The sequence below is a fragment of the Misgurnus anguillicaudatus genome, chromosome 8 (genome assembly GCF_027580225.2).
Source record: "Misgurnus anguillicaudatus chromosome 8, ASM2758022v2, whole genome shotgun sequence".
In the NCBI taxonomy this organism is placed as follows: Eukaryota; Metazoa; Chordata; class Actinopteri; order Cypriniformes; family Cobitidae; genus Misgurnus; species Misgurnus anguillicaudatus.
Window position 1 is genome coordinate 10,731,469 of NC_073344.2, and position 144,179 is coordinate 10,875,647.

The 144,179-nt window shown below is 38.2% G+C and overlaps 1 protein-coding gene across 2 annotated transcripts; it reads right to left on the minus strand.

Moving 5' to 3' along the window:
- Positions 1–37,187: 37,187 nt before the first annotated feature.
- brinp3a.1 (bone morphogenetic protein/retinoic acid inducible neural-specific 3a, tandem duplicate 1) lies at positions 37,188–91,908 on the minus strand. 2 transcript variants are annotated; one of them, XM_055213326.2, is made up of 9 exons: positions 91,444–91,908; positions 91,251–91,292; positions 90,162–90,433; positions 74,877–75,064; positions 71,411–71,595; positions 53,632–53,737; positions 51,073–51,309; positions 49,654–49,876; positions 37,188–38,994 (listed from the first exon to the last, which is right to left on the minus strand). In XM_055213326.2, the coding sequence occupies exons 3-9, from the start codon at positions 90,389–90,391 to the stop codon at positions 37,878–37,880; spliced, it is 2,286 nt and encodes a 761-aa protein (XP_055069301.1). In that variant the 5' UTR covers positions 90,392–90,433; positions 91,251–91,292; positions 91,444–91,908; the 3' UTR covers positions 37,188–37,877. The 2 variants fall into 2 exon arrangements, with proteins under 2 accessions (XP_055069301.1, XP_055069300.1); XM_055213325.2 differs by having other exon boundaries at positions 90,162–90,436; positions 91,444–91,907.
- Positions 91,909–144,179: the final 52,271 nt, after the last annotated feature.

Consider the following 144,179-nt stretch of genomic DNA (forward strand, 5'->3'; position numbering starts at 1 on the left):
CTCTTACATATACGTGCATAAAATTGGAGGAATATAATTAAATGTGTCATATAAAAATGTTTACAATTTAAAATAAATATTATTTTAAATACTGATTAGATTGTGGTCCCTAACTGTCTAGCAATGTGTGTTTATATGTAAACTAAAACAAACGTTTGTCTTTATAAAAATGTGCATTTCATAAAGTTTATTGAGTAGGCTCGCATGATTTTCGGTTGGGGGGCTTTAGAAAAGAGCCAAGCTCCCCTTTTGCACCTGCACTCACTCTTGTATTAAATAAAGATTTATATGATTGTAAAGTAAGATAAAGTTTATGGGGAATAAAGTTTCCCGGAAAGGGATTAGACTAGTCCTAGACTAAAATAAATGTAAGAGCTGTCCAAACTGAAAACAACTTGCAATGCCATATTTTAAAATACATCAGCGCCCTTTGTTTTGCTTCAAAATGCACACAAGTCATGTATTTAGTACGGCGTGTTTGTTAAAACTAGTTATATTTCCTAATTAAACTAAGCCCTAGTCCTGTCTTAAACTAATTCCTGTAACCCCCCTTATAATCTTTAAATATAATTTCTTGCCGTTTTTTTAATGTGCCCCTCTGGTAAAACACTGGCACCTCCTTGGCCCCCCTAGTGAAATTTGTCTAGAACCGCCACTGAGCATAATGACGAAATGTGTTCAGTAGAGCAGTTTGTCCATTTAAGGCTACAGTAGAAACATGATGGTGACTTCCATGTAAGGGAACCCGTGGTGTATGTAGCTCAAAACGTCTCATTCAAAAGTAATAAAAACAATACAGTTTATTACATAAAATCTTTATACACCACTGATAGTATAGTCATGTACATTAAATTACATTTCTGTCAAGAGATCCTTCTAAAGTTACACAATACCCATTTCCATTGCACATCCAAAATCTCCTTTAAACAATTTTCTCCAACAAATCCTGACATTGTGCATTGATCCAAGGATGAAGCATGACTTTAAACCAGGAGTGGGGAATCCTGGTCCTGAAGGGGCACTGTCCTGAAAAAATCTAAGTCTAAGGCCCTGTCCTAAATGGCACACTTCATGTGGACTTTCAATCTCGTGGACTTAAATTGTGCATGCTCGCTTAGTCTACGAGTCTGTAGGGTGTCATCAGCGCCCCCTTGATGCGATCTCCGATGAAGCCCGCACTGCAGCAGGCTTTGCGCACTTTACCAAGATAATCGGCCGATTTCCCCCTTCCGACAATCCCAGCTATGTCCTGAGTATCGCGATGGTTCTACAGATTATTTTATCATATACGTCATCAAGACGTATTTTAGAATATTAACAGTTATAAAATTGCCTATTATTCCTAGTTTATCGTATATTGTTGTAATATACTTATGACTTGCGAATGTAATGCTCAGTTAACTTGAATAAACCAGGTTTCATGACGTATGCATATGCGACCTCCGCAGGGTACAGCCTTGGGATTGAGAAACGGCCAAAGTGAAGTTGATGGGACAGCAGAGATGTTGAGCTTGTTGATTTGTGGCAACAGCACGAATGTTTATACAACGTGTCTTTTTCTTGGTTTTGGGGTGTTATTTTGTGTCTCTGATGCTCCCACACGCATACAAACTTGGAAAAAAATCCATCCATGCTGTTTTGAGTGAGATACACGTTTCTGAATGTCCTCTGCCTTGAGTCTCAGATCGCGCGAGTTCAAACTCAGCTCTGTTGTGACGTCACAAAACGTTTCGTCACATTCAGTTTGAATTTTCCCGCCCACCACCCCACTTGCAGGTCTCCACCCACCAGGGAGCTAGAGAGAGCACAGAGCAGTCAGTCACTTTGCTGTTACCCTCTGTGCTGTTATCATGTCTCACAGAAATAACAGCGTAATTTGGATATTATGGATTAAACTCCCGCCTACTTTTAAAAACACAGTTTTAACGCGTGGTTATTGGAACCCGGAGTAATCTTATATACAGTGTGTTACGACGCAAATAGTCCTCAGATTGTAGGCGATAAGACCTTTATGCGAAATCTGAGGTAAACAACAGACTATGTAGCTTCCACAGATTATACGCATTTGTGGACAAAAATGGTCATTGGATGTATTTTTTTATTTGTATTGTATTTTATTGGACTTTCATGGATCATTCACACATCTGAAACAGACTGGATTCGATTCGCAATCTTTGTAGCAACACAAAAGGTAAGAAGTCAGGATATATTTTGCATGTTGTCATCTTCTGTCACAAAATACTACATTTATGATGCTAAAGCTAAAAGTTTTTTGCCAAACTAACCGAGACCGGGCCTTACGCCCCGGCTTTTCTGACGAGGCTAACCCCCGAGCCTCTTATAACTGTACGGTCCGGACCTCCCGCTAGCTTCTAGCAATTAGCACACGGTCCACAAGCAGTATACGCACCCCTTGATTTTTTTGGTCTAGAAGCCTAATTTTGGTCTTGTTTTAAAGAAGCCACTTTAAAGTTTACATTTATTGTAATAAATAAAAATAATGCAGTATAGTATTATTTTATACATAAAATCATCAAAATTAGGTTTGTGTTGGTTTGTTGTGAGGTTTGCTGCATACTCTTGTCACAAATGAATAAATTACAGTCACTGGATTATTATTACTGCCAAAAGATTTTGAAATATAAAAACAACATTCTTAGACCTTTCCAACAATATATAGTTTGTCGTCATAACATTTATATGAAAACTATGAAGTAAACTAGGGTGTCCCGCTCACGTAGTGCCAGTTAATGGGTAAAGATAAAGGCTTAGAGGATTAGTCAATAAAAAAATTAAAAAAAATCCAGATAATTTACTCACCACTATTTCATCAAAAATGTTCTTTCTTTGTTTAGTCGAGAAGAAACAATGTTTTTTGAGGAAAACATTCCAGGATTTTTCTCATTTTAATGAACTTTAATGGACCCCAACACTTAACAGTTTTAATGCAGTTTAAAATTGCAGTTTCAAAGGACTCTAAACAATCTCAAACGAGGTATAAGGTTCTTATCTAGTGAAACGATTGTCATTTTTGGCAAGAAAAAAATGCACTTTTAAACCGCAACTTCTCGTCTTCCTCCGGTCCTGTGATGTGCCAGCGTGACCTCGCGTAATCATCATCATGTCAAGAGGTCACGGATGAAATATCCAAACTACACCCCAGTGTTTAGAAGTTTGGAGAAAGAGGACTGTTCCGACGTTGTTGTATGTGGAATGATACTAATTAATGTCTTTGTGTCAGTTTATTGTTTAAAATGCGTTTCATATATGTAACACGTGACCTTTCCACGGCATTACGCGATTACGTGAGGTCGCGCTGGGGCCTCACACAGCGGGAGGAAGAAGATAAGTTTTGTCTTAAAAGTGCATATGTTTTATTTTTCTAGCCAAAAATGTCAATCGTTTCACTAGATAAGCCCCTTGTGCCTTGTTTGGGATCGTTTGGAGTCTTTTGAAACTGCAGTTTTGAGCTGCATTGAAACTGTTAAGTGTTGGGGTCCATTAAAGTCCATTAAAATTAGAACAATTCTGGAATGTTCTCCTCAAAAAACATAATGTCTTCTCGACTGAACAAAAAAAGACAACATTTTGGATGACACGGTGGTGAGTAAATTATCTGGATTTTTTTTAAGAAAATGGACTAATCCTTTAATGTCAGTCAAAACTAGGATTCCTGCTTCAGTTTGATGATGCATCACGTGGTTTTTTCTAACTAAAGTTTTTGGTAAATTGCCTTAATTTGGCCAACTCATTTTAAACTACCCAGCAAACATTGGTCGGACGGCAACGCCGTCTCCCTGGCCAAAAGAGGTCGCGGCAGGACGCCACAAATGGTGTACTATTGGTCCGAAATCAACGTCGTCTCCTCGTCCAAAATTAGTCGGTGCTGGACGGCACAAATGCACAACATGTCCTAAAATGCATTTATGTAGTCCTTGTGAAATATGCAAATGCTGTACGTACACCTTGGTTAATACTGCAATAATTAATTTAAGTGAACAAGAGGTTATGAATAGACGTCCACTCACGTCTTTTACACGTCTAGACTAGACTCGTATAAAAAAACATAATAATCTTTATGAAATACACGATTTGTATACAAAGTAAATATATTAACTTTATCTTGTTTAAATTATAATCACAAAGTGCCCAGTGTGATTGCAAAGCCACACTGCATTTTAGTCATTATTTCAACCTGTTTTATTATTGAATGTATGCATATAAATGTAAAACATATACATATCTGGTCACCATTTAGGTCTGAGTTGGATGTAATTTCAAAAACTCTGCTTCCAATATTATATTAAGAAATATATTACAAAATCCCGCGATAGGACAGATTATCTCGCGAGATAACGTCACGCGTTCTTCCGGAAGTTCACATTCAAACAGGAGTAGCGGTTACGAGGGAGTTTTGTCTATATATTATGCAAAATCTACTGTTGGGTAAGTACATTGTGTATTATTTGATTAACGTGCTTACGTTTTACTTGTTTGACACGAAGGCTCCGAAATAAACGTTGCCAGAATTGTTCACAATGAGTATGGCAAAAATTAGCTAGAAGGCTAAAAGCTAACGTACTTTGAAGTTATACATGGTATAAAGTATGTTTAAGGATACAGTCAAAGTTATTACTGTAACTTATTAATGTAGCATCTTGAAAGTCTCTTTCAGAAAGTAAATTATCTGAAAAATAAAAGTTATTTGGCATTAATGGAATTACAATGTTTGATTGCCTAAACATTGCACATGCAAAATATTAAATACTGTTTTGCATTAAAAGTTCAGCATAAGTGTTTGTTTGATTAACTTCCTTTGCTTTTGTTTTGTACAAAGGAAAAGCAGAACCTCATCCAAATAAAAATAAACAAGCTGTTAAAGGCACTGTGTCCTACACAGACCCTCCAAAATATAACCACCCAAAACCCAAGTCAGGTAAATGCCTCAGTTTGAAAATACATTAACAAATTGGAGTTGTTATTGTGGAGTTAATATAATTAATTACAATTTCGTTTTATTTACAGTTGAAGATCAACACAAACCAAATAAAGATGTGCATTCTACAAACAATAAAAAAAGGTGTGGAAAACTGTAGATATGAATTTTTGTAGATATGGCTTAAACAGTCTACACATTTGTTAATGTTCTAATGTGTCATATGTCCTTGTTTGTGCTAAAGATCAAGTTTTGTGTCCAACACACTTGGATGAGACGTGCCCGACCCCTGACTTTGTCTACCCTACATTAAGTTGTAAGTTTTTGACTTCTTTGCTTAATACTACGAAAAAGCATGATTTTTTTTCATAAAGGACTTTTATATATTTTGATATGAAACTCAAAAATGTATATAAATTGTTTTGGTGTATTTTGTTTACACAGGCACACTTCATGACAGTAAACATCTGTATCAAGATGGTGTGATTGATCTATACCCTAGAATAAGCTGTGACACTATGAGATGTACGTGCTACTGATACTTTTGTTATTTTTTTGGTGCATTCCCACACTATACAAACACATTGCTTTGCTCCAAAGTGCATACACTTTTGCCTTTTATAATGTCATTCTCATTTTTAGGTAAAAATGTATTCCACGAGTCAGGGTTTTGCCTGAATGTCAACATAATATCCAAAAACTTTGATATAAAAAATGATTTATTTTAATATTTTACACTACTGTTTTTTTTTAAATACATTGTGCATGTGTATGTTTATTGTACTTAATGAAATTACATGCAAGGTGTCATTTGTTTCGCAGGGTCACATAATGAACAGCCATCTTACAGACACCCGAAAGAGGCATAGTATTGTTTTCTTGTGTATTGTCATACACCTAAAGAGGATTTTTTTAAATCATACAATTATGGTGTTATTCATTCATTAATGAGTTCTTTCTTATCTTAAATAACTTTTCATTTTTCACTTCTTTTATTTTTAATGTCTATATAGTATTCTCTACAATCCCAAATTCTGGATTGACGCCCCAGTACCAGAGGGCACGCCAATCCCAGAGAGCATCCATCTGAAAGCAGGTGATGGCAATTTACTACTAATCAAGGAACTGGCTTTACTGACGAGATGCGCATGATATCGCATGTGATTTATCGTGCAGCCCTAGATTTTACTTTAGTGACAACACAGCTTAGAGGATAAACATGTACATTTCTCTGAATCTGAGTTAATAGTTACAAATACAGAGCTTATAATGTCTGTCATTGCTCAACCACAAAGACCTAAAAGTACAGACAGCTAATTTCATAACTAATGCAGTATTACACTGTGAAGTTATTTATATATACTGTTAAAATATTACACTACCATGTAAGTAACTATATTTGTCCAGGTGAGGTAACACAAGAAAAACTAACAGGATGGAGACTACCTGATTCTTCACCTATGGCCTCAGCTTCAAATGCAAGAAGCAAGAAATGCTATATGACTGTGTATTTTGCATTACGAATACATTATGAATACATCAAAGATGTTGATAACAAGTTGATCTGCGTAAATTGTGACATAAAGAATATGTATATATATTTCCATCTATCTTTCTATCTTTCTATAACATTATTTCAATTGTTTTCACATGTAGGTCCAGCAACTGTCTGAGTTGGTGGATAGTCTGTCAGAGACTGCGTGAACAATGTTATGAACAGGTATGTATTCTCTTGAATTGTGTAATCCTGCATAATATTTCAGGAATATATATTGATTACCACCATTAACCCAGCTATTTATATTACTTCATTACAGAATTTAATCTGTCACACATTACTGTTTGGAAGTTTTAATGTTCGTAGTGACTTAAACAGTCAGCCATACTGAAAACAAGAAATCAAAACATAATTTCAGTGTGTAAGCCATTACTTGTCATCAAAACTTATGAATGAGGATATAGTTTATAGCACTTGTTACATGATAGATGAGTAGTTGTGAAATGTTAAAACATAGTTTATGTTTGAACATTGCATGCAATTGCTATGTTGCACATTACTGTTAATTGTGATTTATTGACCATTTAGGTAATTTGTCTAAGGTGAAGTAATCTTACATTTCTTTCATAGAATTATGTCTAATTGTCTTATGGCAAAGTTCAATATGAGGGGTGGTGGACATCTGGAAAAGAAGTCTTTTAAAGGCACACCTTTGTATTGTGTTATTCAAGGTAATTTGGGGAATATGTTGATCTAAAAACTTGTTTTTGTATATTGATGTAATTTTTATTGCTGATTTATGTATTTAGGGGGCATCACAGCTCACCTGTCTTTATCAGAAATATCCTGTTCATTTTTTGACAATTACAAACTTAGTTAAGGGTCTTTCTCAAGGGCACCACAGTGGTTTTGTAGAGGGAGGGGACAAATGCTGTTTCCCCCACAACTGATCTAACACTTATTTAATGCAGGACATCTTGTATTGTATTTTAATTGTATTTATTTTAAAAAGAAACATATTCTTCTCTTCCCTCAGATGCTGTGAAGAGGTGGAGCCCAAATGCCACAGACTCAGAAATAGATGCAGCTATGGCAGACCACCTCAAGCACGCTCCAGGAAGAGCTGGGGGTTGTGAATACACTAAATAAGCCAAACAGCTCTAATGTGTAAAAGAGAGAGTTCACAAAAAAATGAAAATTGTTATAATTTTCTTACCCACATGTTTCAAACATGTATACATTTCTATTTTCTGCTGAACACAAAGATTGAAAAATGTTTGTAACCAAGCTAACTGTCAATAATTTTTTTTACAATTGTAGTAATGGGTTGTGAGATCTGCTTTCTGCGTTCTATTCTTTCAAATATCTTTGTGTTCAGCAAAACATAGAAAAGTATACAGGTTTGAAACATAAGAGAGAGTAAATGACTAAATAATCATTTTTGGGTGAACTATCCTTTTATATAGTAAAGTATTTTGAAATTGTTATTATAGTTAAACGGTTTAAAAAAAATAAAAAGTGCTAAATCAGAACATGCTTCTTTTTTTGCTTATGTCCACAAATAATGTGTTCTTTAATGTGTTTGTGAAATACACGTGATTACAACGTTATAAAGACGTTCAGGTTTGACTGGACTGAATTTGTGTATTTTAAGAACCTTAATAATTGCCTATTACAATTGTACAAACTAGCCTGTTTTATATGCACGTTTAAGTGAGTATAACGCCTGAATTAAGCAGAGACTCATATTACCGTCCAGAAGACGACATTTTTAGACGTGCACGGACCGTGCAGAAAAGACGTGTGATTCACGGTCAGATGACGTCAAAGACGTCGGTTGGATTTTCATTTTGGAACTATTTTTCAACCATGACGGGACGTGACGAACGGACGTCTTTTCAACGGTCATCACACGTCCAAATGTTTGCTGGGAAATGTTAAAAATAAATCACTGAATAAACTCTTGAAAAATATACTCTTAGCCCCGAACTCAGAAATCGTACAAATCAGACAGCGAAAATCATGTCCTGTGCTGCAGGCTTTGACAGTGGAGTGTCAGAAACTGAATGCTTCATAGATTATTAATTCAGAATTTAGCAACGGATAATGAGGATCCTGGGCAAGTCTTAAAGACACTGAGTCCTCTTATTTCCGCAGTATCCTGACATAGCCTTATACTTACAAACGATATACCCGGCAAGCTCTTGAACATGCCACAAAGAAATGGAGAAACGGGCACTATGTGCATTCTGCACTGGCAGCTGAGAGTAGTTTTAATAGGCTGATAAAATGCTGACTTGAGCATACAAAGACATCGGGCGCAGTGCAAAGCTGACTGACTGAGACTGGTCTTTGCTATATATCATTTGAGACACATCTTCACCATATTTTACCATTTTTTGAATATAATGAGAAACCGACTCACTGAACCTACAATAGCCGTGTTCACGTTTAAAGATTTTGACAATATGGCACCTTATATAAGTATAAGCGCTTGTAAGCAAACAGCTGCAAGGATGTAATTGTAGTTATTTAGGCATTTTGTGTGCTAACTGCAATTACATTTAAACTGCCGCTCACTTTCCTAGCCATGATGTTTTGAAACCCACACTCGGAAGTCGACATCAGAGAGTTTTCGTCTGTAAAGATGAAACGGATCTAGCTGCTAATTAAGTTGTTTTCAAACAATTTGATATTCTCATGAGAAACTGGCATATTACTTTCAGCCATTTGCAGTACCTCCAGGACATCAGCATAGCTGTCACTTTACTTCCACCATAATAACTATAATCACGGCATGCGAGGCTATTGTTGAGCACCAATCAAATCTTCTCCTGGTTCCTGTCATCTTCCTCCAGTTTCAAAAAATAAGTTAACTTTTCACCTTCTGCAGGAAGTTTCTTTCTCTAGCACATGGCGAAAACTCAGCCTGATCTCAGAGGAATTGTCAGAGCATTTTTAAAAGGTGGCTTATTCGTATAAATTAGTGAAAGTTTGATTAACTTAAAACATTACTTTTACTTACAATTGGTTAGACCTAAACATTTTTAAAAAGTTGAAAAGCTTCACTTATGTTAGGCCTACCAAAACAAGTTTTTTTTTTACCTTAAATTTTTCACTTAAAGTGAGAAAACTTTTTAGGTGTTACCAAATTAAGTACTTCCAACTAAAGTAAATTCAACGTTCACTTTTTACAGTGTAGGAATAGAGCTCCACCCTAACCCGGCCCTACACTTACGCAAATTACAGGCTTATGTCAAGTCTCAAGCCGTGTTATAGCCACGCATTTGTGTCCATGGCACAAATTCAGCTTTTTTTCATGCCTTGAGCACGAATGTCTTTTTTGTGACACTCGCACAAATTTCTAAAAATAGTTTTTTCTATTTGTTTCATTAGGGCCCGAGCACCGAGGAGCAGGCCGTAGGTGCAAAGCCCTATTGTTTTTGCTCAGATTCTTCTGCTTTTTCTTCTCCGAAATGAATCGCATTTTTGAGGGCCTACCCATACTCGAAAACTCATGAAAATTTGCACACGTGTCAGAAGTGACGAAAATTTACATGTGGTATAGGTGTCAGAAGTGGGCGTGTAGAAATGGCTCGATAGCGCCACCTGCAAAATTTCAAAAGAACAACCCTCCCGCTACGAAAAACGTACAGATACGAAATTTGGTAGGATCATCTATCACCCCAAGACCTACAAAAAAGTCCCTTGGAACCAGGCTCTAAAACCCACAGGAAGTCGGCCATTTTGAATTTTCGCTGTGATTTCTGTGCAAATTTTGGCATTTCCAGGCTTTGTACTTTAACAAACTCCTCCTAGAAATTTTATCCGATCATCACCATATTTGATCATTATCATCTAAAGGCCTTTGCAATGTTAAATTGCGAAGCTTTTAACTTTTCGTTGGAGGGCGTGTCTGTGGCGGCCTGACAAATTTCAGCGTTGTCGCCATGAAACAGGATGTTGTTCTAACTCAGGCATACAATGTTCAATCTGCCCCATGCTTCACATGTCTCATAAGAGTCCTGGTCTGAACACATTTCCATTCCAAAATTCAGCTTCAGTCATAGCGCCACCTAGAGGTAGCAGGAAATGCCATGTTTTACGCCATGATTTACTGCTCTTAGAGATTTAATCAAATCATCATCATATCTGGTCAGACTGATCTTAAGCCCTTTACGATGATAAATTGTGAAGATCTTGACTTTTTGTTGAAGGGCGTGTCCGTGGCGGCCTGGCAAAGTGTGATGTTTCGCAATGAAACATGAAGTTGTTGTAATTCCGGCATACATTGTCCGATCTGCCCCCGACTTCACACATTTGATAAGGGTCCTGGCCTGAACACATCAACATGGCATAATTCAGTAACACTCATAGCACCACCTAGAGGCAGCAGGAAATACCATGTTTTACGCTGTGACTTACTGCTCTTAGATATTTAACCATATCAACATCATATTTCACCAGTGTAATCTCAAGACCTTGTGTGATGATAAAAAGCAACGACCTTGACTTTTCATTAAAGGGCGTGTCCATGGCGGCCTCGCAAAATATCGCTAAATGAATCGCATTTTGACAGCCTAAACAAGCTCAAAAAATCATTAAACCTTGCACACACGTCAGAAGTGGGGAAAATTTACATGTGGCATAGGCGCCAGAAGTGGGCGTGTAGAAATGGCTCGATAGCACCACCTGCAAAATTTCAAGAAAACAGCTCCCGCCGCTGCGAAAAACCTACAGATACGATATTTGGTAGGGTCATCTATCACCCCAAGACCTACAAAAAAGTCTCTTGGAGCGAAGCTCTAAACTCCATAGGAAGTCGGCCATTATGAATTTTTGCTGTGATTTCTGTGCAAATTTTGTCATTTCCAGGCTTCGTACTTTAACGAACTCCTCATAGAGATTTTGTCAGATCGTCATCATATTTGGTCAATCTCATCTAAAGGCCTTTGCGATGTTAAATTGCGGAGCTTTTGACTTTTCGTTGGAGGGTGTGTCCGTGGCGGCCTGACAAAGTTCAGCGTTTTCGCCATGAAACAGGAAGTTGTTATAACTAAGGCATACAATTTACAATCTGCCCCACACTTCACATTTTTGATAAGAGTCTTGGCCTGAACACATTTCAATGCCAATATTCAGCTTCAGTCATAGCGCCACCTAGAGGCAGCAGGAAATGCCATGTTTTACGCTGTGATTTACTGCTCTTAGAGATTTAATCAAATCATCATCATATTTGGTCAGACTGATCTTAAGCCCTTTGCAATGATAAATTGCGAAGATCTTGACTTTTCGTTGAAGGGCGTGTCCGTGGCAGCCTGGCAAAATGTGATGTTTCGGCATGAAACAGGAAGCTGTTGTAATTCAGGCATACATTGTTTGATCTGCTCCAGACTTCACACGTTTGATAAAGGTCCCGGCCTGAACCCGTCAATATAACAATAATCAGGTACAGTCATAGCGCCACCTGCTGCACACAGGTGGTGTGGCACATCAATTTTTCTTTGAATATCCACCTATATTTACCCACTTTAATTCATATCCCCCTGGTTCACTGCTTTACTAATGCCATAGGGTGGCGGTGCACATGCGTGCGAGGGCCCTTCCATCGCTGCTTGCAGCTTTAATATGTATTGTTTTCTCGTTGTTTTTTCCTATTTTCTTACCATTGTCGCTTGGGGTTGGGGCTAGAATCACTTTCTGTTATATTTTTAGACATCCTAACACAAACCCCAACTCTAACCCCAACTCCAGGCGAGAATAGTTTTAAAAGTGAAAGAAAAACATGTAGAAACCAATACATAAAAATACATCCTTACATAAAAGTAAATCCTAACGCAAACCCCAAATCTAACCCCAAGCGACAATAATTTAAAAATAGGGAAAAAAGAGAAAACATTACATAAAATAACATGAAAAAGAAAGTGGTGCCATGGACACGAGAAACTATTTATAAAAATTCGTGCAAGTGTCACGAAAAAGACATTCGTGCTCAAGGCACGAATACAGCTGAATTTTGTGCCATGGACACAATAAATTAATTAATTAAATACATTTTGTGTGACTATAGACGGTTTCAGCAGTAACAACATAAACAAGCGGCTTTCGTGGTCAACACGTAACTTCCGGTAAACTCCGTTAAGAATAAATAACAAAAAAGTACTTTAAACAAGCAAAATAAACAACACGTAGGAAACCAAAACATTTGTTATTTTCGATAAGGTGTTTGTTCAAGAGTTCAGTTTAGCAAGTAGTCAGACCATAAAATAAATTAAACCGGAAGTAAAGTTCGGGCTAGACGAATATCGCGTCACCGCACGTCCGTCCAATGAAATCGTCTATAACGCGACTTTCCGTAAGATCATCTTGGAAAACTAACCATGTTTTTTTTGTGGTAAAAGTGTAGTAACCATCTTTTATGGTGTATTAATTACTATTAGCAAAACCATGGTTCTACTACAGTAACCATTTTTGTTTTGTTTTAACTGTAGTAAAACCATGGTTAATTTCCATAAGGGTAAACCCAACATCACTGGTGAGAAAATGGATCATACTTAAAAGTACAAATAAGATCATACAAATTTATACTAACTGCTATGAGATTATGTTAACAAATTTGACTCTCTGTATGGCACAAACAGTTTAACACTTCTTAATCAGTTCAGCTTGAAGTGTTGATAATTGGTTGAGTTTTGGTTGAGATACTATCTGAGCTTGTAAATTCATATCATTTGCAACCATTGAAGCACCATTACAGTTTGCAAAAGCAGCACCCACTTTAACAAAATGTGAAACACAACAAAGGCATTAGCCATGTTTCCATCACAATAATTGTATGCGCATTTTGAAGTATCGCATCAAAAACGAGTGATGGAAAGCCAAATTTCGAATAAAATCCCTTAATTCACAAAAAGGTTTTTACGCTCTTTTGAGATGTTTTTTGACTTATGTGAAAAGAGTAAATGTGAATAATGGGAGATGGAAATGCATTTACCGACTTAATTCTGACGTAGCGAACATTAAACCCACGGGACTGACCGTCTAGCTGTTTCCGCTGATGTTGTCTTTACTATAATTGGGAATCGATGTCATATTGCTGCTAGTACCTGCATCAAAAATGCTTCTGAAAAAAATTATTAATTCAATTTACTAATTTTTTTAAGGTACGTGGTTGCAATCAATTTATTTTAGCTACAAAATAAAGTAGAAAAATAAAATAAAAAACTTTTGTTTAAATGTAGCTTAAATACATTTATTGCAACCACCTTAAAAAAATTAAGTAAATTGAATGAATCATTTTTTTCAGTGTGCACAGCATTTAGTTAGGCATTTACAAGCTGCACTGCTAATAAATGAATAACTTGCCCCATCGTGACTACATGCAGTCCTGGCTCCATTTTCCAGGCATGCCTTGTTTCGTTTCGCATTTGTTTGTTTTTCTTTTTTTGCAAAGTTTTAAAAGATTCGCTTCACGTTTGGATGGAAACCCAGCCATTTACACGCTCTTCCATTTCCTGCTAAAAGCCAGTTATGGAAACATTCAAACCTTCGAAGCGTTTACCACTACATTCCTTCAGCGTTCGTGTAGCAGATCGGACCTCCTCATTAGGACGACTGTCAGCCCGGCACTCTCTCCTGTGGAGTCAACCAGACATCACACCATCATTCTGTAACACCCTCCACCTCCTTCCCTCATTCGTATCTTTCCTATCTGCACAGTGCTTGTTAAACAGATCTCCACATTAGTCCAGCTTCTACCTCCGCAGAGGCTCGCAGGCCTGTCAGCCCCGAGGTTTAGTTAATCACTCAGTGAGATGGGCCCAGCGCTCGGGCCCGGGACGCTAATAGAGCGACGAGTGAGACTCAAACACAACATGAGGGCCTCATTAGCACAGCAGGTATTTAAGGAAACACTCTGTTTCAAATGAAAGGATAATTTGTCTTCACCCGGAACCGCGGGTCCTTTTTGAGCGATGGCTGTGCGTCGTCAGCACCGGTGGCGTTGGGAGGCACGGCTGACATCATCAATTTGACATTTAATAAATATTTCTGTGGAAGCCACAGTATATTTTATCCCCAAATACATTACAAAGTCATTGTGTAACAGCCTTTTTGCTGACTGCATTTTTCCCTTTCTCTTTCACGACTCAATAGTGATAAAATATAACTTCTCCCCAAAGCACCAAATAATAGCGTTAGCCAAAGATGATCAATGCAATTCAAATAAGTCCTCATAATAACCAGCCCATGTGTTTGCATTGCAAAATCAATAAACCTGAATTAGAAATCCGAGCTGAAAGAGGGAAAAAAATCTTCGTACTTATATTCCACATAATAATTCAAACCCCTTAGCTCTGGAGCTACAAATCTGTTATTCCAAAGCAAAAGGTGCCACAAACACATTAATAAAAAAAGCAAACACAGCTTTAAATGCATATCCATAAAGGAAAAAAAAACACTTTGGTCCCCACAGGCGGAACGGTCCCTCAGGTGGGACCCGCATGGTCTCGAGTGTTTGTTATTATGCCATATTATTAGATAGAGAATCAGTGTTAAATGTCATATATCTGCCATAATGAACTATTCCCCACTTCGCTTGCAGCCGTGCAGACATTAATCCAGCCGTCCTGTCACGGCGGCACAGGTCCCTTCTCTCATTAGTGCTGGCAGGTATCAGAATGCAAATAATGAGGAACTGCCCGCCAGTCAAACTACATATATATGAGTGGGAAAAGAAGAGGTTTGGGAGTCCAGAAAGTGCCAGGAGTGAAAAGCAATCATAAATGAGAAATGCCTAGGAGAACACTTCTACATACACTAACTGCAGGAGACCACAGCGACAAGCCGAGCGCCTTCATTTTCACTGGAAACGGTGGCAGCCTTTGTCAGGCAATGTGCCAATCACTGTAAAAACGTCACTCTGGCCAGTAATTGGAATTAGAGACAAAAGACTAGAGAACAGTTTACGTCGATAGCGATTCCCATTCACGCCAGAATTCCCTTTCATTTTGTTTATCGTACGGAGAAATGATGCCAAGTGATTTTAACAATTATTTTTCCACCCTGTTGATTTTCTCTGACACATTCTCTCGAGAATGAGAGTAAAAGGCCATTTTAGGTGGACTAGGCCAAGAATTTCTTGCTGTTGCGTTGGGATGTCTCTGTTGGATGCTTGTGCGTAACAACTCTGCAATTGGAGGACGCTGTATAATGTATATGCATTACTTATTTTAGATCACATACACTGTCATAAAAAAGGTACAAAACTGTACCTTTTCCGTTGCTGGAGTGGTAACCAGTGTTTTTGTACCTTTATGTGTATCCAACACATTGAATACCTTTTAGGGTACACTATTATACCCTACAGGCCTATTATGTACCTGAAGGAAAAAAAATTGTACCAGTTAAATGTAAGGGGGACAAAACAGTTAATAGAAAAACATGTAAAGGTACACAATAGATCCTTAAAGGAACACCACTTTTTTGAAAAAAAAAAAATGCTCATTTTTCAGCTCCTCTAGAGTGAAACATTTGATTTTTACCGTTTTGGAATCCATTCAGCTGATCTCTGTGTCTGGCGGTACCACTTTTAGCATAGCTTAGCACAATCCATTGAATCTGATTAGACCATTAGCATCGCGCTCAAAAAATAGTCCCCTTGGTTACTTTCAATCTATACAGGATTATTTTGGGGCACTGCGTAATATTATTGCACCTGCTGCAGCCATGGTACGGCAGCAAAGTCCTTGATTATTACGCCGGAATAAGAGTATAGTTATAGCCATACAAAAAAAATTGAAAGTTGGGATTTTCTAGGCCGATACACTGAAAAAAATGATTCATTCAATTTACTCAATTTTTTAAGGTAAGTGGTTGCAATCAATTTATTTAAGCTACATTTAAACAAAAATAAATAAATAAAAAACTTTAGGTTAAATGTAGCTTAAATAAATTGATTGCAACCACTTACCTTAAAAATTTAGTAAATTGAATGAATCATTTTTTCAGAGTATCGGCCTAGAAAATCCCAACTTTCAATTTTCTGTCTTAGTACAAAATATAACTACAGAAGAGTCAAGTTTTAAATAGGAAAAATATTAAAACTCTTTGGTTATTTTATTTTTGAGCACAATGCTAATGGTCTAATCAGATTCAATGGATTATGCTAAGCTATGCTAAAAGTGGTACCGGCAGACCCGGAGATCAGCTGGATGGATTCCAAAAAGGTACAAATCAAATATTTAACTAGGGAGCTGGAAAATAAGCCTATATTTTAAAAAGTAAGTGTCCCTTAAAGGTACAGTATTGTACCCAAATGGTACAACCTTGTATTATCTTTAGTATACCTGTAAAGGTACATAATAGAGCCTTAGGGTACCACCCCAGTGAAAGAAAAGGTATAGTTATGTACCTTTTTTCTGACAGTGTTTGATTTGGCAAACCCTCCGGCGATGCTTTCATGCAAGCAAAGTGCATAAAATGCCCCTTTTTCCCTCCATAACGTGAACACAAAATAAATGTTAAATGGCTCTGAAGGACATCTGTAAAACTGGCATCTAAAAATGACTACTACCCTGAAAGAAATTGAATTGTGGTACAATTTTATATTATTACATTCAGTATATATTCTGGCTGACATACAGTGTACGCTTTATTATTACAGTATACATAAACCCTAAACCAGCCATTGTTAAATACTTTTTAGGGGACCAAGTCATTACAAATAAGGACAGACTTTGAGCTCGGCGCATAATTCCATGTGCTATAAAGTTAATGGATATAGTTCTTGTTAATTGCCTTCTGTGCAGGCTGGTCCATGTTGTACAGAATGGGACCGGTCGGACAAGAAAGCGAGAGCCACGCTAATTACTTCTGTAGTACTCTAAGACCCTCGGCCTTACAGGTATGCAGAAAGGAACACTTTAATTAAAAACAAATCAGGCTGTCTACCTTGAGATTTCTGTGGAAGATTACTTAAATGAGCAACTGGGACAGCCAAACCAGCGAAACAGTGCAGATAAATTACTTTTAGCTGTGTTCCCAAACCTAACTCCGTTCTGGGGGAAAATGGGGTTTGTTGGAAAAACTGTCTTAATGGTTGTAGCACCATAGCTGGAAGGATTTTAGGCCCAGTTACACAAATGTTCTCTTTAGCCATGATATGGTATGTTGCGCCATTAAACTCCCCCTGTAGTCAATAATTTTGTCACTTAAGTCATCTTTGAGCACCATAATAGCATGTGTAAATGTTTTTCATATGACAAATGTTTTCATAACCCATTTAGACCATGCTTCCACCGGAATGGACATCACATGTTTTGTGGTTCAAATTAGGGCTGGGCCGATACCACTTTTTCATGTTTGATACCGATGTCGATACCACAACCTTGAGTATCTGTCGATACAGATTCCAATCCAATACCATCTCTATCGCTCTTTTAATCAATTAAGCTGCAAATAGCACATTTGTTAGCCGTACAAAAGCTTAAACAGCTGCAACAGAACTCAAACTTTTTACTGTGCAACAAATGACTGTTCAAATTTAAGACTCAATGAAACATTGTGCAATTCTGCTGCTTCATTTTTATTTAAATGTTTCAAACAGACTAGTAGCAACATTTTTAGTTAGTTAGCACAAAAATTCAAAATAAAATTTAAGCTGTAACTTTGTACAATTTAAAGTGCAACTTTGTGCAAATTCATGTTGCTCAGCAAGTCACGCTTTACGGCAAGTTGCCATGACAAGGTCCGTTTTGGTACTGGATCACATTGTACTCCCCGACAATATTCGATCCGACCATTTTCGCCAATATCGGAATAATATCGATACTGAATATCGGATCGGCCCACCTCTAGTTCAAACCAATAAAAATGCTGATCAACCATAAGGCACACTGATTAAACACTGGAAAATCAGGTCTGAAGGGGTTAATGCGTTATAACAGCTTGATTGTAACTGTACACCTTTTCCTCATTTAGTATACGCAGAATACGCAAATTAGTCTAGCTTTTATAAATAATACATATTGTTCATCTTTCATCCCAAATATGTGAATATTTTAAAAAGATATGGCTTATAAGACATTACCAGCAACCTGTATCACCTGTCTGTTGTGAGTGGGTTTTGTGTGAAACTGGTAAGCGAGCGCTGCTTTTTATGTTTTGTATTTGTCACTATATCTATTGTATGTGTTAATACACTGTCAGAAGTTATAGACGAATGCTGGTCATGTTAAAGGTCCTAATAAGTACCATTTAGGTACAAATATAAACATTTGTTACCAATATGTATGCACTCTTTATGTGAAAAAAGTTTACTTTTTAAAAAAGAGAACCACCCCAGTGATAGCTAGGGACCCTTTTTATTGACAGTGTACACTGTAAAAAATTACTCTGGAGGGTGTTAAATTTAACCCATGAAAATAAGTTATAATTTAATTAAGTATATAAGCTAGCAAGTAAACTAAAAAATAATGGGTATATTCTATTTTCACTATCCAATTTTTAACAGTAATAACTGCAATACTAAAAAAATAAGTAACATATACCCCAAAATATTGGCCTTAGCACCGCAAAGTGCGCATGAATCAACATCCAGGCGGGACTCGAGTCACCATTTTTCATATCATATGGCGGGAGAACTGCGGTTTGTTGAGAGGTAAGTTTTTATTTAACTTGTTAATATCATCATGAATGGAAATGTTAAGTTGGTTAACTGTAAAATCTACCAGAAGTTTAGTCATTTGCGTGCTTCTCTGTCTCTGTTGTCGACAGATTGATAGGTTAGAACAGTGGTTTTCAAACTGGGGGCCGCGAGATGGTGCCAGGGGGGCCCCAGTTTTATGACATTTTATGAAATACATTAATTTATCATGAATTCTGTGTAATTAAACCTAAAAAAAATAAGGCTACTAACCAAAAGCACTACTTTTTTTGTATAATTTAACGGGTTTTTTATTAAAATGTTGAGTTTTAGAACAGTTTTTTGTCACAAATTTTCTTTGGGGGGGCCGCAAAGGAATGCACCGTACCCAAGGGGGGCCGCACGCTGAAAAGGTTTGGGAACCACTGGGTTAGAATATGTCAGTCAGGTTAGCTTTGAATGAAACATTGCCCAGTTCTTGCACCTGCGAATACGAACAAAAAAACCATATTTATGATTAAAATATTAACTTCCATTATTATTATTTACATGTCTTAATCTCGTGAACAGCGGAGCTGCTCAATATGAGTGGTTGAACTTGAGAAAGCCACGTGACGAGAGAGAGCAGCGGACGGTTGATGTACGATACAGACGGGAGGGCGTCGAGCAGACAAACAAACAACGATAAAGCTGTCGATGCTAGATAATTACTGTAAAAGTTTTCTTGCATTTATCTGTTAATATATTGAGTTTTGTTTTAGAAGGGATCCATTTATGAAGCCATTTTATTATTATTATTATTATTATTATTATTATTATCATTTACGTATATAGCCTATACTTAACGTTGCCTTTGGTTTTTTATTTTAATGTCTGTTCAAAAAAGTATTTCAGAGTTCATATGTTATATATGTGACTTGTATATGAAGTTGAATCCCTTAAAATTGAATGTAAGTACTTCTTGTTAGTGTTCAATGTTTTATGCACGTGTACTGTGAGTTATAACATAATATGAAGTTGTATTTTTGCACTTAATAAGTTTTAAATGAAGTTGAAATGTTTGTTTGTATCGATATAGCATGCTAGTCTACTGAGGTAAATGAGATCAGTTTTTCCTCTCATATTATTGTCTTCTTTACTTTTCTAATGATAACGTGAAGAACAGTATTTAGGAATCTTGCTTTTAATGTTTTTTTAACATCTCATGAAGACTTTGGGTTTTTTTAATGAAATAATATGTTCAAGAAGCTTTATGTAAAACTATGATATGTTGTATTTCACTTGAAATGTATTGGGGTTATTTTGTACTTCCAATAATTAGTTTTTAATGTTTACAGAATGTTATTTGTTCAATAAAGCAAACAATTTATGCAATCTTGTGTATGACTATTTCCTTATTCAACCCTCTCTGAATAAGTAATATGTAATGTTTCTTAATGGCTTATCATTATTAATAATAATTTAATAGATCTGTGGCTTAATACCAATAGGGTTAATGTTATTCATTTTTAATAAGTAATTAGTTATTAAAAAAATAGGTAGACCTTACCTATTTTTTTTTAGTTTATCATAGTAATTAAAGTTAGGTACTCTTTAATGAAATATATAGGATATAATTTACTCAAACAAAGTGAGTGCAAATTGTTACAACAATTTTTTTGAGTAAATTCTATAGGTTGTTTTTTACAGTGTACTGAAATTCGAATTTAAACACCATAAAATATTAATGTGAACAAAAAGTATGGAATCTAGCCATGATATCCCCTATTTTCCTTATATCTTCAAGCTACAAACCAGCACATGCACTGCAAAAAATGACTTTCTTGCTTGTTTTTGTCCTGTTTTCAGTATATATATATATCTAAAAATTATAAATCAAGATGTAATTTCTTTATTTTCTAAAAAAAAATAATAAGTCTAGTTTTTAGACAAAATATATACAATTTAAGTGAATTTGTGCTTAAAATGAGCCAAATTGTCTGCCGATGGGGTGAGAAATTTTAGCTTGAATTAAGTGTTTAAGAAAAAAGAAAACTTATTTCAAGATTTTTCTTCGTACCCCATTGGCAGATTTTGTTGCTTGTTTTAAGCACTAGATGTTATGAAGTTGTATGGAGGAGGAACCCAAGTGCAGACTGAGATGAACACTAAAGACTTTTATTATACAATGAACAGAAAACAAAAACCCACGAGGGGGCAAAACAACATAAACAGGGTTATATCAGGAACACTAAACTGTACAAGACACAAGACTAGACTAAGATATTTAACAGGAATACATGAAACAAAGAACTAGACAGGATAATATAAACTCTACAATACTTCAGACAGCGTACTCACACGATGACAGAAACAATGCACAAGCCCAGGACAATGAATACAAGAGGATTAAATAGGGGAACAAATCAAGAGGGGAACAGGTGATATAAATCAAACAATAATGAGGAGGATGACAAGGGAGCGGGGTAAAAGAGACAAGACACTGGGAACACGTGGTCCAGTAAACCAATACTAAGACCACGTGAACCCACACAAAACATGGGTCTGTCATGGTTCTGCCACAAGACTAGATTAAATAAAGGACAAGATGGCAGAACCATGACAGAATCCCCCCCTAAAGGAGCGGCTTCCAGACGCTCCCCAGGGGAACACTAGACACGAGACAAGACAGACTGACAGATAGACAGACACCAAGAAAACATGACAAATAACATCAATGGAAGACAAGAATACAATACAAGAGGGTTGGTGTGACATAATAAAAACAACAAACAAGGGAGGGGGGGCGGAGGCAAAACAGTGTTCACAAAAGGAAGTCCAGGTAGGGTGTAGCTGGGTGGGCAAGGGGTCTTGGGTTCAGGGGTAGTGGAGGGCTTGGGACGAGGAGTCCGGGCAGGCTTGGTGGGGATCTTGGAGGGAACAGGCTTGGTGAGGGATGCAGATTTGGTAAGGGGAACAAAAGGAGGCAAGGCAGGGTTCCAGGGCAAGGTGGGGGCAGACAAGGGAGCAGACGAGGGCGATCCAGGACTCACTGGGTAGGGGAGAGAGTTCAGGGAGGACATTGAGACAGAGGCAGGGGACCAGGCAGACAAACAGGATGGAGCACGGGAGGAAGCAACTGAAGGAGCCGGTGAGACAGGGGGCGCTGCGGCCGGCAGCGGAGACGGGACAGGGACAGTCACAGGGGGCGCTGCGTCCGGCAGCGGAGACGAGACAGGGGCCGTGACAGGGGGCGCTGCGTCCGGCAGCGGAGACGAGACAGGGGCCGTGACAGGGGGCGCTGCGTCCGGCAGCGGAGACGAGACAGGGGCCGTGACAGGGGGCGCTGCGTCCGGCAGCGGAGACGAGACAGGGGCCGTGACAGGGGGCGCTGCGTCCGGCAGCGGAGACGAGACAGGGGCCGTGACAGGGGGCGCTGCGTCCGGCAGCGGAGACGAGACAGGGGCCGTGACAGGGGGCGCTGCGTCCGGCAGCGGAGACGAGACAGGGGCCGTGACAGGGGGCGCTGCGTCCGGCAGCGGAGACGAGACAGGGGCCGTGACAGGGGGCGCTGCGTCCGGCAGCGGAGACGAGACAGGGGCCGTGACAGGGGGCGCTGCGTCCGGCAGCGGAGACGAGACAGGGGCCGTGACAGGGGGCGCTGCGTCCGGCAGCGGAGACGAGACAGGGGCCGTGACAGGGGGCGCTGCGTCCGGCAGCGGAGACGAGACAGGGGCCGTGACAGGGACCGTGACAGGGGGCGCTGCGTCCGGCAGGTGAGGGGAGAACAGTGGTGGGAGCAGCAGGCTCCGAAGAGGACCCCTCGGACGGCGACTCCCACGAAACTCTCCGCTCTCGCTTACCTCGAAGCGACATGGGTGGGGAGAAGCTCTCAGGGGCCGGAGGAGGAAGACTCGGGTCGCCAAGCACAATACCTCCCATGGGTAGATCCTCCGGGATGACAGACAGAGGGATGGGACCAGCGGAACTGGCTGGCTCCCTCCTAGAATTGACCCCGGGTCCAAACAGAAGAGGATCGTACCAGGTGGGACCCGGTTCAAGAACAACAGAAAAACTGCGTCCTCTCCTAGCGCAGCAACGGTACATCCAGTCCGCTGGGTTCTTAACTGGCTTGTGCATTCTGTTATGAAGTTGTATGGAGGAGGAACCCAAGTGCAGACTGAGATGAACACTAAAGACTTTTATTATACAATGAACAGAAAACAAAAACCCACGAGGGGGCAAAACAACATAAACAGGGTTATATCAGGAACACTAAACTGTACAAGACACAAGACTAGACTAAGACATTAAACAGGAATACATGAAACAAAGAACTAGACTGGATAATATAAACTCTACAATACTTCAGACAGCGTACTCACACGATGACAGAAACAATGCACAAGCACAGGACAATGAATACAAGAGGATTAAATAGGGTAGCAAATCAAGAGGGGAGCAGGTGATATAAATCAAACAATAATGAGGAGGATGACAAGGGAGCGGGGTAAAAGAGACAAGACACTGGGAACACGTGGTCCAGTAAACCAATACTAAGACCACGTGAACCCACACAAAACATGGGTCTGTCATGGTTCTGCCACAAGACTAGATTAAACAAAGGACAAGATGGCAGACCCATGACACTAGACTTATTTTCTTAGGTAATTTTGCTTATCAAGAAAATACATCCTGATCTAAAGGAATAGTATACCCTTTGCCATATTAAACTATGTTATTACCTATCTTTTTTCAATGCGTGCACTGTACAGCGCGTTGTGAATGTGTTAGCATTTAGCCTAGCCTCATTCATTCCTATGGTACCAAAAAAAAGTTTTATTTTGTGGCACCATACTTGCTGGTATAACTCCTCATGTAACAGTCTTTAAATAGGGAAAAACGGAAGTGTTTGGTGGCTTCCCTGTTTGGTACCATAGGAATCTAGGCTAAATGCTAACACATTCATGACGGGCTGTACAGTGCACGCATTGAAAAAAATGTATTAATCGTCTAAGTTGAGGTAACATAGTTTAATATGGCAAAAGGGTAGACTATTCCTTTAAGAATGTTTAGATATTTATACTGAAAACAAGACAAAAATACTAAGAAAGAAAGTATATTTTTGCAGTGTGAGCAGGGGATATAAGTTATCCATTTATAAATGTAGTATCATAGAAGAGAATACTGCATGCTAGACTTATTTATTCAGATTAATAAGATACATTAGATAACCTAATAGCAGTTAAGTGGTTATTGATGTATTAAAGGGCTGCAGATCAATTTAAATACTTTTGATTTTTCACACGCCCGAGCGATTTTTCCTGAGAGCTTATATTAGCCACATCTGAATGGCCTGTTTTCACTTCATTAAAGATGCTGAAACGGTTTCAACACTGGGACAGATCCATGTCTTCTTGATCCAAATGGAACTGATGAGCTTTGATTGAAACTCGGATAATTCCAGCGAGACGTACATTTATTTTTGGCTTGTAAAATCATTACTTTTTATGAGGCCCTTTCCTCAATTACATACTTTAGATGTTAATATAACTTTCAGGCGGAATTACTTCTTTATGTGCTCAGATGCTTGTAGTCCATTAATTTATTTTTATTGCCACTAAATTAGTTTCACTTACCCCCTCAGGCAGCAAAATGTAATGTGCATAAATATAATTTATGCCCCTAAACATTTGCACTACAAGTATTAGACTCGCACAAATGTCAATTACAGTACCTGCCATGTGCACCCCGCTCAAGTTATTCTTGTTAGACGCAGTCACACACTGCTAGGGCACCTTGTGCCAGATGAGATAGTTACACGAGATACAATTTTCTTGATTTTTACAGTGTCACCTTCACCTAAAAAAATCGTCCCTACCCTATTTCACTTTCAAGCATTAATATCATCTTTTAGTGCAACCATTACATTTATACGAGAGCACATATTCCTGTTGGATAGGCTGAGGTTCAATGAGGAGATGGTGTCACTTTGGGACTGTCTTGATTGTGCTTGTGTGATGAACTATGAAGAACACTGAATGAGGTTGCAAAAATGGCTCTTCTGGGGAATATTGAATTTTCAACGGAATAGATAAAAGCAAACATGATAAACAGTTCATGGATCAGAGTTTATGTTTTTGGCATTCCATAATATATTATATATTAAATCACAAAGAAAAATATCCTAACATTTCTTTTTACTTAAAAACGAGAACATAATAATGTCCAATTTTATCAGTAAATCTTTATAGTAAGTGAGTGACTTCTGTCCGAACGCAAACACTTTCTAGAATTGATCTCAGGACCGCTCCCAGGATTGGGACCTAGTAACATTGCTGTTATATTCCATGAACGTGCACTGTGTGTAAACAAAATGCAGGAACAATGCCGTAAGGGGTGTGTCGTGATGACGCATGTGTCGATGCAACAACGTAGCTATGTGACCAGGGGTTCGCACAGATCAGCGTCTGCAAGCTGCAATAAAGCAGAGACAACGGAGCTTCTCGCTATCCGCAATGAAGCTGAGATCGTTCACCAGGTTAATGAAATGGTATGGGATTCATTAGAATTCATTTTATGATTGAATCAGACAAAAATGCATGCATGTGGTTTCTCGAGATAAATCAATTTATTTAAGCTACATTTAAAAAAAAAATAGAAATACAAAACAAAACAAAAAACTTTTGTTTAAATGTAGCTTAAATAAATTGATTGCAACCGATTACCTTAAAAAAATTGTTAATTGCATGAATCAGATTTTTTTCAGTGCAGCAGCCCCACTCGTATAATTTGCAGATGGGAGATTTAAGTTGGTATGCGCAGGTAATTCTCACAGAACCCGCCAGTCCCAAGCAGAGCAACCAGCTACTTCTCCATAAAACGCTGCTTGAATGATGCGTTTATTATTTTTCTTGATGTAAAACACAACAATAAAACGATCTCGCTTATATTAAACATCATATATTTATATTATAACAAAAACGAGTAAGCACGCGGCTTCTGCCATCGTCTGGTTGGTCAGCTCGCCTCGCACACCGACAGAAATAAATGAGACACTGGCTGCTCTGTGACATGACGCGCGTTCAGCTCCGCTGAATTCAGGCAGCAGATACATTCAGTTGTTAGTGTGTTTGCTCTCTCTAACGAAACTAAATGATTTAATTACATGAAAATATCAAAATGACGGTGAAAGACGGTGTCGCGGTGGGCAAATGATCTAACCGGTGAGAGGCTGTAATCACCGTTTTTCAGACTATCGCGGCAAGCCTACTCTGAACGCTTCCAAGATCACATTTATGTTCATGCAAACTCGTTTCGTGTATTTGTATTTGCAAATACAGCTGCTCCATTATGTCGAGGAGCAGAGACGAGTGCTCGGAAGTCAGCAATTTTACGCATGTTTGACTTCATGCGGCGCTGCAAGAACCGACAGACGGATGATGTCAAAGTACCGCGAGAGTGATTCGAAATTAGACCTCTACGTGTGATTCCTCAACTCACTCTCGCGGTACTTTGACGTCATCGATCACCTACTGCAACAACTCCTCCCTCCAACATGAAGAACCAGTTCGCGTCACCACCAGCGCTGCCGGTGATTGGCTTATGTGGGCTTGAGCTTCTCTTGACGGCATATATGCACGTGTACGTGTAAATAAACACTTTTCTGAAAACTGACATGTGTGCACGATATTATTTTTGAAAGCGGAGAGGTTGAAATGTCCGTTTATGAAAATAGCCGTCCACGTGTAAACATAGCCTATATTTGAGTGCGCTTGCCACGCGTCTAGATTTAAAATAAACTTGAGCGCAACTTGATACAAATGGCCTCTAAGTCATAGATGTAACAATCGTCTATGAATCATCATTATTCATCATCTATTGCAAGAGTAACAAAAATCTATTTGATGCAAAACTCATCAGTTTAATGAAAAAAGTATGTTTCATATGAATATGATGTGTACTTAAGTAAAACTAAATGTTGAAAGTTCTTTTTTGACACAAGGTAAGCCTACCCTACGTTATTTGGCAACATAGCCTGGGTTTGCCCATGCTGCCTTGCGTGCAAAAACTTTCAAGCTGCAAGTCTAGCATGGAAACCATGGACCAATTTTTTTGCCTCAAATAGGGAACCAATCACAGAATGGGGAGGTGGCAGCAAGACGATGATGACGTATATGTGACACACCGAAGCAGTTTTGTTTATCCAATGCGGAAGCAGACACAAAGTTATTTTTCGTTGCAGCCTTGTGATAGTGTTCAAAGTAGTTTTGAACGCAGGTTTTTTAAAACTTTTGGCGTTAAACAATTTCATATCGAAGAAGGATGTTTGTATATGGCAAGACATGATAAATCTTGCTTGTGTAATGTATATCAGGGGTTTCCAAACTTTTTCAAATCTAATGACCCACCATTTAAAAAAAAGAATATAGGGGGAAACCCATTTTATTCCCTTTTAGTAGTTTTTAAATCATTTTAATTAAATAATATTAAAATACCTTATAGTAGGGCTGCACGATTATGCCAAAAATCATAATTGTTTAGGCTGTATTTGCACTGAATTGGAAATGATATATTTGATAAATACAATGAATTGCAAGGCTACGGAGAACAGTACACTATTGCAGACGTCTGTAGGCTATATTGAGGATTTAATAATATTATTTTAATATAGTCAGTCATGAACTACAGTGGGCCGGTCTAAGGCATATAACTCCAGGGCTGAAAATGAGTCCCTCTCCGGCCCTGTCAATCACCCATAGTGATGTAAATGTAACATTGCACCCTGACTGGCATCAAAGGCATAATATTATGATCAATGACCATTTGGCTCAAAGACAAGTGCCATTTTGACAAATATTAAAATACCAATATTAAAATGCTGTACAGACTGAAAAACAGCAGTTTCTTTTTTATTTTGCAGGCATCTGTGCTTACTGTACTGTATGTCTTAATTAGGTTCATGACTACTGACTGAACACAAACTCATAACATTGCTTTTTTAATTTTACTGTGCTCCAGTTTGCCTCAGAAGTGATGTACCATCATAACCTTTTGTTCTTATTTTTAAATGTACTCTCATAAACACTTCTAAAGAAATGTGGTAACACCGTGTAAAAACAATTAAAGTCTGATGTGTAAAGTGCGCATAAGAAGAGAGTATGATTATTATACTAATCAGTTTGGAAAGTTATTACACTTTTGATCTATGGGTTGATTTGACACCTTCCTCAAATTAATTTAAGGAAAGATACAGAACTGGGTCTGTATCTTAGAAGATGGTTGGGAATACCCCCAAGCTTTACATTGTTGGGGCTGTACATGAGGTCGGGCCAGCTCCAGCTACCCCTGTCATCAGTGGTGGAGGAGTTTAAAGTTGCCAAATGCAGACTTGGCCCTGACATATAGGGACTCTCAAGATCAACGTACCAGGGAAGCAGGGATTAGAACTAGATCAGGCCGTAAGATCACAGCAATTAACCAAGCAGAATGTTCGCTCATAACCAAAGAGATCATCGGAAACCCTTGTACTGGAAGGCAGGGTCTAGGAACATCACATTTCCAGAAGTGGTCGAAGTCCACCCCTAGGAAGAAGAGAGCTATGATCCAGGAGGAAGTTCGAACCCTTGAGGAAGAAACAAGAAGAGCAAAATCCACGAGCTTGCAACTCAAGGTGCCTGGACGAGGTGGAACCTCCCCTAGAAGAAAATCACATGGAGTGAACTGTGGCGGCTGGAGCCCTTCCGTATATCCTTTTTACTCCGAGCGGTGTATGACACCTTACCAACCCCAGTCAATTTGCACAGGTGGGGGATGAGGGAGGGCCCACTGTGTAAGTTATGTGGTGGGAGAGGTACAATGGCGCACATTCTGTCAGGGTGTAAGACCGCATTGACACAGGGGAGATACAGGTGGCGCCATGACAAGGTGTTGGCAGTGCTCGCAGACATCCTGGAGCAAGAAAGGAGGAAGAAACAACCAGCCAAAGTAAGACCATCACTGAGCACCATTGCCTTTGTGAAAGAAGACCTGTTGTCCACAGCCAAGACAAGCAGAACCTTCTGCAGTCAGCCAAGGGATGGGAAATGGAGGTTGACCTAGGGAGGAAACTCCACTTCCCGACTGGTCACAACTCTACGGCCCGATATCATCATGTGGTCTCCGGAGGGAAGGAAGATCATCCTGGTGGAGTTGACGGTGCCGTGGGAGGAGGGCTGTAAGGAAGCTGCAGAGAGGAAAAGAGCCAAATACCAGCAACTTGTTTGCAGGCTGCCAGGACAAAGGGTGGACATGTTGGCTGATGACGGTGGAAGTCGGATGTCGTGGATTCCCAGCTCAATCTGTGTGGAATCTATTGACAAAGGTTGGACTGAGGGGTCACTTAAGGAAAGCAGCCGTTCGTAAGCTGGGGGAAGCAGCAGAGAGAGCCTCCTGTTGGCTCTGGCATAAGAGAGAGGACACAAGCTGGAAACTTGGAGGAGAGGGGCAGTGACCTGGCCAGTCACTGCTGACCCACCAACTGTAGGGTGTTGTGGTTAAGGGTCGAAACACCCAGTGAAGGTTGGGGACCACCTGATGACCTCACCTCCAGGCCAAGGCTTCATCCATTAGAAATGGATGTAATCTAGCATCGTAGATGTATTATATAACAACGGTCTGTATTCACAAAAATACACATATATTCTTAAGTTTTGTTAATATAACAACTTATAAAATGTTATTTTAGAAAGCACACTTTCTGTTTTAGCAATGAAGTTATCTTTTGACAAAAGTTCTGGCAGTGTCAAAACTTTTGCACCACTAGCTGACAGACAATGACAGTGACCAGTGCTTCAGCTGGGACTAAAATACTGCTATAATATACTGTATACAGTACAGTCTGACATGTTTGACATAGTTTTTATATAAGGTCTCAAATCTAAAGTGTCCCCACAAGTTGGGTTTGTCCATATTTTACCCAATCACGAGCATTAATTGCACTCCTTTGGGTTGTATTTTATCATGTGCTGTGTTGGGTTGTTTTAAACCATATTTGGTAAAGAATCACTTTCTGGGTGATTTAAACCAGTAGCTGGGTTTGTCCCTTTTTTGACCAAATTGTTAGAGTGTATTAAAAAAATAAAACTTGGAGTCATGTCTTGCAACTCAGCTTTTATGCTACTGTATATTAAAGGCACAATTTTACCATTAGAAAATATTTTTTTTAAACAGTAACAAAGGCTAAGCTTAATGACGTTATGAAGGAGAGTGGAACGATGGGAGACCATCCAGAGATATTGAATTTAATAGTCATGTTCAAAGGTGAGGTAATAAATACAGTTTTATTATAATGAATTAGCTGCAAGGAACAACAGCTGCATGCTAGATGCTGTATAACCACCACTTCCGCGTTTATCATGTTGCCATAGGTTTTACAAGCAATTACTTCATTGATAGACGACGATGACAAGGGACGAACCATTATTTAAAAAAGGATTTACTCTGGATTTTCAAATCACTGGGAACCTTTGGGATAAGTATCACACTGTGCAAGTGGTTTTTGGATATTTTATTCCAAAAATCTTACATATTGTGGCTTTAAGACTTCCCCTTTTCTATAGTTAAACCCAGAGCCGGCTCTCCTTATAAGCGAACTAAGCGGCTGCTTAGGGCCCCGGCGACACTGGGGGTGGGGGGGCCCTAACTAAAATATCTAAGTAAAATCTTTGCATTCACCCAACAAATATTATGTGAAAAAGTAGCTTTTAATAAATATTGTTTAAATGTGTTAATAAATCCAAAAACCCAAGTGACAGGGCTACACGCCCATATGGAAGGTTTCCAGGTTAATAAACCAATTGCCTCTTTGTTTCTGCATTTAAAAGACAAAGTTGGCAATTCTATTTCAATTTAATTGTTTTATTGATTACTCAGGGTTATCTTATTTAACTTTTTGGCTTGTGTTTTGTTTCCGTGCACTTCAGGCATTTTGCACATATTTGTTCTGCATCTTGTTATTTATTATAAATGTTAATTCTGCTCTAATTTAAGTCTGTACATTTTGCATTGCTTTTCGTTGTTGCGTTGTTACTTGCTGGGCATGGTGCTGGCATGCATGCAGGCCCTGATATGTCACTAGACATTAAGAAATAATTTTCATTTCAAATACTTATATCACTCACAACAGTGGTCTGGCCAGGATATTGTCATTTAAAAAGTGGAGTTGCGGCCCTCAACTGATGTTTATGTTGTCATGTTGTGTATTGGCCACCGGTTGTGTGACTGCAGTACCAGTTTTTGCCACAAGTTTTGTGATTGCAATACCAGTTTTGGCCACAATCCTACATACTGTTCCTTTAAGAGTTCATCAAACTAAACTTAAAAAACTTTTTTTTTGACAGGTTTAAGTTTTAAAAATGTATTTAAAACAGGGTGGATATCTTGTCAAAGGTTAAACTATAAGGGGCGGTTTCCCGGACAGGGATTAGACTAGTCCTAGACTTAAACACTTTTAAGAGCTCTCCAAACTGAAAACAACTTGCACTTACATATCTTAAAATACATCAGTGCCCTTTGTTTTACCTCAAAATGCACACAGGTAATGTTTTTAGTAAGGCATGTTTGTTAAAACTAGTTATATTTCCTAATTAAACTAAGGCCTAGTCCTGGATTAAGCTAATCCTGGTCCGGGAAACCGCCCCGAAAACAGGAAAGCTGTTTCTTTAAATTTCGGTGAAAAATATCTGCACCCAACCTATATTTATGTCTGACATCACTGTCTCTCTTGTGATTTAAAATTATGGAGGTTGTCCACTTTCAAATGATTGTAAAGAAATTCCTGAAATAAATAATATAAGAATCATCAGGTGTTTCTGTACCTAAAATCAAAGTAAGCAAGCAGGTAATTCTGTGCTAAATAATAAAGTGTCTATAAAATCATTAATTTTAGTGTTTATCTTGTTATAAATTAACATTTAAGGAATTGTAGCCTATATAAAGCCTAGTTTTTATAATTTACAGTAACAATCACAAATTATGTGTCATTTGTCGTATTTCTTTTTTGTCAATTTTGCTGAATTGTAGCCGGGGTTTCCAAGGCAGGATCACATTTGTTATTTAGTAAGGTTTAGTTATCAAAATGTTTTTTTTTTATATCTTTGTGTGATGTTCTGTAGATCGTGGCTTTAAAATGTAACAAATGTTTATGTTGCCTTTCATTTTAAATAAAAAAATATATAAAAGTGCATTGTCAGTTTTGTTTTCGTTCATCAAGTAAAAGACAGTGTTGGTCACTTTATCAGAAAGTTGTTTCTGTGCTGCTTGTGAAAGAAAATAAAAGTTAACAATTTATTAAACCCATGCACACACACATAGATGATTTGACTATCACATATTGTTAACTAGAGAAAGATTTGACAATTGTGATTCGAATATGTAAATCCTTAGTCGAGGACAACCCTAAAGTTAATGGCATATGACCTACACAAGTTCTGGGAAAGAAAAAAACTAAAAAGTTGTCTCAATAGACACTTATTACAATAAAAATTATTTAATTATGGGACATTAGAAAGAAAGAAAGTGAAAAGAAAGAGAAAATAGCAATCATTTGACAGTTAAAATCACCACTGGTTTCCGGTGGTAATACTCCATTATTCACTGAAAATTATCCTGCTTAGGGATCCCAGATTTACAGAGCCGGCCCTGGTTAAATCGGCTCTTAGTGGCTTTTAAAAAGAGTTTCAAGAAGAACCTAGTTTCAGTTTAGACTCAAATAAGGCCTGAAGAGGCCAAATGTATTAATTTCAGGCAAATTATACAGAACAGCCTAAAGGATTTTAGAGGTTATGATGTTTGCTAATCTTACCAAATATACACTGAATGCTAAAGAAATGTGCAAGATATTTTTCTGGTCATCGACCATTTTATTGGAAGTTTTTACTTCCAGCTTTATTAATGGTGAGAAGCACTGAAATGATGAAATATTAGATGCGTTTCTGACCAAATGAGGACGGTGGGACTATAGAAATGTATCATTTGATTCTGGCAAATAAAACAACAGTAACAGGCCTGTTGCATTTGAAGTAAACACATTGTGCTCTGGGCCAAGATGCAATGAAAACGAGAAAAAATGGCAGTGGAAACAACAACCACAAACTGTTTGTTGTTTCATATACACATCAGAATTGTAAATCATTACTTTAATTATTGCCAATAATCAGTCGATTTGATTAGGGGAGACCGGGGCTGGTTGTCTCACGGGTTGGTTGTCACACTGCTTATTCCAGACATACTACATGGCGCTGTGGTACAATTTTGATATCAATTTGTTAGTCTTTAATAGCTTACTCATTTGCACTTGAAATTTTGCCGAGCAGACACAAAACATTGAGGTTAGGAGACAATTTTTTATTTTTATGGGTCAGAGTAAATTTTCATGTTGGTGTTGTTTTTGTGTTGAGATCTTGTAGGATATTAGTCATTCAAAACAAAACACTCAAAAAGCTAAAAGTAGTAGCTTTATTTTGAGTCATCTTTTAGCGATCAAGTTAAAGCCGTGTGGCAGCTAGCTTATCATGTTTGTCAAGAAGTCAGTTGGGGATGGTTGTCACATAGCTTGCGGGGTTGGTTGTCACATAATATTGGACATGAAGACCTTTTAAGACTGTTTGTTTGTTTTTGTTTGCTGTTAAAAAAAGAGGTTTTGACACTAAATATTATTTATTTTTATTTCTCAACACAGTAGACAATAGGCTTTATGCCCAGCTGCACTACTTCCTGAACTTCAGCCAGCTTCTTGTTTCCTGTCTTCCATTATTGGACAAACTGATTAATCCAGGTGTGCCTGACCTTAGTAGTCACAATAACAATAATCAGACACACCTGGATTAATCAGTTTGTCCAATAATGGCAGACAGGAAACAAGGAGCTGGCTGAAGTTCATAGTGCAGCTGGGCATAAAGCCTATTCAAGTAACTGATCACCCACTTTAATCCCATTGTTTAAACATAAGGGGCATTAATAACAACTATCATATAGGGGTGGATTCATATTAAAACTTATTTGCCGTTTCTATCTTAAAAAACTAAAAAGTTACACATTATCTTTTCAGATCCCAATTTATCATTGAAATCCTATAGAACCTCTATAGGAACAACCAACCCCATACCCTGTGACAACCAACCCCGTGATGGGGTTGGTTGTCACATTGTGTCAGAGTGTCTTTGATGGTTAATTACTTCCTGTTACAATACAATCGAAAATTAAAAAGTATACACATTTAAAGCCAAGACTCCAAAGTTTCATTTCATGTAGGAATTACTGCTGAAAGATGTTTTGAAGTTGAGCAATTCATGCATGAGTAAAAATTGTGACAACCAACCCCGGTCTCCCCTACACATAAACAGCCATTGTGATCCAGGGTTGTAAAACGGGCTTTGTTGATCACCATAATTTCGTACCCCTATCTGTAAACTTCACCTATGGAAACTGATTCCCATAATACTGATTTGCTTGGCTCTTCTGTAGCCCCTCTAAATGAATGAGATATATCACAGCCGACCAATCAATAGCTCATTTAGGTTTTTGTTATCTATTAAGGTGAGAAAGGCTGTCTACCTTTTCTCTTTGGTAGCAATTTTACCACGTTTGCTCTCTAATGATATGGCTTGTTTCGTCTCCAAGTGTTCCGAGGAGAAAAGTCGAGGAACGAAATAAGTGTTTATTTTAAAGCAGCAATCGAAAACTGCTCCTGCTTGGGCCTGGTTTTATCGTGTGTCTGACATGTTGCAAGTCATCAAAGTTTGTCTTGGTAGATGATTTGTCTCCCTGCTTTTTAAAAGGCACATGAATATGTCCATGCGATGATAATTGGCATTATTAAGTGAAGCCAATTTTTTATATGTGAATCTATTTACAAAATACAAAGAGAAAAATGTAGTGGGCATCATAAATATACAAGTACTATATGTGTGCCACAACGTGCATCTTAAAGGGACAGTTCACCCAAAAATGAAAATTCTGTCATTATTTACTCACTCTCATGTTGTTACAAACCTGTATAAAGAAAGATATTTTGAGGATTTTTTGTAATCAAACTGATCAAAAACCCCATTGACTTCTTTAGTATTCTTTATTCCTACCATGTATGTCAATGGAGTTTCTGATTCACTGAAAAAACTACTTGTAAAAGTTACTTAAAAAAAAAATCTTCCTAACAATTTACACAAACTTTTTTTTGTAAAATGTACTGCCTTTTTAAAGTACAACTTACCTACTAAAATCAAATAAAATCTACTTAATAATGCATTAAAACATTTGTTAAATAATTAAGTAAATGTCACTTTATTATTTTTTATTTTAGAAGTTAGATTTATTTGAATCGTTTAGGCAAAGTCCATTACGTTTTTGAATATTGAAGCATTGCTGTCCTAAAAATATTAAATAAATCTTATTTACTGTTTTATGGTAGATTGTATTTGCTCTTTGTTATTTTCTTTTACGTAGTTCTATGGACTTGGTTACTCTTAGTGTTATAAATGGCATTATAACACAAAATTCATGACTGACTAAGTCTTAGTCCACATAAGCACACACAAAACATTTTATTAACAAATATTTAAGTAAAGTTCTTATCAGTTCTTATTCTATGAAAAAGCTAAAAAAAATCAAAATATTCAAGTGCAAAGGATTATGGGTATTCCTTACAACATGTGCAAATAAATGTAAGTTCATTTTACTTGAATGTTTTAGTTTAATGGATTTTATATGCTTAAGTTAATTGAACTCAGATCTTTGACTTGAACACGCTAAAGTTTTAATTAAATTTACTTAAAGGATTAGTCCATTTTCTTCAAAAAAATAATTAATTTACTCACCACCATGTCATCCAAAATGTTGATGTCTTTCTTTGTTCAGTCAAGAAGAAATTATGTTTTTTGAGGAGAACATTCCAGGATTTTTCTCATTTTAATGGACTTTAATGGACACCAACACGAAACAGTTTAAAATTGTAGTTTAAACTGAGTTTCAAAGGACTCTAAATGATCCCAAACGAGGCATAACGGTCTTTTCTAGCAAAACGATTGTCATTTTTGACAAGAAAAATAAAAAATATGCACTTTAAACCACAACTTCTCGTCTATCTCCGGTCCTGTGACGCGCCACCGCGACCTCACGTAATTGCGTAATGCCGTGGAAAGCTCACGTGTTACATATATGAAACGCACATTTGTGGACCATTTTAAACAATAATCTGACACAAAGACATTAATTAGTATCATTCCACATACAACAACGTCGTCACGGTCCTTTTTCTCCACACTTGTAAACACTGGGGCGTAGTTTTGCAAACGTCATCCGTGACCTCTTGACGTGATGACGTATTACGTGAGGTCGCGCTGGCGCGTCACAAGACCAGAGATAGACGAGAAGTTGTGGTTTAAAAGTGCATATTTTTTATTTTTCTTGTAAAAAATGACAAAATGGGTCGTTTCGCTAGATAAGACCCATATGCCTCGTTTGGGATTGTTAAGAGTCCTTTGAAACTCCGTTGAAACTGCATTCTTACGTGTTAGGTGATGGGGTCCATTAAAATGAGAAAAATCCTGCAATGTTTTCCTCGAAAAACATCATTTCTTCTCGACTGAACAAAGAAAGACATCAACACTTTTAGGATGACATGGTGGTGAGTTAATTATCTGGATTTTTTTTAAGAAAATTGACATCCTTTAACTATGTGCAGTGACTAATACAGTTAAATAATACAAGAAAATATATAATATGACTTACTATTCCCACACAGTTTGTTTTGTACATGAATTAATTGTGTATTTATCATCATTTATAGGAAAATCTAGTTCTCAAAAATGTTAATATTACTATGTAGAAACTATGAGGGTTAATCTAATATACTTTACTACACCGAAAAGTGTATTTTACTACACTTTTTTTCAGTGTTGGTTTGGTTACAAGCATTGCTCAAAATATCTTCATCATCAGAACAAAGACATTTATAAAAGTTGTAACAACAAGAAGGTGAGTCAATGATGACAAAATGTTCATTTTTGGGTGAACTTTCCCTATAAAAGTGTTTGGCACTGAATCATTTTATTTAAATAAAATGAATGAATGTGCAATTCAAGAAGATAGAAGTATTTACAGACGCCACATAAAAATGACTTTTATTTAGAGTAATACCAAATTCATGTTCTATACATTTTATGGACATTACCTTTGTAACTTGTCACAAATAATAGATTTTATAAAAATAAATGTACATGAAACAGAATATATTAGTTCCTTGCTTACGTTTTGTGATTTTAAACCGATTTCCTCCTACATTCATATTCTGACAAACACTTTTTTTGAGAGTTACAGTGTTGACAGACAGAATAGAAAAAAATTATAAATTCGATGTCTTAATTTTCCCCAGGCACAGACGCCTGATTACACTTTCAAGATTTGGCTCACCGTGGATCTTCTGCCTCTGTTAGCATACAGAGAACAAAAAGGTGAAAACGTGAAAAATTAAGACACTGTTTCCAGAAAACGTTCATGTATGTTTATCAGTACTGATGTTGAAGCTACAGTAATTTTGGCAATGTGACATGAAAATAAAATACAAAGTCATCACTTTGCTCACTAAGCTGCAAGTTATTGTAAAAAGGCAAAATTTTGGCCATTTTCTTGAAGCAGCCAATTTTATCAGTACACCAAAATAACCTGAACCATCACTGCATCCCACTAGGAGTCCGATGTTTTTCTTTAATTAAAAAAAAAAACCTGGCCGTTCAACTACTGTTAATGAAATCACAACAAATATACTGCTACCTTGCAGTGACTTATTAGCTACATAGTTTGGTAGTTTCGTATTCCATTGAGTTGGGCTGCTTGCCGCTAAACGCCTGAAGAGCGGTCTGGATTCGGACCACGTCTGTGGTGGAAAGTTTGAGCCTGTGGCGTAGCAAGCAGGAGAACAGATCCAGAGGCTGCTGGCCCGGCGGAGAGAGTCTGTTCACCCGATCTCTGATCTCCAACAGCTGCAGCAGGGCCGAGTCCTGCGAGCCCTGCGTGTACGGGTAGTCCAGTTGCAGGATCAAGTCTTGGATGGCCTCCGGATCAAAGTGCATACTGTATCCAAACACCTGCATACTGTTGATTTTCATGTAGCCAAGGTTACGGGACGAGTCCATGTATTCCAACGGCTCAAAATGGACGGTGCCGTTCCCCTGAGCCGACGTGGTTTTTACGCGGCTCCTCAGGTAAATGTGCACAGTCTCGAAAAAGGTCTTCCATTTGTTACCCAGAGTCAGGGTCCAGTTATAACAGTCAAGTGGGATGTCTAATTTGGTCCTTTCCCAGTCAGGGTAACTGTTCTGGTCAATGGGCATGATCCAGCTCTCGGAATGACTACCTCCGAATGGGTTGATGTAGACGGACAGCATAGGTTCCAGGGTGCTGTTTTTAGTAAGGCATATCTGCAGGGAGATCCCCAGGAGCATGTGAACATGGCTAGATTTAAACTTGTTGCTCTTCAGCGTCAACAGCATCCTCTTCCTCCAGCTCGGATCGAACCAGTTGTTCAGTCTGACGTCATTGCTTATGAACATGGCGTGGACACTGATCCGCCCATCTTTCTTTTGCAGAAGGTAGCGCAGCTCGGTGTCCTGAAGGTCTGTCTCAAAACCGATGTAGTTGTCGGTGGAATCTGGAATGGTATTCCTACAGGTCCCTTGGCTCAGCATGTAGCCAGGATTGCAACTGGCACACCGGGAGCGATTCTCGTAAGAGCAGGAGGCACAGTGAGGACCGTCTCCCACATAACAGGGAATGACACCCTGACAGGACGGGTGCTCGTAATGACAGGAGCAGGTCCGCGTTTCCTCCATGTATGAGCCTATTTGATTGTTCTCACTGCAGTACATGATGGAGAGGATGTACCTTAGCCAATAGCTGGGAGACCTATGGTGAAGAAAGCAATGAGATAAGTCAGATCATCTTGAAGAATATAAATACAGTTGTTATTAAAGTTGTCACAATAATTATTTAAAGGGACACTCTACTTGCTATGCTTATTTTCCAGCTCCCCTAGAGTTAGACATTTGATTTTTACTGTTTTGGAATCCATTCGGACCATTTTTAGCATAGATTAGCATAATCCATTGAATCTGACCAGACCACCAGCATCCCGCCAACAAATAACAAAAAAGTTGATATTTTTCCTATCCAAACCTCGACTCCTCCGTAGTTACATCGTGTACTAAGACCGACAGAAAATTAAATGTTGTGATTTTCTAGGCCGATATGGCTAGGAACTATACTCTCGCTCCGGCATAATAATCAAGGACTTTGCTGCTGTAACATGGCTGCAATGATATCACAAAGTGCCCGAAAATAGTCCCCTGCTATTGAATGTAACCAAGGGGACATGTTACAGCGGCAAAGTCCTTGATAACACGATGTTACTACAGAAGAGTCAAGTTTTAAATAGAAAAAATATTAAAACTCTTTGGTTATTTGTTAGCACGATGCTAATGGTCTAATCAGATTCAATGCATTATGCTAAGCTATGCTAAAAGTGGTACCACCAGACCCGGAGATCAACTGAATGGATTCCAAAACGGTAAAAATCAAATGTTTAACTCTTGGGGAAATGGAAAATGAGCATGTTTTCAAAAAAGTGGTGTGTCCCTTTAAAGCTAATGTAGCATGTGGTTTAATTTCGTTCCTACATCTCCACTAGTTTATGGCTTTTAACTATTAGAAGTGAGCTTGTAAATTGTTTGAAAGTACAGCCTGCTTTTCCAAACACAAGGAATTTATTGTAATTTTAGTTGATTTAAGTTGAGCGGAAAATGTGGCAAAAAAAAACAATACTTAAAAAACAACACCAGTTACTGAATTATTTCCAAATAATTACATCCATTTTACGAGCATGAAAAGCCCATCTTGCAAAAATTTACATAACATGCATATTCAGATAGTTTAATGACTCTCGCCGCAGCCACTGGCAAATGAACCAAGTGGAGTGAATCAGCACGATCTGTCACGTAGAGTCAAACTGTAAACATCAGCTGAAACGTACATGTATTCCACTTTCCATTTCACTTTGTTCCAAGTGAAATAACAGGGTGAAATTCAATTTAAATCGGAGTAAATGATGTGTATACCTATTTCCAAGTGCCAAAAGTCTCCCAAATATTTGATGTTTAAGTTAGATAGATAGATAGATAGATAGATAGATAGATAGATAGATAGATAGAATTATATAAATATCTATCTATCTATCTATCTATCTATCTATCTATCTATCTATCTATCTATCTATCTATCTATCTATCTATCTATCTATCTATCTATCTATCTATCTATCTATCTATCTATCTATCTATCTATCTATCTATCTCAGTGCAGCCTCATTAAAGCACAAAAATGTATTCCAGCCATTACAAAGAGACAGCTGCAGATTTTCTTTGTCGTGGAATTTTCACTCTCTTATAAAAACAGTTTACCTTGGATTAAAACAAAAGTGATGGCAACAGAATGTATAAATATTCATGGCACCAGGCTGCCTGAGAGACAATCGGTATGCAGGTGGTTGGCAATGAAGAAAATCTCAGCAGCCTGTCAGCATATTTCCCTGACAGAAACGGAAATTCACACCAGAAACGAAACATGCTCATGCCCGTCTATTCCAAGAGAAAACAATTATTTGAGAATTTCCATATTTTTAGACTGTGAAAACCGTCTCATAAAGAAACAATAATTGGTTGAATAAGCACTTTAGCTTTTACGCAAATTATATCCATAATGTATTTGTCATGCACTATATTCAGTTACAGTAAACAATAGATGGTGTGCTACTATATATTCAAAACAATTTAAGCCTTCTAATATTGTATGAGAACTACAACTTGCTTAATAATTTGGAACAACATATTTTGCATATTTTTCAAAGTATCTTTTTACAATTTAATTTCATTTAAATAGAATAACATCCACACTGTCATATAACTGTTGAGGGTAAAATAAAATTTGTAAACTTACTGACTGTATTTGAAAATTAAACAAAAATGCCATGTGCATAATAATTTGGCATGCGGTGTAAATTAGGGATGCAATGAAAAGAAAATTCTTGGCCAAAGCGGAACAAAAACACTCAGCTGAAGGACGAAGAAATAACATTTTTTTTATTATTCATTTTTCTATTTATTTAGCCAATTTTCTCACAATTGCAAAACAGTTACATTTTCTGAATGTCCTTTTTAATATATTTATTTATCATTATTTAAAAATAAAAGAAAAATAATATTTCAGCATTTTAGGGCCTGTTACACCTGGTCATTTCTCTAATCAGTTAGATATCTGACTTGTTAAAACTTTTCCATTTACAGTCAATGGCATTAATGAGTTATGGCTAAACGGATATTAAGCCATTCTTCTATTCCAGCACAAAATGCAAATAACCTATTCATTACTCTGCCTTAAGAAACTTAAGGGCACATTCACACGCATTCACTTTTAATGGGTCACGTCATGCGTTGCCGAACTGAATTGTGGATCCGTCGGCGCCGCATCAGTGCCGTTGCTCGCGGCAGAAGTTGAACGTTTCTCAACTTTTCAACCGACAACGCGTGCGTCAGCCAATCAGATCGCCTTATGCAAATAACCTAGGCAGAGTCAGACAATTACATTTATGGAAGACCAGAGCATGTGTAGCGGCCACTGTGATTGGCTGTTGGCCACGCTTCAGACAAGCCTTCCGTTAAGCATTAACGCTTACGCCCCGTGTGAATGCGCCGTAAGAAGCACTGTACTGTATGTTGAGCAGCGGACGCGTGGCCTCAAGCACGAGGCACGACGAGCAGAGGGAGAGAGACGGCGGCAAGATTGACAGAAGAAAAAGCACTTGGGTCTAACAAAAATGCCTTTGTAAATAAACGTTTTATATAAGCGTATTTGCCATTGTAGCACTTTACAGGTTCTAGGAAGTTTTTATTACATACTGCTGACGCTCTTTATCTTTCCTCTTTTCATGTATGACATGAGATGAAGAGCTAAAGTCTCTCGTTGAATCTCTCATGCTAGTGCATTTAGCAGATACCCAGGATTTCCGCTGTGTCTTTCTCATAGAAGGATGTCTTGATTTTAAATTATAAAAAGAAACTAGTAGTGCTGAATGTTTTTGCCTCTTTCTCGGACACTTTAAAATGCTTGCCAACATGTTTGTTACATTATAACGATAACTATAACGATAACTATATTAGCGTCAACATCATTGAACGATAACGATACATTTATGCTAATTCACTCGCGCAAATCACTTGCCTTTAATATTGCATATTTCCTGTAAAAAAAACTTTTGCAATTCTTTACATGTCACTGAATATGTAAATATACAGCGGGTAACAGCAGATGTCCACAAGCTATGTTTCGCGTAACTTTAAACAGTTATTATAATAGTTTGTGTAATCTCGTACCTTTTGGCGTAGTTAATGTAATAGAATAAAAAGCATTACGTTGTCAATTTCACAGCAACTGCATCAGCGCTGGATACCTGAGGTAATTTTATGTTATAGACCTCAGCAATGAGCTACACTGTCATTTCAAGTGCGCGTGCACTTGGGTTCAAATAGATTTGATTGGCTGTCATTGGTTTATCAGGTGGAAAAAAATCGCTGAGAAAGTGATCCAAACGATATCATTCATTGTATGTTTATCGTATAGTTGTGGTGTGAACTCCACTATTCTCTTTAATATAAAACGATTTTTAAAACTATATATTTTTTAAAGTGTTCGTTATAATGTGAACGGCCCTTTACTCTGCGCTGGTTGCTATACGATCGCATCATCAAAAACCTCATTGTTCGGTAAAAAATGTATTTAGTCCTTTCACTTGTTCGGCCGAATAATTTTGGTTGCCAAACAATCGGTGCATCCCTATCTTATATGGGATTGTCTTTCATGATTGAATTTTTCAAATTGTGTTTTTGCAACTTCTTGACAAAAGAGATTACATTAAAAAGATGTGTGAAACATGGACTACAGTGAATGATGAAATGACAGTAAAAAAATAAAAAAGGGACTTAAAAGCAGACAAATAAAAGGTTTTGTTTGGGCCTAGTGCAACTTGAATCACATTATCAAAGAAGATGAAAGATCAAGGAGCATTTCAAAGACATGCCTGCGCTGAATCTATATCCAAGATCTTTGTCATTCCTAGTACACAATTGCAAATCTAACATTGTCACTGTTTCTTTAACCCTTTAACTACCACTACCTTTTAACCCTAGAATGCATAAAGTGGGTCAAACTGACCCAACACCCTGTTTTTTTTTATACTTTATCAATTAAAGCATTTATTTATTTGATATTCCATAAATTCCCCAAAAACATTGTTTCTGACACTCATGGATACAGTGGCGGCCGGTGACTTCTTTATTCAGGGGCGCACAATGCGAAGTTCGTCATAACATGTATGTAGCCCGTCATGTGTGTGGTTCGTAATTTCAAAATATGTGTTCTGCGCATCCTATGTGCATCACGTGTCTTGTCAAAATAAGTGCAGACGCGTCTAAAGGGTTTATGATAAAAGAGACGCTCACGTTTGCCAGATACTCGCATAATCTCATGCGTAATCCGAGTTTACTGTTAAGTAAGTGTCTTGCGTGTATTTTGTGAACGTGAGCGTCTCTTTTATCATTAACTCTTTTGATACGTGTGCAGCAAGCACTTATTTTGACAAAACACGTGCACATGGTTCACATGATGCAACAAACACATATTTTGAAAACGCTAGCCACATGACACTCCGAACACTTATTTTGAATTTGCACCCCTCTGAAGAGCAGTCACGAGCCGCTACTGCATGGATATCATTTTAATCATTCTTGGTCATCGGTGGGGGCTAAACATTTGTTTTTTTTTTCATTATTTTTGAGTAATTATTATGTATTCTTAAAATCTAAGGATTACTTAATCTTTATCAGGTCACATGACAAGCACAGACAATACTACTGTATGGTCCGGTCAAGTACATTTTGTCTACAAATATAAAAAAATAATAACAAGCAAATTATATAACACAGATATTGTTCAAATACTATTTCAGCTACCTGGCGGCGAATTATGAGAGATGCCGCACTGCAAAAAATGCCTTTCTTAGTATTTTTGTCTTGTTTTCAGTAGAAATATCGAAAAATTCTTAAATCAAGATGATTTTGATGAGCAATGACCTACTACTAAAATAAGTCTAGTTTTAAGACCAAAAATATACAATTTAATGATTTTGTGCTTAAAACAAGCAAAAATATCTGCCAAAAACTTTTTTCTTAAACATTTAATTCAAGAAAAAATTTCTCACCCCATTGGCAGATATTTTAACTTGTTTTAAGCACACATTAACTTAAATTGTATTTTTTTTGTCTAAAAGCTAGATTTATTTTCTTTGGCCATTTTGCTTATCAAGAAAATACCTCTTAATTTAAGAATTTTAAGATATTTCTACTGAAAACAAGACAAAAATCTTAAGTAAGAAAGGCAGTTTTTGCAGTGCGTATGGGCTGACCTTGTAACCAGCACAGCCAAACCAATGTAAAGTCCATTTATGAACACATTTGGGTACAGATACTGTCTGCATACACATTTGGTAGTGACAGCTTTTGTACCTTTTATCTGATAGTCCAGCTAGTAATAATATGGTGATTTGTGAATGATGTGTCTTAGACTATAAATATGAATTAACCAAGAACTTTTGAATTATGAAGCTGATCAGCGTTTTATGGTTTGCATTCACCTCATCTGACTCAAGTAGCCTTCACTTGACTTTTTTGCATGCATAATTTCTCTTTTGTGCCCGGCTTGGCCCCTCCACCATCTCTGAGCACTCAGTTTCAGACATAAGTTTCTTAATTCATGACCCTTACCAAAGACACTGCATTATCATGCCAGTGCAGAGCCCGTAAATTACCTGTTTTTGGTGCCTTCCATTAAAACACATCCTGCACTTTAGCCTATAGATGAGAAGATAAAACCTATTCATCCACTAACTCCTGAAATGATTAGATGGGACAGTCTCTATCATTTCAGAGAGGCTGGGACTTCGGCCAAGACACTAGACTTAACACAATTATGCTTGCCACAAATGCCCTCGGATATGGACTGAGTAGTGTGTTAAAGGCATTTCTTAATTAATTAGTTCGGGGGACATGCATTTTAAATTTCCTATTAGCCCATCCATTTGGAAACTGATCAAGAATGAAGATCAAGTGAAACAACAATATATATCACCCTCGAAACAAATATGGACGTTATTGTAAATTCAGGGTTTGATTTTGCATGAATCTACTGTTTTGCAAAAATACTGTTTAGAAATGACTAGGGTCACCTGACTGATTTTTTTTTCTGTGTTGGAATGTTTAAAATTAGGGGGCGTGCACACCAAAGCCTTTTAATGCGGCTGAAAATGGCCGACTGCCAGCTTTTCTTCAGCTGAGCGCTTTGGTTGCTGTGATAATTCTGCTTTGTTTATCAGTCACTGTACGATGCATGGTTGTTTGTTGTGATATTTGTCCCGCCCCCCTCCACTGTGATTGGACGGTCATGTGAGAACTGACATTGATGAGCTAAGCTTTTCACTCAGAGTTGAATATTTTTCAACTCTTGGCGCTCAGCGCAGGCTTTCAGCGCGGACAATAAAAAGGCCTGCTTTGAAAACAATTGAAAACATACACCGGTCGCCGGTGTAAAAGCTTTGGTGTGCACGCCCCTTAGTTATTCTGAAAGATATGGTTGTAAGAAAGTATAGTTACATGTGAGTATCATGATATTTTGCTTGGCAATACTGCATGGATTCTTACAGGAATAGTCTACTCATTTTCAATATTTAAATATGTTATTACCTTAACTAAGAATTGTTGATTCATCCCTCTATCATCTGTGTGCGTGCACGTAAGCGCTGGAGCGCTCTGCGACGCTTCGATAGCATTTAGCTTAGCCCCATTCATTCAATGGTACCATTTAGAGATAAAGTTAGAAGTGACCAAACACATCAACGTTTTTCCTATTTAAGACGAGTAGTTATACGAGCAAGTTTGGTGGTACAAAATAAAACGTAGCGCTTTTCTAAGCGGATTTAAAAGAGGAACTATATTTTATGGCGTAATAGCACTTTTGGGAGTACTTCGACTCGCCGGAAAAGTTCGCTCCCCTTCTCCCTCTCATTATGGGAGAGGGAGGGTGTTACTGCGCCGAGTCGATGGAAACTCCTTAAAAATGTTATAAATATATATCTCACATTACAAAATGTTTTATTATTAATATAAATTTAAAAAAAGTTTTTATAATAAATAAAGCAGTAAAAACAATAAATGGGATCTCTTTTAAAAATATATACGATTATAGTAAATTGTATAATATTGATTTTTTTTTAAATTTTGTATTCACAACTAAAATACAAACGATACAGTTAAATTTAAAAGTCATTCCATAGTTTTGTTGAATTTATTCAGGCTGCAAGTCTAGCATGGAAACCATGGACCAATTCTTCCCCTGAAATATGGAACCAATCACAGAATGGGGAGGAGGCAGCAAGACGATGACAACGTCTATGCGACACACCAAAGCAGTTTTGTTTATCCAACAAGGCAGCAGACGCCAAGTTACTTTTCGATGCAGCCTTAGATAGTTTTCTAAGTGGTTTTGAACACAAGTTTATTTAAAAAAGAGCAACTTTTGGTGTTAAACAATTTCATATCCAAGAAGGAGGTTTGGATATGGCAAGACATGATAGCCACAGAGTTTTATAGGACCAACCTGCTAGGCATCGTTGTTGACGAAGTCCATTTAACTTATAAATGGTGAGTGCTATTTATTAAAGGATAATTCCGGTATTCAACACTTTGAGTCTCATTCCTGGCCCGTCTCGGATGAACCACAGCGATGGACACCGACATTACGACAACGGGTCGTGTCTTGACTTTTTGACTTGTTTAGAAGCGTCTCTTGACTGCTTCAGAATAGAAGTCAATGGCCATGCACAAACATGTCATTAAAACAACACTTAACGTTCATTTTCAAAACTCGGTGCTTCCCACCGAGTGGTTCGTGGTGTTCGTTGATGATTCAAAACAAATATATTGGCACAATGTATGATTTCAATCCATGTTATTTGCTATAGTGGAACTATTTTTTCAGACACCTCACAACCGCGTATATACTTTCGCTCTATATTTGAGTCTAAAGCGTTAGCACACTCCAGACCACTTGATGGCGACAACCACTTTGCCGTACAAGGACGCTGAACGGAACTCGGTGTCTAGTGTATAGACAGTCGACAGACAGACAATCATATAGACAGACAATCAAGCTCAACTTCAAACCTTAGGCTGGTCACTGAGCCATCAAATATGGGAAAAATTTCTTATCAGAGAAACTGAGCGAAAAAACTACAACCACATGTAAACAGACCTCTTTTCCGATATATCAGCGAGCAATGAGTCTTCCAAGAGAAGTAAGTGGAACTTTCCAAATGCCAAATAAAACATGAAAGAAACTGTATTTCGCTACACAACTTGTTTTTAATCATCAACGAACACCACAAACCACTTGGTGTGTAGCACAGTTTTGAAAAGGAACATTAAGTGTTGTTTTAATGACAATTACCAGAAGAAATTAGATGTGCTACAAACGTATTGATCTTCAAATCCAAATTAAAAACATTTCTTTTCTCTTGTGCCTATGACTGAGCTTTTAAACATAGCCACACTGTTTAGCATTACAGTTTTTTAAAAAATTTTTATCTTGATTTTATTATCCTTGAATCAACGTTGTGTCTGTGTGTTTCCTGTTTTTTATTGTGATGTTTTTATTTTTTTTATTAGCATTGTTCTTTTTGTAAAGCACATTGAATTGCCTCGATGTACGAATTTGTGCTATATAAATAAAATTTGAATTTGAATTGAATTTGAATTTGAATGTTTGTGCATGGCCCTTGACTTCCATTCTGAAGCAGTCAAGAGATGCTTCTAAACGAGTCAAAAAGTCAAGACACGACCCATTGTCAAAATTTCTGTGTCCATCACTGTAGTTCATCTAAAACAAACCAGAAATGACTCAAAGTGTTAAATACCGGAATTATCCTTTAATATCATATTGTCAATATGCCTGTAGTCTACCTACTGTGGTTGTCACAGTGCCACTAAGTTGTGTTGCTTTTCAATACCAATATACAGATAGATAGATAGATAGATAGATAGATAGATAGATAGATAGATAGATAGATAGATAGATAGATAGATAGATAGATAGATAGATAGATAGATAGTTTATTGTCCTGTGAACATGAGATTTGTTTTCACAAACTGTCATACAGTACACGCAGCTAGTACAAACATATATACACAAAAACAACAACAACAAAACACAAGATGGTGAAAGTTCAGCTTTGTAACTTATTGAGGATTGAGATTGCTGATGGTACAAAGCTCTTTTTGAAACGAGCCCTTCTCCATGTCAGGGTCCTATACCTGCGGCCTGAGGGCAAGAGAGTGAAGTTGAAGTTGAGGGGGTGCTCTGGGTCCGTTGTTATGGAGTGGGCAAGGCGGGCTATTGCTCTGTCATTAAGTTCTGAAATGTTAGGTGTAGAGGAATGTATTATTTTTGAAGCTATGTGTGTGATTTACTGACAGCATAGTGTTAAAACTAGTGGAGCAGTATAACAAAATGGGCTGGATGATGCTCATATACAGAAGTAACAGAAGACGAGGGGCAATGCAAAGGGAGCTGAGTTTTCGTAAAACATGCAGACGTTGTTGTGAGCGTTTTTGGATGTCTGTTATGTGATGGTCAAAGGTGAGCTTATTGTCCAGGGTGAGTCCAAGGTATTTGAATTTCTCCACCCGTTCTATGATGTTGCCATGAATGGAGATCTGACTGAGACTGGGTGCGTTGAAGACCAGTTCTTTTGTTTTCTCAACATTGAGATGGAGAAAGTTGTCTGTGCACCAGTGTGTGAAGTGTGATATTGTATCGTGGTAAGCAGCAATGGTGGTATGATCATTGAGAAGAGCCAGAATTGCAGTATCGTCTGAGTATTTGTAGTATGTTGTGATGGGTGAAGGACTAATACAGTCATTGGTGTACAGCGTGTAGAGGAAGGGTGATAAGACACAGCCTTGAGGAGCTCCAGTGTTAATTATAATGGTGTTCGATATGACAGACCCTATCCTCACAGCCTGTGGTACAGCTACCTGTTTAGTTGCATAGCTTTCAGCTGTGTGCACACATACCAATAAAAGTTGTTGACGCTTGAATTTATCTCGCTCTACATATGTCATCTGGTATAATTGAAATGATTGGCTATGAACTACGTACAGATGCATTTGATAGACATTCGTAGCGCATAATACACGGCTCTGGGCATTTGTTAACCACGCCTCAAATACGAGAAAATGAGCATGTGATGTCAGCCAGGCTACAAAGTACTTTAAATCTTAAAAAAAAAAAAAAAAATGTATATATAGTGCCAGGGTCAAGCTGCAGGAACCTATCCCTTACTAACAAGCAATTATAGATAAACACATTTCCATGCATAACTTATTAGGAAAACTGCACTTCTCTTACCTCTCCCTGGGCAAGGATATTTTGGGTTGAGTTCGACACCTTTTGCTTAGTTTGAAGAGTTTGCTGACAATCCGCTGTGCTTTGCCGAGCAGCTGTTTAGTGCCTGTCTCCAAAAGTTGAAAGCGTTGCTGAACACCAGGGTCCATCTTCCAGACATACTGCACAGCAGATGTGTTCAGGGCATAAAATGTTGGTAATCTCCTCACAAAATTTTGAAACTCCTCTAGAAAGCAGACAAATGTTGAGAATAAATTACCTGAATGAATTTCCCTCATGTTGGGATGAAGAAATCAGTCATGTTTGATCAAATGAGTCAACAGTGAAACCAGGAAAAGAAGGGAGCAGGTGGAACGTTATTTTCATTCCTTTTGATGAAAATTGAAAATTGTCCTGTGTGATTGAATGGGGACATTTTTGCTGAATTGCCAAACACTAAGCCGTTTCTAAGAAAGATGGCCTGGTTTTAAAAGGATTGCGTACGGTTTGACTTTAACAACCACAAAAATACTAAGATCTGACAGGATGGTGGGCCGGTAAGGTAAAGCAGGATCATCTTGGCCACACAAATGTCTTTCAGCAGAGGGAAGTTCATTTTCATCCGCAGCCGGAAAAATCGATAGCTGTGTTACAGCACCGAACACTCGAATCGATGCTCCCTAACATCTAATAAGAAATGATCTCAGTGCCTATAATTAACAACACAGATCCTCATCATAACCCGACAGTTCCAGTCTGCACAGATTATTCATGCTATCAGACATTAGGTAATTGAAAATAATATAATTTCCATTTTTAGACATCCATTGATCTTTACCAGCCACCAATTTCATTTTTGATTACCAATTTGAGCACCAAACCAAAATGCTGGATGCCCCAGTTGAACAGAGAAACTGACTATTAGATCATCTTTCTCCATCTACAGCATGTGATTATTGTTTATTTATTTGGTTTACAGTCATTAGGCAGAGGTTTCCACTTCATGCTGTAGCTGCAGGAGGTAGATCTCCAACATAGCCATGATGCGCTCAAAAACCTGCTCGGGCTTGGCGCTATGCCTAGCTCAGGGACAGCTAAAGCTGCCAAGCCCAAAACACTGCTTTACCACAATGACAATGACACTAGATCCCTGGAAGCACTTCACACTATTTCCGCATCAGGCATCAAAAGTAACAAGGTGACAATCACTTTTTAATGTCAACCCGCTATGTGTCATTGATATTCACAGATCTTAGCAGCGTGACAGAATTAACTTGATGCTGGCACACCACCATGCCTTGCAGAATCGGTCTAATGTACTGCCAACAAAACAAGTTGGTTTTAAAACCTACATATTATTTCTTAAATCTTTGACCAGCAAAGCAGAGTAGAAGGTTAGAAGAAAATATATTCATCTCTGGGGAATGCAATTGCAGAACTTACCAGACTCTTGAAAGTCTTGGTTGGCTTGCGTCCAGGACTCTCTGATGAGTTTTAGACTGTCCTGCATGGCCTTCAGGTCTTCACTTGGACAGTTGCATTGGGGATAATCAGGACTACATTTGCACCAGCAGTCATTTTCTCGGCACACAAACTCGCCCTCTGAGTGGCAGCCGATGTAACTGAGAGCTGCCTCCACAAATCGGCTCCTTAGGTACTCTGGCAGAATAGCCTGAAGTCCTTCAAATACAAACAAATCTTAATATGAGTATTCCAGTATACCAACACAATTATTATTGTATGATTTGCTTTCGTCTCAGTGACACTGGATTTAGGTGTGGGGCTTGGGGTGGAGCATCACTCTTGCTTTTTCTGATAAACATACTTTTTTGTATAATCTACTTTGTATGAATTACAAAAATACAAAAATTGCCACCACAAAATTAGTTATTTTAGAAAAAGTTTTTTGGTATATGGCTCGGTGACAAAAACAGTTTGGCAAGATGAGAAATTTAAAAATATATTAAAAAACTTGTTTTAAAAGCAGACATCATGTTTATTTCAATGCACAGTGTATTTATGTTAATTTTATGCAATAAAAATTAAATTTGCAACATTTTTATGAAAGGTTAAGACTGAATGGACCTAAAAATGTCGAATGGATGTAACCGCCAATTGCGCCAAAGAATGAAAAATTTTAAATATTTTATCCACCTTGATGGCATGTAATCGTAATCATACATTTTTTTTTTTAAATATAATTTTATTAGTTATTTCTAAATGTAAATGTTAATGCGTTTTTGTAATATTTGTCCTGACATATGCTGAAAACAGCTCTGTTTTGTAAATAATCTTTGACAAATGATGTAAAAATGTATGTAGAAAAATCATATTACACTTAACTAGTTGATTATATTTTATTACACATTTTTTTAGAATATATTTATATTTTCATAAAAAAATACTAGTTACACCATTTGAAATAGACCGGCTACACCACAATGACATTTTTGCAATTATCCACCAAATATTCTTTCAAAATGAAATAAAACCAGACATTTTAGAATTGGTCCTTAAAAAAGAAAATGTATGCAAGTAATCTGCAAATGTATTTTGAACCATAATACCATGGACACAAAATAATTAACGTCACGTCATTGACCCATATACCAAAAATAAGAAAAAGAGTACTTTACGAGGTACTAAATTATTTATATGTTCATACATTTTGTACAATTTGTTTTCGTCCCAATGACGTTGGGTTTAGGGGTGGGGCTTGGAGCAGAGCTTCACTTTTGATTTTTTATCAGTGTACTTATTTGTATAAATTACTTTGTACGAATTCATATGAAAATCGGCACCGCAAAAACCGTTACGTTTTCCTGTGAGATCTAGTAGCCCGATTGTGTCTCAAACCAACTTCCAAGGGCCTTATTCACTCAAAACAAGAATTAAGGGTAAAATTAGAATTAAGAATTGAAGGTAAAACTATGATAAATATATTTCTTAGTGTCTCTTAATTCTATAACAAATAAGCTATAATTACTAAATAAAAAATCTTAAATAATTTATTGGTTATAAATTTTAGGTTTGGGTCTAAATAATTTTTTTGGACAATGGGTATATCCACTGGTATATACCAAAATTAAAAAATAGCAGTTTAAAATATTTCCACCACTTAAAGGTAAAGGATGATCATTTCTGCGCATCCGACACCATCAAAAGGAATAGCCTGTTGCCATTGGTCAACCAAATAGACCTGCCCCAACCCCACACAACTGGTTATCTGCATTATATGCACTTATAGATTTCTTTACACTTTAAGATGGAAAAGGAGAAAATGCTATACCGTTTAATCAATTACATTCTTTTTCTTTGAAAAAAAGTCATTTTACATACAGTATACCTATTTATTGGAAACAACCTTAACTCAGATTCAAAATGATTATCAAAACATTCACAGAGTTTAAAATTAGTAAATCACTTTTTGGCTTCAGTTTTTTCATAAATTGGGTAAGTGCGCCATGTAGCGGATATATCTAGTGGATATCTCGCGGTATTGCAGTTTAACATAAAAATTCATCAGGAACACATTTTTTATGCAAATGTTTTCTCTTATGGCAGGGAAAGAGTGAACAGACTGTCTTAGGGGCAGTTCACATTTCATGTCTTTTGCGCGTGCAAATAAGTTAAGTTTAATGTAGATGTGCTGCAAGCACGCTCAAATAAAGAGTAACGTGCATGCAATGCTCTCTTTTTCCTGTGAGATTTTTTTTCCAGGTGCGTTGGTGCTGCAGTGAGTTAAAAATGCTTCAACTTTTTAGAATGCCACGGTGAGCACGTTAAAAAAAGGAGGGAAGTGCCACAATTTTAGATGAGAAATGTGAACCACCCCTTAGTGAAAATTGTTTATAAGCATGCTTTTACAACCCAAAAGATGGCTCTGGAATATTTTTGTAAACATGCTGCAGCCTCTTACAATATCAAGGTAAAATAACACAATTAAAAGGGTGACAATATCATTAAAAAGTCTGGGACAGGGCTGGATTATGAATACACTACCTTGCAGATGAATCTTGTTTTCAGGACTCTGAACCAAAACAGAACTGACAGAATCGAGGTTGTCATAGTTACTGCATCCAAGAGGGCCTGTCCTTGTTTCAGTCACCTTAAGGGAAGACAAGAAAAGGCACATGACAATACTTGATGCAAAACAGAGGCAAAAATTACATGTATGCTATTAGATATGCAGAACAAGCAAATGATTTTCCTGTGAAATCAAAGTAAGAAAAAATGTATTCAGTGCTTCTACAAGCCCACAAACAGATTGGCTGTCGATACAGGAATTCATTTTGAATATATGAAGAGTTTGGTTCCAAAACGCAATAAATCCATTTTGACAAATTTCGGTAAAAACTTGTTTTCTATACCAAGAAAGTGACAAGATGAAAACCACTATTTTCTGTTACAAACTTTCACATAACATCTTTAGGTTATAAAAACATTAAAAATTCAAATCCATAACTTGATTTTCAAAGATTTATTATAAAAACGAATTCTTTTTTCCACAAAATGCAATAAATCCATGACATTTTTTAATTTCAAAATGCTATAAATCTATTAAATCAATGTATAAATGTGCATTCATCTTTACCATTTTATATTTATTTAGTTGACTAGTGGTATACAATGATTAAAAAATAAACATTAATGGCATTAACCAAAACACTTACTTTGTTATATTAAGAACACAATGTTTTAGCATGAGAAGCTTGATGCTGTCTGGAGAGCAAGCAACCGAGTGCCTCTCGCGGAAATTATTAGCTGTTGATGGCTTACGTTTCTTTCCCGTCACAGAAAACCATCACAGGTTTGGCAATGCTATTAAAGTATTATTTTGTTTTGTTTGTTGATCACGAAGTACAACGTAGATGAGGAAAACTAGGACTCCGTACTCAGCGCGCCGCCATGTTTGTTTACATTGCGTGAATGGTCCGCTGTAATATAAGAAATGGATTTATTGCATTCTGTAAAAAAGGAGCAGTGGCGTTTGTCGCATTTTGGGAAAAAAGGGAGAAAAGATGACAGAATATCACGGCGGGTATTGGATTTTGCGTAAAATTAATTATTTACTTTTAACCCTCTGGGGTCTAAGGGGTTTTTAGGGCCCTGGAGAAGTTTTGACATGCACTGACATTTGTGCTTTTTTCAGTTGCTTAAAAACATAATAATGGCAAAAGTCTTATAACACTGTGTTCAGCACAAACTGGGCTACTATATTATATGATCAACATGTATGTACATGTTTGTATTTTTGAGAGAAAAATGTTTATGCGTGGTTTTTGAAAAAGCTAAATTTTTAAGTGACTGATATATGTCAAAAAAACTCATACTAAACATGTTTTCCCAAGACTTTTCAATACAGGATCTAGTAGTCTAGAGTTTTTTCTTTAAAATGATGTGAAAATCATTCTGCTTACTCATTTACATAAGACAATAATATTGATTTACAATTTCAAAGTCACTTTTTGGTTAGGAAGGCAATATGCAAGGAGGCTGGAAGCTCTTGAATAGTCTGTGATTGACAGCTGAAGAACAAAACACTTGCATAATGAGCTGCATAGGCTAATGAGACGACGCCTTGTTACGTGTTTGTTTGTGAAAGCAACACAAAAGAAATGCCTTCCCATGCGTGATCCTGCGTTAAATAAACTTACCGTGCAGAGATATACGCGAACAAACAGGGTTTTAGATGTGTTTAGATCCGTCTTAATACAAAAGTGCGTCAAATATGAGGCATTGTGTGTTTGTGTGTGTGTTTGGCCGTCAACCGCGTCTGACGGAAGCACAAAGAAAACATAAGCGCCTGGAGATAACTTGTATTTACAGGTGAGAGAGCATACTTTATAATTTTACCACAAAGCGCGTCAAATATGAGGCATCTTGTGTTTTTGTGTGCGTTTGGACCTCGATCCCGTCACACTGACGAAGCACACACTCGCGTCTTTTTGGAGATAACTTTAGGCGCGAGTAAACAAGTAGATGTGATGTTTGCAATGGCACCTTTTATAAGAATACCACAAAGCGCGTCAAATATGAGGCATCGTGTTTGTGTTTGCGTTTGGACATCGCGTCACTGAAGCACACGCACTCGCGTCTGTTTGGAGATAACTTTAGGCGCGAGTAAACAAGTAGATGTGATGTTTACAATCGCATATCTTATAATGATACCACAAAGCGCGTCAAATATGAGGTATTTGTGTGCGTTTGGACGTCGATCGCGTCTGTTTGATGAAGCACACACACTCGCGTCTGGAGATAACTTAAGTTACAGTCTGAGTAAACAAGTAGATGTCATGTCACCAACACTTGGATTAAAACTCAACACAGCACTGAATGGCTGCAGAGGAGTCTCCATTGACTGGGGTTGACTAATGAATATGGATGATCTCTGCTCTTCTCTTCAATGGAGCGGGGCGTGGCTCATTATAGATAATGCAGGAAAACGAGAAAGACGGTACATCTCCCTCTTCTAACACAGTTAACAACGAATTACAATATTTGATTTCGATTTCACTTACATCTTCCAAAAGCAGACATTCCAAGCATTATGTCGATATGTATCTTTTGTTTATATAAGAAGTATTCCTTAAGTTACAGTTAATTTTTCTGACGTGTTTCTGAAAGGACTTCACTGAGGGAGAGAGAACAAAACACGCATCATGTTTATTTTCTTAATTTTGCGAAAAGCACAACATTCTGTTTTTATTGGGAGTGGACAGAAAAAAACTAGACACTTTAACGTTTTAAATGATGTATAAATCATATCTGTATGACCAAAATCAGCAGAGTTATCTAACTCTCTTTGCGGAGTGATTGAAAAATAAAGAGTTTGCGGCGCCCGCGCCACCGTCGACCCCAGAGTGTTAACTACTGACCTGATATAATACTGATTTTGGCAGTAACTCATTTTTTTCAAAAATGGCGTTTATTGCGTTTTGGAACCAAACTCTTCATATATTATTATAATGGTATGTGACTTTCTATTGCTCAACAATTTTTCTTTAATAGCTCGGTTGGCGTTGAGTAACTTCAGCTTTGATGTTTGTCCTAAAATTACTTTGGAAAAATCAAAACAGACACGCATGAGATACTTGTTTACACAGTCCAGATAATGTGGTATTGAAATAATTTGTTTAGGTAATGTTTGAGTTCAATTTGAAATCTTTAATGTGTTTCGTCTAGAGTTGTCTTTTAAAAGTCCTCTATTAGGTTTACTACAGTCTGACAAATCTGAAAAACAGCAAGCTTCCTCTCATTGCTCTGAATCTAATTTCATTGCTGTCTAAGAGAAATAATTCCAATTTGTGAGTACTTTTAATCATTTGCTTCCTGTGGGCTTGTTGTCCAGACCAATGTTTTGGTTCCACTTTGATTCATGAGCATTGCTGTTTTCAACAAATTCACAATTGTTGTGATGTGTACATGCACTGTAAGTAAATGTAACTGTAGCAATATCCCAATATACCCCCCACTTTACAAGTTTTGCAATGTATAGCAACATATTGCATCGCAACCTATGTGCGTGATACATATCGCATAGAAAGATTCTTGCTGATACACAACCTTATGAAAAAATATTATTGTACCAGCATATTAATTTCTTGTGTTACAAAATTAAACTTGATTATAAAAAGTTTTTAGAATGAAAAACAGGAAACTCCATTAAAAATTTTATCAATATTTTAATTGATACAATTGAGGGCCTGTCGTCAATTATTCCTTACTTAATGCAAAGTAACTAACGAAAATAACTGCAAGTTTTACCCATTCGATCCAAACTGCGCTGCAAAGAGCAATACTACTTTAAACTTGTCTATAACTTGGCAAATGACCATGGAATAAGTGGGATAATCAATAGCCTGTAGTGCATTAAAGGATTTTAAATGCACTTTATGTCGAGAGGTTATTTGTCTCGGCATTGTGGAGTTAAAATCCTTTAATGCACGGGAGGCCGCTGATTATCCTTTACTTAAAAGTTATAATACACATGTTATTGTACACATTAATAAATGTAAAAATAAATGTTGAAATTGCAGAACAAAAAAAGAAAAAAACCCAACACCGAAACAGCTTACTTTCATATTATATAGTAGGGGTGCGTGAGGCAAAAACTAACGCGGGGTTAATTGTAACACGGACCGTTTACATTGTTGCACAGGGTTGAGCGATTTGTTTTTTCTTGCAGTCAAAAGACAGTCTCCCGCAAATGTATGGCACGGTATAATGTTTTTCCATAGAGTTATTGATAAAAGAGTGTTTTGGTGGCATGTAAGTAAATTGTTTTCATCATGTGTTTTTTTTTCGGTTTCTAAGTTGGGTGTGTAAGATACCGAATTCAATGCTACTTCATATTAATCAGTGTCTTGCTGACTAAAACATATTATCATTTTAAAAATGTCTTGAGCTCTTAGCAACTGTTTTGGTAGGCTTAAAATATTTTGACCCAGCGGGGTTAATTGTAACGCTGTGTTACAACTAACCCCTCAGCACTTACGATATGAAAACAGCTAACGTTAGCGTAATTCTTGCAGTTGTTCTTAAAGCCCCACTGTGTAGGATCTACTCCCATCTAGCGGTAAAGCTCTATATGACAACCAACTGATTATTAGTTTCTAGCCCCCCCATTCGGAACGCGTTTTTACTAGTACAGTGGCCCTGTCATGCCAAGGTTAACATGGCATCCAGTAGCTAAAGCAAAAGCAATGAAAAAAAAAAGAACAATTTGCATTGTCCTTTGCCTGTGATCCGTCAAAGCACACAGATTTATGTTAAACATGTAAAAAGTCTGATTGTCATGAAATGTCCGCTTAAAATCACATAAGTTACAAAAAGCAATCATAAACGTAGCTTAGACACTCCTTTTTCATCCACGCGAGGAAAAATATCACAGGGGCTGTTAAACTTGGTTTTAAGATGTGTTTTCGTCGATCAGATCACAAGTGGACGAGAGAGAGACATTACGTTTACACTTGGTGTTTAAATCCGTCTCTTTTTGTCCATTTTCGACCGCTTCTCTTCAGATTACTGAGGAGATGGTCTGTGGACGAGTCCCTCTCCTGTCATTTAATTGAGCTGGAGTAATGACGGGTTTAAATGGACGCGAACTAATATGTCAGAGTCCAATGCTTATGTTTAAGTAAACGTTACATGTCCGTGTATATGTAAGAGCTTTCTCTGATATTGGTGAAATAAGATTGCTCAACTTTCACACGCTTGTAAAATGAAACGAAAGACGCGCAGATCAGACGCTTTTATCAATGAAAGGCTAAAAATAGCGCTGTACACCGTGTGTTTGTGTTAGAGGTCAGAAAAGATGAAAAACATTTATCTCAGTACCTCAGAATACATAAAATGGGCGGAGAGACGGCGTGTGGCTGTTCCAAGACATTAAACCACATGCATGTTTACACTAACAAGTGTTACGCATACCCATGCTATAGTTAGCCAAGGAACTATAAAACTTCAAGTTTACAACATAAACTGTATATGTAAACGAATATGCTGAAGTACCTGTGGTGAAGATAACTTAGCAACTTCATTGTCCAATGAGACCCATCTTGGAAAACTAACTCCAATATTGACTTTGGTCTTGATGTTTTTCCTGTCGCGTTGTCGTTTAAAATCCCTGTTTCGCTTCCTTGGCGACTTGTTTTAATGTCCTCGAGAATATGTCTTCAACAGGCTTTCAAAGCATTAGATCGCAGGTTTATCACGGCGTGCAGCCGAAGGATTCAGTCTAACGCAGGTCGCATATCCGGGCTGCATACGTCATCAAGCCTGGTTTATTTAAATTAACTGAGCATTACATGCGCAAGTCATAAGCATATTACATCAATTTACAATTAACTAAGAATAATTGTCAGCTTTATAATTGTTAATATTCTGAAATAAGACTGTCTTGATGACATATACCGCCTACACATGCAACCTCCGTAGGCTTCAGCTCGCGGCCAGCTTGAGTGTAGTCTGAAAGCGCGAAAGGCGGAGCTTGAATTTCAGGAATGTCCCTCGTCGGCGAATGTATTTCAAAGATGGAGGCCAGAGAGCGACTCGATCGTATGTATTTTAAATAGCAGATTCTACACTTACGAGAATACTTTGATTAGTGGGGTGGGCGTAATTACACATGAATGAGCACATACTTTTGAAAGAAAACATGGGTTTTTGCTAAGAATTAACTAAAAATAGTACACAATGGAGCTTTAAATAGGCTGCACACGAATTATTGCTGGCTGCCAACAAAATAAATCTGCCTGTCTTATCAAAAATTGTGAGTCAAAATGTATTTTGTTCATATCTTTAATATTGATTGAATAAGGTCACGTTAAAGATTAAAATCATAATGAAATGAATGGCTAAAATCAGACTTTGATTTTCACTATCTCAGAATTTGATTTTGAGGCTTTAGTATGGTTTTAAAGACTGGGTCACATATAATTTTTTTTAGTCATAATTTAGCTGTTTTTCTCACATATTTAGACATTTGTATCCATTTATAGTTGAACTATGGTTAGATGAGGGATGAATAGTGTAAATACATGTCTATTATAGACAGGTATATAAACAATATCCACTTTAAGTATATAGACAAAATAATATTGAAATTTTGCCTGCAAACTTAATTTTTAGCAAGTGTTACAACTAACCCCCTGCCTGTTACAATTAACCCCACCTATGGGGTAAGTTGTAACATTTGCACTTCTGTCACATTTGGTGTAATTGTCCAAGAATGCTAAGTACTAGAACAAACTTCAAATGTTCATTCGTAGGAGAGATGTGTGTGTTGCTTGTGTAAAAATATAATTAGTCAAATTTAAATTTTTTAATGATTGAGCCAAAACCAAAAAGTGTGAGGTTGTGCCCCGCTCTCCCCTAGGCGAAAAGCAGTAGGCGAAGTGAATAGTATGTCCGAATTCATAGTATTTGAAAAGCAGTAGACGAAAAGAACCCAGATGACCTGCTGTACTACTTCCGGCAAGATTTTGAAGTGTGCATTTAATGGACACTTTACTATCCCATTAGCACCAGGGAGAGGAGTCATCCAACAAAGAAGAAGTAGGAGAGGCATTGTCATGTTTAAAAATGTAGGAAAGCTGTAACACGGCTCTATTAAAATGTAAATACAGATAAAAATTGGTTGTTACTTATGGTAAAATTACGCTTGTTTAACAGCAGCCAAGTTAATGGCTCACTTGTTGTTATGACTACGTATGGCACATGATGTAAAATTATATAGTGTGCTGTTGGTTAAGAGCCTTATTTTTTTGAGGTTAAATTACACAGAATTTATGATAAATTTATACATTTTATAAAACGTCATAAAACTGGGGCTAATCTCAAGGCCCCTAGTTTGAGAACCACTGCTATATAGAATGTACTGTTGCAACGGTCAATGAGTAGGTACTTCATCTAATCCAGCACGTACTGTCACAGTATTCTGTTTCGGATGCAGGGTAGATCTTTGTTCGCATTCAAGTGCTGCACGGTCACAGCTCAATCATTCCTGACAAAAGCTTGATTTGAAGTCACTGTATATCAAGGCTCTTCTGACACATGGGAAGATACACACACTGCCTGTGGGCAAATATATCTCCCGACCTGTCACTTACAAATTGTTCTCTGTTCTACATTGTCGTCTTTAATATTTCCCCAGCGAATGAATAAAAGTACCCATGTCGTATTTATAGATGAATGGGGACCCAAGAATTTAGCCAAACTCTTTCATTTCTCTGCAAGAAGGTGACTTTTCTTTAATCACCATCTGCTAAAGTGGTCATTGGACAACCTCTGAAGTGGCTGAAATAAGAAAGGGTAAGTACCACGGTGAACTTTCCAAGCAGAATGCTGTTGTTGTCAATGGAAGTGAACCACGGAAAATGACTGTGGACCTGGAAAAGCCAGGGAAGCATTTCTAATGTGCTACACAAGCCGCAAATACCCATTATCGAGAGCTGCTTTATTTAATTTCCATTCAGTGTGTTGAAATAACTTTCAGGCAAGAACCAGAAGGAAAACCACAGGTTCAGCAAACCCACCGCTGGCATTTCCATTTCTCTTATTGATGCGTCAACGCAATTAATTAAAATCCAAGGAGCCTCTACAGGGATCAGCAGATTAATTTCTAACAAAGACAGATGTCCGACGTACGGGGGAAAATTGACCAATTGCAAGTATAAAGATGGGTTTTTTCATGCATAGCAATGAGTCGGCCTCCAACAACGGCCCGATAAAGCGGAGCATGTGCGAAACTTGTGCTTTTCCATTATGCAAGAGAGAAAAATGTAAAACCGTTACTGTAGCTAGTGTATCCGTTTCTGAATACATTACAAATGCTTGAGGGGAACTAAAGCCATGTGAGCTTAAAATTGCGGATTTGTTTTAAAATATATACGTTTTAGGTTTTTGCTGACTGCGTCAGAACTTCGCAGTATGCATTAATGGGATCAGGAACTGGTATAAAGGTCGCTTCTATTGTGGCGTGTATGGGATGTATTAATGGAAATGGGTCATTTGTGGCATGTAACTTTAAGCCTCAATCGCTCTGAAGTTCATAAAACTGTCCTCTGTATTTTTATTAAAGATTCTCTTGACGATCCCTGTCGTGTCATTCTCTACATGGTTATTGAGCCATTTGATCTATTATTCCCATATTACAACCTACTACAAACCTACTGCTGCAATGAAAATATCATGTGAATACAAAAGGAATAAATGTACTGTCAGATGATGATATTGTAAATCAAAACCCAACAGGATGATTAGGACTGAATGACTGCATGTTTTTCCACTTACCAAATCATGAAGTGACTTTTTGTACTCTCAAAGTTAGTCTCCTACACGAAAGCAGCTCATGCTTGTTAAACACCTGCGTTATATAACATTTATATATATATATATATATATACATATACATAGATGCCTCATTAGGCTGCTCCATAGATGTGTTCACCTAGCAGCCATTACTAGGGCATTAGCATTCTCGTCGCTTCATGAAATGAAGATTGAAACAATGTAGTCACAAGACTATTTTAACAACGTCTTTACTGCCTTTCTGGGTCATGAAAGTTGTGAGTTGCGTTGTTGTCTCTAGGGCAAGGGTCTTCATCTAATCTTCTTCAAGGGCCAGATTTTAAAATTGTAAATATGATGCGGGTCAAACTTTGACCGCTATTTTTACCTTTAATATATTTTTTACTTTTAACTATTATTAATTATATTTTGTTATAGGTCATATATTAAAAAAAAGATGCACACCTCTTGTATCCAGTATTTTGCCTTCCTTTTAATTACTGAAAACTCATATTTTCTTTTTTAATATTTTGAAAACAATTGCAGTTTAACATTGCAAGAGCCAAGTGTAAATAATCAACACATGTACTTTTGTACAGCACTAACTGTAATGCAGAGCCCCTAAACTTCCTAAACTGTTTAACTTTCATAAATTATTACATTTAAATTTTTCACAACATATAGTCAGTCTTCTCCTAATGACTGAAAATGCACTTCATGTTTTCTTTTTTAATATTTTAAAGATATGAAGAATTTGGTTCCAAAAAACGCAATAAATCCATTGTGACTAATTTAGGTAAAAATTTGTTTTCTATACCAAGAAAGTGAAAAGATTACAAACTTTTACATGGCATCTTAAGGTTATAATAACATTAAAAATTCAAATCCATAATTTGATTTTCAAAGATTTATTATAAAAACGTATTATTTTTTTCGCAAAATGCAATAAATCCATGACAGTTTTTTTTTTATAAATGTGCATTCATCTTTGCCATGTTATATTCATTTAGTTGACTAGTGGTATCCTAACCCTAACCCTAGAAAAAATAAACATTAATGGCATTAATCAAAACACTTGTCATATTAAGAACACTGTCATTGCTGCTGTCATTCTTGGGACGTCGTCGCTGAACTTTTTTGACAGCGATCAGCTGTAAAATGTTTTGGTTCTGCTTGTTTTTCCTTGACTTTGAGTAAAATAATGGAAAGTTTTCATAAGATCCCCTGGGATCAATCTTTTAGCATGACAGAAGCTTGATGCTGTCGTGTGAGAACAAGCAACAGCCGGCATTTTTTCTTTTGCCCTTGTGCCCTTTTGCGTAAATTATTCGATTTGGATGGTTTACTTTTCTTCCCCACCACAGAAAACCACCACAGGTTTATCAATGCCATCAAAATTACTATTTTGTTTTTGTTTGTAGCTCACGTAGTACAAAGTAGATGAGGAAAACTAGGATTTCCTGTGTATTCAAAGTACTTAGCGCCGACATTATTGTTTACACTGCGTGGAATGGTGCGCTGCTATTGGTTAAGCAGATTTATTGCATTAGGAAGAGAAGGAGGACTGGGGTTTAATCGCATTTTGGAAAAAAAAGAGAGAAAAGATGACAAAATAACATGGCCGATATCAGATTTTGCGTCAAATGAAGAATTTACTTTTGAATACTGAACAGATACAATACTGATTTTGGCTTTAACTATTTTTAACTGGCATTTATCACTTTTTGGAACCAAACTCTTCATATACAGGCTAAATCGCCTTTCCATTGTACACTATCCGGACACGACTGTCGGTTGGCGTATCACCTGCGGTGTAGTCGCCCAGTTTATATTTTTTAATGCATCCAAAGCTCAAATTGGATCTGATAGTTATGCACCAGCAGATTGTTGGCACCAAAAGCAGCCCTTTCCGACTCTCCTTCCGGTTCATCGGCTGTTATTTGTCATGTACACTGGAAAGGTAAAAGTAACCACACTGATTTTAAATCAGACAAAGATGACTGGTGGGCTGGATAAAGATGATTGGAGGGCAGCATTTGGCCCGTGGGCCACCAGCTGACTAGCCCTGCTATAGGGGCTCAGAAAGCTCTTGGTTTTCATATATCCATTTGTGAAGATGAACAAAGGTCTTTATGGGTGTGGTACGACATGAGAGTAATTAATGACAAAAATGTCATTCTTGGGTGAACTAATATGTTGGTGTTCCTTCCTGTAGCTCAACTGACTTTTCGCAAAGACCTGTCCCCTTTTGCTATATCCAACATCAGCCAAAGCACTCCCACTGCACTAGAACTGATTATCGTGAAATCATAATTTTTGGAAAAACAACTTCAACAGATTGAACTGGCTTGCTAATTTCAGACAAAAGCAGAAAGAAGGTCTGCAATATGCATTCAAAGTATAAATTCAGGATGTGAAAGTGACAAGGAACGAAGTAAACAAAATAAAGAACGAAGCTATAGCCTACAGGTCATAAAACTGAAAGTACTGCATCACGATCGAGAATGAGAATCACAACACTGCTCTAGCTCTCTATTCACTAATGCCATCCTTAAAAAGTCAAATCACCATGTATTTGTAAGGTCACATTCTGTAAATCATTCTAGAAGATTTTAAGCGAAAGTATTTGTTGAACATATAATAGAGCATTCGGTTAAAGAGCACCTATTGTCCGATTCACATTATATTCCTTTGGTGTGTAATTGTGTATTAGTACATGTTAACGATATGCAAAAGGTACAAGCCCCAAAGTAAACAATGACACGAGTTATCGTCTCCAACGTAAATCTCTTTCCTTGGACTACAACAAACACATTGTAGGCAACAGTTTACTTCCTGTGATTGGTGATGTAGACAAGACCGACATTATCATAATTCCTCCCGCTTTGGACTCACAGCCTGTAAATTAACTCCTGTTAGCAGCCGAATCTTTCAAACATGGTAAGCAGCGTCACATTTCCTGTTGACGTCAAAGGTATTCAGGCGAATCATAATGTACAGATTAGCTGGCCAATCAGGAACACAGAGCTTTTCAAATCCGTGGGTTTCAGGAAGAGAGTGAAATCTGGAGCTACAAAAATGTACGGTACGTGGAAAATAATGTGTTTTTAACCATAAACCACGCGAATACATTGTATTATACCAAATACACAAAATATTTTTTTAGCAATGAAATAGGTGCTCTTTAATATTATTATCCCATTTTTGACAGATTTTGCTTTTAGGGGCTTTGCACTGTAGAATAAAAGTCTGCCAAATCCGTAAATGTAATAAACAAACCTAATGTAATAGTAATTTTAGAAAAATATTTGACTACAAAATTGACCAATCAAGTATTCCAAAGCATCGTTCAATAACGGCACATAAGCTTCGCTTATTTCCTAAATACACCAATATCAGCTGTGCCTTGCATTTCTCAACATAGTAAATGAGAATAAAAGAAGGTTTTGTAATTCCCACCTGTGATTTATCCAACAAAAGCTGTGGAAAATGTCACGGAGAGGGCCCGTGTAGACGCGCATTTAAATAATAATGGATTTTAAGATTCCTATTCAAGTTTTTTAACACATAAAAACTGTCATTAACGTTTCCAAGATTGACACTTAAATTGCTTTTACAAAGTCTCAAACAGAATGAGACCTGTATTTCATCAATGCATATTAGTCAATATTCATATTTCTATTGGAATGAGGCATGTTTTTACACCACACTGATTCAATGTTTGAGAATTTCAAGCAGCTGTTTTTTACAAAAAGACTTTTTCTTGTGGCTTAGCACAACCCCCCATGCCAGCATGTGTGTGTGTGCTACAGGGAAAGCTTATCATTGAAAGAAAGTGTGCATTAGAATGGAATTATATTCCTCTCAACAGAAAATGGGACTTTATTGAAAGCAGCAGGGTATCCTAGTAGTGGTTAATGCTCTCAGCTTCGGCTTGTGAAATCTCAGAATGAAACACAAAGGCATGTTCTTTAGAAAAGAGCTTCATCTGCGTGCATTAGCTGGAAGTTCTTTTTTGATTTCCAGGCGTTCTTTTCTCACAGCCGGATTCGGAAGTTCTCGCTTTGGTTTATGGCAGTTGAGAGCCAGAGGCAGGGGGAGGTGCTGAGGTGCTGGCAGAGTTTTCATGCCTCCCAGCCTGTGCTCGGGATGCTTGACTGATGACCCAGGCAAACGTCAAAGCACTACCCGTGGCAAAATGCCCAACTCTTTCTCTGTACCGTAATCTTTTATAAAGTTTTCCACAGTTCAAACGTTTCTGCCACAGAATCCGCTTGAGTACTCGTAGCATGCAAAATGTTTTTATTCCTGAAAAGATGAGAAGGTCGAATAGGACATTTGGGTGTACAGCTAAATAAAAATTGATTTAATGTTGAAATAATAACATGATATGCTCAGTATATAATTGGAAGTACATTTGGTGTCCAAAGCCATTATTCTTCACCTTTTTAAAATGTTTATATATTTTTTTAAATTTCATACGTATTGTCATTGCCAATTAATTTAATTTATAATTATAATTTGTTACATTTATATGGCGCTTTTCTGCAGCATTCAAAGCGCTTTACATGTGAAAGGGGGGATTCTTCTCAACAACCACCAATGTGCAGCATCCACCAATTATGTTACCATTGAACTCAGAATTAACAATGACTAATTTTGACAACCGTAAATCATAATATTTAGCAATAAAACACTTATAAACAGAGAATATTATACTGTTATGGCCTGTGTGGTGTAGTGCAGGGTATACGCAGGTATACAGAATATACCCACTTCTTTATTAGATAGCATGGGGTATACCCACTTCTAAATTCTAAACATATGCAAGATTAGTCTTACATGTCACTTAAAACACAGGGCATTTAACCTTAGTTGGGCCGCTTAAAAAAAATGGGTACCAAATGGATAAAAAAATTAAAAGTATTGAGAAAAGCTGAAATAAATAATGGCTTTGAACACCAAATGCAATTATATATTAACCCATATATATCTCAATATTAGCTGAGAAAAGGCCCCATAAGAAGATGATTTAAAGACAATAAATTACTGTCTTTGGATATTTGTTGTCTGTACCTCTTTCTCAGGGTCAAACATCATATGTGCTGCACTTTTATATTAATTGTCAAGCTTTTTGTGAGTCATGGGTGGTTTCATTCGGTCTAGCACCTTTTTTTGTGTAAGTGTGATTTGGCAAAGCTTATTACCGGACTGCAGATTCGTGAAAACAATCCAACCTTTATTTGTTATGAAAAAAAATACAATTTCTTAATATAGTAAAATTGTGCAATTTAGTCAAGAGCCAAGTGAAATAATCATATAATCAGCTCTAAAAAAACAGAATAAATGCTAAATTAAAATTTTATTATATTATTTTTAAGGCATCCATAACACACGCTGTTTCTGCGTATTTGATGTTAATCTGGAGCACCTATAGAGCAGTAATAAATCCTTCACATCTCCAAAGAGTCTTTAGTTTTATCAGATTTATAAAAGACAGATTAGCTTTACAGATTCTTTCCAAAAACGTACGTAAAAATTCGGAAGGAGGAGTTACGAACTGCGGGAGGAGCGAGTCACGAGTCTACACTTTATACAACACTGACTGGATAACTTATGATTCACTACATGTTTGTGCTTGTGTATAATATGCACTTATGTGCCTATTTCCAGTGTTGTTTTCCTTAACGATGACGATAACTAAATTATTTCGTTGACGCACCTTTTTTTATGATGATAACGTGACAATGACTAGCTAAAAATTTCTCTAAGGTGACAAAAACATGACGAGATGCTTTCGAGTTTTTGTTGACGAGACGAGACAGAACAAAAATGATTATAAGTCTGACGTTCACAATGCATGTAATTTCTGCCTATTTTGCGTGAAATCTGTTCATTTTTAGCTAAAAAGTATCAGCAATGCTGCCGCTTCCTATCCTTGTTTTGGCTACGCCCACCACCCGGCTGCCACCATGCCGTGCACGTGCACCAGATTTTACACAACAACACACCTGCGGCTATGGCGAGTTCAAAGGACCATGGCGGTGACGCCAATAAATGGAAACAACAAGATGATTTATGGACATATAAGCGAGGTCTCAGCGTAACACACAAACTCAACATGAGGGTATATCAGGCTCAAGTTTTTTGTTATGACGTGTGCAGAAGGCACACCAACTAAAACAACGGCAAGACCTCAGGGACAACCTTAATGCACATTTTAATAGTATTAAATACACCACACTTTTTAACCTAAAGTAATTTGTTAAAGACTAAAACTTTTTACTAAAATTTACTTAAACTTGACTAAAACCTTTTTGGGTTTTCATCGACTAAAATTTGACTAAAACTTTCAAGTTTATAAGTGACTAAAATGTGACTAAAACTAAAAAGCATTTTCGTCCAAAAGACTAAGACTAAAACTAAAAGGGCTGGCAAAAACAACATAAAACAGAAGTCTTTCTTACTGCATGCAACTCATTACCCGGTTGAGACTTTTTAAAGAATCCAGCATTAAACAAACACACACACAAAACTCTGCTGCTACCCCAGATAAACAAACTATATCCATTGTTTCCATAATGCTGGCTTTCTTCTCCTTACATCCAAAAACACACTTCTTCTTTCGTGCCATTGTTGAGATATAAAACAAAGCTGTCGTGTGAAGTGATGCCTATAACAAAGCGTCCTTAGTTCTCGCCTTTCCGCTGATTGACGGGTGGGCGTGGTTTTTCGGGGGAAGTGCCCATAAAAAGAAGTGATACGTATAGCTTACACCTAAAACGTCAGCTGGACCCGTATAAAAAAAAACTTTCCGAAACTTGTACAAACCCTGGCGAAGTGCATTCGGCACAGAAATACAATATGTTTGACACTTTAGGGGATCGCACACCGGCCGCGCAGCTCAGCGCCGCGCAGCGCCGCGTCGCGTCGCGCCTAGGAGAACTCGGAGGTATTGTAAACCGGAAGTGCACATTAAATAGCGCGAGCTTCGTCAGATAGCGCCTACTTCAAAATGTAAAATATACGTTAGCAGCCAATGTTAATCATTAATGATGTTGGACACTTATGATGTTATTTAATGTTAAACTATGTGAGTGGCGCTCTGTGGCGCGACAGGGATTAGAACAACTTCCTGAGTCACAGCTGGACGGCGCGGACAGGCGCCACCTGGCGGCGCCGGTGTGCGCACACTCATAGAAAACAATGTGTTACATTTTTTTAGAACGGCGCGGCGCTGAGCGGCGCGGCCGGTGTGCGATCCCCTTTTGCCTATGTTTAGCATGAGGAAACAACTCTTAAACTGTGTTAATAAGTCAGAATGCACAAAATACCGTTGAACCACCCCCTTTAATGTCAACAAACACCCACAAAAAAATTTGAATTTTAGATTTATTTTTTTATTAGAAAATATATGCTGTAATGACTCCTTGACTCAGTGTACAGAGTTATAAATTCTGGCCACTCACTATCGTATATAGGCTTCTGAATATATTACCTTGTGAAATATTGTGTGATTGTTGAAGGCAACGTACTGTATCAGTGCAGCATTAAAATGCAGCTGACTGCCTCAACCGTCCAGACAATCCGAAACATGCCCCGATTGTTATGAACCACAGCCCGCACTCCTCCCTCATGTAAATCAAAATTAAATGCCATGATTAATGTTAACTGGCACTCTCTGCGTTTTCTGTCCACCATCTCGCCTCGCTGTGGAGGTTAAAGATCCATTTATTATTGACGGTGCTGAAAATCCTCCCCATAAGTCTCTTATTCATTAGAGCCCGACACCTCATATATATTCAAAATGGCTGACAAATAGGATGGGCTCTCAAAGAAATTATTGAAATGGAAATGATCATTCGTCACACCGAGACATAATTCTACCAGCTCCTTTATATTTATTTATTTGATATATTCTCTTTAAACCCCTCCCCCAAGTGGATAGCGCTTCTATTTTTCGCTCTTACCGAGCCGATGCTGCATGTTTAATACGGACTGAATCACAAATTCGGTACAGAGAGCATTTGTATTCACATCTGTCTTCATCCACGTGAGGTAAAAATCCATGGGCTGAATTAAAGGCTGCTGATGCTGAGAATATTTCACATCAATCACCAGAAATGTCGGGCGGATAAAGGCAACTTAAGGACCTCCGTCTACTCATTTCCATCAACATGGCTCACAAGCTCTTAGGCTAAGACACTTGCTGTCAGAAAATGATGTGTCTTGCTTTCTGTGCCTACAAATCAGCTGCAGTTTGTACATTTCACTGATATACTGAAGTTTATTTTTTTTAGACAAACAATTTAACCAATTAACAAAAAAAAAACTGTAGGCACTTTAGGTCAATTATAAGATGAGCGCAAATACATGCAACTTATTTAACAATCACCCACAATTTACATCGCCTATTTATTATCAGTGCTATGTCCCTGTATGCCTGCATATACTGTAGCACTGTGCTGTTGCCTATACAACTTTCTGTGAATTCCCCTTTGTGTCTTGTGCAGCGGCCATTTAACTCGTTTAAATTAGAGTATTTGGGTTACTGTTTCGAGCACAGTCACTGACCTGACACACATTGCTTGCTACGGGTAACCTGCTGTGGATTATGATGTATGATGTGTCATACGGCATTTGCTTAAAGCTGAATATGTGCCTTAAGGCACCTGTCAAACGCAATACAACAGTAATCAAGAAAATCGATATAACATTGATTTTTCTTACTTTTTTTAAGACCGAAGTGAAGTACACTAACATTCGGGTAAACTCGAAGCAGACTTTAGGCTCACAGCTTAACACTCATGATCCAATCAGAAAGGGTAAAGTGCAGGGTCTCTCTATTTTTTTTTATTAACCCACCTTCTTTGTACCTCACAAAGACGCAGCTGCAAAACAATGGATAAAGCCGAGCTCCTTCCAAAAATAAGCGCTCAGACGTGGGGTCAGGTCCCCTGGTCTGTGCGCATCTAGGCCACAGGGTTACCTTGATGGCAGTGGAGGCGATCTGGAGGTGGTGTAGTTTTCTCAGAGTGCTCTCTCTGTCTATGAAGTAGGAGGCTGCCAGCTGGTGAAGGGTCTCCAGAGTGACGGCCGTGCCATTTGAGTCAGTCAGGTCTGTCGTGCGGCTCAGCCTCCTCTTGTCCACAAATATAGTCAAAGCCTCTTCACCTGCAATAGGGGCAAGGCAACAATACAGGTTGAGGAATTGGAAAAATAAGGGCTCGGTTTGTTTATGTTAAGAAGGGAGACGTATCTAAACAAATAGACAGAAAACGGAATAGGGAAACGATGAAATGAATAAAAATTGATTAAGAACTTGACTTTCATAAATTAATTAGATTTACCATACACTGTCAATAATAAAGGTACAAAGCTGTCACTGGGGCAGTACCCTTTAATAAAGGTCATAATATGTACCATTTAGGTACAAATATGTATCTTTGAACTGCCAATATGTACCTTTAAGGTTCTCTTTGGGTACAAAGGTGTACCTTATTAAACTTTTGTACCTTTATTTCTGAGAGTGAATGAATGAAAAACATACAGCTTTAAGTAAAAACGTTGTACTTAACAACACATAAACAATATTTGTTGTTTATATTTATTTAATTATTTTAAGATTACAATTTCTGCTAGAAGAGAGAGACATAAAACTAGTAAAGTGTATATAAAGATATAGTTTATCAGTCATTATTAAAAATATTTGTGACCCTGAACCACAAAACCAGTCATAATTAAAGACCATATCATATCATATCAAACCATATATTAATTGAAAGCTTATTTTTTTATTTATTTTAGAAAATGTACCCTTATGACTGGTTTTGTGGTCCAGGGTCACATATGACTACAAGATGCCGGAACCAACTCGACCAATATGAATGGAAAATTCTAGAGAGTTGTATATAAACAAACCTGATATACTGCATAACAGATGCATAGTTCTTATACATTCATATATTATGAATGTTAAATGATATATAGTTAAAGATATATAGTTAAAGACATTTATCTGCCAGGCGGCGCTCTTACCCAACTTATAAAACACGTAAGTATTCCCTTAAGGCAAACAGTTTAAACCCGGTGTATGTTTTGATGATCGCTCTGAATCTGATCTCTATCAAAAGTCCTTCAGAAAAATGCAATTATCTCAGCTTTTTGCTAAAATTTTGTATTTTTGAAAAAACAACTCATATTTGCGAGGTGATAAAAAGAAAACAAAATAAAGGTAGCATGAAAAGTTTTTTTTTTAAGCAAACGGTCTGTTCTTTTATTTGATATATTGTATATTTATATATTTAAAGAAGAACATTTTCTGGAAGGCGTTAAACTTTTGTGAAAATCATAAAATGCTGGCGCTGGCAACGTTTTGAAAAAAGCTTGTGGGGAAAGAGTTAACTACTGACCTGTTTACCATTACAGAGTGCAATAGTATTTGTTGTACTATTTAATTTTATGGTCTCATGGTATGTTGTGTATTCTGTGTAATTGCATAATAATAAGCTTTTAATACAATATACTCAAGAGTCTAATAACATGGCAGATACTTAAAATGTAAATATAATGTAACAATACATGTGCACATTCATGGCACAGTAATAGCTACATATCTAATATAAAGTTGGACCAAAGAGTCCCAAATACTATTGGCTGCTGTAACCTTATGTGTATCCATCTTTTGTAGGGTAACACTTATAGGGTTTATTTGTTAACATTAGTAAATTAGGGTGTTTTCACATCTGTAGTTCAGTTCATTTGGTCCTCACCAAAAGCAAAACATGATACATTGTAGGTTTTTTAGCAGTTTTGGTTCCTTTTCACACCACACTGATTGCTCTGATCCGCACCAGTTGAAACGATAAGATCCACATCATTCATTGGCCACATGTATTTGAACGTATTTCCTAAACTACTTCTCGATTGGTCAGAATCAACGTGCGCGAAATTCCAACGGAATCCCGAAAGTAAACAAAAAGGAGGAAAATACAGCAGACACCATGGACATACGAATGCGTGCTGTAATTATATATGTGGTTGTTATATGTAGTTTATATACAGCACTCTAGACAAACTGTTCATTTACAGAATGAAGCACGGATGCGGCTTGAAAACAACTTTTTAATGCACTGCAAATGGCGAAGGCACCAAATTTCTGAGGCAATAATTTTGTGGCAATATTGCTAAAAGAAACTGTCAACAAACACTTCCTCATCCCATAATGCACAGCGCAGCTGACTACGACAGCTGGTTTAGTCCAAAATGCCCAGTACTTTTGCAGTCTAGGATCGTGTTCTAGGACCGCTCTAAAGTTCGTTTGAAAGCGTACCAAGTAGTGCTGCACAATTAATCGCATCGCAATCGCGATGTCAGCCTGTGCGATTATATGACAGCAAAATGTTGCAATTATATTAAAAAAAATAAATGTGTGGACTTGTTAACACAAACTTTCTGATAACACTTTGATGATTTTCCTTGCTGTTTAAAAAAAAAAAAGAAAAACAAACAAAAAAGGCAGTGTAAGTGTGGCATGCACATGTGTTGTGTGCCTCGTCACTTGTGTGTGCGCAGCGTGGAAATACCAGAGCGAAGATGGATGCAGAGGAGATTGACAGTGATCTGGTAGCTAAAAAAAACTCTACGTCTGTTGTATGGAAGTATTTTGGATTTAGGATTACTGACACTGAGCAGTTGCTACATCACGTGGCAATACGAAAACAATTCTAGTTTTACAAATACACATTTTAGCATTATCACTAAACTGTGTGTGGATTTTCCTTAAAACCCATCAAGTTGACTCATGATACCATTTATTATAATCGCAACCTTCAAGGAGGGCTCGGCCCGCTTGTTTGGTCCACTGTTGATGTGCACCAGAGTTTGATTGCTGCATTCTCACCTGCCCAAACGAACCGCACCAAATGAGCAATCGAACTCTGGTACGATTCAACCGAACTAAATGAGGCAGGTGTGAAAGCACCCTTACATTAGCTAACATGAACAAACAAGGGGCAACAAGTTTTAACCTTTTTATCCTTGCTAAATAATGGTAGTAAATGCCAATACAAATGTATATGTTAGTTCAATGTACATTAATTAATGTTAACACATTTAAATTTTGATTTAATGTATTAGTAACTTAAGATGATGTAAGATTAATAAATGCTGAAAAAGTATTGTTCATTGATGGTTCATGAAACTGCAATAACTAATTATAATAAATACAACTTCACAGTATTAAACAATTTAATATTTTATACTTATAAATAGTTGATCTTTAAGTCTTCTCAGACTTTGAGATAGCACACCTACCACAAACTTTAAATGATCAAAAGAGAATTTCCATTTGAAGACACCAAAGTGCAGTAAAGAAACAGTACTGTTTCTCTCCCCTAGCATCTATTATGGAAATGACATTCTTTTAAAATGAACAGGCAGCTCTGATCAAGTACCTCCAAGTGTAGCTGTAAGCAGAAAGTGTGTGCCATATTTCCTGATGATGTTCTCGGTAATGGCACTGAGGGTGGGTCTGCGGCCCAGCTGCCTGATGGTTTGCATGAACTCTGGATCGAGGGGTAGAGCCACGCCATTTTCCTCTCTCTCCAGAGCCAGGCTGTTCACCTTCCAGCGCCCAAACTCTCTGCAAGGTCAAAGACAAATACACACACAGACACCTTATTTGGAAACGTCCTTCATGTTAGCCACAATGTGCACAGGAGGGCGAGGATCATTTTTTTCATGAAATAGAGAACAAAAGACAAATACCCTGTTCACTTTAGTGCATATAACGAATTAAGTCAATAATTGAATAATAATGGCCTTCCCACCCATACCCCACTATGCGGTTAAAATTTATCAGGGAATAAGGTTTTAAAGGTTCCCCAGAAAATATAAGAGAAACAAGATAACAATTTTAGGATGGGGATCTAATGCAATCACAGTGCTTAGAACGGACGCGTTGTAAAAATTTTTGGCAAGGTGCACGTGCAGCGTAGCTAGGGTGTAGAACCCATGCACGGGTATAGGCTTTGAAAGACACAGGGGTAGAAAGAGAAAAACTTTACAATTTAAAGAGAGATCTGAGAAACCTTCACGCAACTTGAGTGCATGAGGACGGCACATATTTGGTTAAGCAAAGAATGCATGACCCCCCCGGCATCATGTAATTCAAACCGTTCTGTGCATCCACTTTATTTTTTTCACAATGTTTCAGTTTAAGTCCTGGCCTGCTGTAAAAACTGTTGTCCTCGGCATAATGGTGCAATCTGAGGTTATTTTGAATGACTTCTGCATTGAAGCACGCCTGTCTGGGAGTAATCAGGGACAAAGGCAAGCTTCTTTCACAGAAAAAATGTAAAGGGAGTCTGTTCAATGAGCGCAGCTGGATTTTTTTGTTGTTGAGAAAATCAAGCTGTCACTATCCTTTTAGTGTCTCCCATTTATAGCAAAACTGCTCAGCACAATACAATGAAATGTTCCTTATATAACCTTTAATACTCATTAAGGAATAAAACAGAATTAAATGTTTGCAATAAGAGTTTATGGTTGTATCGTACATGATATCACACCAAATGACTATATAGTGTACACTTTTATGTTAGCTTTAAATGCTTATGCAAAAGCTTATTTACTTTTGAATTGACACTAAAAAGACGATAAGTGCTAATTTCCATGCCACATAATTTTTATTATGCCTTTTAGTTAGATGCAGTTGTAAAACATAAAAATCATTATAAAAATTATTATTTTTACTATTTATTTGTATGATACAGCTGCAAATAAGTATTTGAACACCTGTATATCAGCTAGAATTCTGACACTTAAAGACCTGTTAGTCTGCTTATAAAATGTCCATCTCCACTCCATTTATTATCCTAAATTAGATGCACCTGTTTGAGGTCGTTAGCTGCATAAAGACAGCTGTCCACCCCATACAATCAGTAAGAATCCAACTACTAAAGCCCGGGATACACTGCATGATAATTGTCTGTCCCAGACGAAAGATTGCCATCGTGAAACTATCGTCGCGATTTTTGTGATCGTGGCTCTCCATCGGTGGTCATATGTCGTACAGTGAGAGAGGTTCAAAGACGGTCGTTTTCCCGGGCTTGCGTTCAAAGATAGCCTACGATAGTTTTCTGGCAGTGTCAGAAATTCGGCATGATCACCGCACAGTGTGTTTGCTGCTACGACCTGCGCGCCGGTATTTGTTTACCACGAGCGCATGCTGGTGACGTTGCGCAACGTGTGACGCAGCCGCCGAAGCTTCTGTGTCATCATTGTACAGTCTACATGCCTCTCGTACCCGAGTTTAAACAATACATGTCGCACAGTGTGATAAGGTAATGATCTAATAAGAGGACAAAAATCGTGCAGTGTATTTCGGGCTTAACATGGCCAAAACCAAAGAGCTGTCCAAAGACAAAAGAGACAAAATTGTACACCTCCACAAGGCTGGAAAGGGCTACGGGGAAACTGCCAAGCAGCTTGTTGAAAAAAGGTCCACTGTTGGAGCAATCATTAGAAAATGGAAGAAGCTAAACATTATTGTCAATCTCCCTCAGACTGGGGCTCCATGCAAGATCTCACCTTGTGGGGTCTCAATGATCCTAAGAAAGGTGAGAAATCAGCCCAGAACTACACGGGAGAACCGGTTCAATGAGCTGAAAAAAGCTGGGACCACCGTTTCCAAGGTTACCGTTGGTAATACACTAAGACGTCATGGTTTGAAATCATGCATGGCATGGAAGGTTCCCCTGCTTAAACCAGCACATGTCAAGGCCCGTCTTAAGTTTGCCATTGACCATTTGGATGATCCAAAGGAGTCATGGGAGAAAGTCATGTGGTCAGATTGAGACTAAAATATAACTCTTTGGTCATAATTCCACTAAATGTGTTTGGAGGAAGAAAAATGATGAGTACCATCCCAAGAACACCATCCCTACTGTGAAGCATGGGGGTGTTAGCATCATGCTTTGGGGTTGTTTTTCTGCACATGGGACGGGGCGACTGCACTGTATTTAGGAGAGGATGACCGGGGCCATGTATTGCGAGATTTTGGGAAACAACCTCCTTCCCTCAGTTAGAGCATTGAAGATGGGTTGAGGATGGATCTTCCAACATGACAATGACCCGAAGCACACAGCCAGGCTAACCAAGGAGTGGCTCTGTAAGAAGCATATCAAGGTTCTGGCGTGGCCTAGACAGTCTCCAGACCTAAACCCAATAGAGAATCATTGGAGGGAGCTCAAACTTGGTGTTTCAGAAACCCCATTCACACAGACCTCTGGTCCCAGAAAATACCCGTAAAATTGCCAGACAAGCGTCTGTGTGAACAAAAACTTGTTCCGTTAATCTTCTGGGATCGTTGCCGGAAAGAGGACCTAGTAAGATACGCGGGTAACCCTCTGTGTGAACAAGAATGCCGTAAAGGGCGTGTCGAAGTGAGGACGCGCGCGTCATCATCACAACACAAGTTACGGTTCAACTCCTTACAACGACAGATAACATGCATATAAACATTCACCACAAGAAATGTTGCAAACTAGATTGAAGCAGTTATCAGGAAATGATATATGAGACGCATAAACAATGACGCACGTGCCGTAGTGAGGACACGCGTGTCATGGCAACATGAAGTTGGTTCAACTCTTTAAAATGAGGGATTTACAACATTCACTACGAGAAATGTCAGCAAACTGGACTGAAGCAGATATCAGGTAAGTTATCTTGTTACTTCCTGCGTTGAAACGGAGATCATTCAGCAGCATAAAAGAATATCGCGTCACGTGCACATTTGAGCTATAATAAACGAAAATACCCGCATGTCATTCCAACGAGATATATTGTTCAGCTCCTCAAAATGTGGGTTTTAAATGCATATAAACAATCACGATGAGAAATGTCTGAAAACTGTATTAAAGCAGAAATCAGGGAGCTTGTCAAATATCCACTCTGAAGCTGAGATCATTCACCAGCATAGAACTGTGCATTCACGCGCTCCTTTGTAGTCTTATCATAAACAAAAATGCAGAGTTGTTTCTGGAGAGAGAAATAATATATAATATGCAAACTTCAGACGCTGCGTAGAAGAGAGGGCGGGACTTTCAACATGTCACGTGTCTTTCCGGGACCATCAGATGCCGTGTAATCTTGGCAGTGTGAACAAACAAAAACTCTAACTATCCTGGAAAAATCCAGGATGCATTTTACGTGTATTTTACGGAATTTCTGTGTGAAAAGGGCTTCAGCGACAGCTTAGAAACCTAACTGATCTAGAGAAGATCTGTGTGGAGAACTGGGCCAAAATTTTTTGATTATGTATCTCACAGTGGACATGCACCTACGATGACAATTTCAGACCCCTCCATGATTTCTAAGTGGGAGAACTTGCAAAATAGCAGGGTGTTCAAATACTTATTTTCCTCACTGTACCACCAAATAATAATGTTGTTGACCGAATGAACTCAGCACGTATTATACGTTCATCATATAGGCCTACTTTAATCCCGGCCTCAAGCCATTTAGTATCAGAGCTCTTCAAATATTCCAGTTGTAGCATGTGCATTATAAGGGTTATGTTTACTAAGTCTCAGATACATACATACACATCTTTTTCTCTCGTATAAGACTGTACTGTATCCAACCAATCATCAAAATGCATGGGTTATACATCCCTGAACTTTTGCATCCCAGAGATCCTTTTATAGCAGATCTCATAGGTATCTTTTAAAGGTAACGTTCTTCCTGATCCCATTTTTTAAACCCTAGTTAGTGTGTAACGTTGCTATGATAGCATAAATAATACCTGTAAAATGATAAAGCTCAAAGTTTACCGCCAGGCGATATATTTTCTTTAAAAGAATTCCTCTTTTAAAGCCTACAGTCCGGTTTGGACTACAGCACTCTATTTCCTGCTTTAAAGACGTCAGGAGAACAGTTTTTTGACTAAACTCCACCCGCAGCTAACGGCAAGCTAAGCTGCTATCAAATCACAAAACATTAAACAAGCTACACAATCAGAACTCGATACGTATTTCTGAAGAAGGGACTTCATAGAACAAGGAAGACGTCAGCCTGTTTTGAGGACAGTGAAAACAGCGCTATAGAAATGATTAAATTGTTTAAAAAATCATGCGCTTTTTTACACGTGAAAAATGAACATGTGTTATATAGTGCACTGCAAACACAATCAAAGCTTCAAAAAACACAGTAAAACGGGACCTTTAAGGTTCATACTGTACCATGTTGTGATACTGTAGTTAAGCTGTACCATTTAAAATATATATATATATATATATATATATATATATATATTTTTTTTTTTTTTTAATGACACAAAATAGCAAATGTTTAATATGCCTATTTATCCGTTATTGGCCGTAACATGAAACATTTTTAAATAATTACTCCACATATCATCACATATTTATCAGTTAGGGAAATTGATGTTCTTTGGCTTTACAGATAAATATATAATCCTTCACTCAAAATGTACTGAGATTGTATATTATATACAATATCCACAGCAGATTATAGCCTTCTAAGTGTTTATGCATCTAAATAATAAGGCTGACAAAATATGACAATTATCGTCAGCAGGAGGGAAAAACTGCAAAAACCGTGAGGCAGAGGAAGACAAATGGACGGAAAGAGTGAAGGAGAAAGAAAGGATGGTGAGAGAAAGTATGATCGACATTGTGTCAGAGCACAAAGTTCTTGATGGACAGCTATAGATGGAGCTGGAGGCTAATCCAGCACTGAGCCCACGCTGAAGCCTCACAGCGGGAGAAGGCATATTGAAGAACTACCTGCCAGGCTTCCCCACAGAGACTAACAACTACACGGAGTCAACAGTGAAAACATGCTCCAGAGGAACGGTCGGAAACCAAAGGGAGAACAAAAGTGTCATCCTACCAGCAAATGAGACCTGCTTTATTGTACTATAACAAGATTGTTTTTGAAACATTTAGATTATTTTTTATGCAATCTTTAAAAAAATGACCAAATACTGTATATAAAATGAATGTGGCAACATTATTTCTCTTTAAATTAATAGAAGATACAATTTAATCTTTGTAATAAATAATAATCCATAAGAAATGTAAAAAAAATTTTTACCAATAGGTTGGTTAAATGTTTTTAGAGCTACCTTCAATATGTTTATTTATATGACAATTTTAATCCGTGTTTAGTAAGGCTTGGAGTTTGCCGTCTTATCCGATATGTATTTTTAATCACTTCAATGAGTGCGTTTACATGCCCAGAATAAGTAGATATCTATCAAAAAATCAGCTTGTTACAGAAACCTGTTTTCATGCAAATCAATAAACCAGCTACGCAGAAAACTGCATTTACGCAGGATAAATTTGGAGATTTGTCAGGCTTCTTGCAGGCAGTGACATCACGGTCCATAGTCCACCTAGTCATTCAAAAAGCCGTAGGAAAATCTATCAAAAGCTATACCGTGTTATCCCTTCTCATTCAGAACCTGTTAATATAAAACAAGTTTTTAATTTCACAGTTTCTCTGTCTACTGAGTCGAGAGCAGACTATGCATTACTTTACACTTACTTCCATTTGTGAAGTTTATGTTTTACTAGACATGGGCCGATTACCGGTTTTAAGGTATATCAAGGTTTTGAGGTGTCAAGGATTTAAAACCACAAAATTTTACAGTTTGAAGTATAAATTAATTTAATCATTAAGTCATGTAATTGATTTGATGTTTACATTTTATATGTGTATATAGAAATAATATTATACTTTAAAAGTTTCTATTATGTCCAGTTAAAAAGTTGTTGGTTGCAGACATTTAAAAAGAACACATTTTTGCATTGCAATTGCATATCATACAATCCATGGTACTGGTATAATTTTTTACATGATAAAAATTTCATTTTGCGATATAAATGATATAGGGACGCGATGGCGTATGTAGCATTTACATTCCCTAACACACACAACAACAACACCTGAGAGCAAGAGCTGCATGTCAACAACATGAGTATAACAAGCTGTAAAGGTATGCGAAGTGGAGATAATAGTGACTGGTGACGTGCGACCCAAAAAGACTCAACCTGGCATCACTGTAAATTACTTTGGTTACTGGTAAACTGAGATGTGTTAATGAGATGTGTTATAGTGAAAACACTACCAACTCGTACCACTGTGATGACAGTAACTTGCTTTACTGACTGAATTTAAATAAATAAAAAAATCACATTTAGGAAAAGCTAGCTGTACTGACGCATGTTTACTTAATATTTAATTTGAACAGATCCATGTTTTCTATTCATTTTCCATTTAATTATGTGATCTGATGAGTTTAAAGGCAGGGTATCTCATTTGATCCAGAAACATTTTTATTTATGCTGGTTAAAAGTCTTCTCACATCCTGAAAGCAATCACTATGTTTAGTTGTTTTAAATGTATTTGTAAAAATTTATGTCATCTGTGAAAGGCGTAGGACCAAAAAATGTTAAACCAATCATAGATCTCTGTCCGAACGGACGTTGCCTTTTTTGTCCCTCATCCGTAAGCGTAATTTGAATGCCACTGCGCAAACTGTTCACGCAGACACCATACGTCATTGGCACGTTCACGTGCCCTCACCTCCCGTCTGTAAACAGAGGGAGAATGGCAAAATTTTCTGCTGAATTGACAACCTGCACAGGAGCCACAAAACGAAAGACATCTTTTATAACAACAACAGCAAAAGCTGCCTGGATCAGCAAAGAGCAAAAACCAAAATTAACATCGGTAACTTTACTGCTTTACCACGAGATGCAAACAGCTGCAGGAGGCAAAGGGTCTGAAAGAGAAAAAGTTTATTTTGGTAAGGAAGGTATGCAATATGTTTGTGTTGAGATGGTTTCAGATATTTTACTCTGATGAAACATTGTGTTGCTTATGAAATTTGTCTTCGTTTACGGATTAGAGCAACAATATAGTTACTACGTCTACACAACCGAAAGTGTGCTTCAACTAATTCTGATGTAAACCAGTTGTTTATGTTGGTTATTTTTGTAATGTTATTAACTTGGTACAGCAAAGTTATTTTTTCACTGGTGAATGAGACATGAGATGTGGACGTCTGATCTGTGCGTGTTCATGTGTTTTGAAAGAGGCATGACTTTGGATGGCGATTTAAAAAGGAGGGTGGGATCGTGATTTCATTGCTAGTCGGCTACCGTTAGCATTTTTCCAAATGTGATACCCTACCTTTAACACATTATGTGTAATTTTAACACATTATGTGTCATTTTGTGTTAAAATATAACACAAGTTGTGTCAAAAGTAACACAAAATGTGTTGTTTCAATTAGGGTGACCATACATGCCATTCTTCCCGGACGCATCCGGTCCAGGATTTCGGTGCGTCTTCCGGAAGTCGTATTTGTTGACCGCATACACCATTCAGTTAAAAACATAAGATATACAATCGTAGTTTCATTCTTACCTTAAAATGTAACGGTTGCTTTTCTGTAATAATAATAAAAATAATCCTCTATGACGTATGCGGTCGACAAATACGACTTCTGGGAGACGAACACAAAATCCTGGACGGGATGCGTCCGGGAAGAATGGCACGTATGGTCACCCTATTTCAATTATAACACAGAGATGGGTGGATTCTTGGACAACACATTTAGTGTGTTGTTTATATTTCTGTTTTCCTGTAAAATCAGGTTGGTCATTACTATGCAAACATGGACAATCAAATACTGTATTACACTGTCTGATAGTTTCAATAAATTATCATTTTTCAATACAGTATTTTCAGTAGTAATACTCTCGACAAACCAGATGTGTTTATATTGTGCTCTTAACCTGATTTTCAATTCAGGACAAACTTGCGGAAAATTGAGATCTCAGGCTGCACCTCATTAGTTGTGCTGATCAAACACATCTTCATGCTCACAGTTATCTGATATAAACATGCTCATTAGTACTCACTGCAGGAGTCATTTAGGACTTTGAGAAACTTTCCAGACCTAAAATTAGAGCTAATTGGTCAGCGGAGGGCATTTCTTATTTATTCAAAGCAGATTTTTACAGTGAAATATTGAATCATATCATCATCATCGCTCCTGTCAGTCGTGATATACGACTTAACACGGATATCTCTGTATGCTTCCATCATTCAATTCCCATAAGGAAAGTCAAATAGCTCATCTCTCAGTGCCGAGCCCAGGCCCTGATAAACTGATCTAGGAAAACAATCTACCATTGCAATGACCGAGCAGCCAGTAGGTGTTTTGTCCTTGATTGTGTTTCCAATGCGAGTGCAAGCATACTCTGGGGATATGCATGTCTTCAAACATAAATAATGAGACGATTAGCTGGGGCCTGACGCCAGCACCCTGATATCTTTCTCTTGCTCGCTCTCTCGCCCAGCATTTCTCACTCTCTTATATTGGGTGAAGTGGGGTAATCTGAGGCATCTCTGCTGTTCCATGGCAAGTAACTAAAGTGATAAGGTTTCATTTGTTGGTATGAAGTCATAGAGCGTCAATCACAGTGAATTGCAGATGTTAAAAGGTAAAAACATTGTAGATTACCGTAATTCATGCAGTATGTGTGAGAACTGGCTTTGTTGCATTACGCTGTGTTTATGTTGTGTCTGAATTACTGTAATTACGAGATGGCAACTGGGACAGTCTAGTCGGAGCTATTCATGCCCTCACACAATTTTTCATTTCCATGGCAGTGCTCAAAGTGGCAAGGGAATCTATATGTAACTTCCTGTTAATTATAGTGATTAGGGCTGCACGATATTGAAGAATATATGCGGTATGCGAATACTAAGTAATGTTATGTAGGATATGCAGTACAATAAAATAAAGATGAAATGCAGCAGGTACTGTCAATATGAAAGACACGTGAAACAGAAATATGTATAAAATGACTTTTACACAGCATCGTAACTCTAAATGGAAAAAACCTGTGTACAATTCACTAATATATTAAACATCTTTATGTCAAATGAGGGTCAGATTAGAGAAATATATTTTATTTTAAATTATATTTACCTTTTCATGTATACCATTTAATTAGCAAGCCAAAAGAAATCAAAACGGCATAGAAGAGGTGTGCAAACCCTTTTAATCCACGATGAAAAACTTCAAATATGCCACACTGGAAGTTCTTCATGTGTTTAATTTGAAATTCCACACCAGTGCATGTCACAGTCTTTGCTCCGGTTTGATTTCCAGCCCAATGCTGAGATATTTGTTTGATAAGAGAAGTTCAAAGAATTTGCACAGAACCCAGCTGTCATCCGGTAACATTCAGTATGCGGTACACAGATGACTGCATTAGGCTAAACATTCCTCTAAATAGCGCAAATTAGTGTCAGGCACTACAAAATCAATGGTCCAAGGCTTTAATGGAAAATATTCAGAGATTATTGCCTTTGTGTTAAACATTTTTATCTATTAGATCACACTTAAGAGGTTTGAGGCTAATAACTGACCTTTAATGCTTCAGGCATTAAGGCACTTATTCATTTTTGGGAATATATAGGCTAGTCATTTGAGGAGCTCAGAAGCAAAAGCTGTTAAACACCACTTCCGTCAAAAATAAGATAATGATATTAATCGGATGGTTTTGGACCCAATTATATGTTTAGTTCCAGTCTCAGGCTATTCAGAAATACAGCTGTGTGTGCAGAATCCGCTAAACGCCATGTCGGTTTTTGAGCAAAGTCCTCTAAGTGCACAACTTTTTTTACATTACCTTTGGTTTGTGGGTGTGTACTAGTGCATGTTAATGATATCCAAAAGGTACCAACCTTGACAATGACGCAAGCTATTAAATCTCTTTTCTTGGACTACAACAAACACATGGATTGTAGGCAACAATTTACTTCCTGGGCCTGTTGACGTAGACAAGACAGACACATTATCATAATTCCTCCTGCTTTGACTCACAGCCTGTAAGTTAAAGGGACACTTATTTGCATTAAGCTTTGTATAGTTAGAACTAGGGATGTCAATTTATGCAATTTCCCATATTCGATTATCATTTAAATTAACGATAAATCAATCGAATAATCGTTAAAAGTAATAGTGCAATAAGCCTTCACTGCAGTGGCATATAGCCAATGACATAAAAGTGTGCATAAAAACGACAGCTTCCTCACGCGAATTAAATTTTTTAATTTTGTCTAAATAACATGCTAGTGGGATTGTAAAATGAGTCAATGTAGTTGTTGTTTTGATAAAATCATCAATTTAAACTTCTCTCGTAATGAAATATAATGACTATTAGACACAGTGTATAACTCCGCCTCACATGGGCACTCTGCAACAAACGCATGAAAATCTATGTCAAAATAACAGTTTTATCATCATCAAGTTGTTTACCTCGCTTTCCGAGTCGTTGATACACTGTTTGTAATTATATTCAAGAAGCACACAAGGGCACTTTTCTCGAAGATGCAAAGATGCTTATATTACGGAGATTGCAACTTTCCTTTAGAAAACATGCAGCGCCTCAGCCAGTCAATAATGATGATCAGTGATATATGTTGCTGGCATTCAGGGTGTAACAACAGTCAGTTACAGTTTACATTTGACAGTTTCTTGCCATAATTTAAGATTACATTTTAATCTGTTCATTAAAAACAGCTTCTGGTCTCCTTCTCTGTATATAGCAGCGTTGCTATGCTAATCTTGCAGGCTTCCCTGAAGAGGGTCTTTGCTTTCAGTATCCTAAACGTATTTGCATTTTCTGCGTCGAACCCTCTCAGATCCACTGCGGATGTAATTTCGTTGCGTTGGCAGCCAGCCAGCCTCGTCTCGCATGACATTAAAAAGCACATGCGTGTGCTTGGCATCGAGCATCGTTGTGATCATAGCTAGTAGTTTAACTTTTGCGCGCTCGCTTAATTTTTCTCCGACTGTATGTGTTTTGCGCAGGCGCCGCACACACGTGCATGATCTTGTTTTTCAACAATCGTTAAGATTTATCGAGTAAATTCTTATCGACACTTAATCGAAGATCGATTAATTGTTAACATCCCTAGTTAGAACCCCAGTCATGTTTATGAATGGTCGTGCCTCATTTCCTCAGTTGCCACTGAGACATGAGAAATACAGATTTTCGTGTTGCACTTCCTTCTTTTAATGATGTAAGAATCATCATTTTGCATCATTGAAAACAAGAAGTCAGATATCTTTGTTGAGGGGGTGAGACTAGAAACACCCCTTTACTCTGTCAAATAGGCACCAAATTCGAAATGTACGTTACATTTCGACTACAAATATGACGCACTTTTTTAAGGCGCACAAGATTAATGTTTTCTTAAACTCCTGTCAGCATTGCATTGCGTCCGACAGTGTTGGGGGTAACGCATTACAAGTAACGTGCATTACGTAATAATATTACTTTTCTGAAGTAACAAGTAAAGTAACACATTACTTTTTAAATGTACACATTAATTTTTGAGTTACTTTTTAAAAAAGTAATGCAAGATACTTTTCAGTTTAATTAATTTGATAAAAAATAATGTACTGAATTAAACTAAATTAAGTGATGTAGAATTACACATTCTATGTGCTTGCACCAGTTTGATTCAGAAACAGAGTTGGCAGGCCAGAGCTTGACATTTTTGTGATGGAAATATGCAATTTCTGAATGCAGAACTTCATAAAAAACACCTGCAAGGCCTGAAAAAGATCAAGCCTCAGCCAAGTAAGAAAAAGTAACGCAGAAGTAACTTAAAAGTAACGTAAGCTTTACTTTCCATGAAAAGTAACTAAGTAGCGCAATTAGTTACTTTTTTGGGGAGTAACTTAATATTGTAATGCATTACTTTTAAAAGTAACTTTCCCCAACACATATCAGAGGTATTCAGGCCAAGCACAACGTGCAGATTAGCTGGCCAATCAGGGACACAGCACTTTTCAGATCAATGAGTTTTGGACAAAACCAATGCATATGAGGAAAGCATTAAATCTGGAACTACAAAAATGTACGGTATGTGGAAAATAATGTGTTTTTCAACCATAAACCACGTGAACACATTGTATTATACAAAATACACAAAATAACATTGTTTTTTAGCAATGAAATAGGTGCCCTTTAAGTCCCTTGTGAGTACCTGAATACAACCCGAATGTGGCAGTCACACGGTTCACAGCACCTCCTAATGTGTGGTTCAGTTTCTTCATTTTTACATTCTTACTCGCATCTTTAGTGATTTTGCAATTAAATCGCTTGTGCCATAAAGGCTTGCATGCACATAGAGGGTTTTGCAGCAAAAGAAAGTCAAATTTATTAAAAACGAATACAATAACTAAAGTGACATTTGTGAAAATAAGGCATTTTATTACTAAATAACCTTTTCTATTGCCATTAAAGTGAAATGACTGAACCTAAACCTAAGAGCCTGATAAAAAAATGTTAATTTACAAGAAAACATGTTAGACACACTTTTGTTTAAGCGTTTTGCTCTATGCCACTATCACCTTTACAAAAAATTATCACCTTCAGTTTACAGTTACATTTAGCCTATACAGACTGAAACGTACACTGAAATTATGACTTCATAATTAAGCTAGAATAATACAGATCTGGCACCATCATCAATATCATCTCATAAAGGCAGCCGTAAAACCTTTATTGCTCAATACATTGTAACTCTCAGCTCGTGCTGGACGGGATTCAAGAAATTTTCATTTAAACATCAGCGCTACAAATGGCAAATAGCTCCACATTAAACAAATACAGCTTATCTCTGTTTCTCCTATTGTATTTGTCAGCACAATAAAAGTGCAGCTTGTTAGAACAAAATGTATTTACAGTTTCGTAATGTGTTTAATTCCAGTCAGGGAACGAGCAGTCGCTAATGCGGAGAATATCGGACCCAGTCGACTTGCATGTTTACACATCAACTCGCACTCCGAAGCACAGGGAAAACTTCAGCAAGATGACATTTGCGTGGGAGAATTACTGCTTATCCTCATTGTGGCTCACACAGCCCTGGCTAAGTCGACAATTGCTGTCACCTTGTGCTCCAGGAGCTCTGCTATTATCATCTCTAGGAAGAGCAGCAACGCTTGTAAGCGAGCACGTATCCGCTCCGGCAGCCTTTTCGCTGTCCATCCCGCCCGCCCGCCCTCCCTTCCTTACAGAACCCTCCCATCGCACACTTGCCAGAGAGCATATGTCTGATGTTTTATGAGATCCCTTTCAAGCATATGACAGGGAGGATAGACACTACTAAGTCTTTACAGTACCCTTGGGCTCCATTCAACCTTTGGCAGAGGTAAATGGGTAGAATGAGAATATAACATCAGACACAAATTTACCTTCAATGCATGTCACCGCACACCAACCTGTATAGCACCAGAAGTTCTGTCTTAGTAAAAACAGTGAATGCAAACAAGCTGCATACATTGCAAATGTTGATGCTGTCTAGTTTTCAAGGAATTGGTGAGAATTGATATATTACCCTGACAAATGTACATAGGTGTGGCCGTGGCTTTCTTTCTCCTGCAGGGATTGTATATGAATACAGACGTTTGTGCATGACAATGCACAGACTTAAAACTCATTTCTGCACCAAATCATTATTTTTGACAGAAATATCTAATGCAGGGCCAATCATATTAAAGAGCCAGGATGCAAAACCCATTCCCTCTTGGCTAAGATGTGTAACAGATGCAACCTGTCCCTCTCTGTACAGCAAGTATGAGAACAAGGCACTAAAAAGTCATTGTAGCACTGGGGATGTTAGGAGAGGCTTCCTGCCTAGCATGCAAAGTGAAACCATGTACCAACACACATACATATCCATGCTTGCTCGTACATGCACACACAACAAGCTGCCAAATTCCACCAGCAGGGGGAGATCCGACATAGAGAAAGCACAACTGGACGTTTTTTTTTTACTCCTACACTCCATCTCTAGAACAAATAAAGCCACTGGAGCGTTCAAAGATACACACGTATGTTGAGGAGACAGCGTCTGACTAACCCCAATGTTGCCATCTCCATCTGTGCCTGGCAGCGTGGACCGTCGGCCCTGCCAAATAAGCGTGTCAGTCATGCTCAGTTCAGCCAACGCTTTACGGTTTTCTCCTCTTCCCTTTCGGGCTGTTTATCACTTTATCTAATCCTCGGCTCAAGCTCGGCACAACTTCCCTTAACAGCTCACCTTACGGTTTGAGCTATGAGAAAAGTTTTGTTTTATCTGCTTTCCAACAGTCAGGTTGCTTAGTAACAATTTTTTTTCTGTATAGTCCATGTTTACATTGCATATCAGTAACATTATAACATATTAAAATTTGCATATACTAATAACTGCACTGTCAACCTTTATTTTTCTGCATTTGTTTATGGCATACTCATGTGCTATATTCTGTACTGTATATTGCACAATATTTATATTGCATGCTGTGCTGTATATGCACATGTTTGCATATACACACAGTGTCTCTGTGGTGTGCTGTAAGTGTTCCTGCAGCTCGCTTGTTAAAATATTGCATTGGCGGTGCAAAGGCCCCAGGTTCGATTCTTAAGGGAAAACACGTACTGATGAAAATGCACAACTTGGAAATCGCTTTGTATAAAAGCATCTGGCGAATGCATAAATGTAAGTGTTGTAGATGTGCCTATACAACAATTTCCACCAGTACAGTTAAATTATTCACTCACACTAATAAACCTCTATTAGTTTCATCTCGACTTCTTGTCATAAGCACATAAAAAATGAATGAAGTGACTCACCTGTAAATCTTGTATTTGGTTGTGAAGCCTTGTTGATAACGCTCCACAAATTCTGCGAATTCCTGCGACTGATGAAAAGGCCCTTTATCTGAAAGGAGCCACCCAAATGGACCAGCGGCATCATGGGAGGCTGACACAGGGGCTATAGCCCAGCAGTGAAGGCTTAGTACAACACACACCCATAGACTCATGAGATACGCCAGTCTAAAATCAGTACGCTGGCAGTTCATGCTTCACCCTGCGATTCGACATTCTCTCCAAACTTTCCTCACCTTCTGAAACAGCAAAGACAATGGGTGAAGAAAAGTGTGTATAACTGATCCCTGACAAAGAATTAACTTATCTGCTGCACCTTTAAGAAAATTAACCATGGTTAAATCATAGTAAAAGTGTAGTTACCATGTTTATTTTCAGAATGATTACTATTTGCATTAGCATACTTTAATTACGCAGTTCGTGGTTGAACTATAGCCACTGTAGTGAATAAACACAGTATATTTGTGGTTATATGGTTTACAATACAAAACCATATAACCAAATACAAAAGTTAAACTATGGTTAATTTTTGTAAGACAGTTAATAAGTAATTAAAACGTTACAGCTATTTAAATAAATCTCCATAAATAGGCATAGTTATATCAGGTAAGGAAGGTTGGGTGCTTCATGTGGTAATATCTAATTTATAAAAATAAATCTAATCTGAATTTATGAAATAAAATAATCGATTTGATATCTTTGAAAAATTAACTATGGTTTGATTATACATAAACGTGTTTTAATATTTGTATATATTTTATATATATCTTGGATATATTGTAGTCATTGTAAAAAAGACTGGTCAATGTGGGGTCGCAATGTTTTACTGCAAATACTAGTGTAACGTAAAACCATAGTTAATCAGCGTACGGAATGAACATACACCTTTTTTTACATAGTGTTAACCCAGTATTCACATTTTTAACATGTAATTCCCAAACTACATTAAGTTGCATGCAATAATCCAACTCCAGTCAAAACAGCATCACGCAGAGACGCGGTATATTATATGTACCATAAATTAAAATAAGTTTATAAATGCATTGAGTTTACCTCGTCCAGGTGTCCGATGTCCTAACCCCTGAAGTCCACAACCTGCGTTGTTTCACATTCAAAGACGAATGAAAGCAAATGGAAAGCATATGATGATATCGGTGAGGGTGACCTTTGATAAATTGACTCAGTTCAACTTGTTTCAAACATTGCAAAAGCAAAAACAGCCCTGGAAAGCCAGCATCCAACTCACTCCTTCCAGCATCCAGTATATTTCCCAGTGTCTTGTGCCGTATAATCCGGTTGCACGGGAGAAACTAAAGCAAGGAGAAGCGCTCGATCTTCACTCTTTTCTCTCCAGGTAAGCAGGTCTCTTATGAATTGGAAGTTACGGTGCTGCGATCCCATAACCGTTTAACGGTCGGCGAGATTAGAGTCTGTTTTTCCCCTTTGTTGATATATTAACTCAACTCGGTGGGTAGGAAACACAAAATAAACGTAGATTCCAGAGGTCCGGTCTGTGCAGCTGCGCGTATGTCGGATGCGAGGCTTCTCAGATATACACCATAAAAATATCCAATTTATTTCTGAGGCAAGCCTCCTCCACTCCTCATTGGCTGGCGGAGATAGAGGGGCGCGGCTTCTGAGCTGAAAGAATGTACTTTTGTACTTCAGGGTTGATTTGAGTTTAAACATTTTAACACGGACTGTGCTTAAAACATCGTACACCTGTACGAGGTAGACTTATTACAATTGTAAACATCCAAATATCGAATTTGTTTCTGAGGTAAGCCTCCTACACTCCTAATTGGCTGGCTGAGAAAGAAAGGGGCGGGGCTTCTGAGCTGAGAAAACGTAGTTCAGGGTCAAAGTGAGTCTTAACTACGTGCTAATGAAAATAAATGTAAACGTATTTAAATGATGATGCGAATCAAATGGTTTTATTTTTAATGTACAGATATTTTTCCAGCTGCAATATTATATTTATTCGGCAGTATATACAGTCATTATGATTTTAATTTGTTACTAATATAAATAGGAAATTATGTGGAACAAAAAGCATTTACTACTTTATAATAACAATAACTATAGTAAGGATTAAAGCACTATGTTTTTTCACAATTGTCTTCTTAAAAGGGACATACCATGAAAATGTGACTTTTCCATGTTTAAGTGCTATTGGGTCCCCAGTGCTTTTATCAACCTAGAAAATGTGAATAAGAACAACCCAGTAACTTAGTTTTGGTAAACCATTCTCCACAAGCATGTGAAAAAATAATTGGGCTCCCCTGGTGATAATACCTAGCCTGGCTCCGCCCTCCTACGTGCTTCCGCTTAATTTTCATTTCGCTTCAGTACTCCGTCTGGAACTGCTGTGTAGAGTTTAATTTTCTCTGGCAAAATTCAGCAGAAAAAAATTGCATGTTAAAGGACACACACAAAACAGCTAATTTTTGCACACACCTACAAAGTGAAAATTTTAACTTGCTATAATAAATTATCTATATGATATTTTGAGTTAAAACTTCGCATATGTACTCTGGGGACACCAAAGATTTTATTGACATCTTAAAAAAATATTGTGAAATGTCCCCTTTAAAGCTGATAACCAATCATGAGGCTGTGCTTGGTTTATTTGAGAATAAGTAAACAAATATAAACAACGCAGACATTATTTGAAACCGAAGGATACAAAAGAAAACATAATTAAGATACATTTAAAACATTTCTGTACATGACAAAAATAATTAAAGCAAATTATATATATATATATATATATATATATATATATATATATATATATATATATATATATATATATATATATATATATATATATATACAGAAGGATGAGCAGAAATCAGGCACTGGCTTTCAATTGATTCTCTGCGATCGACCGAGTGAGGAAATGAGCAATCTCAGAAGAAAGGAAAAGAAAAGGGGAAGAAATCAAATCATCACGTCTACTTCACCGAGAGACTGTGAGAAATTTCAGCACTGTTGTGGCCAAGATGTTTTCAGATCTTGTGGATAGTAAGACATCCACACAGGACCAACACGGGATCACTGGATCGTGCAGAAAACACCTGCTTGACAAAGCTGAGGCAGCACGCTTTAAAGGCAGTCTGCTGTGGTGGGCGGAGTTGAGATATAGATTGTAGCACTGCTCGGGATCACGAGGCAGGAACATTTATCAACGCATAGACAGGAAGTCATTGCGACAGGTAAATATTCCCTAAAAACACAGACCTGATGTGTCAATGATGTGTCGCCTTGGTGAAGAGTAATCTGGGGAGTAAAGATAATATTTTAATTAGACAGCTCTTTAAGTCTTGACAGCTGGGGCAGAGTATTATTTTGCATTCGTCTGCTGTTGGATGCATTATGCTCATTCATTTTTTCCACGCATTTTCTTTCTGCATATCCCACTCATAACGCGTCACCTGTAAATAGGTGAGAAGTCTTTGGACAATGTTATTCCAAGCAAGAGAATAGCACCCCTTCTGCACTTGCTTGCATAATTAGATGGTAAGACGACCATTACATATTAACTATATGCCTATTCGTTGTTTGCAACCAGGTAAAACTGATGTTTATTTCATCAATTTAGCATGTTGGCACCAAGAGCTTTCAAGAGCTATTAAATTGTCATAAGCAATGGGTGAAGCTTTAGTCTTAGCCACTGAGTGTTCACTGAAGTGTCAGACTCTGCACTTGGTGTATGAATCACCCGAATAGTGATGAGGCCAAGCCAGTGTCATGCTCTCCTTCTCTAATGACTCTGACATATGAGCTTTGTTCCACAGTAACAAGCACCATTGCTACAGCTGGAAATGTCTAATGATGATGTCTGAAAAAACATTAACTCCCTTCTCGATGCCGCACGTGGTCAGTGTGCAAACCAATAAATCAATTCGCAACATTGTGAGTTTGCAAGCGAGTTTCTGTTTAACGGCTACATTGCAATTATTACACACTTACGCAGATACAAACAGCATGTTTGTTTAAATGCCAATATATCCCCAAAAGGGATGAAAAGGGCATTAAGGTTTCTTATTTTTATACAAAAATTTAAAATTTAACATAAATCTGGTTGTATTACACACCATAAGCCAAGGATACGAGTTATTATTTTAATATTTTAAATGTTATTCTGTCTTAAATTAGTCCCATGGGTGTTGAAATGTTTTAATCTAAAAATGAAATTCCAAAAATATTGTATAATATGTGATAAAGTAATTGGTTGGATCCAAGCCAAATAAATAAATGACTATAGAGCGTATGCATTGTTTTAACACGTGAACACGCAGGAAGATGCCCCTGCCCCAAAAGAATGAGTGGCAAAACATTGAACTAAATGGCTGGGTTTTAAAAGAAAACGGCAGTATAACGGACAATTATCAGCTTAAATTGAATTTAGTTGGCCTTGACAGCGACCCTAACAACTTGCCAAACAACCACTAGTCCGGGGATCTTGGCATGTGACCAGACATTTTCTTTTACCCACATAGACTTTATTTTTATCCTGCCTAATACTACTAAACCATCGCTACAAATTCTTGTTGAATCTGTTTGCACAGTCGATCACACAACAACTTCCCCGATTTTAGACGAGTTTTTCCACGCTACATGCTAATGCTAATGCTGTGGCTCAGACTTTTTGCCACTCAGTGGGCGTAAACCGAGGGGCAACCTTTCAATCTCTCTGATGAAGCCAATACGGAAGTGATTTAAACTGCAATGCATCGACTGGCCGCTAGAGACTGGCTCCAAAAGGGTGTCAATTCCCATAGACCTCCATGATAAAATGGCCAACTTAAATAATATGTTTACAGCCTTGTACAAAAATTGTTCTTGGTCTTTATAGCTAATTTTGCCCATCATGACAACTGTGAGGGGGGTACATTTTTTTGTAACTCATCCATTTAAATGATATTAAGCCTTCAAGTGGAACTCCACAGTAAAACAACATTATGCTCCAACACTATATTTCATCACATACTGTATATGTAGTTGATTGTGCTGCCATCAAAGGGTTTTGGTGATTTCCCCTTTAGAGACGGTAAAAGGGGAGTTATTGTTTGGTTGGGTTCGTCTGCTGGCTAACTTCAAGTTGACTTGAGTTGATTTGAGAGCAGGTTGAACAGTAAAAGAAGCTATTAGGCTTGTTCGACTTCATGCGGCGCCGCAAGAATCGACATCCAGATGACGTCAAAGTCCCGCAAGAGCGGTTCGTGAAATATTACGGAGGAGTTTGCTTTTAAAACGCTCTCGGGGAACTTTGACGTTATCCGGCTGTCCGTTCTTGTCGAACGAGCCTGAAGGCTGCATCATTCAGTGGTTAGTGGGTGGAGCTAATGATTTCTTTTTACGCAGTGCATTCTGGTTAATTGAGTCTATCAAAGACCGTTACAACACAATATCAATCTAATAATCGAAATTGTGCAAAATTCTTTTTTTTCTCATATAAAATGCAAAATGGAAATAAATTACTCGTGATAACAGGCTAAAATGTCTAGGGTTTAATTCCGCTTTAAAGTTCTGAATTATTAAGGGCGTGGCCACTTGAGTGACGTTTAACAGCCACTGCTGTCACTAGAGTCGAGCTAGGCGGGCGTGGTTTCAGCAACTACTCACCTCAGCTTTACCCATGTCCCGCCTCATAGACGGCAGGCACCGCCTACTTTAAGCTTCAAAAACAATTTTCAGAAACCTATGGGTGACATCACAAACGTCTCGGTTACGTATGTAACCCTGGTTCCCTGAAGGAAGGGAACGGAGACGTCACGTCGTGACCGACGAATTGGGAACCGCTTCGCGGGTGACCTATCTACTTCGAGAATTATCAAAAACGCCAATGAACTTGGCATGCAGGTATTTGCATAATGCCGGCGCCGCCCCGCCAGGTGCGTATATAAGGCGCGGGTGCATAATACCAAATCAGCTATATTATTGCTGAGAAGCCGAGCAACAGTGCCCGGCCTGAACAGCAATGGAACAGCAAACTGTGGCGACGGGACGTGACGTCTCCGTTCCCTTCCTTCAGGGAACGAGGGTTACATACGTAACCGAGACGTTCCCTTTCAGTCGGTCACTACGAAGTCACGTCGTGACCGACGAATTGGGAATCCCTACCAAAACGCCACTGCAGCTGAACCCTTCCAGTGCCTGCAAAAGCCCTCCGCCCTCCACATAAGGGGCGGAACCTAAGGCGAAATGCAGAAGGCCGGTCACTACCTGTTCCTTAACCCACGATAGTGAAGCAGCGAACTGGGAGAAGCGTCTAAACTGAGCGGAGCTAGAACACTGCGGAAGCCATCCCCTAAGAAGGTTAATGGATGACATAAAAATATATGAAACAACCGACAGGTTGCTCAAATAAAGTCTCTGAACAATACATGGTATGTTGAGAGATGCAGAGCAGGCTCTGCTAAGGAAAAACGTGGAGGATTAGAACCCCATGGACTATACACACAAATGAACCCCACGTAGGGGACAAATGTGGACGCCTAGCCTACACAGGTTTACAGAGAATACATCAGTGATAGGTTGACAGCGGATGCTCCGCAACACCAGCTATCAGGGCGGTGGAGGAGAGGCAAAAACAGTTTTTTAGACGTTTTTGCCCCGATGGCCTTCCATAATGGTGCAAATGTGCAGCACCAAAATAGAGGCTCCAAGCCGACACACGAGCCGACCCTCGGCATTCTTAACTAGTTAGTAGAAAGAACCCGAGTGGAAACCGGTTCGACACGAACACTATAGAATCTTGTGAACGTATTAGGTGTCGCCCAGCCTGCAGCTCTACAAATATCTGTTAGCGAGGAACCGCGAGCCAGTACCCAAGATGATGCCACACTGCGAGTAGAGTGGGCACGTAAATTAAATGGACAAGGCACATTCTGCTTTTGATATGCAAGGGCTATAGTATCCACAATCCAATGGGACATCCTCTGCTTGGTGACAGCTTTTCCTTTCTGCTGACCACCGTAACAAACAAAGAGCTGATCTGAGGTCCTAAAACTTTGCGTCCTGTCTATATACACACGTAGTGCACGAACAGGGCATAACAAAGCCATGGCTGGTTCTGCCTCCTCCAAAGGCAGTGCTTGGAGATTCACCACTTGATCTCTAAAAGGAGTGGTGGGAACTTTGGGCACAAAGCCGGGCCGGGGTCTCAGTGTCACGCTGGATGCAGCCGGCCCGAACTGAAGGCACGATTCATCGACCGAGAATGCATGAATATCCCCTATCCTCTTAACAGAAGCCAAAGCAAGGAGAGTTAATGTTTTCATTGTAAGAAACTTAACACTCACACTATGCAGCGGCTCAAATGGGGCTTCCTGGAGTGATTTCAGCACCAAGGACAGGTCCCAAGGAGGAATAGAGGGGGGACGCGAAGGATTCAGTCTTCGAGCGCCTCTAAGAAATCTAATGACTAGGTCGTGCTGACCCACTGTTCTACCGTTTACGGGTGAATGGTGAGCTGATATCGCAGCGATATCGACTTTAATAGTGGATGGTGACAGCCTATTCTCCAAACGACGCTGGAGATATAAAAGCACAACACTAATCGGGCATTCTCGGGGGTTTTCACTTCGGGAAGAACACCAGTCGACAAACAGGTTCCATTTAAGCGCGTAAGCCTGTCTCGTAGACGGCGCTCGCGCAGCAGCAATAGTGTTAGATACCTCTTGCGGTAAATCACTCATATCCTCCGCGCCCCGTCCAGAGACCACACATGGAGGTTCCACAGGTCGGGGCGCGGGTGCCATAATGTGCCCTCTTGTTGAGAAAGAAGGTCCTTCCTCAGGGGAATCTTCCACGGAGGGGCTGTCGCGAGGAGAGAGAGTTCTGGAAACCAACTCCTGGTTGTCCAATACGGTGCCACCAACAGCACGCTCTCCTCGTCCTCCCGGATTTTGCATAAGGTTTGCGCAATGAGGCTCACCGGAGGGAACGCGTATTTGCGCATGTTTCGCGGCCAGCTGTGTGCCAATGCATCCACGCCGAGCGAGTCGTCGGCTAGTGAATAGAACAGGCGACAATGGGTCGTCTCTGGGGAAGCAAACAGATCTATCTGCGCTTTGCCGAACCGCCTTGACGATTGATGTACGCCACGGTCGCAGTGTTGTCTGTTCGAACTAATACATCTTTGCCCCGTAACTCGTTGCTGAAACGGACGAGCGCAAGATATACAGCCCACATTTCCCGGCAGTTTATGTGCCAATGCAGCTGGGGTGTCGTCCAGACCCCGAAGCCGCAAGCCCATCGTACGTGGCCCCCCACCCCGTGTCTGACGCATCTGTGCATACTATCGCGTGCCTGGAGACCTGTCTCAGAGGCACACCGGCTCGGAGAAACGCACGGTCTGACCACGGAGTGAAAGTGCGACGACACGCAGGTGTAATGATAACACGGTGAATGCCGCGCAGCCACGCTCTCCTCGGGACTCGATCGTGAAGCCAATGCTGAAGCGGTCGCATATGAAGCAGTCCGAGCGGAGTTACAGCTGCGGCTGCTGCCATATGCCCCAAAAGCTTCTGAAATTGTTTCAGCGGGACCGCGCTCTTGCTCTTGAATGTATTCAGGCAAGTCAGAATCGACTGTACACGCGCTTCTGTTAGACGAGCTGTCAAATCGATCGAGTCCAGTTCCATACCGAGAAAAGAGATTCTCTGCACGAGGCAAAGCTTGCTCTTTTCCCAGTTGACCCGAAGACCCAAACGAGCGAGGTGTTTTAAAGTTAAATCTCTGTGATCGCACAGCGTCTGACGTGTTTGAGCTATTATTAGCCAATCGTCCAGATACGCGAGAATGCGCACACCTCTCTCTCTCAGGGGTTTTAAAGCCCCCTCCACTACTTTGGTGAATACACGGGGCGACAGAGAGAGCCCGAATGGGAGGACTTTGTACTGGTATGCTCGCCCCTCGAACGCAAAGCGGAGAAACGGCCTGTGTCGGGGGAGAATCGATACGTGAAAGTACGCGTCCTTCAGGTCGATAGATGCGAACCAATCGTTTGGACGAATGCATGGAAATATGCGTTTGGGCGTCAGCATTTTGAACGGCATTCTGTGAAGTGCACGGTTCAGCGAACGCAGGTCCAAGATCGGTCGCAAGCCGCCGCTTTTCTTGGGTACAATAAAGTAAGGGCTGTAAAACCCCGACCTCATCTCGGCTGGAGGGACCGGCTGGATCGCGTCTTTCGCCAATAAGACAGCGATCTCCGCACGGAGGACGTGCGCATCGGCAGCTCTCACCGTAGTGAAACGAACGCCGGAGAATTTGGGGGGACGCCGGGCAAATTGGATCGCATAGCCGAGACAAATCGTGCGTAAAAGCCAACGCGACGGGCTGGGAAGCTGTTCCCACGCCCCCAGATACCGTGCGAGAGGGACTAAAGGCACGATCGGTGTACCCGCGGCGGGCGCAACGGAGGTGATCGCCGGTGTGTGCGTAACGGCCGCACCGACAGCAGTGTTGTGTGTGATAACACTCACCTGAGTCCGTTGCTGGGTGGTTGAGTAAGGGAGGCTCTGCTGAAGACACCTCACACCACTCGATGCACCCTCTGGCGAAGGAGGAGGGAGACGATGGGTTATGAGCCCGTAGCTGTCTCCTACCGGCTGAGAGCGCGGTGGGGTTATGAGCCCGTGCGTCGCTCTCGTTCTCCTCTGATGAGTCGGAGAACGAGGGGGGGTTATGAGCCCGCTCGTATCTCCGGAGCTCATCTGAAGACCTAGAGATGGAAGTGGAATTCGCTCTTTTTGTGGATTTGTGGGTGCCGACTGAAAAGTTGGCGGAACAGAAAAATGAAACAAAAGATTCCCCAACCGGCCCTCCTCCGGTGGGGGGAGTGGTGCCTTCACCATCTCCCGAAGAGCGATCCCCTCCATCTCTAGGTCGCCCGTCTCAGGGCCGCTTTGATCTTCTTTTACCACCCTTTGAAGCGGGCTGAGCGGGCGGGGCGGGCTGCTGACGACCGGTTCCTCGCTTCTTAGAAGAGCCCCGGGGAGGAACGGAGGCGGCCGCCGCAGGACGCCCTCGGCGAGGAGCAGGCTGAGGCGCCGACGTGGATGGGGCAGGCGCAGGACTCTTCCGACGTGGCATGATCTGAGCGATGGCCTCAGTCTGCTTCTTGGCCGCGGAGAATTGCTGCGCAAACTCCTCGACCGTCTCGCCGAACAGGCCGGTCTGGGAAACCGGAGCATTCAGGAGCCGGGTTTTATCAGCGTCCTTCATGTCCGCCAGACACAGCCAGAGATGGCGTTCCTGGACTACCAGGGTAGACATCGCACGCCCGACGAATCCCTCAGAGCCTTAGCCTGATGAACCTGCAGCAATGCCATGGCATGCAGGGCAGAGGCTGCCTCCCCACAAGCCTTGTAAGCAGCACCGGACAGCGCCGAAGACTGCTTACAGGCCCGTGAGGGGAGAGTAGGCTGGTCCCGCCAGGAGGAAGCGACACCGGCTGGACACAACTGCATCGCGACCGGGCGCTCCACTGACGGGATACCAGTGTACCCCTTGGCATCTCCACCCTCGAGAGAGGTGAGAGGTGAAGGCTGATACGGCCGGTTCCGGGCGGAAAACGGGGTTTTCCACGACCGCGTCAGCTCTTCATGCACCTCGGGGAAGAAAGGCACCGGGGGCGAGGACTGAGAAGCCCTGGCACCCCCGAAGAACCAATCATCGAGGCGGGACGGTTCAGGTGGGGGAGGTTTAGTCCACTCCAAGCCGACCGCCTCCGCCGCCCGAGCGAGCATGGCTGCCATCTCAGGGTCGAACGCAGAAGCCGCAACCTGGCCCGAAGGCGGGAGCGGATCCGGATCGACGTCCGAGGCTGACAACCCCCCCTCCGACGTTACGGTGGACATCGCGTCAGGTGGAGGCTCGACAGAGCGCGAGGACACCGTAGAACACGGGCCGCTCGTCTCCATCGGGACCTCCGCTGGCAACGGATCAGGGCGCTGGGAGCTACTGGACGAACCAGCAGACCGACCCAGCACCGTTATACGGAGGTCATCCTTCGCCAATCTGGTAGCTGCGCCCTTAGCAGCACCAGACTGGGAAGGCGGGGGCCGTTGCCGGAGGAACGACACCCGTCTCCGCAAATCCGCTATAGTCATGCCCTCGCAGACGGGGCATGAGCTATCACGCAACGCTGCCTCTGCGTGCTGGAGCCCCAGACACGAGAGACAACGCTTGTGGCCATCCTGGGGGGCGATGAACACACCGCATCCAGAAACGGAGCACGGACGGAAATCCATCTTTAAAAAGACGACCCCGACCGTGACACGAATGAGTGGCTGTCTTTAAAAAGACACAAAGCTCAAACGTGCTGCTCTTTTAGGGAAATCACTCTTTTGTGCGAGCTGGTGAAACACACAGGGAGAGGCAAACGCACTCACTCGAACTCAAGTCCTAAATTAAAGAGACAGAGAGAGAGAGAAAGGGTGGAAAAAACACTGCGAGCCTCCGCTGAGGTGTCTTTGCCCAACCAACTTCAGCAAGCTGAGATATTTTCTTCCCACACAGAACAGGATCTACGAAGATCAGTTAACAGCTTCTCGAGAGCAGATGTCTGCCGGCTTCGAAGCAATAAAGCTGATTTGGTATTATGCACCTGCGCCTTATATACGCACCTGGCGGGGCGGCGCCGGCATTATGCAAATACCTGCATGCCAAGTTCATTGGCGTTTTTGATAGTTCTCGAAGTAGATAGGTCACCCGCGAAGCGGTTCCCAATTCGTCGGTCACGACGTGACGTCGTAGTGACCGACTGAAAGGGAACACTACATCCATCTTTTTTTACAGTCTATGGCGTAACCGCAGTCTCTTTTGCCGAAGGTGAGGTCACGTGCATACCCTCTATATCAATATAAACCTGACTATATAAGGTAACAGATTGCGCTAACACAGCAAGTTGTCTGATCAATTTCATTGCACAATATTGTATAAGCAATTTTTTTTTCTTTATAAGTTGTATGTTCCAAAGCTGTATCATTGTGCTCTTTGTATTTTTGTCCCCATCTTTCTTTTATTCAGGGAGACGAAACAATATTCTGACAAAAATCGAGAAAGATAGCTCAATGGAAGCACTATTATTAAAATAGAAAGTGTTTTTATTTCTAGTGAAACAGAAAATAAATATATGGAATTAAAATGAAAGGGGGCGTATTGTCATTCCAGGCCTTTGGTCATTTGCTAATGGCTTTCTTTTTTTGATAAAAACCAATGAGGAGATGCATTATTCGTATGATGTTTGTGCTTTCGAGTAGATCCATCTTGATATTAGATTCTGTCATGGTTCAGAGGCAACAGTATTTTCCTCTTTACTTATAGCGTGACTTTTTGCTTGAATAAGGTGGACTAAAGAGGCATTTGTCTGGGGAGTGAGCCGATTGTATAGGTCATTGATAGAAAATGGCATATCGCAGGAGAATAGATTGTAGTGGTTGCCTGATGAATGGCGCGGGCCAGGAGGCGAGTGTGCAGGACTGTAGTCTGAAAATACCAAATAACTCAAGACTTTCCCTTTTATTTCCTACTTTTATATAACAGTTATTCAATTATTCACAAAGACAACTGAGGAAACGAAGGTATGGCCAGGGATATAGTACACTATAAAATAAGGCGGCATGAGTTATGACACAGACCTAGAAAGTACAGTGACTTAATGTGTTTTACTGTCCTTGTTGGGACCCTGAATCTAAAAGTTGTGAATGGGCTTGAACCTCTGTGACCTGTCACTTATTTATTAAGTTCTAATATGCAAACCAGTAGTTTAAGATGGTATTGAGATCTAGCAAAAATGTACAGTATGACAAATATGTCATATTTATTGCCTTTTTCTGTTTTAAATGCTGATGAAATGTCCTTGTTAGGGACCTTGAATCTGAAAGTTGTGAATGGGCTTAAACCTGTGTGTCTTGTCATTTATTTATTAAAGGAATATTCCATTTTCTTAAAAGAAAAATCCAGATGGTTTACTCACCACCATGTCATCCGGGATGTTGATGTCTTTCTTTGTTCAGTTGAGAAGAAATTGTGTTTTTTCGGGAGAACATTCCAGGATTTTTCTCATTTTAATAGATTTAATAGACACCAACAATTAACACTTAACTCAACACGTAACAGTTTTTTTCAACGGAGTTTCAAAGAACTATAAACAATCCCAAACGAGGCATAAGGGTCTTATCTAGCGAAACGATTGTCATGTTTGACAAGAAAAATAAAAAATATGCTCTTTTAAACCACAACTTTTCGTCTAGGTCTGTGCTGGGTTTCCCGATAACGATTGAACTTAGCTCTTAAGAGCGCTTTCTACGAGCTACTTAACGAACATTCATTGTTCATTTATGTGCGTGTCCCAAAGATGCACGTAAAACGATCCTTCGCAGCTAGGTTTTAAGTGCTACTTACGAGTCGCTATCCATTTGTCAAGTGCTGAAATGTCACCAATGACTCGAATTTGTAGCAGAAGCTTGTTTAGGCTAATGATCTTCAGCCGATGTGCACTAATATGTTAATAATATATTTTCATTATTGTTCAATGACTTTTTAAATGTTTTAATAATTTATTAAATATTATTTTCCGTATTTAGTTAGGACTCTTCCCACTGCGAAATGCCTTCTGCGTTTCTATTATAGTTTAGATTATTATTATTATTTGTTGTTTATTATCTATGTTTATTTATTATTATGGATTATTGCATTGTACCGTAAATATTTATTTGGTTTCTTTAATTAGATTCCATTTCCCTTCAAAACAATGTTTAGATGAATTATAGCAGCAATCGGTATGAACCATTTATCAATTTTGCTATACCAACTTTTACCAAATTATAAAAAACTTTTACCAACTTGTACAAAATACGTTTTCCTTCTTAATTAATTTATGTTTAGTCATTTAAATTTGATTTCTCATTTGAATTTTAAATATATTATATATTTAATAGAAAATAAGCAAAGAAGAAACCAATAAATAAATAAACATTTAAAACATTACATTATCGTCATTGCAGGAGTGCAATTTGCTGGTTGTCCTGCAGGTGACCTTGTAACTCTGTTGTCTTACGATGCACTTATGAATGAACGATTACTCCAGAGCACTCGTAGATCTACGATGATTTTCAAGTGCAACTTAAGTTAAGAAGCTTTTGGGAAACAGCCCGTAATTCTAAGATGATTCGTACGATCGTTTTTACGATCTACTTAGCCTTACAATGCTTTTGGGAAACCCGGCCCTGGTCCAGCGCGACCTAACGTAAATGCGTAGTGACGTAGGGAGGTCACGTGTTACATATATAAAACGCACATTTGCGGACCATTGTAAACAATAAACTGACACAAAGACAATAATTTGTATCAGTTGACATACAACAACGTAGGAACGGTCCTCTTTCAACACACTTGTAAACACTGGGGCGGAGTTTCGCGTTTGTCTTCTGTGACCTCTTGACGTCATGACGTATTGCGTGGGGTCACCTGGCGCATCACGACCAGATCTAGACGAGAAGTTGTGCTTCAAAAGTGCACACCTGTTATTTTTCTTGTCAAAAAGTGCCAATCGTTTTGCTAGATAAGACCCTTATGCCTCGTTTAGAATTGTTTATAGTTCTTTGAAACTCCGTTAAAAAAAACTGTTACGTGCTGAGTTAAGTGTTAATTGTTGGTGTCTATTAAAGTCCATTAAATCCTGCAATGTTTTCCTCAAAAAACATAATTTCTTCTCGAATGAACAAAGAAAGACATCAACATTTTGGATTACATGGTGGTGAGTAAATTATCTGGATTTTTCTTTTAAGAAAATGGACTATTCCTTTAAGTTCTGACATGCAAACCAGCATTTAAAGATGATGTTGAGATGTAAAGTATGACAAATATGTCAAATTTATTGCCTTTTTCTGTTTTAAATGCTCTTGAAATGTTTCTCTTAGAATAATGATTAAATGTTCAAATTAAAATGCCATAATCATCTCAAACAATCGTTACAGCTTGCCAAAAGGCTGGCTTGGCTATTAAAAGAAGTTTAATAAAGATTTCCCTGAACACTGTTCTTCTTTACCATCTGTCTTAAAACAATCTCTGTTATTGAAAGGGCTGGCAGCATCCACTGTGAATGCTTTGGCTCATCATCCTGTGCCATTTAGCATAAACAAACAAACAAAAAACAATTGGATTTTCAACTAGCATTATGCATATTGCGATATGTAAATATATAATGTGCCACGGTTGATGCGATGGTTTATCTAATGGTACTTTCCCTTTTTTGGAAAACTAATCTGCATTTAATTTTGCTTAGTCAGGCTGTCAGTGACACTCATGGTGCTGAAGAGGCAGTTTACAGGGAGACTGAAAATTTAAAGGTGAAGTGTGCGTTTTCTGCATCACTGAAGAGAATTGCAAACATAATATTCTCCCCCAATTTGCTATTGGCCTACCGTAAACTCACACTATTGGTTGAAGCAATCTTGCTGTCTCATTTCGCTCAAGCATTCACTCTTAAAAAAAATAGGTGCTTAAAAGGAGAGTCACAGTTATGCCATAAAAGAACCATTTTAGTTTCCATTTCAAAGGTTCTTAGGAGAACCTTTTCTTTCTTGCCTTGTAAAAAGAACATTTGCTACAAAGAACCTACAGAGAACAGAGGGTTTTTCAGATGTTAAAGGTTATTGAAACTATTTAGGAAAAAACATCTTCTGTGGCACCTTTACTTTTAAAAGTGTGTTTCACAAATTCATGGTGAAACCATCAAAAGAATAAAGAATAAAGAATAAATGCCTATGTTTACTTATAGTTGTCTTAATTCCTAATATGTAATTAGGAATTTCAGTTTTTTAAAGAGCACCTATTTCATTGCTAAAAAAGGTTATTTTGTGTATTTTGTACAATACAATGTGTTTGATTTGTTTATGGTTTAAAAACACATTATTTTCCACATACCGTACATTTTTGTACCTCCAGAATTCACTCTATTCCTGAAACGCACGTATTTGAAAAGTTCTGTTTGCCTGATTGGCCAACGTTGTGATTGGTCTAAATACCTCTGTCAGCCGGAAATGTGATGCTCCTTACCATGTTTGAAAGATTTGCGCACTATGCAATGCTAACAGGAGTTAACTTACAGGCTGTGAGTCCGAAACGGAAGCAATTATGATAATGTCGGTCTTGTCTACATCACCAATCCCAGGAAGTAAACTGTTGCCTACAATCCGTGTGTTTATTGTAGTCCAAGAAAAGAGATTTACGTTGGAGACGATAACTCGTGTCATCTTTTACTTTGGGGTTTGTGCTTTTTGCATATTGTTAACATGTATCAGACACTCTTCTGCAGGCAGGGGAGGGGCGGGGCTGTGTGCTCTACCCTCCACCGCCACTTTCAGAGTGTGCTTGTAGCAGCTAGGAGGCTGCTCAGGTTATAGCAACAGTACAATTTGTCCAGTTAAAAGTTGTTCTATCACTGAAATAATTTTAGAGACATTATTTAAAGGTAAAAAAAACGACATAGTGTTGCTTTAATCGTGCAGCACATTGAGGTACCAAAATGCATCTTTCAGTGTACTACAAGTCCCGCCCAAGTAAAAAAAATGTGTCTCTTCTGGTACCTTTCTTTTCTTTGCTGTCAATAATTCAGACTTATCTATCCACCATTTTTTTCTTTTGTTTTTAGTTATTTTAAATGTTTACCATGCTCTGAGGGTAGTATGTAGGCCTACTCTTGAGGTCTAAACTTTTGTTAACTCGCACTTAATCTAAGGGTTGATCTCACATACTTCAAGCTCCTAAGAACTTAAAGTAATTGACTGACAGTTAGGATAGCAGCGGGGATTTGATTCACCAAAAGGGAACAGCCGAGAGAGTCAACAAGAAGTGCTGAAATTACTTATCAAAACAGGGTCAAGGTCCTTCTGTTTCTATTTACGTATTTACCTGCCTCAGTTTCTGCCAAAGCTGCTTGAGATATTTGGTATTTTCCTTTTTCACAAGCCTTTTTTAAAATGTAAAATAATTCTTTGGTGTCCCCAGAGTACATATGTAAAGAGCTCAAAATACCATACAGATAATTTATGTTAAAATTGCCACTTTGTAGGTGTGACCAAAACTGTGCCATTTTGGGTGTGTCCTTTTAAATGCAAATGAGCTGATCTCTGCACTAAATGGCAGTGCTGTGGTTGGATAGTGCAGTTAAGGGGTGGTATAATCTCCCTCTGACATCACAAGGGAAGCCAAATTTCAGTCCTTCCAGAAAAACGCAGAGTTTTTCTGTGATTGTTGCAGGCAAAAATCCTCGATTTTTGCAGCACGTTTTCTTAAAAAATGCGATGGAATCTGCGGGATATTTATGCAATTTATGCAATGGAATTGCGGGAATTTGCGAAAATTGCGGAACTTGCAAAAACTGCGGAAACTTGCAAAAGCTGCAATGATGTTCACTTCACATAATCACGTCACTTCATAACGTTCCCATGGCAATAGAGGACACGGCTGCGCTTTTGAGAAGTAAATGCAAAATTTTTCAAGTTTCTGCTAATATATATGTGACTTTTTGCTATGAAAATGCGGAGATTATGAAATCATGCAAGCCCCGCATATTTTGTGCGCGAAATATGTAATTAATGCGGCGAAAGTGCGTCGTATTTGGAAAAAAAGCAGCCCAGCATAAATATGCGGACTTTGGCTGATTATGCAATATATCGCGCGATCGCACAATCGCGTTTTTCTGGAGGGACTGAAATTTCAATTACCTATTTTTTCACATGCTTGCAGTGAATGGTTTACCAAAACTAAGTTACTGGATTGATCTTTTTCACATTTTCTAGGTTGATAGAAGCACTGGGGACCCGATTATAGCACTTAAACATGGAAAAAGTCAGATTTTCATGCCATGGCCCCTTTAACAGATGTATAAAACAATTGGTTTCGTAAGCAATAACAGCTAGTGATATACAAAATCACAATAGTTTAACTTGGCAACATCAAGAAGTCGAGCCGGTTGATTCAATTTAAGCCCTTTCTAATGTGCCCATCACCTTTAGCTAAACCTGAAGTCTTACAGGACAAACTTAATTCACTGAACGATGGTGCAGTAAATTAACCAAATCCCACCTGCTAAAGTGTCAGGTAATGATTTCCCTAATTACACTTTAATTCAATTTCAGAATATATTGACACCCTTCGATGCCTTTGCATCTCTCTCTCTCTCTCTCTCTCTCTCTCTCTCTCTCTCTCTCTCTCTCTCTCTCTCTCTCTCTCTTAAACACACACACGCACAAATACATACAACTCTTATTCCTTCTCTGGAGAGACACTACAGGCCTTTCATGCACGACTTGTGGCTGATATAACTGTCTTTATTTCTTTTATGGCTCATGACCTCTTGCCAGTCATGTGTTGGAGAGCAATGCAACAATATCATTATTGCAACAATTTTCAACAAATGTGGCCACGGGTGAGAAACGTTTTACCCTGTGCACATGTCCGCTTATAAACACGTATACATGCGCGCACGTGCACACATGAGCGTATATATATCTGATTGAAAAGCACTGTCCTTGCATTGAAAAGAGAAAGTTACCTTTAACTGTAAGGTACATTAGCGGTAAAGTGAAACGGAGAAAGAAAAGTCATTGTTAGCCGAGAATGCAGTATGTTTTCTTCACCTAAACTGTTGTGGGGGAAATTAGCATAATGCTGGCCTGGCGAGGATTCTTCTTAAAAAGGGGGAAGGCGCTGCATCGTGAAGAAAAAGAGGAACAGACCGAGACTTAGGAGCTGGAACAGGTGCAAAAGCAGGGCACAAAGAGGGCAAACAGAGGAGTCAGTGTTCAGCTCTGTCAGAGGAGTGAAATATTTAAGGGATTTGGAAACTGAGCTTTCTTAGTACGCCCGGCCATCACTGTAGACTGCTGTGCTCAGCCAGAAAAAAAACCTAGTGAGGGAAGGGAAAGGTTTGTCCGATTCTGTGTCCCTCCTAGGGCCAAATGCTCCCTAAAACCAAAACACATGATTGAAATTTCATGCTTTAGCAAGTAAGCTGTTATCTTTCATGTAGGGTTAGATGAAATGTCAAATGGTTCATGTAAAATGCATTTTCTTAAAATCACTGATTTGTGTTTTTTGCTTCCCATGCACAGTCGGTCTCATACTCCCATCTGCGTTGTGTTTTGTTAAGAATGTAACCACATTTCCAGGATTGGAATGGATTATTTAAAATCAGTTATAATAAAAACTTTATATTGGTTAACCACTACTCTAAGATTAGGGGACATCAATGTCTATGTTATAATCCTGCAATCTCTTGGCAATATTTAAAGGCCCACTGAAATACCTTGGAAAACCCAGCATTGTTTGATGATGTCATTTCAACTCAAACAGGAAATCAGTGCAAGTAGAGCCTCCACCTCTTTAAATTAACCAATAGCGTCTTGTTTATGACACAGTAAATCTGCATAAAGCAAATAAAGCAAAAAAAAAAAAAAACAACTCGTCTTGCACTAGCGGTGTGACATGCCAGCGCGACCTTACATATTACATAATAATTTTGAGGTCAGGCGTTACATATGTGAAACACACATTTGCGGACAATTTTAAAACCATGTCATGTACATTTATTTAGAGAAAACAGCAAAAATGCTAAGCTAATGTTTGTTTATTCACATCTTACAAGCATCATTTAAGTCTATTGTCCTATTGTTCCGTTTTTCAAACAGACCCATTAAATATAAGCATACGGATGAGTCATTAACAACTCTTAATCCAGAATATGGCGGGCTAAATGTTTATTCTTTTATTATTATAATGACTCGCGAGTTTTAATCCCTTTAATTCAATTTCTTTGTATCAAATGTCTTTCTTACAAAAAGAAACTTACCTAAAAAGAAACTTTACCAGCCGAAATTATTCCTAAAAACATATATCTCATATCTCCAAGAGCATGAAGCAGGTGCTTACAGAACAGCTAGTACAAAACACTGCAAATAAAGGGATTTATAATAAAACTCACTTTATAACATTAAAAGTCGAGTGCTTTAAACAACAATGCATGGCTTTGTTTCGCAAAATAAGACAGAAAATAAACTATTTTATGCCATTTATGCTAAAGGCTATGCTCAATTAGCATTATAAATATACAGTATTGTTATGAAAATACCAGAACACAGGTAAACCATATATAATCTCAATCGTGTTTATTGTCTCTATGCTTCAAAACATTCTCATTTGCCTTTTATTGAACAAAAAAGCAATTTCCACATGACATGGACACGTCTGACCCCTGACCTCTGACACTACGTCTTTTTCTATAAGTGTCATAATGAGAGTGTATGACACTATAGCTTCCTCCGGCTTCACGTATGAATAAAACAGACTGAGTGTGAATGGCTGTAGCCTCCAGCGCTGCTCATATCAACGTATTTGAAATAAAAATGGATGAAATATTACCCCCCTGCAGAAACATATTGAATCAATATTTTTCCAAATATGCACACTTGGCATTAAAAGCCCCGATGGACGTTGTTTTGTCGAGTGCATTCATGACGACCATGCAGGAGTATTTTTCTCAATTAACTGACACAAAAACATTAATGAGTATCATTCCACATACAACAACGGTCCTCTTTCTCCACATTTGTAAACACTGGAGCGCTAGTTTTTGTGATTTGGCACGTCACATGGCTAGTGCAAGACGAGAAGTTGTAGGTAAACAGTTTTTTTGGAGGGGGGTGGTGATGGTTTTGCTAGATAAGACCCGCCTCAGTTGGGATTGTTTAGATCGTTATATTTAAAAAAATATATATCTACAAATGATTAAACCAAATTTAGTGACATTTAAACGTCTTGTCTTATATTAAAACGAAGTTTTCTGCGCGGAAGGTCTGCATTCATTAAAGGTCCCGATTTTCCTGTCTTTTTGAAGCTATTGTGTTTATGGTGCATAATATAGCACGTGTTCATGTTTTGTGTGTTAAAAAGTAAAAAATACGTATCGAGTTCTGATTGTGTAGTTTGTTTAGTGTGTTGTGATTCGACAGCAGCTTATCTTAGCCCGAGCCGTTTGAGCTTATTTGGCGACTGACGTATTCCTGTGGTCGGAGCTTAGTCAAAAACAGTAATATTGACTTCATTGAACCAGTAAGTAAAGGGCTGTAGTCCAAACCAGACTTTCTTTGTGGCAGGGGCGTAGCCAGAATTTTATTTTTGGGGGGTCCTATCCTAAAATGAAGGGGCAACTCATATATATATCGCAGATGTGTTATGAAAAGATAATCATTCAATTTTGGCCATATTTGGGTGCACACATTATCTGATTTCACATATAACAGCTTTCTCTCAATATATTAATATACAGCATATTATGATAATGCTATGCAAATAATATGTGAAGAAGTAGCTTTAAATAAATATTTTTAAAATGCGTTAATAAATCCAACAACCCCAGTGATGTGGCTACACGTCCATAAGAGGTTTCTATGTTAAGGAACCATTGCCTCTTTGTTTCTACATTTAAAAGACAAAGCTGGCAATTCTGGTTATACTTTCGTTCTTTTAATAATTTCTTTATTTTATTTTATTTATAAATCACTCGGGGTTATCTGATTTAACTATTTGGCTTGTGTTTTGTTTCCGTGCACTTCAGGCATTTTGCACATAATTTGTTCTGCACCTTGTGGTTTCTGACCTTATTTTATTTAAAATGTATTTAAAAGAGGGTGGTTTTCTTGTCAAAAGTTAAACTACAAAACGGAAAATATCTGCACAGAACCTATTTATGCCTGACACGATTGTCTTTCTTGTGATTTTAATATTATGGTCGGTGTTCACTTTCAAATGATAGAAAAGAGATTCCTGAAATAAATAATATAATAATCATCAGTTGTTTCTGTACCTAAAGTGAATAGAGATGATCAAAGTCAAAGCAAGCAAGCAGGTATTTCTGTGCTAAATAATAGCGCGTAGTGTCTATAAAACAATAAATTTCATTTTTTTTCTTGTTATAAATTAACATTTAATGAATTGTATATAAAGTTTAGTTTTTATCACTTACAGTAACAATCACAAAATGTCATTTGTCGTTTTTTTTTGGTCATGACTGCTTTGACGCGCTAAATCGTAAAATTAAATAAAAACACTGAATTGTAGCCGGGGTTTCCAAGGCAGGATCACATTTGTAATATTTTTTAGGCTTAATTATTCATTTTTTTTGTTATATCTTTGTGTGATGTTCTGTAGATCGTGGCTTTAAAATGTTATGAGGAATGATTTATATTGCCTTACATTTTACCAGCATTTTGATTGGTCAATCTATCAATCAGGCTATGAAATCAACATTTTCTTATTTTATTTTAAGCAATTGGAAATCTGAGAGGGCTGGACATGTAAATGAGGGGGCCAAGGCCCACCCAGGCCCCCTCGTGGCTACGCCCCTGCTTTGTGGGCTTTTAAAGGAGAATTCTGTTAAAGAAAAATATCACTTGTAGGGGTGCATCCATCAGCGATTCCATTTTTTAAATTCGAAGTTCGAGGTTGTGACTTAATTTCGATCGATTTCGTTTAAAATCAAAATTGTGACACCCTTAATCACTTGGCATTGAACTTTAAGCTTTATAATTTTGCAGGTATTATTTATGCCCTAACAGCCACATTACACACTAACTAAAGTTTGAGAAATGGGATCAGGAAACACGGGACCCATTAAATCGAGCAAATTAAATAATAATATATATTTCAAATCAATGTTCCTTACCTGAGGTAAATAGCCATGTAATAAGCAGGATAATGTACAGGCAGCCGATTGTTATTGCAAAATAAGCCCTTTCAGTGTGATACAAGACCCTTCTCTTCCTATAACAACCGGCTGCTTGTTCATTATCCCTTACTTAGCCTATCAAATGCTGTTTTATTTTACACAACCAGCCTATATTATATGAAATTATTTGCTTATTAAATTAATTAAAATACATTTAACAATTTGGCTGATTGCAAACAGCACATTTCTACAATGCTATTGTCATCCAAACTATGGTTTTTACAAGGACACTAGCACACTACTAGTGTCAGATGGTTCAGTTTGGCAAGTGCCAAAAAAATAAATTGTCCCTTTTAAAGTTGTGTTGGCAAATGGGTATACAGCAAGTGATCCAAAACCATTACTTACAGAAAAAGCAATTGCTTGCTTTGTGGGCCAATTTTAAGACTTCTATATAAAACTCTCTTTAGCACCTTCACTGTCCTTATGTTGTCACTAGAACGGCTAACGTGTAAGAAATCTTGTGTTGTTGTCAAGCTATCGAGCAGCATTTCCTTCTCAAATTTCCACTTATCAAAAGAATCCATTTATTTACTCTTTTTGGGAGATCAAAAATCTCCTCTATTTGTCATTCACTTTGTCTTTGTAGCTTGACTTCTGACATAGTACAAGCACTTCTTTTAATATTTTTAATCCTGCCAGTTTTATGTTTTAAAGTCAAGCAACATAAATGGGACCGCCATATAAACATGAACGCATGTATTTATCTTCTATAAAGTTTTTATTATGTGAGTTCTGCTGTTAGCTAGCGGTAAATCATTGCATTATCACCACAAAAGGTCACAGGTTCCAACCTAGGGAAATGTATACCAGTCGCTTTGGATAAATGAGTGCATTTGATATAATAAATTATATATGTTTTTCTAGCTTTTACATGCAAAGGTTACGAACGGGTACACACGCAAACAGCTTGTTCTGATGCTTTGCGCTCTTGTTATTCTGTGTTAGAATTAACACAACTGCGTGTGCACTACTGGAGTGCTGTCGGGGCTGTTCTAGTTATTTATTTAGCCATGTGGTGTGAAAATGATGAGTACATTATGCTCTGCCTTTCAAATCTGCTGTACTCCTGCCCAAACTGATCTTTTTTGCCTCTCTCACTCTCTCTCTTTTACATACACTTGTGATTATCGTTTTGGCTGTAGTTTACTGGGAAAAGTCGGTGAACGGGTTGCAGCTCTCAGCACAGTTATCTTTGCAGTGCAGGTTGCATTCTTGATAGGAGTTTCTATGATGGAGTTCTCTTGAAGAGGATGTTCATCTGTTCTCTTCATTATTAGTTATGTCAGACAGTCGTTTAGACATCATTTGCCTTGCTTGGCATTTTCTTATCTGGTTTTTAGCATTCCAGTTGCTGGACATCTATTGTCACTGAATGGCAAAGAGATATTGCAGGGAAATGAGCTGTTTGAGATCAACCGGATGTTTTATTTATTACCATACTAATTTACTCATTGGTGCGTGTGAGAGATGTGTTTGTATCATTTAAGTATTTTATTGTGCAAAATGTGACATCGACAGATGACAAAAAAGGAGGTTCGGACTCCAACGATCAATGGCTTGTTTACACTTTGTTTTATTAGGATGTGGAAAGCCATCCCAATAATGATGGAGTTTATAGCTACAGAATGAGATACATCAAGATCATCAGCTATTTTATCACATAAACATGCATATCTCTCTCTCTCTCTCTCTCTCTCTCTCTCCATATATATATATATATATATATATATATATATATATATATATATATATATATATATATGTGATCTATTTAATCTTTTCTACCTAGCATGCTAATGTACTGTAATTGCTGGTGATTTATGTGACATGTATGTGGTAATGGAAGTAATTCAAAACATAGATAGGTCACCTTGTCTTTGACTGTATTTCAGCAGACCAGTCTTTTTGTTTGGACACTTTGGAGACAGAAGGAGCAATATTGAATATCCCTGTTATTATGTTGCAGCCTGGTGGTATTATTGGGACAGATTTTTCAATGATGTCTTGTTTTTCCCCCCACAGTGGAAAGGTAATAAACTGCTGTTGATATTGTAGTGTTATGACCTTCGCCCTCTCTGAAAACCTTTAATATTTTATTATCTCGATGTATTTATCATCTGAAATAAAATGTCAAACTTGAGGCAAACTTCTGAATTTCCAGCTCAGACAGAAGAACTTTAACACAATGACAAGTTGTTTATCCCGGAAGGAAAAAAGCCTTTAAGACAATTACCATATCAGCTGGTCACATAACATTATTATTCACAACATTAGCATTAGTTTTTTAGTAATTTATATTACTAAAATGCATACTAATGCATTCTTGTATTATTATACAAACTTCATGTTTCTCATATTTTACAAATATTTCCTATACTGTGTAGGCTAGTTGTTTGTCATCCAAATTTCTTTATTCTAACATTTGTCTCTCTCTTATTGTGCATTCATATGCTTTCTATTGCCCACTCATGATATGTCTATCTTAAAGATGAAACAACAACAAGTACACAGTAAGATTTTGTGATCTTTGTGATCATTTATAATCCCACAGATAACAAGTGCATACTGTACAGCACTATAAATAACGTTAGCTTATCATTGAAATGTACACATAACAAATTACAACAAAAAACTTTTCTTACCTCAAAACAAGACTGTAGAAAACACACTTTAAGATCTTCGGAACTGATGATCTGAGCTTTGATACATTTAAATATCTATTGTTAAACTGTATGTGACGTACGGTTTTATACTATAGCCGTGAGCAACACATTTTCATCTAAAATGTGTTGCAAGGTTCCCACACCTTAGTTAATTTCAAATTCAAGGACCTTTCAAGGACTTTCCAGGTCCAATATCCTCAAATTCAAGGATTAAATGTGGGGACACATTTCAAGTGAGAGCAAGGTTACATGGTGTTACGTTTTAAGATACATTGTTACAGTTCCCATTTGAGGGAATGCATGCTGCGTCACTGCGGTGACACTTTGGGGACGCCTTCATGGGTAAGTGCGTCTGAATGTGTATATCAAATTCAACCAATGGTGAGGCTTAACAACAAAGACAGGGTGATGCGGGACCCAGGAAGTATATTGCTATTCGAAATATTGCCAAAGATGGCATTACAGGGACGGCAAGGAAGACGCAGCGCCTCATTCCCTTCTCAGGGAACAACAGTTACATACGTTACCCGAGATGTTTTCATATGTTAAACACAACTATGCAAAAAAGCGTTTTGGTATGAATCAACATTCGCCTACAGAAGATATAAGCATTTAAAGTGAACAGTGTAGCAAGTGTGCTTAAAAGTCTAAAATGTTTATGATATTATCCTACACTACACAGGGAATAATCTGGATTTTGTTTCCAGAAAACATCTTGCATAAAATAGATTCAAGCACTTTAATGACCTGTATCTATGTATGTATATTTTGAAAAACTTCCCAGGGCCTTGAATTTTTTCCCCCGAATTCAGAAACTTTCAAGGATTTCAAGAGCCCATGGGAACCCTAGTGTTGGCTGTATATCACACTATGAATAACAAAGGAAAGCAAACAATCCTCTGTAAGACTTCATAAAAAAATTATTACGACTGCCACTAGGTGGAGATTTGGAACTGACTAGTATCAATATGTTAGCATGTGAATGTGAACAAAACGGACCAAAATGTGTTTGTGGCACGTTATTTCAAAACAAGTCTAGGTTATTTGTTTGATTTTGTATTTTTAATAGCCTATATGTACAGTGTATTACTATCACAGCAATGTTTTTAATGTAACGATTGTTATATTTTTGACAGTATGGGTACACCAATAAATCGTCCGATGATGCTTCTCAATTAATACCATTACATCCAAAAGCCAGAGGGCGCTCTCATGCAGAAACTCATTATGCGCTGCAGAAAAAGAACCATTACACACGCATCTCCAGGAAATGGCTTAAGGATATATTTATATTGCTGTTCTTCCAACTTTTTCAGGTATTTACATGATAATAAAGATCATGTACAGTATAATGATTATGTTTGATGAGTGTTGCTTTTTCAAATGCACGTGTTATAAAAGCCTCAAACTAACAGTGCTTTCAGATCAATAAGGACTTTATACTGATCAAACGACGTAGTACATGAAATAGAGGGTATGCGCAAGACGTCACTGTCGACGAGAGGAACTGCGGTTACGCCCACTGAGTGGCAAAAGACGGAGCGGCAGCATTGAGTACAGCGTGACATCGGCGAAAACACTGTAAAAACGTGTCTAAATGGGAAAACTACTAAAAGTAAAAGTACAGAATTTAAATGTAATTATGTATTAAATAAATTTTTATATGCAATATTAAAGAATACACAGTATGATTCTATGCTTTAGAAAATGTAGTGAAGTAAAATTTTTCTCAATACAAACACCGTTATAAAGCACAGATGCTTGGAAAATGTAACTAATGTAACTAAGTATTGTCCCACAATCAAGTATAAATGTAATTTAAGCTGATAATAGTCAGTTTTACTGGTGCTTTCACAGAGCCCCTATGAAAACCAGCCATTTTGTTGCATGTTTTGCCACTCAACCGGGCGAGCTCTCGCGTGGTCACGTGGAAAAGTGACATCAATGCATACCCTCTATAGCTGTGCATAATATCAGCTGTGCGATTCAAAATAGTTATCGGCCTGGTATTGTTAGTGTATATTGGCATCTATCGTCGCATCCCTAGACAGTACAATATAAATGTAAATAAACAGACATGTGTTTTGAAAGTGATGACCACTAAATGAATTGTAAATTAAACCCATAAAGATACATTATTTTCCCCCACCTGTCCTTAAAGTAACATCAAACTACAGTATTTCAGCAAAACTCTGCTTTACCTTGTCCTCTAAAAATAGTTATGAAGCAGTGGCGGATGCAGAACGTGACATATGGGTGGGCATGGATTAAGTCCGGGTGGGCCTGAATCTATGGGTGTCACTTTTGAATAAGAAACTATAACAAGTCTATAAAATTCGTCAAAACTTCAGAACACTAATTTAAACAGCATACACACAAACCCCGAACTGCACGTCACATTTTTGACATTATTGATACTTTAAATTGTAATGCAACGTGACATTTATTAAGCCTTTTTGGTAAAAAAAATATTGGGCTCTCATTGCCTACAAAAAAGAACCTGCACACAGTGACAGGAAATATAAATGAACCCCAAAAAAACTTTTTTTTTTAAATAACCTATTAAAGTGTTTAAATAAATACGGCTACTAAATGCTTAAAATGAAGCTTCTAACATCATATTCTCTTCATGCAAATCACTAAAAATATATTTTCGTTCTCACATATTTAAGTTAACTTACTAAATAAAGAAAGAAAAAGGGATTTGCTAGAATAATGTTAGACTCTGGGGTTAAACGAAATGACAAATAAATAAACATTTAATATACTTTTTGATGAGCACAAGAGCAAGCCAACTCGTGAAGAGCGGAGCCGAGGAGCGCGCATATCAGACGTGAACGAAAGGAATAATGGATTTAATGCGTTCATTTTATTTCCTGACAGTTTCACTTGTTAGTGAGGATAGTAATGGCTAACAAGATTACGCCGAATTACATACAACATAATTACCTAACTAAATCTGAGAGAATGCAAACACATTACAATATTTTGTCCTCCGCCCGACGGCCAAGGCGCATCATTTTTTTTAGCCCGACAGGAATTCGCCATAGCCGTAATGGACGTCGGGCAAGCGATTTTGCGAGGTTTGTTTTGTAGAAAGACTTTCTTTAAAGTGAATTTCGTTTTGTATAAATTGTATCTTAATATTAATCAATGTTTGATCAAACAATTGCCTCGATTTAATAAATAAGAAGCAAACCAAGAACGTCTGTGGTGTGGATTGAAGTGAACCCACTATATTCAGCTTCCGCAGCCTACGTCTTTCTGCTTTAATGCATTTCTTAAATTAATGTCTCAATTACACAGTAGGCTTATAGTTTGTTATGATAGGCTATTTGGTGCTTAAAAGCAATAGGCTATATTGTATAAAGTGTAGCAATAAACGTGGCGTGACTTATAGTGCTGCTATATCGCTATATCAAACAACATCACTATGATCAGATGTTTTCTTTCTATTTTTTACCCCGCTGTCATATTTGTTGTGTGTTTATGTTATTGAGAGGAAAGCGCGCAGCACATATTTATAACGTGTTGTTATTCAAAATACGTTTTCTACTTGCTTGCAAAAAAAGTTCTCAAAGTGATCATGGCTGAAAGCTGCTTGGGAATATTTCATTATAACGCAACATTCAACTGCTTTAATAGTTTTTAAATAGTTATCAGGCTTACTTATAATTTTACTGTTTTTAACATAACATGCAATAGATATATTACACCACATAAAGTAGTATACATGTCTAACTATACAGAGTAGTATTTTTTACATTTCTGATTGGGCGGGCCAGCTGTCAATCTGGGCGGGCCCAGGCCCACCCAGGCCCGCCCATAGCTCCGCGCCTGTTATGAAGTAAACCTTTTGTACTTCATGCAGGATCTTCTCCAAAGGTCGTGAACTTACAGCCACCCAGCATCATTTGGATGAAGCATGAGCTAGTTCAGGGTGACTGGCACTGCCTTGGAGGTTGCCAGTGGCGAGTGGCTGAATCCCCAGCACTTGCCTTTCCTCATTTCACTTTCTCCACATGCCTCCACGAAGCAGCGCAGCAGCGTATGGAGAGAGTGTATGCTGATATGTAATTACCCTGAAGGTAAGTTGTCTATTTTTTATTTAGCCTTAGCCCAATCAGCCTTGGTGAGCCAATTTAGCTATGAGCATCTCGCAAACCAACCACAACAAATGAATGTTTTATACATGGATGACAAAACAAGGCATCCTGTTGAAATAATCATCAGATTAATTTTTGCACTCTCTATGTTGATGAATAGAGTGCCACTTTATTTTCGGGATCGTTTTAAAAGATCTGTTAGAGCATGCATGCTTTCGGTGTTGAAAATTTTCATTAACGTACCACCATATGCTCGCAATTAATGGCTCACTTATGTAGTTGTTTATTTTCTCCCACTGTAAGTGGAAAATCGTCTCAACAGAAGTTTGCACCACATGTATTCTTACAGTACTGCTGATTCACTCACTTATTGCGCTTAATGCACTGAAATTGTGCTTGATGCGATTTCTCGTGAATAGTTATAAACTTGCTGATTGATAAATGTGACGCTCTTTTAAACATAATATTGGAAGTTGTGCATAAAGCTAAAAACAGTTTAGCATAATGATAAGTTGGCTAATAATAAGTATTACATGAAAAATTACACATTATGATTTTTTTTCTATTATTTTCTTAAAGAGCACCTATTTTGTTGCCAAAAACCAACGTTATTTTTGTGTATTTGGTATAACACTATGGGCCCTATTTTTAACAATCTAAGCGCATTGTCTAAAGCGCAACATCTAAATGGCCGTGTCTGAATCCACTTTTGCTAATGTAACGACAGGAAAAATGGTTTGTGCGCCGAGCGCATAGTCGAAAAGGGTTGGTCCTATTTTTTTAATGAGTAATGGGAGTCATTAAAAGCCATTTGTGCTGGCGCTATGTCTGATCCCTATTTAGATGACGGACTTTGTAAACTGAAAAATTAAGCGGAGGAAGAAGACCACCAGTTTAAGATTAATGTTAAATAATTGTGTTGTTTTTCACTTGTATTGAAATATTTATTTTTTTATTAAAACCTTTAAATCCCATTTTCTTTTAGTCATGGAAGTAAAAAAGCAGGCTTTTAGTTGCTTTAAATGTATGGCTATCCAATATCATCAAAAAATAATTTACCAGTATGTAAGAAAAGGTTTGTACTCTATAAAAATACTTTATTTGTAACAAACAGGAAATAAAGAATTTACAAACGTCTGTCCGCACGTTTCAGCACTTGGACAGCGTCATGATTTTTTTAAGCATTACTTAAAAGTTTTTCTCATCTCACCATATCCACAGTTACAGAGTCATCATATACAATAAATCCTTGAGGTAGCATTTAAAAAAACATTTAAAAACAGATGCATTTGTTTAAAACAAAGCATTTATTTACTAACCTATTTACTCATTTACTTGCTCTTTACGCCTTCTAACGTCTCATAATTAGTCCTCATTTATGTCCAAGAGACTCAATAATAATCTTTTACATTCAATCCTTTAATATTTCATATTTAAAAGCGTTTTTGTGCTGCTGCACATTCATGTGATAAGCAAAGCTGCATTGTCGTCCTGTTTATAGGCGCATATTACTAACGTGCACATTAAATAACAAAAACAATATTGCGCCATTGACTTTAGACTTTAGACCAGGTTTTGTTGGTCAATGGCGTAGACTATTTTAGTTGCCTCAAAATAGCAACGCGACAACAATGCGCCTGAACACACCTCGTTTTGAGACCAGAACGCCCATGGGCGCAAAATTGGACGCAAATGCATTTGCTATTTAAACAACGTGGCGCTAAACGTGAAAATTATAATTGCGGAGGGTTGAAACTAGCAAAAGACAATTGTGTTGTGCATTGCGCCGGGTGTATGATAGAGCCCAATGGATTCGCGTGTTGTATGATATACACTCCAAATTTCCATCCCTTGCCGTTGTGTCCATGTCAACAGGACCAGGAAGTAAAATGTTGCCTACAATGCATTTGTTTGTTGTAGTCCAAGAAAAGAAATTTAAGTTGGAAACGATAACTCGCGTTATCGTTTACTTTGGGATTTGTACCTTTTGCTTATCGTTAACATGTAACATGTAGAATTTGCTCAACAAGAATTTGCCCACTCCTGCATCTTGCAGGTTTTACTATATCACAACCTACACAGCCAAATTGGATTTTACAAAAACTATATATATATAATGATTACTTGAAGCACCAGCATGATCGGTCTGTGCCGCTTAACCTTGCTAAATTTATTCACTTAATAAGGATATTGTATATAATACAACAGCCAATTAGACATCATTCATTTTCCCCAGAAGAGAGTGATTATTTCCAGTGTCCATGGTGAGCCACGGATCTGTGACATTTTGCTCCATTATCATAGCAGGACACTGTGAGCACATTCTGGGAGCAAGTTGTAATGTTAAGCCAATTTTGAGATGATTTACCTGCAATGGAAGTAAACAATTTAGTAGTGGGTTGTATCGACTTGCTTATTGTGCAGCAAGATGTAACCAAGCTAAACTCCATTAAAACACTGTTTCGTTTATTTTTATCTTATTTTTTATTACTTTCGCCCCCCACTTATAGCTTTATTACTCCTCACCCAGAGTAAATCTGTGGCCGTTATTATTGGATATAATTCAGCAAGGAGACAATTTAGTGCAATCTATGCTCTAGGGTTTATTAAAAGCCCTGCGTTGCATTGCACTCAGTATCCCTCTCCACCAGCACAAAGCTGTTTTTTAATGTTGTGACCCAATGGTACAGCGTATCCAAATTGGACGTCAGCTGTAGCCTTTTAAGATGTGATTTTACTTTAAAAGATTGTGTGTTAGCTCTAATAGACGCTCACATGAAAGCACCATAGCAGTTTCAAACTCACACTGCTTCTAATCTTCCGATGATACGCTCGTGTTGATGTGAGAAACACTCTGATTGGCCTTCTCGCAGTCAGTCTCTAATGCGAAAACCAATTTGCATCAAACATCATTTGCATTGTGCGAGTGTAATTATGAATCATGGAATTGTCAGACCGCCATCTTTCGCAAGTACAATCGAACTGCAAAAACAACACCCACGGCAGCTCTTCATCTGGGCCTCAGGTTTAATCCCATTTCCTGAAGTTCATCACCAAAGACGGAATTATCCAAAACTAATAGTGCATTTGTTCGCATTGTTTTGACACTCTCACGCTCATCTTCTGACTTATTGTAATGTGTCAAGCTCAAGAAAAAGATTACATGAATATGAATGGAAAAGCAATCAGGCTGTCAGGCGCTGTCCATCGGGAGGTAGTGTGGAAGAAAAGTGCAAATGAACTGTGATGGAGGCGGAATATGTAAATGCTGCTTAGTTAAGTAACTTTATTGTGTTTGTCTGCCTAAACCGCAACAACTGCCTGTCTAATTACGTATCATTTTAAAACCATATATTACAAAGGAGTCATGCATACGCGACTGCTTAAAGGGGACATTTCACAAGACATTTTAAGATGTCAAATAAATCTTTGGTGTCCCCAGAGTACGTATGTGAAGTTCTAGCTCAAAATACATAGATAATTTATTATAGCATGTTAAAATTAGCACTTTGTAGGTGTGAGCAAAAATGTGCCGTTTTGGGTGTGTCCTTTAATATGCGAATGAGTTGATCTCTGCACTAAATGGCAGTGCCGTGGTTGGATAGTGCAGATGAAGAGGTGTTATTATCCCCTTGTGACATCACAAGGGGAGCCAAATTTCAATGATCTATTTTTTATATGCTTGCAGAGAACGTTTACTGGGTTGTTATTTTTCATATTTTCTAGGTTGGTACATGCACTGGGGACCTAATTATTGCACTTGACCCACATATAAGCCCCTATTCTTCTGTATATGTTAGAGTTCCGTGGGTAAAAATGACCCCAGAAATCAAAAAAGAGAATATATTAATTTTTTACATTACATTAATGCTGTGTTTTGGGAGATACTGTATGAAGTACTTTTGTACCTGTTTGCCACTAAATTCCTCAACTACACCTAAGCTTGCCTGTAAAATATATTTTTTGTTATGAAATATGTACATTAATTATTATCTAAATTTGATTTAAATTGTTTTTAGATATTGATCTAGATGTTATGTATTAAGTTCTGCCATCTGGGGCCTATACCATGAAGGTAGCTGAACAAACTCGGGGTTACAGGATTGGTTTTGAGTTGACAAAACCAAACCGATGCAATCAGGCTTTAATCTTTAGGCTATGATTACTCCACCCGCGCGTGCACATAAAAGAGTGACGTCGGCACCGAACAACCAATCGGAATAGAAAAGGGAGAGAGCACGTATACGAGCAGTGTATTTTTTTAGCGGAGAAGCATGAGCTAATTATACAAAAGTATGAAGATTATAAAAATTTATTTCAAGAGCGAAAAAATACTGCCCCTGCTCTTTTTAATATAGATAACATGTAAGCCTACATTAACACAGATTTCATTCTATAACATATTTAGGTACCCAAAGTGAAATATACTTTTTTTAAGTTAATGTACACTGTTAAATTTGTTAATAATCTTACAGGGAATTTTATAAAAAACCCTCTTTTAAAAACATGGTCGGGAAATGTACGGGGAACACTAAGCTGTTAATGTAGCCCTACAGTGCGAGGACCACCTTGCGCATGGTTCGACAGACCGTGAGTTCCCCACCGACCGCATACAAGTATGTACCATTTGCAAAAAAGTGCAACGCAATACATATAATTTACAGTACAGTAAGGGCACGTATTCAACGTGATACATGTCTTATGTGAGGCTACAAGTTTGCAAAGATAAGAGATTCCTTCCGTGGAAAATCTAGATAGGCTATTTCATACAAATAACTTGGCAAGGGAAAACTAAAAACTCTCTCTACGAAGTGCTCTAACAATTTGCGCAGAGACCCATGAGACTTCTTTCTGCTTTGGATGTTTAAGATTAAGATCGACCCTCACCCTCCTTTTTTTTCTTAGTTTTTCCCCCTCTTTTTTTCTTTAAATGCAGTATCAACACGGAAAATAGTGATTGATAAATATGCCTTAATGTTTGTATTTGAATATGTTCAATAAAAAAATACAAATAAATAAAATTTGCGCAGAGACGCTGTGTAGTTACAGTATTGTTCAAAATAATAGCAGTACAATGTGACTAACAAGAATAATCAAGGTTTTTAGTATATTTTTTATTGCTACGTGGCAAACAAGTTACCAGTAGGTTCAGTAGACTCTCAGATAACAAACAAGACCCAGCATTCATGATATGCACGCTCTTAAGGCTGTGCAATTGGGCAATTAGTTGAAAGGGGTGTGTTCAAAAAAATAGCAGTGTCTACCTTTGACTGTACAAACTCAAAACTATTTTGTACAAACATTTTTTTTCTGGGATTTAGCAATCCTGTGAATCACTAAACTAATATTTAGTTATATGACCACAGTTTTTTAAAACTGCTTGACATCTGTGTGGCATGGAGTCAACCAACTTGGGGCACCTCTCAGCTGTTATTCCACTCCATGATTCTTTAACAACATTCCACAATTCATTCACATTTCTTGGTTTTGCTTCAGAAACAGCATTTTTGATATCACCCCACAAGTTCTCAATTGGATTAAGGTCTGGAGATTGGGCTGGCCACTCCATAACATTAATTTTGTTGGTTTGGAACCAAGACTTTGCCCGTTTACTAGTGTGTTTTCCATTTCAAGGGCATGTCCTCTTCAGCATAGGGCAACATGACCTCTTCAAGTATTTTAACATATGCAAACTGATCCATGATCCCTGGTATGCGATAAATAGGCCCAACACCATAGTAGGAGAAACATGCCCATATCATGATGCTTGCACCTCCATGCTTCACTGTCTTCACTGTGTACTGTGGCTTGAATTCAGAGTTTGGGGGTCGTCTCACAAACTGCCTGTGGCCCTTGGACCCAAAAAGAACAATTTTACTCTCATCAGTCCACAAAATGTTCCTCCATTTCTCTTTAGGCCAGTTGATGTGTTCTTTGGCATATTGTAACCTCTTCTGCACATGCCTTTTTTTTAACAGAGGGACTTTGCGGGGGATTCTTGAAAATAGATTAGCTTCACACAGACGTCTTCTAACTGTCACAGTACTTACAGGTAACTCCAGACTGTCTTTGATCATCCTGGAGGTGATCATTGGCTGAGCCTTTGCCATTCTGGTTATTCTTCTATCCATTTTGATGGTTGTCTTCCGTTTTCTTCCACGTCTCTCTGGTTTTGCTCTCCATTTTAAGGCATTGGAGATCATTTTAGCTGAACAGCCTATCATTTTTTGCACCTCTTTATAGGTTTTCCCCTCTCCAATCAACTTTTTAATCAAAGTACGCTGTTCTTCTGAACAATGCCTTGAACGACCCATTTTCCTCAGCTTTCAAATGCATGTTCAACAAGTGTTGGCTTCATTCTTAAATAGGGGCCCCCTGATTCACACCTGTTTCTTCACAAAATTGATGACCTCAGTGATTGAATGCCACACTGCTATCTTTTTGAACACACCCCTTTCAACTAATTCAACTAATTGCCCAACTGCACAGCCCCAAGAGCGCGCACATCATGAATGCTGGGTCTTGTTTGTTTTCTGAGAATCTACTGAACCTACTGGTAACTTGTTTGCCACGTAGCAATAAAAAAATATACTAAAAACCTTGATTATTCTGGTTAGTCACATTGTACTGCTATTATTTTGAACAATACTGTACGTCAGCTATATATTTCTTTGCTTGCAGCTGATTGGTCAAACTGCAGTCTAGAATCCAGAACACAACCTGCCCCGTTGCAGGTTAGCCGTGCAGCGTAAGATACCATGGCGACGAACACCGATTAAAGCCGTGCTACTTTCATGGTACCTAAAACCCAGGGTTGGCGCAAACTAATCTTAAACTTACCTGGCTATCCACTTAAACCGGCTTCATGGTATAGGCCCCTGGTGTTTAGAAAAAAAAAAAAAAGAATTACATAGGAAATAAATCATTTCGACCAGCAGAGGCCCATAGAGACCGATTCATTTTCCTGGATGTGGCAAACTGCTTACATCACTACTTTAGTGATACATTTTGTGAATTTATGTTTATATAAACATTAGGGCATAAAAAATAAATATTATTTTAATAGTACCATTTTTTGTAGTTTTTGATGCATTTTGAAATGTCTGTTTTTACAAAACTCCACAGAAATTTGACTTAATGTAAGTTTGTGTGTGTGTGTGCATGTTTGTTTGTGTATATGTGTGTGTGCGCGCGCGTGTGTGTGTGTGTGTGTGTGTGCACGCACCTGTGTGAGCATTAGAGCCCACTAATTTACATCTTTGTTTTGCATCTGTGGCTGTTTTTTGCCAAATTCTATAAAAAAATGCTCTCTGTGGCAGTCATACCTTTGTGTGTTTGTGTGTGTCTGTTTGTGTGTGAGCATGTCTTTTCTATATTGCATTTGTGCTCTAGTACCAGGCCTACTTTTCTGTGTTGAAATTTTCAGATTTATTCTGGATTTATTGATTTTTTTTGACAAAAAATAAAAATAAAAATAAAAGATTTTTTTGCATTTCCCATTCATTTTCAGTTGGGGTAATTTTCACCTCCAAGGGCCACTTTTGGAAATTTTTTACACTTAATGACCGAATCAAGCCCATTTTTTATATGAATATTGACAGATAGTCTAGAAAGTCACAAAATCTTATTCCACTCAGATGAAGGGAACTAAAAGTGGCTTGGGGGTAAGATTGACCCCAAGGGACTTATAAGGGTTAAACATGGAAAAAGTCTGATTTTCATGATATGTCCCCTTTAAAACCCGGTTGCACGTAGAGACTGCATGCCAACACGGTATATTTAGCATGTTCTGCTAATAAGTGGCAGCGAATTTCTTGTCCTACTTTGATGTCTCATTGCGTTCTTGTCTTTTATCATTTAATTGTGTGGCCACTATCTTATATTCGAAATAAGACTTTTCCTTACACTTTTATCCTTTGGAATATCCCCCATATATCTGCCGTCTATCTGCTCATTTATCTTTTCCACTATCACTGAATTACTTGGATGCTTAAACGATCGCTTGTCTGCGAAGCCTCAAAATCTTCTGAAACTCAAAGTAAGAAAATTGTAAAACTGGCTGAATAGCTTTTTCACTTACTGCGTTGGAGTGAAATGTCTGTTTCCGGCACAAAAAAATCCAATTATAATTTACAACAGAGCTTTGGCAGTCCAATGCATAGAGGAGAGAACAATGCAATGCAATAGACAAGGCCTAAGGCAGCTAAGCCATTATACAGACTTATAAAGCTAACTACAGTATGAGTGTCCATTGTATTAAGCATAGGCGGAGTTACTGCTCACAGTAATCATATTTGACACCATCCTTGCATTATCCACCGTGAAGGTTGGTAAGATGTGTCTGCTCTGTACAATATGAGAGCATATCGACTTAGCGCAGTGACCCAGTTGTGGACAGATGCGCTGGCAAGTACAGTATATCTGCCAGGTTTTGCTAAAGGGCACATGAAACAAGTGGCAAATAGAAAATGGTTTAATGATGATCGTAAAGGTGGTATGTTCGGGGCAATAAATAATGTGAGTTCAGAAAGGAAAAAATAGGCACGCTTTGGAAAATAGATAAGTGCTGTTGCCGAGCAATAATTTTAAGTCTCTTCAATGTAATAGCCAGCATCTCAAATGTTTGAAACAATGAACCACAAATGAAAGAATTTTACAGTAATTTCACATTACAGTTTGCAAATGATACAATAAATTAAAAATGTAACAAGCCAGCTGAAAACTAAAATGAATACATACTGTTATGCTTACTGTTAATGAGCAAACGTGAAGATGAAGCGCGCATAAATTACCATCACACGGGCGTGTGATGATGAGGACATCATCAAGTCTGAACATACGGGAGTAAAAAATAAGAAGTGTGAATGTAGATCAACATTTCGTGTAATCAGTTGGCATTTGTGTTTGACATCAAAATCTGTTTATAATTCATTATTAATTACATATAATTTCTGTTTGTTCTGCATGTTGTTAAGTAATCACGCATACAATGTATCAGCCATTGTTTAAAGAGGATACTTAGTGCCTCTAGACATTTCAGCATGTATGATTCACCCTAAAGTGTGAATCAGCAGACACCATTATTCGGGAGAGAGTGGCTGTTATAATCGCACCCGTTTAAGTCGCAGAAATCATTTGAATCAGAAAGTGAATATCTGCTCTACTGATGTCCATCAAATGAAGTGATATTTGGTTGCTGAAATATTTCTAACTGTTTGTCATTTACACTGAAATCATTAATATGTAGAATTTAAATTCTAAGAAGTGATGATGACCAAACTGCCAAATGTCAAGTAATTCACAGAAAAAAAAACATGATGAGGATGAGAGGAATATTAAACTAAAATTGACTTTAGTGATACATAATTATGCAACAGTTAAAGGCGGGGTGCATGATTTTTGAAAAACACTTTGAAATAGGGAGTCGGGCCGAGTACCAAAACACACTTGTAGCCAATCGGCAGTAAGGGGCGTGTCTACTAACCGACATCGTTGTCTGGGTTGCGTTTGCGTATGTGTGGGGTGGGTCTATCAAAAGAAGGTCTATATTCTGTTGGGGTAGAGGTGTGTTTGTTTAGGTGATTTTAAATGTCAGCATTGGGTTTCAGAGATCATGCACCCTGCTTTTAATGCTTTTAATCTTTGATAGACAGCGTTCCAAGAATGTTGATGTTTAGTGTAAAAGATATTTGACCGTTTCTGTCAGACAATGCTTGATCCTGATGTAGCTTTGTTTTTTTTTATTCTGAGGTGGTTTAAATCTCACGTAACACCCCCTGTTATGCAGTTTTACTCATAGATATGTATAAAGGCTAGATGTATTGCCCGCGCTGCTGACCAATTGAGTGGAACGTTCGCATGTGGCGGCCATCTTACCACGGGGCGCACGCTCACTCGTAGCATTGCGTTTAATGGGGCATGTACTTTTAAATGATCATAACTTGCTCAATTTTCTACCGATTTTCAAACGGTTTGGTTTGTTATAAACCTCAGAGACGTACCTATGACACTGCATACTTAATGAATAATTTTCATGAATCATGTTAAAGCATCCAGGATTATAGCTACGTTAATAACGTTTGTAAGAAACCAAACAATTTGAAAATCGGTAGAAAATTGAGCAAGTTATGGTCATTTAACTCTTTTTGCCGCTATTGACGAGATTTTCTGTCTTTCCGCAATACTGCTATTATCCACCAGGTGGCGCACTTCAGCAACTTATACAACCCGGAAGTAGTGCCTCACGTGAAAGAGAAAGAACTCTGTGTATGTTTCAAAGATCGCTCTGCATCTGATCTCTATCAAAAGTCCTTCGCAAAAATTGAATTATCTTTGTGTTTTTGAAGAAACCTACCCATGTTTGAGAGGGTACTACAAGAGAACTAATGAAGGTAGGATGAAACGTTTTTGTTTGTTTGTTTGTTTAAAAGCAGAGGGTCTGTTCTTTCATCTGATATATTGTTTGTTTATGTATTTAAAGAAGAACATTTTCTGGAAGGCATTAAACTTTTGTGAAAATCATGAAAAATGCTGGCGCTGGCTGGCAACTTTTTTTAAAAACGCTGGCGGGGAAAGAGTTAAAAGTACCTGCACCATTAAACTCAATGCTACGAGTGAGCGAGCTGTCTGAGGTAAGATGGCCGCCAGGTGATGACGTTAGAGACTCCGCTATAAGACATCTAGCCTTTATAAATATCTATGGTTTTACTTACCGCCTGCGACCCATGACCCGGTTCTCTTTAGGTGTTGTGAAGCGCATGCGCGAGACTAAAGTCACGTGACTGCAGGATGATGTACGACGCGGCTGACGTGTTATCTTGTGCGCCCCAGCTGTTTTTTTTTTGTGCGCCTGGGCTTCATTTACAGTCTGAGGGAGATGCACGCTGTAAATTTGAAAAAAAAAAAACAACTTCGCAACATGTCTGAGGATAACATGTCATCCGCGTATAATATACTGTAGTCACGTGACTTTAGTCTCCGCATGCGCTTCACAACAGATGCGGAAGAGAAGACATGCTGAAATGCTAAATAAAGTCGTAATTTTTTACTGTCTGGACATGGACAGTATAACGTCCGTAGATTTTTAATAATAAATATAAAACATCTTTAACTGTGTTCTGAAGATGAACAGAGGTCTTACGAGTTTGGAACGACATGAGGGTGAGTCATTAAAGGATAATTCCGGTATTTAACACTTTGAGTCTCATTTCTGGTTTGTTTTGGATGAACTACAGTGATGGACACAGAAATTTTGACAATGGGTCGTGTCTTGAGTTTTTGACTCGTTTAGAAGCGTCTCTTGGCTGCTTCAGAATGGAAGTCAATGGCCATGCGCAGACATCTCATTAAAACAACACTTAACGTTCATTTTCAAAACTGTGCTACTCACCGAGTGGTTCGTGGTGTTTGTTGATGATTAAAAACAAGTTGTGTAGCGAAATACAGTTTCTGTCGTGTTTTATTTGGCATTTTGTAAAATTCCATTGACTTCTCTTGGAAGACTCATTGCTCGCTGATATATCACTTCGCCGCCGGGAAACAGAAAAGTGACTGTTTACATGTGGTTGTAGTTTTTTCGCTCGGTTTCTCTCAGAATAAATTTTTCCCATATTTGTAGGGCTGGACCAGAATATTCGAATATTTGTTCCGTGGGTTGACATTCGATTTTTAGTTTTGAGATTCGAATATATATATATATATAAATATTTTACAGCGTTAATGCAGAACTTTTGCCAAGCAGGAAGTGCGCTTCACGCTCCCGCTCTATAGGTGGCGCAGAGAGACCAACATCCATAGCCAACAGCCACCAAACACACACCAGTGGAAGAGATCGCCTCAAACGGAAAGCGCGCTTCCTGCTTTGGCATTCACGCTAATAGTGTTGTAAATAACGTTCAGTTTCTTGCAAAAACTGATTGATTTGCTTCACAAGACGTCAATATGTCACCCGGAGTTATGGGGGATTACTGTTGTATTGGATATATATGCTTTAGCTCTTAAAGTGTGCGGATCTGTTTGACTTGTATGACGGAGCACTGGGGTTTCTGCAAAATATCTTCTTTATTGTTCTGCCGATGAAAAAAACATATTGGATGGTGTAAGTTTTATAAATAAACTTGATTTTGAAAGTATGCTACCGTTTTATTACAGTTTGTTGGACTACGTTCATTCATGCTTCAGACTCAAATATAGAGCGGAAGTATATACGCGGTTGTGAGGTATCTGAAAAAATTGTTCCACTATAGCAAATAACACGGATTGAAATCATACATTGCGCCAATATATTTGTTTTTAATCATCAACGAACACCACGAACCACTCGGTGAGTAGTACAGTTTTGAAAATGAACGTTAAGTGTTGTTTTAATGACATGTTTGTGCATGGTCATTGACTTCCATTCTGAAGCAGTCAAGAGACGCTTCTAAATGAGTCGAAAAGTCAAGACACCACCCATTGTCAAAATTTCTGTGTCCATCACTGTAGTTCATCCAAAACAAACCAGAAATGAGACTCAAAGTGTTAAATACCGGAATTATCCTTTAATGACATTATTTTCATTTTTGGGTGAACTATCCCTTTAAGGTAAACTGGTCGGGATGGATGTGGAAAGTTGAAAAATTGAAGCTAGATTTAGTTGTATATAAATTATCCTATACCACATTAAAAAGATACTTGCATTAAAAAGATGGATGAATGATTGACTGATTTGCACATTTTACCCTTTACCAAGCTGCTAAAGAGAAAAGTTTTGTTTATCATTACACTCAAAATCTGTCACACTTCCCTCTCATTTCTTCTGACATGGACATCACTATATTTCTCTCAAAACTTTTAGCCCAGTTTAATATTATGGTTTTCGTTATGTGAGCAGTGCATAAGAAAGTACATTTAAATGAGTTTTCCAACTACACGAGAAAGATAATAAACAATTCAACACCACAGATTTAGTCGTGGGTCCAAACACTCACATTCCCATGGAGTGCGTTAATGATAATGCTTTGTGAATGGCAGTACACTGTGTACAGGCTAGCTGTGTATGTGAAAGCTTTCAGAGAGAGAAAAATAGCCTATTACCATCAGTGAGTGAGTAACACCGTCTGACCAAAAAAAGCACTGCAATACTGATGCTGGCATCAAATGACTTCAGGTTTTAAATCTTGGAACAACCCAGGTGTAATATTTTTAATCCACTAAGAAAAGTACATTGTTTTTTTCCCGTTACGTATTTTGCCCTCGGCATTGCTGTGAGTTTTAAGAAAGCTCTGAGTATTTTTATTATTGACCATAATTATGTGCATTAATTTCCTTCATGTACACATTCTGGGAAAGCCTCAAGGATGAAATTGCGATGTTTGGCAAAGAAAAGCTTTTTGTTCTCTGCTCTTGTCGCTACCGCAACTAGGGGAATTGAAAATGCTGCCAAGATTTAGGAGGGAAAAAAACGGCAAGTACTGCTTTGAGCCAGTTTGTAATCTTCTCAAGCAAAGGCCTGACACACGTATTTTTAATGCCACACAGTGAAGTATGATGACAACTAAGAGCTGCTATAGGATCAGGTCCACTGGGTGAAGGTCAGGAGAAATGCTGATGGGCTGCTCAGGGTCTGTGCTCATAGCCCTGAAGCCTAACAGCTTTCTGGAGGATGTGATGACAGAGGACAGGGTAGGAGATGATCTCTGACAAAAAAGTAATGTCTGTTTCTTACTGACATACTTCTGTTTTTGGGTCATTTTTGCTATGAGTATGCCTTCATTCATTCCCCTATCAGATATGTTTTAATGTAATAAGTGCTATTTGATATGATATTTAAAATTTAATCGTGAAATGATTTATGAAGACGGACATAATGGGATAGTCCTTAAAATCTCTTTCCATCTCATCGAAACTGTATGTTTTTCAATATGATGAAATCTGTTAAGATTTTATTTATTTAATTGTTTGTCTCATTCCAGCAATATTACAGATATTGGTTCTCTAAAAAAGCTGGGATGTTTTTCCACCAAGGTTGGGTAAAATATGGACAAACCAAACTATTGTGTTAACCATGATTGGATCAAATATGAACATTTAATACAATATCAGAAAAGAATGGTCAAAATATGTACCCCATCTGTCACTGGGGCTTTACATTTTCGAAAAAGTCCAGCTTTGCACCTAATAGTCCTTCTAGAAAAAATTAGTTTTTTGTTGTGATTGTTACAGGCAAAAATCCTTGATTATGTGGCATGTTTTCTTAAAAATGCCATGAAATATGCAGGATTTTTATGCAATAAAATTGCGGGAACTTGCAAAAACTGTGGAAACTTGCAAAACCGTCAGCTTTTCAATGATTTTCACGTTGTGTAATTACGTCACTTTATAAAGTTCCCATAGCAACAGGGGACATGGCTGCGCTTGTGTGAAATAAATGCAACATTTTCAACTTTCTGCTTAGATATATGTGACTTTTTGCTACAAAAATGCTGGGATTATGAAATTATGTAAGAAATTATGCATATTTTGCGCTTGGAAATCTACAATTTATGTGGCGAAAGTGCACAGTATTTGGCTGATTATGCATTGAATCATGCGATCGCATAATTGCATTTTTCTGGAGGGACTGACCTAAATAGTTCATATTAGTATCTCATGTGCATACTGGTACCAAACATAATTGTAAATATTAGTATCTTTTTAAAGGGTACTTCCCCAGTGACAGCTGGGGTACATATTTTGACAATTAGTTTTCTAATAGTATAGGATTTTTTAACCAGATGTTAAATGAAAACAACAAAGCATTGTAGTCTCTTATGGAACGGCTGAAATTCCACAAGGGGGCGTATTTGTTCCTCAGACGTTGCACAATAAACGTGACATCTGAATATATTCATTAGAAACCGTAAATGAAAAGTGAGAGTCGAACGAATGTCCGTTAGTGAACACTATTTATAGTGTTCACTATTTATATCGTAATAGTATACACTATATCGTAATTCGGTCAGAAACGTCAAGATTGTGAGATGAACAAATCGTTTTGGATTAAAAGGCTTGGATATTCCATTTCCTTGGACTTTTGGGGATTTATGAACAATTTGGTTTGGACAACTAGATTACAGTTTTATGACTGCTAAAAATCATATTATGCTTTGTGTGTGCGCTTAATGGAATCCCTAAAGTCTAAGCTTTCCAACGATGTGCCGCATGACCGTATATTTTGAAGATTTAATGCCTCAAAGTTACAATGACGTAATGCAGCCTCACGTGCAAGGGAGGGGGTGTACCGTGTACGGCACAGTGTTTCTTATCAGGTTAAAGAGTGTGCATGAAAATGTCAAAACAAACAAATAGTCAAAAAAAAGCTTTAAGTTGAAATTAGAAAAATGAGGCACTCCTGATGTTAAAAAGCCTACGCGTTTCAACTAAACAGTTTTCATCAGGGCATTCCAAACATACACAGGTGAGTGCATTTATCAGGTAGAGAGGTATGAGAATGGTCACATGACCTAAGCCCCACCCCCAACCTTAACAACCAGTGTGTTCGACTTCATGCGGCTCTGCGCAGACTGATCGGCGGCTAACTTAAAGCAGTGCATGCCAGTTAGTAATTTTGTCCGACTTGAGCTGCCGCTGAAGGCACGTGACTGTGTCATATGGTTTTAAAGAACCGCAAAAGCGATTCGAGATCAGCCGCCAGAGTCAGCCAGCGCAGTTCGCCAAGAGGAGCTGCACGGGCTGTAATGACGATACAGCTGCTTCACGATTGGTCGGATTCACCTCATGACAACAATCACGTGTGTTTCGTGTTTATTTTCACACCCTCAGTTCCACGAATGCTCACAAATCTGTATTTTTATAACAATTAAAGCTATTTTTATGTAGTCGCGATGTTATATTGTGTCATGTTCATCAAAATAAAATGGATAAAAAACGTAGACCCACTACATTGGTATTTAAATAATATATGCTTATGTTGAACTTTATTCTTGTAAAAACAGATGCTATGCCACTCATGCTCATACACGGACATTCAAAACAGTATAGTTCATTTTTTATGTTGTTTACATCTTACAAATCATGTTTACTGCGATAAAGCAAGCAAACGCCACGTGATCAGCCATGCCTGACGTAAATGCAGCAAACGAGAACAACAGCGTGTCCGACTTCACGTCTCCGTTTTCAGCTCCTCCCCGCCTGCACGCGGCTAATCTCGCTGATCGGTTACATCCAGCCGCAGCTGATGTCGAACACACCTAATAACTAAGTAAAACTATTTCAATTATCATCATTACAGCCAAACACACTGAGCTGTTTACAAAGAATACACAAATAGTAAAAAAACAAGTGATGATTGCACAAATTATTTGTTATACTTGAACTTTTTTTTGCACACACATATCAAAAACATCTTACCCATGATAAGTCTAAAAACAAACACTAGAAAAGTATTACCAAAGACATACCAAGATTACTAAAATGCCCAATAAAAAGGGTGAGAAATCCACATCATCATTTAATCCTGGAAAAGTAGTGGCTCTAAGTTTTACAATCCACCAGGTTTCCCTTTAAAGGTGAGATAGAATGATTAAACGGGGTATTTATCCTTGTTCTGTGATGTGACATGTAGACAAAAATGTTTTTGTTTGAGTCTGTAATGCCTTAGAAGCTTCCTAAAAACCTCTCTCAGATAACTCTATTAGGGAGGGGGATTTTAAACAAGTGGTTTTGCACCTATTTGGCTCCCCCTACTGGCTTAACTTGCAATCTCATTACTGATTGGCTGACTTTGCTGCCACTCAAAAAATGTAGCCAATTATTTTAAAGTGGGGGGGGCAGTTAGATGCCTGTGATGTCATAAGCATCAGTTTTTCAAATTGGGCCGTTTTCTGGGTGACATTTCTAAAAGAGGAATTTCTGTGAGACTGAGATGTTCAGCATGTCTAGCACTTTTTGTATGTTCGTGAATGTGGGTAGACTACCATTATTCAACAAGGTAAAAATGTTTTTTCATTCTCTGTCCCCTTTAAAGAAGACCTTGAAGCCTGTCACCACCCCTTACATTCCTAGAAATTACTTCGATGACCATTACCTTCAAATTATTCAAATTCATGTGCCCAGCCTCTTTGAAATGCACAGCCATAGGGTAGTTAGGATTCACAGATCTGCTGGCTTATTTGTGCTCTGCAAGAATTCTTTGTGTACGTCCCACATAGAAACAGCCACACTCACATTTAAGTCTGTAAACAACATAGGTGGTGTTACAATTAGCAAAGTCCTTACAATGAAACATTCTTTGACGGTCTAGAAGAAAGGAGATGACTATTTATCAGTTTGTCCTTAAGGGGCTGGACACACCAAAACACGTCTGAAAACGCCTTGAGGATGCCGAATGCACTAGCTCTGATACTTCAGCTGTGAGCCGGTTGGTTGCTGTGGTAATGTCCCGCCCCTCCTCCATTGTGATTGGATGGCCGTGTGAGAACTGACATGTAGTGACTGCAGTACCAGTTTTAGCCACAAGTTTTGTGATTGCAATACCAGTTTGGGCCACAATCCTACATACTGTTCCTTTAAATTGTTTGTTATACACTAGAAATTACAACACAGACATATTCATCTTTAAAAAGTTTAACAGGTGCTAACATTGAAAGCTAAACTGTTCACTGGTTTGCATGAGATCAAATGAGCACAAATTTAACCATCTTATGCTGCGTTTACACCAACCCGCGGTAGAGCCGTGAAGCGTGAGTGATTTCAATGTTAAGTCGATGTGAAGATGCGTTGATGCGCGTCTTGAGGTCCCGCGGTGCGGATGAGGCGTTTGGCGCGGCGCAGAAGACGCAAATTGAGCGTTGTGAGTATGCGCGAATGGTGCTTTTTGTGCATTTTGTGTTTGACACGAATTGGAAGCATAAGACCTGAGATTTGGTTTGTCTTTTTTTCAGATTTCTACCAGCTATTTTGGGGTTAGGAAGGACCAATAAATATAATAAACACATATTTTTCTTAGAACATGAAGCAGTGTATTTGTTCATGTTTGTGTAAAACAGGTTTCAGTTACACAGAATTAAGTATTATGGTGCAAAAAAAAAGTCCTTAAGAGGTTAAATTTGTTTCAAAACCAAAATCTTTTCTTTAACATGTCTAAATCCACATTCTCTCCCTTCATACTGATCCTATCCTGAACTCTTTGACCCTCAAGTCTTCACACTTTGCGCATTCATCCTATAATTCCTTTATTATGCCAAATCAAGCTACTAGGTGTGCTCGGTTTACAATAGGATTGGAGACCGATCTTTCCTTTCGGGACTACAACCACTGTATTTTTTAAATCACGGCTTAAAAGTTTAATGCAGAGTGTTCGCTGAATTTGAAGCCGTGCTGGGGATTATCATAACTAATGTATTTTAATAATGAGCAGGTTTAAGAGTCAGCAGAGGTTGATTATGGTGGCTGCAAAAGCATGATTGTCAGCCTTAGGGCGAGAAGGCCTAATGGGGATTTATAACAGTGTACATGCCAAAGAGGGTTCACGTGCCTCTATTAAAATGTCTCCTTTGCTGTTTTCAAGGCAACAAACACAGAACTACCATTAAGTTTACTGTTCCACCGGTCGTTGAACGGATGACATTTGTTCTGGTATATAATGGGTGTAATTAAAGTCTAACTGGCGACTGCGGTAGGAAACTTTAACCTGAGCACCACCAAGAGAGACATTTGAAGTTAACGTGATTATTACTTGTTTATGTTTATGCATGGTTTTGCAATAGACTTGTTTTGATGTATTTTTCTTACTCGTGCATTGGGGATAGTGTACTGTAGTTTTGAAATTACTGCCTCAAAAACGAATCAGCTAAAGCTTATTTTTCTAAGCAATGTTTGCGTTATAATTATAAACTGGGCGACTGTGATTTCAGTGATTTAGGGAGTGAGATTGGTGAAGTTATTACTACGGTTGGAGTGTCGGTTTTCTGGATGTGTGAATCAAAAAACCTATTTTAACAAACAAGCTATTCATATCTGAATTTGATTGGTCTTGCTATTATTGATTTCATCAGGATCGGAGCAACCAACTGTAATTTAAAGTCACAACGAATTTGAAATGGAAAACTTTTTTACAAATGACTTTCTGTGAGCTTCATTATTCGCAGCGATTAGCAAATAGCAACATGACCCAACTTCTTTTTTTCGAGTTTCAGAAGCCGTCACTAAAATAAGACAATCGCTTCTTTCGATTCATTGTGACTTTAACTCTAAAAGTTTCCATAAAAGTCTAAATTTAAAATCAAAGTGCAATAAAGCATTCGGCACGATGAGAAATGTAACTTTAGGTATAATAGTAATAAATATATAATATATAAAATAAAAGACATTCCTATCTGGGTGGGATATTTCACAAAACAACCTTGAGTTAGTCAGATAACAGTTTGAGAAAGAAAAAGCAGACATACACTCACCTAAAGGATTATTAGGAACACCATACTAATATTGTGTTTGACCCCCTTTTGCCTTCAGAACTGCCTTAATTCTACGTGGCATTGATTCAACAAGGTGCTGAAAGCATTCTTTAGAAATGTTGGCCCATATTGATAGGATAGCATCTTGCAGTTTATGGAGATTTGTGGGATGCACATCCAGGGCACGAAGCTCCCGTTCCACCACATCCCAAAGATGATCTATCGGGTTGAGATCTGGTGACTGTGGGGGCCATTTTAGTACAGTGAACTCATTGTCATGTTCAGGAAATCAAGTTGAAATTATTCAAGCTTTGTGACATGGTGCATTATCTTTCTGGAAGTAGCCATCTGAGGATGGGTACATGGTGGTCATAAAGGGATAGACATGGTCAGAAACAATGCTCAGGTAGGCCATGGCATTTAAACGATCAACATTTGCTTAAATAATTTTTCTTTCCCATTCTGACATTCAGTTTGGAGTTCAGGAGAATGTCTTGACCAGGACCACATCCCTAAATGCATTAAATCAACAACCATGTGATTGGTTGATTAGATAATTGCATTAATGAGAAATTTAACAGGTGGTCCTAATAATCCTTTAGGTGAGTGTATATCATACAGTACTTGGATGGATTAAATAAATATACTAAATAACAACTAGCTCAAAAAAATGAATAGTAGGATTTCGTTTCACTAGTTCAGACTCAAAGTTTGACTTTCAGACACTGAGTCGTGGTGCACTGATGTGAGATGGATCCGGATTCGCTGTCATTTATTGGCACTCTTCAGTCACGTCCCCAGTGACTTTTATTAAGTCAGGCGCAAAACAAAAAACGGTACCAGGAAAATCTGCTCTGACCCTCCCAGAGGCTGAAATGACCTTTATTCTGTCATCTTATGACAGCTTTTTGAGGTTACAGGGGAACAGAAAAGGGGTTATAGGATCCAGTTTTCCATCCTAGTAACTGTTTCGCAGGTATGAAGCAAAACATTATATTCATTTCTTTCAGTGAACCATAGAAACGTTTTAATTGGCTCTTTGAATGGCTCAGTATTTGCCCTATGGAACTGTTTTGGTGAGTACTGTGCAGTGGTGTGTGGACCTCTGAAATAAGAAGTTTCCTCATTGGGTTTAGGTTGTTTTAGTCCAATGTAAGGTCATGTTCAGTTCCACTTGACGTTTACAGTGTTTAGGTTAAAGGTATATGGTTATATCATATTTTTTGAGTTCAACATATTATTTATTGAAACTTATTTCATAAAAATAAATTTGGGTTTTACCCAGAGCAGTCTTAAATACATAAATAAATAAATAAATAAATAAATAAATAACACACCCAGGTGAAAATGTGCACTTAAATACATTTTATTTAATGTACTATTTTCATGCACTATTTTCAATTCATACTTAATATATGAAAAAAGATAAATGTAAGAACATCTAAATGTACTCAGTTGTGCTATTTTCAGACACTGTTTATTTCAATACACTAAAAATATTACTATATATATAATATATTAAATATTACACTTAAAGTATTACTGGAATTTCAATACTGTACTTGAAATAAGTATATATAGTGTAGAGTGTATACACTTTTATTTAACACAAAATAACACTTTACTTAAAATGTACTCTACTTGAGTATATTTTAATACATTCAAGTATTCTTTATTTGTACATGGGCAATAATGCATTTTTTCTTAGTTGCCTGGCTTTTATTATTATAGCTATTATTATCTTCTTTTAGCATTTTAGTGAATAAATCAGTATCTGCCCGTGGAATGACAGGTGCACTTAGCACTCTCACAGATCATCATTTCAAGCCATTTCAGGTGACAAAAGGGGTGACATCCGAGGGGTGGAGTTGTTTAGCGCGCTTATGTCCACTGGTTGGATCGGACTTATTTACGAATATCACAGGCAGACATTATCCTGTTGACAGCGTAATCAGCCAAAGCATTTGGAAACTCAGTGAGTACACAGTGAGCTCAAAGAAAGTAAAAGGGATCATTTTGGTACCATTATCTACCTCTAAGGTACCAATGTGTCCCTCTGAGGTACCAGTATGCACCTTTTACCTTTTTGTACCTTTTTGTCTGAGAGTGCAGTAATGGGCAGATATATACCTGTGCTGCTCAGAATATAGCTTTGGCTGTTTTTGACCTTTCCCCAATAAAACCAAACAGTTTTACACGTTTACATGACCTCACACGTTATCAGTTTATTAAGCAGAATTGGAGTAAGCCTGTGCATGTAAACGCTCTCAGTTTTCCTGTAGCTTAATGTCAAGATCAAATCCTGGGTTTGATTTCCAGGAGGGCCTCACAGATAAAGCATATACTGTAGTAGGGGTGGGCGAACCGGTAGATATCATAAACTGATAGAGATTTTGGACTATCATCTCTATCGAGGTTACACGCCCACATCACGTTGCTGTGTGCATGGTCACAAAAATGTAACGTTTGTACACGTATTTAGGCGATTTTAAAGCCAAAGGTATACTAGGGATGTCTGCATACGTCCGCTGTCTGCATGACGTCATTTTCGAAGACAAAAGGCAATAGACAGCATTTGCACAAACACACGTTTTTTCTTCTTTTATTTTCACTTCTGTGGAGCATTTTTGTCACCATAATGTTTGATTCATGTTCTTGTTTTCTTGTTGTTTGTTCTAAAATTTGTTTGCGATGGTGGATCGGCTACTTTTCTTCACCTATCCTAAATTTGTTAATGTACTGTAAATGTCGGAAAATAGTGCTGCCCTGATGGCCTAGTAGAGTAATAATTTGAATAAGAAATCATTTGTATTGCATACGTGTCGAACACAGCCATCCGCACGTAGCAGTGGTAAGTATACTTTGAAAGCTGTGTGTGAACGTGTGTGCACAAGCTTTTACGCTGGCGACCAGCGTACGTTTTCAATGTTTCCAATGGAGAGCGCTGCGTTTTTAAAAAAAAAAAACAGCAGCTGGCAGATTTTTTTTGCGCTGAGAGTTGAAAAATATTCAACTTTGGGCGAAAAGAACAGCTCGTCAATGTTAGCTCTAACACAGCCGTCCTACCACAGTGGAGGAGGGGCGGGACAAATATGTTAACAACCAACAGGTGCATCGTACAACGACTGATAAACAAAGCAGAATTATCACAGCAACCAAAGCGCTCAGCTGAAGAAAGCTGGCAGTCGGCTGAAACAAAGCTGTCCGCCGTGCGTTTTCAGCCACGTAAAAAACTTTGGTGTGCACGCCCCTTTAAGCTTTCGAATCCCCTCGTGGTACTTTGATGTCATACGCCGTGCCCAGTGGTATGCAGTGCCCAATGATGTCGAACACAGGTGTTACCATTAAACAGCAGGTGTTTCTACATCGATATGGCTCGATACATCGCTTTTATTTCGCACAATAGGATACATCGATGCCACACATAAAAAATCTATTTGAGGTACCTTAATTTTGACACTCTCCACTTCCTCATTCCTTGACGTAACGTCCATCTACGCATTTTCCCCAAAGCGCGCATAAAATCCTATCATGATATAAAATGAATCCTATCCTGATATAAAATGTTGGTCATATCGTCCACCCCTGTGAATGTAATGCTTTGAATGAACGCATCTGCCAAATACAGTACTTAAATGTAAAGAAAATGTGTGGAAATATGAATGCTTTACACACTATTTAATCTCATTAAAAGTTCTCTTGTAGCTTATTATGTCCTGCAAATTTTGAATGAAGAAGCAGGTCTTCTTGGAAAAAAAAGTCACCTGGCATTTTAGAGCAGGTGTGATGTAAAGTCTTTCATAGAAACTGTAAAATCTCTACCTTCTTACACAGTCAGAAAATACACATTACTCTTTTGCTTGTACAGCTGTGGGCCTATGCGACTATGTGATGTGCTTCACAATGAACCTAAATGATGGGTTAACGCATTGAATATTTTAGCCACCAGACACAGCAGGAACATCCAGGAATTTGTCTTCACAGGCGAAATAGTGTTGTCGAGGAGAGCCCACTGTAGGGGAAACTCATTAATCATTTTAAACCATTGAACCGTGGAGTTCTTCTGCTCTTCTCAACCATCTCTGTTACAGAGAGATGCCTTCTCATTTAACATTATTTCAGTGTCCTTTCATTAATCACTCTAAATCAAATAGCATGTTTCTACTTAATAACTGAAGACCCCCAAAATGCTCATCTAAATCTTCTTGCATGATTCAGCGTGCACCTTTGAATGTAAGGCAGTACTCTAAGTTTAATGGACACTGGTAAACTAGTATCGTAAGTCTGAGTTGTGCTGACATTCTTAAGCACGGGACATTTTGTTCAGACCTCGAAAATGCATACAGTTACAAGTTTGCACAATGTGTTTTTTGTTGTGCCTCAGCTTTGAGAATAACAAGGTGTACTATGAAACCCAAATTAGTGAGTTATAATTAGAAAAATAAATAAATAATAACATTTTAATTTAAATTTTGGACATATTTGGACTGCGAGTTAACAATTTAATGGAAATTTTGTCATTAAATCACACTATTAGAATACTCTTTCATAATGATGTGCAGTCAAGATCTTATAGTTTTTTTTAGACAACTTTAAAGGGGACATTTCACAAGACTTTTTTAAGATGTCAAATAAATCTTTGGTGTCGCCAGAGTACGTATGTGAAGTTTTAGCACAACACATTCGTACGTACATGAGATTGTTCTTATAGTTGTTCTTACGTTAGTGAATTTGGAGTGTTCTACATGAACGGCCGCGTGCACAAAGTTGGTAATTTGCATAAAACACGCTCAAACCAGCTCCATATAAGGGTTTTCCGCAGTGCAGTGCTGGTCCACAGAAAACTTTAGAGCAGTCTGTCATAGAAGCAAAAGAGCTTGAAAAAAACCATGATTTTTGCATATGAGTGGTTTTAGGTTTTCTTGAATTTTTTGCATACATTTAGAAGACATTTTGATATGAAAGTTTTT

Bases quoted from the DNA above. Each gene is read 5' to 3' on its own strand.
- brinp3a.1 (XM_055213326.2), bottom strand. From the start codon at position 90,391: ATGAACTGCCAGCGTACTGATTTTAGACTGGCGTATCTCATGAGTCTA. The intron at 71,596-74,876 runs GTACTTGATCAG...CCCCTATTGCAG, and splicing joins GCTTACAGCTACACTTGGAG to GTGAAGAGGCTTTGACTATA. The intron at 49,877-51,072 runs GTAAGTTCTGCA...TCTGCTTTCTAG, and splicing joins CCAAGACTTTCAAGAGTCTG to AGGAGTTTCAAAATTTTGTG.